Source organism: Mustela erminea, chromosome X (genome assembly GCF_009829155.1).
Source record: "Mustela erminea isolate mMusErm1 chromosome X, mMusErm1.Pri, whole genome shotgun sequence".
Classification (NCBI taxonomy): domain Eukaryota; kingdom Metazoa; phylum Chordata; class Mammalia; order Carnivora; family Mustelidae; genus Mustela; species Mustela erminea.
Window position 1 is genome coordinate 83,325,283 of NC_045635.1, and position 144,179 is coordinate 83,469,461.

Genomic DNA, 144,179 nt, shown 5'->3' on the forward strand with positions numbered 1-144,179 from the left:
TTTTAACAGATCCCTACCTGTATTGGTAAATTTACAATAAAGACAAAAAGCAGTAAGAATATAAATATATATATATATATATATATATTTATTTATTTACTTTTTAAGAGCATATATTTAAATAACACAATTAATAATCTTAGCACAATCAATAAATGTAGACTCCTGCACTCTAAAATTGCAGAATACACTTTCTTTTTAGGTAAAAATGGAACATCTACAAAATCTGACTCTATGAAGGGCATAAAGCAAGTCTTGACGAATGGTGAAGATCGAAATAACACAGAATATGTTCTCCAACTGTTGTGAATTAAAGGTAGAAACTAGTAAAAAATAAATTGGGAATTGCTATGTGTTTTGAAATGAAGAAGTACATTTTTAAATAATCTATAGGTCAAAGAAGAAATAAACATGGAGATTGGAAAATATTTTGAACTAAGTGTTAATGAAATAATAACATTAGAATTTGTATGGTGCAAAATCCCAGCAGGCCTTTTCTTGGATGAGACGCTGACAAGCTGATTTTAAAATTTATATAGGGGGCGCCTGGGTGGCTCAGTTGGTTAAGCATCTGATTTCGGCTCAGGTCATGAACTTGGGGTCCTGAGATGGACTCCTCCCAGCCCCTGTGGGGCACCCTGCTCAGTGAGCAGTCTGCTTTTCCCTCTCCCTCTGCTCCTCCCCCCACTCGCTCCTGTGCTCTCTCTAATAAATAAATACATAAAATCTTTACAAGAATTTCTATGGAAAACAAAGAAACTAGAACAGCCAAAAAAAACTTTGGAAGAGAACAAAAGTGGGGGGCTCACACTACCTGAAGTTGAGACTATATAAAATATAGTTGTCAAAAGAGTATGGTTTTGGATAGAAAGGGTAGACAGTGGAACAAAATAAAGAGCCCCAAAAGATACCCACAAAAATGGGCAATTGATTTTCAGCGAAGGTGCCAAGGTAATTCGGTGGAAAAAGAATAGTTGTTTCAACAAAGATTGTTGGCACAATTGGACATTCACATGGAAAAAAATAAATCCCATTCCTTACACAAAAATCAACCCAAAATGTATCATCTACCTAAATGTATGGGGTCAAACTCTAAAATGTCTAGAAAATATAATAGAAAATCTCTGTAATCTGTGTCAAGCAAATTTTTTATCTTTAAAGTACTTTTTATTAAAGTATAATAAATGCAGAGAACTGTGAAATTCTTAAGCATGCAGCTCAATTAATTTTCTCAATGTGCAAATACTCATATAATAAGTAGAGCAAGACACAGAAGAATAACAGGATCCCAGAAGTTCTCCTGTGCCCTTCTTAATCTCATCCTGTGTCTCCCAAAGACAATCACTGCCTAACACAAAAGATTAATTCTTCTCTCCTGATAAAGGAAGACTTTATACACAAATTTTATGTGAGTGGAATTATATGATGTGTATTATTTTGGGTCTAGCTTTGACCTACTCATAAGTCTGAGATTTATTCATGTTACTGCATATAGGTGCAATTTATTTTCATTGCTGTAGAGCAATGAAATAAACTACCATTTATTTATCCATTCTACTGTTGATGGACAGTTGTGCTGCTATCAGGCTGAGGTTTTCATGGATAATTCTTGTGCATTCATGTCATTTAGTACACATACATACCCCTTGTTGGATCATAAGGTATATGTAATTTCAAATTCAGCAGATACTGCTGAAATGCTTCCAGTATGGTTGTGGTGATATTTTCTTCAATTTAACCAGTAACAGTTCTGGCTGCTTCACATGCTTACCTACACTTAGAATTTTTTGTCTTTTTCTTTGAAATCATGGTATTATCATCTCATTGTGGTTTTCTAAAACTACCGAAGTATAATTGACATACAGTGTAATAGTAGTTAAGGGTGTACAATATATTCATTCGACAATTCTGTATATTACTCAATGCTTACCATGGTAAGTGTAGTCACCCTACAATGTTATTGCAATATTATTGACTATTTTATATGCTGTACTTTTCACTCCCATGTCTTTAGTTTATAGATGGAAATTTATACCTCCTAATACCCCTCATCTATTTCTCCCAATCCATGCCTCCCCCACTTTCCCTCTGGCAACAGCAGTTATTCTCTGTATTTAAGAGTCTGTTTTGTTTGTTTGCTTGCTCTGCTTTTTAGATTTCACATATTAGTGAACTCATATGGTATTTATATTTCTCTGTCTGATTTATTTCACTTAGCATATACCTTCTGGGTCCATTCATGTCCCAAATGGCAAGATTTCATGCTTTTTTAATGGCTGAGTAATATCCTAGTGTGTGTGTGTGTACCACAATTTATTTATTCATTCATCTATCAGTGGACATATAGGTTGCTTCCATATCTTGGCTATGTAAATAATGCTGCAATAAACATAAGGTTGCATGTATCTTTTCAAATTATTGTTTTCATTTTCTTTGGGTAAATAGTCAGTAGTGGAATTACTGGATCATATGGTATTTTTATTTTTAATCTTTTGAGGCTCCTCCATCATTTTCCATAATCATTGCACCAATTTACATTCTTACCAACAGTGCCAACCTTTTTTCTATCTACATCCTTGCCAACAAGAATGTCTTTGTTATTTTTTGTCTTTGATTCTAACTATTCTGACTGGTGTGAAGAGTTATCTCCTTGTGGGTTTGATTTGCATTTCCGTGGTGATTAGTAACATTGAACATCTTTGTGTGTCTGTTGGCCATCTGTATATCTTCTTTGGAAAATGTCTATTCAGGTTGTTCATTTTTAAATTGTGATTTTTTTTAGTGTTGAGTTGTGTAAGTTCTTTTTTTGTAAAGTAGGCTCCATGTGCAATGTGGGGCTTGAACTCATGACCTTAATATTGAGAGTCGCATGCTCTACCAATTGAGCCAGACAGCCACCCTGAATTGTATAAGTTCTATATATATTTTTGGATATTAACCCTAGATAGATCATTTGCAAATATCTTTTCCCTCTCAGTTGGTTGCCTTTTTGTTTTGTTGATGGTTTCCTTTGTCATGCAAAAGCTTTTTATTTTAGAGAAGTCCCAATAGTTTAATTTCACTTTTGTTTCCCTTGCCTCAGGAGATATATCTATAAATATGTTGCTAAGGGTGATATCCAAGAGATGACTACTTATGTTTTCTTTTAGGAATGTTATGGTTTTAGATCTTACATTTAGGTCTTTATTCCATTCTGAGGCGAGTGTATGTTCTAAGAAAGTGGTCCACTTTCATTCTTCGGCATGTAGCCTTCCAAACACCATTTATTGAAGCAAAAATTTTTGATAGGACACAAAAAGTATAAATCATAGCCAATAAATAGGTAAATTAGATTTATTAAAATTAAAACTACTGCTGTTTATAAGATGCTGTTAAGAAAATGAAAAACCAAACATCAGGTTGGGAAAAAAAATATTTGTAAATCAGCATAGCTAATATAATTCTGGACTTGTATCCAGAATATACAAGAACACTTTCACAGTTCAATAATAAGATAACACACAACTCTATTGAAAAATCTGGGCAAAAGATTAGAATAGCTACACCTATTAAAGTGGTTTTTAAAATATGACAGAACCAAGACAAAAATGACAAAACCAAGATCGAAGTAACTGGAACTTTCATATAATTCTGGTGGGAATGTAAAATAGTGCAGCCACTTTAGGAAATAGTTTTTTTTTGTTTTTTTTTTTTAAATATTTTTTATTTATTTTTTTGACAGAGAGAGATGACAAGCAGGCAGAGAGGCAGGCAGAGAGAGAGGAGGAAGCAGGCTCCCTGCTGAGCAGAGAGCCAGATACGGGGCTCGATCCCAGGACCCTGAGATCATGACCTGAGCCGAAGGCAGCGGCTTAACCCACTGAGCCACCCAGGTGCCCCAGGAAATAGTTTTTAATAGCGTTCAACATATCCTTACCATATCACCCAACAATCCCACTCCTAAGTATTTACCGAAGAAGTGAAAACAAAACTTCACACAAAGACTTGTATGAAAATATTTCTTACAGCTTCATTGGTAAATGGCTTAAACTGGAAACAACCCAAATGTTCAGAAACTGGAATGGATAAAGAAATCATGCTACATACGTACAGTGGAATACTGTTCAGCAACAGAAATAATTGGGTTGGGGCACCTGGGTGTCTCAGTGGGTTAAAGCCTCTGGTTTCGGCTCAGGTCATGATCCTAGGACCCGGGGATGGAGCAGCACATAAGGCTCTCAGCTCAGCAGGGAGCCTGCCTCCCCCCACCCTCTGTCTACTTGTGATTTCTGTCTGCCAAATAAATAAATAAATAAATAAACAAATCGTTAAAAAAAAAAAAAAGAAAGAATCAGGTCATTAATACAAGTAAGAACATGGACAAGCTCAAAAGCCCTATGTTAATTGAAACTCAGACACTTTAATCTGATTCCATTTATTTGGCATTCTGAAAAAAGCAAAACTAGAGGTACAGAAATCAGATAAGTGGTTTCCAGAGGCTGAGGTTGGGAATACTTGATTATAAAGGTACAAAGGAGCTTTTTGAGGATGAGGATAATATCCCATATCTTGATTGTGGTGGTAGTTACATGAATGCATACATTTGTCAAAACTCACAAAAATTTACATGTAAAGAAGTGAATTTTACTGTGTGTAAATTTTACTGCAATAAACCTGGCCAAAACAAACAAACAAAAAACAAACCTGTGAAATTAAGAAAAGTTGGAAATAAACCATCAAAGCATCTACTTTAAGAAGCTAAGGAAAAAACCCATAAACAAATTAAGCTGGGTTAAGCTGGTGATGACATAATACCTCTTTTGTAAAATTACACTTTTCCGCTCATGACCAGCATCTGATGATTTAAACATCTATAGATGATCCTTGCCTGAATCAATGATTTCATTGGGGATCACAAAGTGATAATTTTTGAATTCTTTCTTCTCTGCTTATTAGCTAACATTCTTCCAATCTGTAAGCAAGTGTTTTCGCTCATTAACTGGCCTATTTTGTTACTTGAAATACGGTTCCTGACAGAGAGGTAGGCAAATACCCAGTTCTTTTCCTTTAATGAAACAGATTGCTCCCAAGGCTTCTCTGCCTTGGTTTTGCTCAGTCTTAGTTCTGTTCGGTCTAATAGTTTTAGAAAATAAAAGAAATTCTGTTCCAGTTCAAACTGTTGTTCTGACTGTCATTTAAAAAAAGAATAAGTTTGATTGCATAGTGCTAAATTTATAAATTAATGTGAAGAAAAACATAGTACAGAAAAGTCTGTATAAGATGACTTTGGTGTTTAACCTACATATTTTCATATAGATCCAAATATATATGGGAATTAAATATATGGTCAAAGTTGTACTTCAAATCAGTGGAAGATGACAGATACCATATGACTTCATTTACATGTGGAATCTAAAATACAAAACAAAAGAATAAACAAACGGGCAAAGCAGAAACAGATGCATAAATACAGAGAACAAACTGATGTGTTGCCAGATGGGGGTGAGGAGATGGGCAAGGTGGGTGAAGGGCCTAGAATATACAGGCTTCCAGCTATGGAATGAATTAAGTTACAGGGGTGAATGGTACAGCATAAGGAATATAGTCACTGATATTGTAATACCGTTGTATGGCAACAGATGGTAGCTACACCTGTGTTGAGCATAGCATAATATACAGACTTCTTGAATCACTATGTTTTACATCTGAAACTAATGTAACATTGTGTGTAGACTACATGTTAATAAAAATATCAGTGGGAGAAGGGAAAACTCTTCAGCACATGCATTTGGGAAGCTGGGTATCTATTTGGAAAAAAGTGACACCAGAGACTATCTCATGTCACTTATTAAATTCTAAATTGATTTTTAAAAATTTATATTCATATCATAACAATATATGAGAGTATTTTTCATAAGCTTTAGTTGGGGAAGAAAGAAATCCTTAAATGAAAAGATGCATTTGATTACCTTAAAGTTGAGAAATTTCAGTCTATGGAAAGACAAGATAATATCAAAACAAGCCACAGACTGGAAGAAAATATTTGCAACGTACAAAACAGAGAAGCAAGTGCTATCCACACTAAATGCAGCTCTTCTGCAAAAATAATAAGATAAAGTTAATACAACAGGAAAATATGAAAAAGATATGAACAGGCAATTTTTGAAGCTACAAATGACCAATAAACATGTGAATGGATGTGTGATTTCACCACTTAATAGAAAAATGTAATCTACAACATTGGTATACCACTTCTCAGTTTTCTGAGTTTTCTTTATAGAAAAATTTTCTTAATAGAAAAATGTAGTCTAAACATTGGTATACCACTTCTCAGTTTTCTGAGTTTTCTTTCTCAGTTTTCTTTGAAAATGTTTGCAACATTGTTATTGTTAAAAATTAAAGAATAGCTAAATGTCTATCAGTAAAGGAATGGCTAGATAAACCATACTATAGCCACACTATGGAATACAATGTAAGAGTTAAGAAGATCCACATTTGGGACACCTGGGTGGCTCAGTTGGTTAAGCATCTGCCTTCTGCTCAGGTTATGATCCCAGAGTCCTGGGATTGAGTCCCACATCGGGCTCCTTGCTCAGCAGGGAGCCTGCTTCTTGCTCTGCCTATTCTGCCTGCAGCTCTCTGTGCTCCTTCCCTAGGAGGATAAATAAATAAATAAATAAATAATCTTAAAAAAAAAAAAAGAAGATCCACATTTTATTGACATGGAAAGAGCTCCAAGATATGTTAATGAGTGAAAACTAACAAGTTGTGAAATGTATGTACAATATGATGCCCCCAGCAACATTTCCATAGGTACATATATGTGTATGAAATTCACAGAAAAAGGTGTGGTATGTAATATCCAAACTAATAAAACGACTCTTTCTGGGGAGGAAATTGGGGTGTATTGAAATATAATTTACATGCAGTATATCACACATACCTTAAGTGTTCAGTTTGAAGAGTTTTAACAATTGCATACAACCATGCAAACACCACACAAAAGAAGCCATAGAACATTTCCATCATTCCAGAAAGGTCTCTTATACGTCTTTCCAGTTAATTCTTCTCTATTCCCCAGACAACCACTTGCCGATTTTTATCACCATGGATTGTTTTTGCTCTTATGTTTCATTTAAATAGAATCCTGTAATACTCATTTGTGTCTGACTTCTTTCATTCAACATACTGCTTTTGAGATTTATTCATGTTGTTGCATGTATCAGTATTTTATTAGTTGTTGCTGAGTAGTATTTTTTTTTAAATTTATTTATTTATTTATTTGACAGAGACAGAGATCACAAGTAGGCAGAGAGGCAGGCAGAGAGGCAGGCAGAGAGAGAGAGGAGGAAGCAGGCTCCCCGCTGAGCAGAGAGCCTGATGCGGGACTCAATCCCAGGACCCTGAGATCATGACCTGAGCCGAAGGCAGCGGCTTAACCCACTGAGCCACCCAGGCGCCCGCTGAGTAGTATTTTATTGTACGTATGTGTAACAATTTGTTTATCCTTTCTCCTATTGTTTTCCTGTTTTGGATGATTATGAATTAAGCTGATACAAATATTCGTGTGCAAGTCTTTGTGTTGACATATATATAAGTTTTCATTTTTTTTTTCTTGATGAACTACTCAGAAATAAACCGGGTATTTCTCTAGGTCATATGGTAAGTGAATGTTAGACTTCATAAAAGGCTGTGAAAAAGTTCTCCAAAGTGGTTGTACCGTTTTACATTCTTAATGGCAATGCGTTAAATTTCTGGTTTCTCCATTCTCACCAACTTGGTGTTGTTAGTCTTTGGTTTTAGTCATTCTAGTGAGTGTGTGGTGATTTCAGTGTACATTTCTCTGATTACTAAAGGTGTTGAGGACTGGATATCTTTCTTTGTGAAATGTACATTCAAGTTTGTGTCTCATTTTACATTGGATTTTCTTTTGATTGTTGATTTGTATGTCATTATATATAAGCAGGATACAAGTCCTTTGTCAGGTATAAGTTCTGCATATATATTTTTTCTAAGTCTATGGCATGTCTATTCATTTTGTTAATAATGTTTATAGATGAACAGAAAAATTAAATTTTAATAACATCTGATTTTCTCTTTTGTGACTAATGTTTTTATATCCTGTCCAAGACATCTTTGCCTATCCCAACATCATGAAGATATTTCCCTACGTTTGATTCTAGACTAGAAACCTTATGGCTTTGGCCATGTCTCCTGACACTGCCAAATGTCTCATGGTGGATAAAATTGTCCTAATTTAAGAAACACTTATCTAAAAACTGATATGTGCTGGATTTCCTATCATTAAAAAAAATAAACAAAAATAAATTAAAAAAAAAGAAAACTTTGAGAGGCTTATATAAAAATGTCAACAATGATGGCCTCAAGGGTGACTTTTATTCTTTCCCTCTGTGTATCTGTATGTTCTCATTTTCCACAATAAATACATTTATTTTCCAAAAAAATAATAAAGCTAATTTTATGTAACAGAAAAAAGAAACGCTGATCCAAAACTGATATATGCCAGACTTCCTATAACTACAATATTGAAAATTATAAATAAAATAAATAAATAATTGAAAATAAGATTTTAAAAGTATGTCTACTAAAATTATCTGGAAAAGAAAAAATTTTCATGGCTGATGAAAAGGGTGGAATAAAAATCGAATGTGATAGCCTCCAGACCACTATAGGTGAAATAAACTGGTTCAACATAAAGCAGGGTGGGAAAAGCAACAAAAGCATGGTAAATAGAGAATGTAAAAACAGGTGACAGAAATAAATCCAAATATATCATAATTAATCAATTAAAGTCACTTTTTAAAAAGCAAAAGAGACTCTCAGATAGTGTTGAACCTGAAAGTAAAAATCCACTCTATATTGTATTAAATAAAAATACAAATGAGGAAAAAACAAATAAAAAAGAAAGCAAGTGTAACATAATCTCAGGTAGAGTAAAACTTCAGAAAGCAAGGACTAAAAGGATCAAAGAGAGATATTTAATATTAACAAGCATGGTTACATTACCTAGAAAACAGCACTTACAATCTTTTGTGTAATTAGCCATATAGGTTCAAAATACTTAATGCAAAATATAATTTAAATAGCAGGAAAAGTTGTTACATCTACAGCCATAATGAAAAGCTTACCATACCTCTTTCAGTAATCCACAGATTAGCAAGTATAGAGGGGATTTGGATTACACAATCAATAAACTTTAACTAATCTCCTGAATATAAACAACTTTGCCCATAACAGAAAATAACATTCTTTTCAAGTGCACATGATTCACAAAACTTGTTCATGTGTTAGAACATGCTCATTCAACAGTTAAAAATCCACCAATTTCATTAAAAAGAAACAGAAATAATAATCATAGGTCTCATAATTATTGGCCATAATTTATTTATTCAGCAAATACTTATTGAGTGCCTATTGTGTTCCAGGCCCTGTTTTAGCTACTGAAAATGTGGTGTTGAATAAAAGACGATGTTCCTGTTCCCAGAGAGTTTATATCTTAAAGAAAGGAATCAAATAATACCTAAACATATAAGCAAGTGATAAATCCTTTACTGGAAATCCAACTGGATGAGGTTATAGAAGCGGGGTGGGGGGATATTTTAAATTGCATGTTTAGGGAAAGCCAAAAGAGGAGGTGACATGATATGATCAATAAAATTGGACATTAATACAAAAATTTCTCACCCAACCCAAAATGAAAAACAACTTCTCTAAATGACTCTTGGGTTCAAGAGGAAATAAAAATCAACACTTCTTATTATGTGGGGAAGAATGAAAATGAGAACATCATTTGTAATACCTGTGGGATGTGGTTAGAGCAATATCAAGAAGGTAATTTATAGACTCAAATACATATTTGAAAACAAGAAAGATTTAGGATAAATGAACTAAGTGCTCAACTCAAGAGTATGGAAAAGGGACAATAAACTGAATCCAAGGGAAATAGAAGGAAAAAAAATAAAAATTGAAAACACGATAAGAAACAAAACAAAAAGCACAGTACAATTGATTGATAAAACCTGACCTTGTTCTTAGAGAAACAAATTTGGCAAATCTGATTAAGAAAAGAAAAGAAGGGGTGCCTGGGTGGCTCAGTCAGTTAAGCTTCTGCTTTCCACTCATGTCATGATCCCAGAGGCCTGGGATCAAGCCCAGCATGGATGCCCCCACATGGAGCTCCCTGCTAGGCAGGAAGCCTGCTTCTACCTCTCCCACTCCCCCTGCTTGTGCTCCCTCTCTTGCTGTCTCTCTCTGTCAAATAAATGAATAAAATTTTTAAAAAAAGAAAAGGAAAGAAACATTAGGAACTGTAGTTGCAAATATAGAAGACATTTGGAAAAAAAATACAAGAAAATGTCATATCTTTGTACCACTAAATTTAAAATTTCAGGCAAAATGGATATTTTAAGAAATATTATAAAATATAAATATAATATATAAATATAAATATATTATCAATGTTTCAAGAAGTAGAAAATTTGAATAGATCAAAAACCAATGAAGATGTCTACAAATAATTAAAGAACTACTACTTTAAAAACAAACAAAAAGGAAAAAAGTACAATTACCATTCTCAGACTGTTTTCTTGCAAAGTACTCTCAACCTTCAAGGAGCAGAAAATTTTCTGGTTATATAAACAATTTCCAGAACATAGATAACTTTCTAATTCATTTTACAAGGTTAGTATAATCTTAGCAGCAAAAACTAAAAAAGGATGATGCACAAAAAAGGAAACTATAAAGTAAACTCATCAACAAACATGTACAAAAAATAGGAAATTAAATATTAGCAAATTGAAATCCAGCAGTGTATAAAAAATAGTCACTACCATGTGAGATTTATTCCAAGAATTCAAGTGCACTTTATTATTAGAACAGTTTTATTATAATCCACTGTAGTAAATCATTAAAAAATTATGTAAAATAATATTAAATAGTAGTGTGATATTAAAATATTAAAGTATGATTATCCCAGTAAGTACCATAAGATCATTTGTTGAATTAAGCACAGATTCCTTTTTTAAAAAATATTTTATTTATTATTTGACAGAGAAAGACACAGCGAGAGAGGGACCACAAGCAGGGGGAGTGGGAGAGGGAGCTGCAGGCTTCCCCCTGAGCAGAGAGCCAGATGTGGGGCTCCATCTCAGGACTGAAATACCTGAAAAAATGCAAAACAAAAGGAGTAAAAACCCAGCAGAGGTGGAGTGGGAGTCATCATCAACAACCAAAGAAATGGGCACATCTTAATTACGCAAACTTCAAAAAGTCACAGGCAAGTAAAGAAATAGAAGATCCCAGAGCTGAGAACAGTGGGGCTAGGCAGTCAGATCCTTAACCTTGCCCTTGCCCCTCAGGAGCCATATAAGATACGGCATGTGAAAAGCCAAGAAACTAAAAGAGAAAAAACATACCCCAAAGTACAGAAGGAAATCTCCAATAAGTACTTTAAGCTATAGAACAACTTAATAAAAATATAGACTTAAAAAGAAACCCTAGGGGTGCCTGGGTGGCTCAGTGGGTTAAAGCCTCTGCCTTCGGCTCGGGTCATGATCTCAGGGTCCTGGGATCGAGCCCTGCGTCAGGCTCTCTCCTCGGCAGGGAGCCTGCTTCCCTCCCTCTCTCTCTGCCTGCCTCTTTGCCTACTTGTGATCTCTGTCTGTCAAATAAATAAATAAAAATCTTAAAAAAAAACCCAAAGCTCAAAGATGAGATGATAAGACAGCAGAATTAGATAAAAAGGAAGATTGCAAACTAAGGAACTAATTAGGCGCAAAGAACATTATCATAGAAGTAATAAATTATAAATAGCTGAACTAGAAAAACATAGCTAGAAATTGAATTACAGACAGAAGAAGAGCTTGAGATGATTACATTGACTAGAGATAAGAAAGACAAAAAAAATTAAAGGAAATGAGATATAGTATATGTACACAGATATTAAGGATATATTCCTTTTTATTTTTATTTATTTATTTTATTTGAGAGAGAAAGAGAGAGAGTGAGAATGAGCGGGAGGGGCAGAGGGAGAGAATCTCAAGAATACTCCATGCTGCGTGCAGAACCCGAGTCAGGGCTCCATCCTAAAACTCTGAGATCATGACCGCAGCCGAAAATCAAGAGTCAGATGCTTAACTGATTGAGCCATCCAGGCACCCCAAGAATATACTCTTTTTTTGTTGTTAAAGATTTTTTTTAAAAATTTACTTGACAGGGATAGAGAGAGAGAGAGAGAGAACACAAGCAGGGCAAGTGGCAGGCAGAGGAAGAGGGAAAAGCAGACTCCATGCCGAGCAGGGAACCCCACGGGGGTTGAGGGGCTCAGTCTGAGGACTCTGGGATCCTGACTTAAGCTGAAGGCAGACGCTTAACCAACTGAGCCACCCAGGCGTCCAGCATGCATGATTTTTATAAAAAGCTAAAACTGTTTTCCTAAAAAGCAAAAAAGAATATCATGTGCAGAAAGCCCCCATTCACAATGTTAACCAAAACTTAAATATTTGGGAATACAGCAAATAAGAAATAATAAAAATCTACATGAAGGAAACTGTATAATTGTACTGAAGGGCACAAAAGATATAAATAAATTTAAAAAAATATTGGGGCACCTGGGTGGCTCAGTCCATTAAGTGTCTGACTCTTGATTTCAGGTCAGGTCATGAACTCAGGGTCTTGAGATTTAGCCCTGTGTTGGGCTCCTTGCTGAATGTGGAGCCTACTTGAGAGTCTCTCTCTCCCAGTCCCCTCTGCACATCTCTCACACATACTCTCTAAAAAAAAATGACTCTGGATGAAAATAATAATTTATTATTATGATTTTAATTATTCCCTAAGTTAATCTATGAACTCAATTCAATTGTAATAGAAGCCCAACAGGGTTTTTTAAAAATGAAACTTGGGGGGGTGCCTGGGTAGCTCAGTGGGTTAAAGCCTCTGCCTTCGGCTCAGGTCATGGTCTCAGGGTCCTGGGATAGAGCCCTGCATCGGGCTCTCTGCTCAGCAGGGATCCTGCTTCCTCCCTTTCTCTCTGCCTGTGTCTCTGCCTACTTGTGATCTCTGTCTTTCAAATAAATGAATAAAATCTTTAAAAAAAAATGAAACTTGGAACTTTATTTGAAATGCCCAAACATATCCAAAAACAGTTTGAAAAAGCAGAGCAATGAAAGATTTTTCCTCCCAGACACCTAAACTTGCTGCAAAGCTATACTGATTCCAAGTGTGCTATTGAGGCAGGTATATACACGTATATACATACATACATATACATATATACACACACATACGGACACACATGTATATGTACACACACACATATATATCAGCAGAACAGAAAAGTCAATCCATGAAACATGTCTGGGTATAAATAAGAATTCAGCATAAGTAGTTTCTTTTATTTTTTTAAAGATTTATTTATTTGAGAGAAATATAGCGATTGGGGGGAGGGGCACAGGGAGACTCCTCAAGCAGACTGCCCCACCTCCCACCCCTCTGAGCAGAGTGTGGGGCCCAAAGTTGGGCTTGTGCCCAGGATCCTGAGATCATGACCTAAGCCAAAATCAAGAGTCAGGTGCTCAACTGACTGAGCCCTCTAGGCACCCCTAGCATAAGTCATTTTAAATTAGTTGAGGAATAATGGACTGTTACATGAATTGTATTGGAATTTGGCCATATATTTGAATATATATATATATATATATATATATATATATATACACACACACACACATATATATCACCACATATATATCATATCTATACATATGTGTTTATATTCAAATATACATAGCTTATATAACCCAGAAGCTATACAGGAAAAAGTTGATATATTTGACTACATCGAAATATAAAAATTCTGATATCAAAAAATACCATAAAATTAAAATGTCAGTGACAGATTGGGAGAATTATACGTGCAACTTATATAAGAGAAAAATAGCTATTGTATAGGTGTATGCACAAGGAACTACAAATAGTGAGAAAAATATTCCTGAATGAAAAAAACACTCAAAGGATATAAACAACTAATGCTCAATGAAGAAATGCAAATGACCAATAAGCATATGCAACAATGCTAAAGATTATAGATATTTAGGAAAATATTAATTAAAAGGACAACCTCATACATTTTTTTTGTCTCTTAAATTGACACTAATTATTAATTTACAGTGTGCATGAGAGCATGGGGATGGAGTGCTTGTCATGTGCTTGACAGGAGTGTAAATTGCCCGGTGTCTTTGGAGGGCAGTTTGGTGGTATACCCATTAAATATATAACAACTCTCTTCCTTTCTTGGGCAGTACTGAATGTATAAAATCTCATACCCTTAAATGTAAGTAAATTTTATTTATATCAGAATAGCCTAAAAAATCCTTCCATCTGTGGATATCAGATTTCTCACTGTAGCCTTGATTTTGTTAGACCCAGACCGAGAATAATTTTATGTTCATCAATGGGGTGTTGGGAAATGAAATTAGATAACCAATAGCATAGCTAAGCTATGGAATAGTACATAGCAGTTAAAAATAATAAAACATATTTAAATGTACTGGTATGTGGGTGTTTCTGGGTGGCACAGGCAGTTAAGTGACCGACTCTTGGTTTTGGCTCAGGCCCTGATCTCAGGATTGTGAGACTGAGCCCTGTGCTGGGCTCTGCACTCAAGGTATAGTCTGTTATACCTAGGGTATAGTCTGCTATATCCTGTATATTCTCGCTTCCTCTTCCTTTGCACGTCCACCTCATGCATGCTCATGCATGCTCTCTCTCTCTCTCTCTCAAGTAAATAAGTAAATAAATAAAAATATTTAAAAAATAAAAGTATTGGTATGTAGAGCTCTCTGAGATATAATTTTAAATGGAAAAAATGAATTGCAAAACAGTATGTTAAATATAATCCCATATATATTTAGTAAGATATGCATGTATATATAATGTATAGAAAATAATTAAACGTAACAAATTTATAGCAATGGGAAGGTAACTGTACTTTGGTTGAGGATAGTGGAGTTAAAGTGGTACTAGTGTTTTTCTGGGTTTGACTCTTATACTAGAATATATTCTTCTGAAATTTGCATGTAATTACAGAAAATAAACAGCAAATAATAAAATACCCTAAGTATATTTCCATCAGGATACAAAGAACTAAATCTTTCTTTTTATCAACCATATCGTATATTTAACATAATGTATTTAACCTTTCCCTTTATGTTTCTTCAGTTTTTTTTTAAACCTTTATGGGTACTGCAATAGATATCCTTTATGAAATGCGCACATATCTTTGAGAAACTGTGCAGACATATACACTGGTTAAATCCTTAGTAATAGCATTGCTGGGTCAAAGCATTTGTGTGATATTATATTTATCATTTAATAGATTTGTGCCAACCCCAAAAAGGTTGCAGATGAGTAAACTGCCTCCAACAGAGTGTGGGAGTGCCCATTTCTTCACAAACCAATCAACAGTATTATCAAAATTCTATCCATCTATATTTTTAAGGATTTAATTATCTATGAGAGGTAGAGAGAGAGAGAGAGAGAGAAAGGAGGGTCAGCAGGAGAGGGAGAGAATCTCAAGCAAATACCCTGACATCATGACCTGAGCCTGAACCAAGAGTCAGATGCTCAAACAGCTGAGCCACCCAGGCATCCCTCACATTTCTGTATTCTGACGAATAAGATATAATTGTTTGGATTTGCCTTTCTTTGAAGTTAGCATCTTTTCATGTTTATAAGTCATTTGTGTTTCATTTCTGTGAACAAATCCATTGAGGTCTTTGGCACATTTTTCTACTGGGTTATCATTTTACTAGTGATTTGTAAGTTTTTAGATTATTACAAATTAGCCACTTGTCAGCCTATGCTTATGGGTTTTGTATTTTACTTGCCTAAGGTTTTAAAAGTTTATGTAACCGATTTCTGAATCTTTCCCTTCAATGGAGAATTTAAGTTGGTTACGGGTGACTGAGCTCAGTAAAGTCATTAGCAAGGTCCTTTGGCACTCTGGGCTCCCTGGCTCCCTTCCTAGTGGGGCCTCCCCCACACAGGGGCCCCTCACAGGGAGAGCTTCCTGCTGGGGTGTCAGATTTCAGCATTCAAAGAAAGAGGCTGCCTAAAGGGTCTATATTTAGAGTATGACTCCCTAGCAGGGACAGCTGAATGTCTGGGGACTAACTTCTGCATACTTTGTCCCTGAGTTCTGGGATTATTCTGAGGGGCTTGTATGGGTGGTGCCGTGAACTTGTATCAGAAGGCAGGGAGTGAAAAGGCCTCTCTGAGCCAGTGGTGACTTCTTGGCATCCTGTCAACTATGCTTTTCGTGAGGGAAAAATGGCACAGATTTCAGGGGTGTCGAAGTGATTCACAGTCACCCACAAACTCTCAGCACTGTCTCCACTGGAAGACGCTGAGCACTAGTGGCTGTTAGGGTGACAGACATACAGTACCTGAACAACAGATTCCGGAGCTATCTCACCAGTGTCATGATTAAATGAAAATTGCACCTGCTAAGCCTCATTTCCATCAGTGGGAGAGCAGTTGGTCCTGTCCAGTGTGTGATGAGACCGATTTGATCCCACGCTTGTGTAACATCCAAATAAAGTCCCTTGAATGGAAAGCAGGTTAATCTGGGAAGTAAGTCATCAGTTTTTAGGCACTGGGTTCATCAGGAGTTGGGTCTTCACTCAATCATCCAAGAGTCATCTGTGAGGAAGTTCTCAGACATCTGACAGAAGATCATAGTAAGTTCAGCCAGAACTTCAAAAGTTTGTAAATTTCTTGTGGGGAATTGCCAGTTTTAGAAAACGAAATGTCTTTCCGCAGATCAATTAATAGATCACATTGAAAACGTGCTGGTTTTGTTTAGGAAAATTTTGTACATAAAATGTCAATAATTACTAGTATGTGTTGAAAACTGAAATCGTTTATAGCAATTAATGAGGCACAAAATAATGTGAAGAAATGAGTCTTTTGTTATTTTTACGACCTAATTTTTTAAAATTATTTTTTAATTATTTTTTAAAGATTTTATTTATTTATTTGACAGAGAGAGATCACAAGTAGGCAGAGAAGCAGGCAGAGAGAGAGAGAGGAAGGGAAGCAGGCTCCCTGCTGAGCAGAGAGCCCAAACCGGGACTCGATTCCAGGACCCTGAGATCATGACCTGAGCCGAAGGCAGCGGCTTAACCCACTGAGCCACCCAAGTGCCCACGACCTAATTTTTAAATGTCGAATGAAAATAACTTGCCTGCATTTCCCAATTACAAAAACAATGAATGCGATTTTAAAAGCGGGGTGGGGGGGGGGCGGGAAGAACATATTAAAAAAAGAAAGTTAAGCATCTACTTGCACTCTCTGCTTCCTTTCCCAACACCCCTTCCCTAGCCCATTTTGGTGCAGCGACGTACCCGATGGGGAGTGTTAGTCTTACAGCCTAAGAGAGAAAGAGAGGATTCCTCTAAGCAGAGAAAAGGCCAGAACCACGGCCTGGGGAGAGTGATATGCAGACCTGACCCTCTACAGTAATCAGAGAAGTGCAAAACCCAAGCCCAAGAGGTGAGACCACTCACTAGTCGCGCCTCAGATTGGAGAGGACAGAGCTGAGAGACTAGGCGCTCCGGGGCTCAGCTCGCAGACTGGTGGAGGGGAAGTTGGGAAGAACGGAGGTGGGGGACAGGGTCCGGTAGAGCTCCCCACAGGCCGAAGGGGTGGGGATGGGTGGGCAGAGAGCTCGCTGGTGACGCGGGGCCCTCACGTGACCTGGAGCTGCAGAGCGACGCAGCCTTCGGTGCAGTCGTCACTCGCGTCTGGGTATCGGTTCCCCGCTGTCCTGCGCCTGGCGGGCTGGCATTGGGCCCGAGGAAAGCGGAGCAGGTAAGGGCTCCCGGGCCTGCGCGCCGAGGCCAGGGCAGCAGTGGTCCGCCTACCCCGGTAGCCAGTTCGGTGATGGGGGACAAAGCGGGTTTAAGTTCCAGGAACCTTCTCTGTGATTGTCCCTAGTCCCCTCCCCCTGCCTCCGTCCGTGCCGGGGAACCTTGGGCTCTGACCGGGCGGATGGCTGGGGAGTGGGGGGCGGGGAAGTGTCTCTAGAGGGAAATGCACAGATTGGGATGTCCCATCCTCTCTGACTCTAATCGCTGACCGCACACGTCCGCCCAGCTTCCTGCTCATTTCAGTGGAAGAGACATGCCACCGTGGCATTTACAGAGAAAATGGTGGGCCTTGGTGACTGGACTGTGGAGTTGGTGGGGGTGGCGTCTGGGAATGCCGGGAGGGACGTTTGATAGCCGGGATTCTGAATCCCGAAAGGTGGGTATTGGGATCTGTGTCCGGCGTGCTGGTCCAAGCACTCAGTGCCTTTACTTTCTCCTATCTGATGGACAGTAGTTCCGTGTGGCACTGTTTGTGGCGAGGCAAGGGAAGAAGGAGAGAAGAAAACTGCACGGGATCTGTGGAGGTTAGTGTGAGCACGGCCCCGCCTGTGAACATTTGAAGTTCTTTAGGAATTCTCTAGCACAGGAACTTAGGCGCCGCTGTCTGGTTGGGACATGGGCTGGGGCTAACTAGGGGGGACTTTCCCTAAATCACGTTTACTTGCTAAGCTTAGGGTTTTTAACTTAAATTGTATGTTGAAGACCAGTAAAGACAACAAACTTTTACATGGATGCTTTCATTTGCACTTCAGATACTATTAAGAAAATACAAACTGTTGTATTAAAGAACATTACTTGTTCTTTGAGATAGCCTTTGCCAGGAGGGACAGCGATTTTGCAGAAGAAAAAGCCTTCTCACCCCTTGTTTCTTCTGCTGGAGACTCCTAGAGATGGGCTTAAGGGGAAGTAGATGGCAGGAGGCTCTGTTTGATTCTAGAGTAGTGGATGAGGGGCTCCATCTCTTTCTCCATTTTCCAGATTCTCCCGCCTGTATGAGCACCTTGGTGAAGGAACTGATGGATTTTTGGGAGAAACCTTAGAATCCTACAGGTGGTTTAAAAATAATTTGCCCTGTCCCTTCCCTTTTATTTCTCCTGCCCCCCTTTTACATGCTGCCCCTTTCAGTGCTGGGAAAGCCCCAAGTTCTGCTTGCCAGAGAATGTGTCTCTAGATCTAGTAAGGCAGGTGCCGGAACCCCTGTTTTAGATGCTGGGATGTCACAAGCACTCAACAGTTACTCTCCCCCTTTTCTCTGTTTGTTCCTAGGTCTTCTCCCATAGACCTACAGTAAGGCTGGAAGCCAGGGAAAGGGGGAGACTCGCATGGAACCATGAAGGTTTGTGTGAAGGTGGGCAGCACCTGGGGATAACAAGAAGGTGAGCACAGAAGGTGGCTGAGACTTGAGAGGGTCTCAGTATGGTACTTCTGCCTCTTCTACACTCTGCCCCATGTCCACAGTGTCACTACATCCCTGCTGATTTCAGGGCAGGAAACAGGAGGCATATTGGGGTAAGGGTGGGCTGGAGTGTGACTGAGAGAGGACTAGAGGAGGGCTTTCAAGATGGGACACAATAGCAAACTGGACATGGGATCTGCCAAGGCAGGTACTGGGATCAGGGATCAGGGTGCTTGTGTATTCTGTGAGGACTTGGTGTCTATTACCCCCTGTTTGTTTGCTTGTCCATAGATCTTCCTGCAGGTCTGCTGTAGGGCTTGAGATTACTGGAGGCAAAGAAACAAGGAGGAAATTGCCCCTGATCAGTATAGACTGGTAAGAGGATGGGAACTGCCTGGGTAGACCTCTACAGTGGGTTGGTGGAGATCAGCGTGCATCTAATGTGGTCAGTGTCCAGTCTGGAGGATCCTTTGCCTCTCCCTTTCCCACCATCCCTGTCATACTCTTGCCTGTATTTTGGTACAGAGTGTGGGGTGAACTGAGAGAGATAGAAAGGTAGTTTGATAATATGCCGGTCACATCAAGAACAAAATCTCCAGTACCATCTGTCCCTCCGTCTGTCTGTCTGTCTGTCTGTCTCTAGGTCCACTGATCTCATGAGTTAATAGATCTACTTTAGGGTATATCACCAATCAAGAGAAGGAAAGAGGAGGGAACTGCCTTGATCATTACAGGTTGGTATGAGGATGGGGACCTTCGGGAATGGTGACGAGAATAGGTCCAGTAAAAATCAAGGTCTGAAGGGCTTCTCAGTCTCTCCCATTCATAGTTCCTCCCCCACCATCTTTTTCATTTTTCATTTGGTGTAAGGAAATGTGTGGATGTACCCTAGGGGAAAGTTGTTGGGCACTAGGGAGAATGGGAGGGGAGAAAATAAAAAGGATGGAGAGAGAGTTGGCTCATCATCCTCTTCTCACACCATGAACATCATTCCTACACTTTCCTGTCCTTCTGTGTATCTGTCTGTATGAGGCACAAAAGTAGAAGAGAAATTTTAGTCCATTTCCTTCCTCCACTTCTAGGTCCACCTCCAGTGGCAGCTGTAGTGGCCTTTAAGTGGCTGAAGACCAGCGCCCTCACAGGCCTACACCCAGACCTACTACCCTCTTTCCCCATCCTGATTGAGCCCCCTGTGCCTTGTTCGTGACTTTACTAGGGGTGATTACATGGGCCGCGTTCAGGAAGTGTGCTGGGTGACTGCAGGACTGGTGGTTTGGGCTGGTACCTGCTACTACCTTCACAGATTAACCAAAGGAAGAGTCCAGAGTGTGAGGACACTTGCCAAAAATGGGTCCAAGGTCAAGATGGGGACTGTTGTTGGGGTACAGAACCAGACCCTGGCCACAGGTGAAGCCATGGGTGGGACAGAGACTGAGACTAGACCCAAGGCCACGTCTGGAGCAGAAGCTGAAGCAGGAGGGAGGGCTGGGGCTGAAGTAGAGATTACCACCACTGCTAAAGCTAGACCCAAAGCCAGCTCTCAGGCCATGACAATGGCTGAGGCAGAGGCAGAGATACAATCTGAGGCCAAAACAGTGGCCAGAAAAGTGAGCATGACAGAGGTAGTGACTTTGACTGAAGCCCAGGTCAAAGCCGGGGAAGTAGCTATGAAAGAAGCCGTGACCCAAACTGATTCTGAGGCTGGGAGAGTAGTCAGGAGAGAGGCTGTGACCCAGACCAAGGCTAAAGTTTGGCCACTGGCTGCCAGGGCAGAGACCAAGAAAGAAGTAATGACCCAGACCAAAGTGGAAGCTCGTATACTGGCTGAAAAAGAGACGAACAGAGTGACGGTGACCCAGAGTGAGGCCTTAGGAGTGACCAGGGAGGTGGCCAAGATGGGTGCCATAAATAAGACTGGAATTGTGGCTGAGACCAAGGCAAGAGCCCCGGAAGAGACTGTGAGTGTGGCCAAGAGTCAGTCTGAGGCCAGGCCTGGTAACACAGTTGATGCTAAGGGAAATCCTAATGCCTCACCCAGGGCAGAAGTTGGAGCAGACATGAGGTTCTGTACACCATCTCAGGCTGTAACCAAGAGCCAGGTCAACAACGTGCCTGGTGCTGGGGTTGAGGTCAAGGGGAAACACAAAACCGTGTCTCGGGCAGAGTCTAGGGCAGACACAAAGGCTTCTGTCCAGCCTCAGATTATAGCCAAGACCCAGGCTGAGGCTATGCTTGGGGCAAAGGTTGATGCTGGGGCTAATACCAATGCCCTGTGTAAGGCAGGGGCAGGGGCAGATATGAGAGTTCCTATGCAACCTCAGACTGCGGCCAAGAAACAGGTCGAGACAGTGTTTGGTGCCAGGGTTGATGACAGGGGAAATACTGATGTCACATCTAAGGCAATGGCAGGAGGTGACATGAGGGCTGCTGCTCACCCTCAAGCTACAGCCAGTGCTCAGGCTGAGGCTACACTGGAGACCAGGCTTAAAGGTAGAGGCAACTCCAATGCTGTGTCTAAAACAGGGGCCAGGGCAAACCTGAGGACCAGTTCCCAGGCTGAGGCCTTGCCTGATGCCAGGGTTAAGACCAGAGACAATCCCAATGCCATGTCTAAAATGGGGGCTGGGACAGACATGGAGCTCTATACACAGCCTCAGCCTGGGGCCAATGTCCAGGCTGATGCCTTGCCTGATGGCAGGATTAAGGCTAAAGGCAATGCCAACACCATGTCTAAGGAAGCGGCTGGGACAGACACAAAGGTAGAGTCTCAGGCTTCCACCAAGAGCCAGGTTGAGACCTTACCTGGTACTAGAGGTAAGACAAGGGGGAAAGGCAAAAGCAAGCATAAAGCAGGAGTCGGGATGGAAATGAAAACCAGCGTGCAGCCTCAGGTTGGGCCCAAGACCCAAGCTGATGCTTTACCCGATTCCAGGGTTGATGGCAGGGGTGATCCTAATACTATTTCTAGGTCAGGGGCTAAGGCTGAACTGAGGGCCTGTGGGCAGCCTCAGACTATGGCCAGTTCCCAGGGTGAGGCCTTGCCTGGTGCCAAGAATAAGGTCAGGGGCAATTCCAATACTATGTCTAAGTCAGAGGCTGGACCAGATACAATGGGCTCTGCCCAGCATCATGCTGTGGCCACTTTCCAGGATGAAATGTCACCTAAAACTAAGAATAAAGTCAAGGGCAAACCCAACGCTATGTCTGAGGTAGGGACTGGGCCAGATTCAATATGTTCTGTCCAGCCTGAAACAGATACAGCAGGCTCTGCTCAGCCCCAGACTAAGGCCAGTTCCCAGGGTGAGGCCTTGTCTGGACCTAAGAATCAGGTCAGGGGCAATCCCAATGCTGTGTCTAAGGCAGGGACTGGGCCAGATACATTGGCCTCTGGACAGCTCCAGGCTGTGGCCAGTCCTCAGGGTGAAGCCTTGTCTGGTAATAAGAGCAAAGTCAGGGGCAATCGCAATGTTGTATCTAAGGCAGGGACTGAGTCAGATACGATGTGTTCTGCCCAGGATGAAACAGATACAACAGGCTCTGCTCAGCCCCAGGCTGTGGCCAGTTCCCACGGTGAAGCCTTGCCTGGTACTAAGAACAAGGTCAGAGGCAAGTCCAATGCCATCTCTAAGACAGGGGCTGGGCCAGATACATTGTGCTCTACCCAGCTCCAGGCTATGGCCAATGCCCAGGGTGAAGCCTTGCCTGGTACCAAGAATAAGATCAGAGACAAATCCAATTCTTTGTCTAAGGCAGGGGCTGGGCCAGATACAGTTGGCTCTGCCCAACTCCAGGCTATGGCCAATGCCCAGGGTGAAGCCTTGCCTGGTACCAAGAATAAGATCAGAGACAAATCCAATTCTTTGTCTAAGGCAGGGGCTGGGCCAGATACAGTTGGCTCTGCCCAACTCCAGGTTGTGGCCAATGCCCAGGGTGAAGTCTTGTCTGGTACTAAGAATAAGGTCAGGGGCAATCCCAGTGCTGTGTCTAAGGCAGAGGCCAGGGAAGATGCAATGGGCACTGAAGAGCCTCAGACAGATACAACAGGGTCTGCCCAGACCCTGGATATGGCCACTTCCCAAGGGGAATCCTTGCCTAGCATCAAGAATAAAGTTACGGGTAAATCCAGTGCTGTGTCTAAGACAGGGGCTGGACTAGATACAGTGAACTCTGTCCAGCCTCAGGCTGTGGCCAGTTCTCAAGGTGAAGTTCTGCCTGGGACTAAGAACAAGGTCAAGGGAAATTCCAGTGCTGTGTCTAAGACAGGGGCTGGGCCAGCTACAGTGGGATCTGCCCAGCTCCAGGCTGTGGCAAATGCCCAGGGTGAGGCCTTGCCTGGTGTCAAGAAAAAGGTCAAGGGCAACCCCAGTGCTTTGTCTAAAGCAGGAACTGGGCCAGATTTAGCAGGTTCTGCCCAACCTCAGGTTGTGGCCAATTCCCAGGGTGAAGTCTTGCCTGGGACTAAGAACAAGGTCAGGGGAAATTCCAATGTTGCATCTAAGACAGGGGCTGGGCCAAGTACAGTGGGCTCTGCCCAGCTCCAGGCTGTAGCCACTTCCCAGTGTGAAGCCTTGCCTGGTGTGAAGAATCAGGTCAGCAGCAATCCTAATGCTGTGTCTAGGATAGAGGGCAGAGCAGATACAACAAGCTTTGCCCAGCTTCAGGATGAGTCTAAGGGTGAAGCCTTGCCTGGTGCCAGGAGTAAGGTTCGGTGTAATCTTAGTGCTTTGTCTAAAGCAGATACTGGGCCAGATATGGTGGGCTCTGCTCAACCGCATGCTGTGACCAGTTCTCAGGGTGAAGACTCCTCTGGCACTAAGAATAAGGTCAAGGGCAATCCCAATGCTCTGTGTAAGGGAGAGACCGGGGCAGATGCAGTGGGCTCTGCCGAGCTCCAAGTTGTGACCAGTTCCCAGGGTGAAGCCTTGTCTGGTAATAAGAGTAAGGTCAGGGGCAATTCCAAGGTTCTGTCTAAGACAGAGGCCAGGGTAGATGTGAAGGGCTCTGCTTGGCCTCAGGCTGTGGCCATTTCCCAGGGTGAAGTTTTTTCTGGTACTAAGAATGTCAGCAGCAATCCCAATGCTGTTTCGAAGGCAGAGGTTGGGGCAGATACAGTGGGCCCTGCGCAGTCTCAAACAGATACAACAGGCTCCCCCCAACCCCTGGCTGTGGCCAATTCCCAGGGTGAAGTCTTAAGTGGTACTAAGAATAAGGTCTGGGGCACTCTCAGTGCTGCATCTAAAGCAGGGATTGGGCCAGATACAGTGGGTTTTGCCCAGCCCCAGGCTGTGGCCAGTTCCCAGAGTGAAGCCTTGCCTAGTGTCAAGAATAAGGTCAGAAGCAATCCCAATGCTGTGTCTCAGGTAGAGGCCAGAGCAGGTACAACAAGTTTTGCCCAGCCTCAGGCTGTGTCTAATTCCCAGGGTGAAACCTTGTCTGGTGCCAGGAGTAAGGTCCAGGGCAATCCCAGTGCTAGGTCTAAGGCAGGCACCAGGCCAGATATAATGTGTTCAGATCAGCCTCAAAGAGATATAACAGGCACTGCCCAACCCCAGGCCATGTCTAATTCCCAAGGTGAAAACTTGCTTGGTGCCAGAAATAAGGTCAGGGACAATCTCAATGTGGTATTTAAGGCAAGGGATAGGCAAGATACAGTAGGCTCTCTTTCACCCCAGGCCATGGCCATTTCTCAGGGTGAGGCCCTCCTTGGCGCCAGAAGTAAGGTCAGGGGAAATACCAATGCTGAGTCTAGGGTAGAGGCTGGGGCACATATGATGGGCTCTGGCCAGCCTCAGTCTGCAGCCCATTTCCAGAGTAAGATCTTGCCTGAGACAAAGGACAAGGCTATACCCAAGTCTGAGGCAGAAGCCACAGGAGATGAGGGTTATGCAAAGCCCAAGGCTGAGGCCATGCTCACTTCTGAGAGTGGGAGTGGGACAGGTACTCAGGCCTGCAGTAAAACTCGGCCTAGGGTCCATGACTATTACTGGAATGGGATTGGTATTGAGGATTGGATTGCTTCTGAGCGATGGATCAAATTTAGGTTTCAGGCCAGGGATGGATACTGGGAGAATAGCATGTCTTGGGCTGATGATGAGAACGAAGCCAGTATTGAGTCCTGGAGTGGAGCTAGTCATAAGTCTGATATTAGGTCCTGGGCTGGAGCTAAGGCTGAGAATGAAGCTGGTTTTCCATCCTGGGCTGCAGCTGGGGACCAGGCCTGTGGTGGGCTCTGGGGTGGGAGTCAGGCCAGTAAGGGTTCTTTGTCAGAGGCTGGGGACATGGCCATTGGAGCATCCTGGATTGGGGCTGAGAACCAGGTCAGTGAGGGTTCTTGGGCTAGCACTGGGAACCAGGCTATTGGGGAGCCCTGGGTTGGAGGTCAGGCCAGTAGGGTGTCCTGGGCTGGGGAAGATGCCATTGGAGTGTCCTGGACTGGAGCTGAGGAACAGGCCAGTGGAAGGTCCCAGGATGGTGCTGGAATTCAAGCTAATGGAGGGTCTTGGGCTGAAGCTAAAGCTGGGAATGTGGCTAGTATTGGGTATTGGCCTGGGGATATGGACCAGGCTAGTGGAGGGTACTGGGTTGGGACTGGTGGTCTGTCTGGTGGATCCAAGCCTAGATTTGAGGATCAGGCCAGTGAAAATGTGACCTGGGCTGACACTGCAGACCAAGCTAGTGGAGGCTCCAGGCTGAGACCTATGGACCAGTCGGGTGGTGAGTCCTGGGCTAGGGGTGGGGAACAGGCCAGCAAAGGTTCTAAACCAGGGTTTGTGGACCAGTCTAGTGTTGGGCCCTGGGCTACCATTGGAAATCAGGCCAGTGGAGGATTCTTGGTTGGGACTATGGAGCAGGCCAGTGACGGGTCCTGGGCTGGGACTAGTGATCAGTCTGGTGGTGAGTCCAAGCCAAGATTTGAGGATCTGGCAAATGCAGAAGCATCTTTGGCTAGGGTTGGTGGCCAGGCTGATGGAAGGCCTAGGTTGGGGCCTGAGGACCAGCCCAGTGGGAGGTCCTGGGGTGACTCTGGGGACCAAGCCAATGGAGGGTTCTTGGTTGGGGCCATGGACCAGGCCAATGGAGGGACCTGGGCTGTACCTGGGGATCAGGCTGGTGATGGGACAAAACCTAGATTTGAAGAGCAGGCAAGTGGAAGAGGGTCTTTGGCTGACAATGGGGGTCAGGCTGGTGGAGGGTTTAGGCTGAGTCCCAGGGACCAGTCCATTGCAGATTCCTGGGCTGGCACTGGGGACCAGGCCAGTGAAGAATGTAGATCAGGGCCTGAGGATCAGTCCAGTGGATGGTTCTGTGCTTGCAGTGGGGGTCAGTCTAATGCAAGTGGGACCTGGGGTGAGTCTGGTGGCCATGCTATTGGAGGATCTAGACTAGGGCCCATGGTCCCATCCAGTGGTGGGTCCTGGGTTGATACTGGAAGTTGGGTCAGTGGAAGGTCTTGGGGAGGGACTGGAGATCAAGCTAGTAGCTGTCCCAAACCTGGATTTGAGGATCAAGCCAGTAAAGGAAGGTTCTGGTCTGGTGTTGAAGACCAGGCTGTTGGAGGCTCTAATCCAGGGCCTGCAAACCAGTCTAGTGGTGGGTCCTGGACTGCCACTGGGAGTCAGGTCAGTGGAAGGTCTTGGGCTGGGGCTGGGATTCAGGCTGATAGCTGTTCCAAACCTGGACTTGAGGACCCAGCAGGTAGAGAAGGCTCCCAGGCTGGCATTAGGGACCAGGCTAGTGGAAAATTGTGGGCTGGGTCTAGGCCTCATAATGAAGCCTGTAAAAGATCGAAGCTGGGGCTTGAGGACCAGGCAAGTGGAGGGCCCTGGGCTAGGGCTGGTGACCAGGCCAGTGGAAGACCCCAGATCAGTGCTGAGATGGAGGCCAAAGAAAGATCCTGGTTTAGGACTGGGGGTGAGACTAGTACAGGGTCTTGCCTCAGGAGAGGGGAAGAGGCTGGTATTGTATCCAAACCTGGAGATAAAAATGAAGCCAATATTGAATCCCGATCAGGGGCTAAAGAAGAGGCCATCCTTAGTTCCAGATTTGGGGCTGAGGATAAGGCCAGTATTGGGTCCTGGATCAGCTCTGAAGAGGCAGCCTGTATGGATTCCCTTGTGGGGGCTGAGGCTGGGGCTGAGGCAGAGGTCAGGAAGGAGTCTTGGCTCTGGGATGGAGATGCAGCCACTACGGGCTCTAGACTTGGGGCTGAGGAAGAGGCTTGCATGGAGTCGTGGACTTTGGCTGAGGATGTAGATGAGGATGAGCTAAGTAGAGCGTCTAGCCCTGATATTGAGGAAATCAGTTTAAGGTCCCTGTTTTGGGCTGACAGTGAGAGGAGTAATGAGTTCAGACCCAAGAGGGAGAGAAATGTCAATTTTGAGTGTGGAGCTGGAGATAAGGCCAATGCCAAGGGTAAGCTTGAGGCACCGACTGCTGGTGGAGTTGATGAAAGGTCCTGGTTCTGGGATGGTAATGAAAACATAAGTGAGGACAAATCTGCACCTAAGACTAAAGCCAAAAAGTCAGCTGAGTCAAGAGGCACATATCCATCCATGGTCCCTGGTGCAGGAATGGGGTCATGGGCAGGAGCCATGATCTGGACGGAAATGAAATTTCCATACCAAAATAAGTCCTGCTTCCCACCTGAGGATGAGCTCAGAAAGCAGATCAGGTATGAGGAGAAAACTCAGCCCTGGACCTGTCGCTGTAAACGCGAAGCAAATATGGATCCACGAGAGCTTGAAAAACTCATTTGCATGATTGAGATGACTGAAGATCCTTCTATTCATGAAATAGCTAATAATGCTCTTTATAACAGCCCTGAATATCCCTTTTCCCATGAAGTCATTCGTAATGCAGGTAGAATCTCAATTATTGAAAGTTTGCTCAATAATCCCTATCCCAGTGTTAGGCAGAAGGCTTTAAATGCACTGAATAACATCTCAGTGGCTGCTGAAAATCATAGGAAGGTGAAAACATACTTAAACCAAGTTTGTGAAGACACAGTCACCTATCCCTTGAATTCAAATGTACAGCGGGCTGGACTAAGACTGATAAAGCATTTGACCATTATTAGTGAATATCAACATATGGTTACAAATTATATTTCAGAATTTCTTCGTTTGTTAACTGTGGGAAGTGGAGAAACAAAAGACCATATTTTGGGAATGCTTTTGAATTTCTCCAAAAATCCGTCTATGACAAAAGACTTACTCATTGCCAATGCACCAACATCACTGATTAATATCTTTAGCAAGAAAGAGACAAAAGAGAATATTCTTAATGCTCTTTCACTATTTGAAAATATAAATTATCATTTTAAAAGAAGGGCAAAAGTATTTACCCAGGACAAGTTCAGTAAAAATTCCCTTTACTTCATATTCCAACGACCTAAAGCTTGTGCCAAGAAGCTCCGAGTCTTAGCAGCAGAGTACAGTGACCCTGAGGTGAAAGAAAAAGTTGAGCTATTATTAAGTAAACTCTGATTAACTGTATGTTCCCAAACAAATCTGAGTAATACTTTGGTTTTGCAGTCTGGAAGTAATGCACATTGTAAATTGCATTACAACTTTGAAACTGATGTTACTTGTGATGGTCTGTAGCTGGATCACTTTATGGACATGAAATGTACTGAAAATACATGTGTTGACTATTACCTTGTTTGGACTGAGATATTTTTAGTATGCTTCATGAGCAGAAACTGACCTGATTCTTCATGAGTAAGGTAATTTTTGGTCCTTTGTGTGGACTTGTGTTTCTACATTTGAGACTATTTTTTATGTTATCAATAAAGTTGTGTGTTTTAAGCAGAAAAAAAGAGACACATCTTTGTCCTTGAGTTTATGATCTATTTGGAAAGGCAAGATGTATGGAAACAAAAACATACTAACAAAACCGCAATCCTCTGTCCAAATCCTTCCTGTCAGTGCAGAAATGTCTTCAGGCAGCAGTGCTGAGGCAAAGTTGTGCAGAGGAGGGGTATGTTTAAATAAGCTGGGCTTGAAGGATAGGATAAAAATGGGGCGGGAGAGCATTGGAGGAGGGTGGAGTGGTGGGAAGAAAGGCATGAAGGTGGAAATCCCAATCCAGAGAGGAGGGTGGCCTGCCCAAAGTTCCAAGTGTGGGGAGAGGAATGACGGGAAATGTAATCCATCAGTCTGGGAGAGCCCCTTCATGCAGGATCCCTGATTGCTAAACCTGGTTATTTGAATGTTACTCCTTCCACCCTTGGGAGGCCCCAAAGCCTTCTGTGCCCAGAGGAATGAAAATGAAAGGAAAAGGATGTAGCTGATTTGTGTGCAGGTTGGGTCAGATTTGGGATGGGGAAAGGAGTGACCACTGGAGATTGGAACACCAGTTAGGAAATCACTGCCATGGTCCAGGCATGAGATGATAGAAGTGTGAGACTTCACTACTGGCCACAGGAATGGCAAGGGGAGAAAGGAAGTGAGAGACTCTTTGAACAAAGAAGTGATGGAACATATCTTGAGGGCATACAGAGAAGGACAATTTTATTTTAGGGTCCTGGTAGCACTTCATTGGAAAACACTCTCTTTCTTGGCCAAATCTGGTGTCTATGTCGGTAAATACATTAGTTATTTTTTGAAATAATAAGAAAGTATAATAGAAGAAAGAACAATATTTAGTGCTTCTATCAGGTTTCTTTTAGAAGGTTGACTAAGGCAGGGCCTTTATGGGATCATTGAGAGTAATATTGGCATCAATACTGTAGAAGACCCACCTCTCTCCCACCCTAGAGTGTGGTGAGGGTGTGGTGGGAGGGGCACTCTCAAACTGGGCTGGTAGGAGCATACATCCATACAAGGTCCATTTGGGTACATGTTTCAGAAGTCTTTAAGATGTGTGTGCTCTTTGAACCAGTAATCCCACTTGTAGAAATTTATCTATAGAAAACGATCAAATAATTGGCTCGTACAAAGCTGTGCATCTTCGTAGTGTTTGAAGAGAGAAAACATGTGAATGACCCAAGGGCCTCAAAATAGGCACTTGGCTAGACAAATTAGGGTGTGTCTACACATTGAAACATTTTGCAGCAATTGAAAATGGTGATAGACATCTACATTTATTTACTTGGAAACAAATTAGCATATAATCTTAAGTGGGGGAAAATAGGCTACAAGAGCACATGCTGTACTTTTTATAAAGAAAAAGTATATATATTCAACTATCTCATATATAAGCTTTGGTGTATACTCTGAGACTATGGGTGTTAGGTTAATGGGTAATTTTACCTGTTTTTTACTCACTTGTATTTTCTGATTTTTATACAATACACAACAGGAGTTTTTGCATAATTTGCCAAGAGGAAGTGGATGGATTTGGGCTAAGCAGACCTGTCAGTAGCACTTCAGGGAACCAGAGCAGAAGTATAAATAAATAGAGGCTCACATACTGGTGTCTAGCTATTTGGAAGGCATAAATTAAAATTTTAGTAAATAAATAAATATTTAAATAAAATTCTAAATATACATGTAAATGTTTGACAATTTAAATCCTATTCACCATTTTAAAAGTAAAACTGTTGTCAATTCTATTATTCAATGGCCACTAAATTTCTAGTGGAAAAAATGATGTCATGCTTGTGGCAGATTCTGCAATCTGCTGCCCTAATCCTCCTTCAGGAACAAAAAGGTTATTATTTAGTTGCTAGGAGTGCTGCCAACAGACAGCCCTCAGCTGTCATCCCTTTTCAGGAATTGCCTCAACTGGAAAGTCACCTCCCCAAAGGTCATGACTCTTTCCTGGGGTACTTCCATCCAATGGCTGATTACCATGGCCTTCTTGCCACAAAAGGGACAGCTTAACTTCTCCCTCTGTCCAATCCTGCTTCCTTCTCTTCCCTTCCACAGATTCTGATCTCAAGAGCACTCCCTAATAAAAGCCCTTCATGCTGAATTCTGAGTCTGCTCTCCAGGAAGCCAACCTACAACAGTTGGTATGAGGAGTAGTTCAGGAAAGCATACACTGTGGTGAAATTTTGAAGATGAATCACCTGCTGCCCAGCTGGCAATGAGGACCCCATCGCTGATGGTAGGTGGAATAGAGAAGCATCTGGAACAAGTGACAGAGGAATTATTAGAGCTTTCACTGACGGCAAACTGGGATGGCACTGGTGGAAGGGGATGTATTAGCTGGTTCTATATACCAGAATTTTGAGAAATATGTGGGAAATATTAACTATAAGGAAGTCCAGAAAACTGGATAGCTATTTCTATGCCTGACTTCTAGAAAAAAATAATGAAAAGCCAAATTAAATTAGTCAACAATTAAATGCTATATGTGAAAACCAGAGGATTTCATTCATAGCATATAAAGAGGCCCTCATCTTTCCCAGGTAAAGGGTAGAGAAATCTGAGGACCAGGCCCAGTACTTACTCAAAGCAAGCTTTGAAGAAAGTTAAAATCCCAAGTAAGAAAAGTGCTATGCCAAGATCAGGGCCCTGGTTAGGAAGGAATGGGACCCCGACACATGGGATAGGGACTTCTGGATTGACATCCCTAAAAATCTTATATCCTCAGATTTTCCTGGAGACCTTGAGCATTCAGAAGTGTCCCACTCCTTCCTATTAAGGGCTAGTGCTTCACTTTGTTTGATCCTGCAGAGCCCTTTCTCCTGTAAGATAATATGTGTTTCCCTCAGAATCTGCCCCACTTCTCATCTTGGCCCCTGGGCCTATATATAAAGTTAAGTCACAGCGTAACTTCTCTGGGGTTGTCCTGGGCCTAAGAAGAAAGGAAAGGGACTACCCCAGGAAGAAGCTATAGGACCTAGCCAGCGTGTACTAGCAGGTACTGAAGGGGAAGGATGGGACTGAATTCTGAGGGCCTTGATCAGGGGAGCTGGAATATAAAATTGAATAAGGGAAAATTAATTCTTTTGTGAGTTCTCTCCCAAAATACAGTATTTAACACCCTGGGAAGGACACCAGGAGATCACGTGAACTCAACACTAGAACAGCTTCTCAGAGTGCAGGAAAAAAAAAAAAAAAAAGAATTAAGAGAAGTATAAATGCCCAAGTTGTCGTAACAGAGGGAAGAGAGAGGATTAAAGGCTCAGGAAAGTGGGAGTGATAGAATAAATATATTATGTATTTCCAGAAAACCCTCTGGAAGACTGTATTCTGCAGGAGGACCCCAAAGGCACACTATTTACTAAAGCTATAAGGAAGGCACTGGTGAGAGGAATGGCAGAATTGCTAAGAAGTTCCCAGTAGGAGAGGATGTTAGAGAATGGGGATCACTGATAGAAATGGTGATGGCCTGAAACAATAGAGGCAGGATGATTGCACATAACCATCACAAGTCTGGTGGATGCAAATACAATAATGCACTATAGGGTCAGAGTGATAGGTGGGGGCAAGGGGGCTGATCCTCAGGGAGCTGTGGGGATGGTTAATAGAATACAGTGCTCCTGGTGAATAGATGGTTAAGAGGTAGTTAGTAGACTACATGGTCAATATAACACAGTGCCTTGGGGAAAATAAGCCAAGGGTCTGTACTCAACACGAACCACCAAAAGAAATAAAAGATGGTCAGGAACCTGAAGGATGGTGTCTCAGTAAAAAGTCACAATTCCTTGCTCAGCTTCTGATCCTAAGTTGGTTTTTGAACCAGGGTGCACTGCTTGAAGGAGAGGCTGGGGTGACTTGGAAGAAGAACCCTATAACATACATGTAGTCATGATTTCTCTAGTCCTTCTATTTATGCATGTAACTGCATGCAGGGGAAAGAAGAATACCCAAACATTTTGAGGACCAATGGACACTGGTTATGAGTTGATATACCGAGTGTACCCAGAGATCTAAAATGTCATTTTGTCTCCCTTTTTAGATTAAGGGCAGACAGGAGCCTGGTATTTAATGGACTCCTGGCCTGTGTTGGGTTCACAGTGGGTCCACTGGGTCCACAAACCTACCTGGTGGCTATATTCCTGATCTCTGAATGTCTAATTGAATAGATATTTTGCTATTTCCTACATTGGTTTCCTGACCTGTGGAGTCAGAGCCCTTTGTAGATGAAAGCAGAAGTTTCTGAAACTGCCCTCACCCTCCCTGGCCAGGATAATAAATGAAAGCATATAGCATCTTGGGGAGGATGGCAGAAGTGAGTGCCACCTTTGAAGACCTAAGGGATGCTGGGATGTGGTCCCCATCATATCTACATTTAATGCACCAGTTTGGGCCCATAAAATGTAGGCAGAGCCTGGCAGACACTACAAACTCAACCAAGTAGTGATACAAGTGCAGCCACTGTATCAGATATAATATCTTTGCTAAAGCAGAATAACATGAACTTAGATACCTAGTAATTAACTATTGATTTGGAAAATGTAGTTTATCCCTGTCAGAATAAAACATCAGAAGTTCATATTCAGATAGAATAGATAACAGTATATATATTTTTTCCTCAAAGGTGTACTAATTCTCTTGTCCTCTGTCCTATTATAGTCTGGAGATAACTGGACCATTTGAATACAATACTAATAGTCCACTATGTTGATGACATCATGCTAATCGGACCAAAATGAATAAGAAGTGGTTAGCATGTTGGAGGCCTTGGTGAAACATATGTACACCCCATTATAGGAGGTAAGCCCTACAAAGATGCATGGGCTAGCTACATTAAGTGCAGGTTTTTGAGGTTGAATAACCCAAGGGTCATGCCACTAGATCACCTCCTAAATTAAAGGACAAATTATTGCACACAATATTTCTCACAAAGTAGGAAACTCAACATCTGGTAAGCTTCTTCATATTCTGGAAAAAGCACATTTCACACCTGGAATTACTGTTTCTACCCATATACTGGGTGACACAAAAAGCTTCCAGCTTTGAGTGGAGCCTAGAGCAAGAGGAGGTCCCATAGCAGGTCCAGGCTGTGGTTTCAAGTAGTCCTGTCACTTGCTCCGTACAATGGAGAGGCCCTATGGCATTAGAGTTATCTGTGTGGGCAAAAGATGCCACAGGAAGTTTTTGATAAGCCCCAGTGGGGAGGTCAGAACTTAGTCCACAATTTAGGTTCTGGAGCAAACCATGCCATGTATAGTGGAAAATTATATATCTTAAAAACAGCTCCTCACATGCTACTACATCCTGATAGAGAAGGAATGCCTGGCCATAGGGCATCAAGCTAAAACTTGTCCATCATGAACTGAATGCTGTCAGATCCGCCAAACTGTAAGGGTGGGCAGGCCCAGCAACAAGATGGAAGTTTTACACACAGGATCAAGCACAAGCAGGACTGGAGAATACAAGCACCTACACAGTCAGCAAGAGCAGATCCTCCATGATAGCAGATCCTCCACTAATGCACTAGCATCATTCATTCACTATACACCTGTGGCCCCTTGGGAGATCTCTTTTTTTTTTTTTTTAAAGATTTTATTTACTCATTTGAGAGAGAGAGAGAGAGAGAGAGAGAGCACACAAGCGGGGTGAGGGGCAGAGGGAGAAGCAGACTCCCCGCTGAGCGGAGAGCCTGATGTTGGGCTCCAGGATCATGATCTGAGTTGAAGGCAGATGCTTAACCAACTGAGCCACCCAGCAAGTATAGCAACACCAGCATGAGAAAGACATGGTGACCGGGAATGAGGGTCTGGGTCATACCACCAAGGAAACCACCAAGACCTTAGGACTGATGGAGATCTGTAATTGTCAGTGGAAGGGAAAAATGATTATCTGTAGCTTTGAGACCAGCTGCAGTACTAAGGGTTGTAGTTTGTCCTAAGTTTCTCTTAGGAAGAGAGGGACCCATCAGACTCCTGGAAGATCTGATCCCAGAACATAGTGAAATGGATGTGGGAGGCTCAAGGGGTGGACTGTGGTGGATACTGCAATACCTTTCCCAGAGCTCCCTTTAACAATTAAGGCCTTATTACTTCAGTTGTTAGGAATACTGCCATCAGAGAGTCCTTGGCTGCCAGCCTTCTTACAGGATTGCATTAGCTGAGAGTTATCTTGTTTCAGATCACATCCCATTCTCAGGATGACCCACATCCAGTGACTCATTTATGCTGTGTACAAAGGCCTGGCCATCTTGCCTCTAACTGAGATAGTTCTGGAGTTTAATTCTGTCTTCATAATTCACTCTAAAGTATGCTTAGGCATTCTGTCGATAGTGCGCTAAAATTTGATTTCTCCTGTTTTTCATTTCTGCTGCTTTCCTCCCTTTCCTTCCACAAGTGTCGAGCCCAGGAGCACTTCTCAATAAATGTTCTATACTTTAGTATTTGTCTCAGAATCTGCTTCCTGGAACATCCAATCTGTGACATCCATGCCTTAGACATGCTATATCTATCTGTCTGACTATCATATGTCTGTCTGTCTATCTATCTAATCTATCCACCCTAAAATTAAGAGTAATATAGTTGTTTAATATTATGAAATGTTCTTTAACCTCTCTGTGCAACTGTTGCAAATACTGCACTAATTTTTTTTTTTTTTTTTACCTCTGGAGCCGCAGACTGGGAAATAAAGACAGGCAAGAAAATGGGCACTACTGGGAAATGATAGTTTGTTAAACAAAAACCTATTGCATTCATGTATCTGAGAAGGCTTTGACAAGCTTGTTTTTTCTCTTCCATAAGTGCTTCTACTGCTTGAATCTTCCCTGCCTTCTGAAATAATGTCTGTCTCTTGGGTGAGCAGTGGCATAATCCACAAATGGTCATGGCATCTGGACACAGTTGCCTTTTATTTAGAAGACAGATGGAAACAGATGTGGAGAAGCACCTTCCTGGAGCCTGAACAGTACTAGTCAAAGTGCAGATGTTTGGGTTTATAAGTTGTACTGTGCCAACAATGAACACCAGATCCTGTGTGACACAGGCACCCATATGTTATTTAATGTGTGTGTGTGTATGTGTGTGATATGCAGGACCCTTTAAAACATGGGATTTAAAGAGGACCCCACATGCCCAATTCTAAGGGTAGGACTGAGGCTAGGATAGCAGTGGATGACATTTCTAGATAATTTGGAGAGTTAAGCGGCCTTATAAGCTAGTTCTGGGTTCCACTGTGGCTCCAGGTCCCAATTCTTAATCTAGTGTTGTAGCAGACTCAGAGTCAGGGGTTGGATTAAGGTTTTGGGTATAGTGGCCTTGCTGGGTCATGCAGGAGTTTAATACCACTTTTTGAAAATGAAAATGCAGTTCTTCTTCTCAGGCCAAAAGCCCATTTCTGGGAAACACATAAACCGATTGAACCTTAAGGCAGTGTAGTATAGGGGAGAGAGTGCAATCTGGAGTAGAGGATGAGGCAGCAAGGGTATTCCCATTTCTCTTTCCATTTTATTTTTCAAACATGAAGGAGCAGATTTGAGAGGGAAAGGGAATGAATCTGGTTTAAACTATTTGATTTTGAGGTGCCTATGGGACTTTCAAGTGGGATGTTCAGTGTTTATTTGAAAAGTGTAGATCTAGAGCTCAGAATCAAGGTCTGACTAAAAATATGTATTTTAGATAACTGAAGCCAGGAAGTGAGTCAGATAGCCCCAGCAAGGGGTACAGATTGAAAAACTGAGGACAGAAAGCTGAGAAAGCTCAATACCTGTGGGACATTGGCAGAAAGGAGTGCAGAGCTGCAGTGGAAGATGTGGTCTCTCATCAATATTTTACATATCTCTATATATTCTTTTTCTTCCCTTTTAAAAAATTGTGGCAAAGTACACAAAAGTTTTACCATCTTCACCATTTTTAAGTGTACAGTCCATTGACATTAAGCACATTCACAGTGTTGTGTAACCGTCAACCACAATCCATTTCCAGAACTCTTTCCATCTTTTCAAACTGAAATTCTGTACCCATTAAACACTAACTCCCTAATGATCCCCTCCTTCAGCCCTGGGCAACCGCCATTCTATCTTCTGTCTCTATGAATTTGACTACTCATGCATTTGACTACCTCATATAAGTGGAATCACACAATGCTTATCCTTTTGTGACAGGTTTATTTTATGTAGTGTAATGTCCTTGTATTAGTCTGCTTAAGCTGCTAGAGCAAAATACCACAGACTGGGTGGTTTAAACAACAGAAACTTCCTTTCTAACAGTCCTGAAGGCTGAGAAGTCCAAGATTAGGTGCTGAAATTTGGTTTCTGTGACAGTTCTCTTCCTGGCTTGTAGATAGCCACCTTCTTGCTATGACCTCACATGGCCTTTCCTTGGTGTGTGCACCTAGAGAGAGTGAGTGAACACTCTGGTACTTCTTCTTATAAGGACACTAATCCTATCAGATCAGGGACCCACTCTTTTTTTTTTTTAAGATTTTACTTATTTATCTGACAGAGAGCACAAGAAGGGAGAGCAGCAGAGGGAGAGGGAGAAGCAGACTCCCTGCTGAGCAAGGAGCCCAGGACCCTGGGATCATGACCTGAGCCAAAGACAGATTCCTAACTGATTGAGCAACCCAGACGTCCCACAGGGACCCACTCTTATGACCTCATTTAACCTTAGTTACTTCCTTAGAGGCCCCACCTCCATACACAGACTATACAAAATTCAGCGGATGAATTTTGGCAAGACACACACATTCTGTGCATAATCGTCCTCAAGTTTTCCGTGTTACATTATTTACACAGAATTGGAGTCCTCAAGTTTTCCGTGTTACATTATTTACATTATTTACACAGAATTGGAGTCCTATTCTTAGTTCCAGAACCTGTTTTTTTTAAAAGGTAATTTTCATAGTTATTGCATACTGTAAAGCTTAGAGCAGCAACAAGAAAAATCCACTGGAAGTTTGCTTCATCCTTTCCCAGGCCAGATTTCTGTTACTCAGAGACAATCACTTTGAAATCTTTTAACTCTTTCTCTAGCATCACCTTCATATTGCTAAATAACCTATTTACACTTTTTTTCTTGATTTTTAATTTTTATACATCAGTTATGACTTCAGTTAAGTATTCAGTTATCTTATACATCCCACTCCATATATAACCACACTTGTCCAACATTCTCCTAATATATTGTTGTTATATTGTGGTATTTTATTAAATCAATATTAAGTGTTTATATTATGTCTAGGTAAATATTATTCAAAGCTGAATTATAAGAAGGAGTAATTGAGAGCATAGAAGCCACCAGATAGTTTCGCTTCAAATCCTGGTTTTGTCACTTTAATAGTTGTGTGGTCTTAAGCAAATCCCTTAATCTCTCTCTGCCTCACTTTCCCTATATTTAGAATGAAAATAAAAATATCTATTTTTTAAAAGATTTTTTAATTTATTTCTTTTTGCCAGAGAGAGAGAGAGAGAGAGAGGACAAGCAGGGGGAGTGGCAGGCAGAGGGAGAAGCAGATTCCCCACTGAGCAGGGAACCCAATGTGAACTCGATTCCAGGACCCTGGGTTCATGACCTGAGCCAAAGGCAGACACCCAGCAGACTGAGCCACCCAGGCGCCCCAACAATATCTATTTTATAGGATTGCTGTGATAATTAAGTGATTCAGCACTCAGCAGAACTTAGAAATTGGCATATATTATATATTATTGTTATTCCTTGTATATATTTTTATTTCCCTTCTTTGCTTCATGTATTTTGGGGCTTTGTCATTAGGTCTGTATACATTTATAATTTTCATATCTTCTTTGTAGTTTGACATTTTCATCATTATAAATGACCCTTCTTAGTCTTTAATAACAATGTGTGTCTTAGGGCCTAATTCTTCTGGTATTAATATAACCACTCCAAGTCCCTTTTGCTTACTGTTGCAGGGTATAACTTTTTTAATCCTTTGTCAACCTATTTGTGTCTTTGATTCTGTATGTCTTTTGTAGGTAGCATAGATCATATTTTAAAAATCCATTCTGCAATTTCTGCTTTTAAATTGGAGTGTTTAGGGGGTGCTTGGCTGGCTCAGTCAGTGGAGCATGTGACTCTTCATTGTGGGGTTATAAGTTGGAGCCCCACAGTAAGTGTAGAGAGTACACAAAAATATAATCTAAATAAATAAATGGAGTGTTTAATACATTTATATTTAATGCAATCACTGATAAGGATAATTTATATCTGCTATTTTGCTCTTTGTTTTCTTTTCTTTTACATTAACATTTTATTTTTAAATTTTAATTAATTAATTTAAATCAAATGAATTAACATATAGTGTATTATTAGTTCCAGAGGTAGAGTTCGGTGACTCATCAGTCTTATATAATACCCAGTGGTCATTACATCACTTGCCCTCCTTAATGTCCATCACCTAGGTACCCCATCTTCCCACCCTCCTCCCCTCCAGCAACCCTGTTTGCTTCCTATAATTAAGAGTCTCTTACAGTTTGTCTCCCTCTCTGATTTTGTATTGTTTTATTTTTCCCTCTCTTCTCCCATGATCATCTGTTTTGTTTCTTAAATTCCACATATGAGTGAGATCAGATGATAACTTTCTTTCTCTGATTGACTTATTTCGCTTTGCTATTTGTTTTCTATATGACTTATGTTCTTTTGTTCCTCTATTCCTCCACTGTTGTTTTCTTTTATGTCAAGTAGACATTTTATAGTGTACCATTTTCATTCCTTGTCATTTCTTTTACTATATTTTAAAATATATTCTCTTAGTAGTTGTTCTGGGAATTACAATGAACAACTTAACTTAAAAAATCGATTTCAGATCAATACCAATTTAATTTCAGATCTTTGCTCCTAATGGCTCCATTCCTACCCACTCCCTTGCATTATTATCATACATATCACATCTTTATACAATGTATGTATATCAACATAGATTTATTCATATTGCTTTATGAAGTTGTCTTTTAAATCAAATAGAAAAAAATAGAGTTACGACAAAATACACTTATACTGTCTTTTATGTTTTCTATATAGCTGTTGTATGTATTTTAACCCTTTGTTGAGAGCTGGTTATTTAGGTAATATAGCAACCCTGTAAACTGATGCTCCTCTCAGTGGTCATTTGTTTATTTGTTTGTTTACTTGGTGGGACTAATTCTGTGAAGTTTGTTCCCCCCAACACACACTCACTGTGTGCATCTCTGATGTTCCAGCCCAGATCTTTTCCCCTTGTTTTTATGTTTTAGCCTGGCTACTTAGGTTTTGCCTGTGGGTTAGCATGTCACTTACTGGTCAAAGGTTGTGCTTAAGTTCCTTCAATTAGATATTTACCCTTTATCATTAGATATGTGTGTAGCTGCTCACATTTCAGTGAGTTTACATATTTTGCTCCTCTCCCCTTTAGCCAGGGACTAGTAGCTTGGAAGCCTCTTCTCTGATTGTTCCTGAAAGGATATAGCCTTGGACATTCATACATTCTTTCAGACTGGAAAGGATGACTGTGGCTTTATTTTTAATCTTGGCTTTCTAGGATTTGTCCCTGGGTCAGAGTAGCTTATGATTTAGTCGGTTCTTGGTCAGAGGTTATGTTTAAGCTCTTTGTGCCAGTGAGGCTTTTTCCCTATGTTTATGGGTCTCTGTGTGGTGTGGGGAATCCCTTCAAGCCTGTTTCATATCTTTCTCTAATTATCCTACGAGGATGAAGCCTAACATATACACACAGTCTTCCTGATCCCCACAATTTTTATGTGATCTTAAGAGGGCTTTTATTGGTTGCCTCTTTCCCTGGTTCTCTCTAGGAAATTTGTGACTATTCTGACCTTTTTCTTATATTAGAGGTACTAGCCTCCCCACCAAAATCTCCACTGTTTTTTTTTTTTTAACAATAACTGTTAAAATGCATGGAATTTTCTACTACCTTTTCCAAATGATTTCAGTCCTTTAGGCAGAGCTGCAGCATTCCTCATCCTTGTGTCTTGCCTTTCTTCTTGGGAAGAACTCTTGTACCACTGCATGAGAGCTGAAAGCAGGCACCTGCTTTTACCTGAGTGACACTCCTGATCTGTGAGTGGAAAGGGATAGAAGTTCCTGATCTTTCTGGCTTGCCCCTCCTAGAATAGGAAAATTATTTGAGGATATAATTGTTAAACATTTCCCGGATGTTTTGAATGCCATAAATTTAGATTCAAGAAGGTCAATAAATCCCAAGCAGGATGAACAAAAAAAAAAACCCCAAAAAACAAAAAACCATGACTAGACACATCTTATCAAACCACTAAAAAACAAATGTAAAGAAAAAAAAAACGTGAAGGAAGCTAGAGGAAAATAACACATTACTTGTAGGGGAACAGCAATTTGAAAGACTGTGGTTTTCTTATTGCAAACAATGAAGGTCAGAAAATATGGGAATAGCAACATTTTTGGTGTGTTTAAAGGAAAGAATTGCCAAACCATAGTAATGCTTCAAGAACAGAGATGTAATAAAGATGTTCTCAGATTAAGGAAAACCAAGAGAATTTGTTGTCAACAGACATGTAAAAAAACGCTAATGGAAGATCCCTAGCCGAAAGGGAAATGATACCAGGGGGAAATGTGGAATTCAGGAATGAAGGAGAACCAATAGAAATGGTTAACATCAGGGTAAATATTAAAAAACTTATGTTTTTTGAAAACAGTAATGACATTGTATTAGTTTCCTACTGCTGTTGTAACAAATTATTGAAAGTTCAATGGCTTAAAACAGGACACATTATCTTACAGTTCTGGAGGTCAGAAGTCTAAAATAACAGACCTATGTTCCTTCTGGATGCTCTAGTGGAGACTTTATTTCCTTGCCTTTCCCACTGTCTGTTGGTGGCTTGCATTCCTTTGCCCATCACCCCATGTCACTCTGATGTGTAATTCTGTCATCACATCGTATATGACACTTCTGCCCCCCTTTATGGACTCTTGTAAAACTTTTTTTAAAAGAATCCTTGTGATTACATTAGACCCACCCTGTCAATGTTGTATAATCTCCTAACTCAATATCCTTAATTGAGTCATATCTGCAAAGTCCCGTTTGCCAAATAAGGTAACTCAGTCATAGGTTCCAATATGTAGATATCTTTGAAGAGACATTCTTTTTCCTACCACAACATCATCAAGGATCCACTAAGTTTTAAAATAATTTAATGTGCTCTAGAGCACAGGAAAAGGTGGAAATCTACCCAATTAATTCTATAAGACTTCATAAGACTTATATCAAATCAAAGAGGACTAGAACTAAAAAAGTAAACCAGGGGTCAATCTAAATTATAAGCACAAATGCAAAAGTCCAAAACCAAATATTATCAAACTAATGTAGCACTATAGAAAATAGAATAGCAATAACGATCCCTATATTTTTATGTTTGTTCTATTAGATTTGCTTCAGTGTTATGGAGGCTATGCATGGGCTAAATAACATGACTTCCACTCACCAAGGTTGATCTTGTACTAACACTGCTAAGTGCCCAAACTGACAACAAAATAAGATTATGAAGAACCATTCAATACAATAAGACTGCATTTCTTGGGGGTACTAGTCAGCCCCATGGTGGTAGGATTGTTTTATGGGACACAGTTCATCATGGTTAGAACAGAAATTTTTCCTTATAGAAATAAATATTCTAGACACACATTTATCTTCTTTGCTCATGATGATTCTTCAGTGCCAGCATTCATTGACTTGCAGAATGCCTTAATCATCATCGGGTTATCCTATTGTCTCTGACCAAGGAACTCATTTAATGGTAGAAGTACAATAATGGAGTCATCCAAAGATTCACTAGTCTGTATTATTTACTCCATCATGCAGAGGCAACTTGCCTGATAGAAAAATAAATGAATTACTGAAAGCTTAGTTATAGGATCAGATGTTCCACGTTGAGAGTGCTATACTACAAGAATACAATGGCTGCTTTAAAACCAGTGACAAGGGGTGCCTGGGTGGCTCAGTGGGTTAAAGCCTCTGCCTTCAGCTCAGGTCATGAAGCCTCAGCAGGGAGCCTGCTTCCTCCTCACTCTCTCTGCCTGCCTCTCTGCCTGTTTGTGATCTGTCTGTCAAGTAAATAGATAAAATCTTAAAAAAAATAATAAAACCAGTGACAAATATATGGTAGTATTTCCCTCATAGTGAGGATACACAAGTCTGGAATGAAGGGGTCGGGGGGGGAGTGGCCCCTCTCACTATCACACCAATTAACCCAGTAGGAAAAAAAATACATATATATATATATATATTTTTTTGTCTCCACAACCTTGGGCCTAGCAGGTTTGGAGGTTCTATTTTTCCAAGGGATGAGTGTTCCCCACAGGGAATAAGGCCATGGTTCCACTAAACTAAAAACTGAAACAGCAACCTGGGAATTTTGGTCTCCTTATGCAATTGAACTGACAGAGAAAGGGGTTGCTCTACTGGCTGGAGTGTTTGAATCCCATTACCAAGGGGGAGTACAGTTGCTACTACACAATGAGAACAAAAGAAGTTTGCTTGGAACCCATTAGAGTACCTCTTAGTACTCATTTGCCCAATAGTCCTGGTCAAGGGGAAAATGCTGAAATCCCATAAAGATGGGATTGAAGGTTAGGGTCACTACACCAAGAAAAGAACTATGAAAAGCTAAGGGGAATATGAAGTGGATTATTGACTTTGGCCTCATGACCAGCTACAGAGGGGAGCTGTGGCAGCTAGATGTATCTTTGTTGATATATTTTTTTCCTTCCTTTCTCTTATATATGAAAAATACTGGAGATGGTTGTTATAAATTAGGTTTCATGTGGAGAGTATGAATTAACATTACTCAGTGACAGTACAGAGGCTGATGGGTCTTTTTGTCCCTTCCTCCCTGTTGGAGATGAGTTTTTTTTTTTAATTGGAGTAAAGGGCAAGAATGGATGCTGAGTAGCTAAAGGGGTAGACTGTGTTGGTTATCCTTTATTTTACTTCACCTCCTGATCAATTTCCTCCTCTTGGTTCTGTTCTATGCCCTGGGAGTCTTACTCTTATGAATAGTATTTCCTAGGCACCTTTCCTAGTTGGATTTGGATTTGGCCAATGGAATATACTTACAGGACTTTGGAGGAAAAGAGAAGACAATTTTTTTCTTCCCTGTTCCTTCACTGATTTGGGCTGTATTTTATTGGCAGTGACTGCTAATAAGAATACTGGCAATGACAGGCCAAAACTTCAGCTCCTGCAGAAGGTCTCGCTTCCTTGGCCCTGGTTTTTACCAAGAAGTCCCTCAGGCTTGAGGGACAAACACCAGAAACATTCTTATATATATCATGAAAAAGACAAGGATGCCAGTTTTTCCGAATTATTTAACACTGTTCTGGAGGTACTACTTAATGCAATTATCTGAGAAGGGAATGGATATTAGTATTGGAAAGAAGGAGATAAGAGGATCATTACTGCAAATGAAACAAATCTAAGAGAATCAACTAAAAACTATTTGAAGCTTTAGGAATTCCTTAAAGGGACAGCCTATAAAATCAACTGTAAAAACCAACCACTTTCATATATAAAACCAATAAACAGAAAAAGTAAGATAAAGAAAAGATTCAACTTACAATAGCCATGGAGAAAAGTAAGGTACTTAAGAATGCTCTTAACAAAAAAATCTGCAGGATATACTCATTAATTCCACAAGTATTTATTGATGACTTATAGTGTGCCAGGCAATGCTCTAGGAGTCATTCTTTTTTTTTTAAATTTAGAAATGGTGCTGAGGGGCACCTGGGTGGCTCAGTGGGTTAAAGCCTGTGCTTTCGGCTCAGGTCATGATCCCATGTGGGATCAAGCCCCACATTGGGCTCTCTGCTCAGCAGGGAGCCTGCTTTCCTTCCTCTCTCTCTGCCTGCCTCTCTGCCTACTTGTGATCTCTGTCTGTCAAATAAATTAAAAAAAAAAAAAGAAAACTTTGAAAAAAAAAAAAAGAAATGGTGCTGAGGAAAAAGAATGAAGACAACTAGAAAAAATTCGTTCTTATATAGAACGATATCATTTTTTCCTCAGTTTTACTGAGATATAATTGAATATAATGTTGTGTAAGTTTAAGGTGTACAGTGTGATGATTTGATACACATATATATTGCAAAATGACTATCACATATGAAGAAAATCTAGGCCTTCCTAAGCAGAACAGACAACCCCCAAAATGTAAAGACATAATTGATAAGTTTTGTATTATAAAGATTTAAAAATTCCATATTGCAGAAGTCCATAAATTATAAACTGTGAATATATTTGTAACACTTATAACAGTCAAAGAGCTCATTTCCTTGATTTACAGAAAGTTCTTACATATTAATAAGAAAAAGATGAAAATCTTAATGGAAAAAAGGCAATCCATAGAAAGAAAGATAAATGGTTAACAAACCTATGAGAAGATGCTTAATCTCACATATAATTGAAGAAATTGAAAAATTTTAGACAAGAACATGGAATATATACACATCAAAATTTAAGAGTTTAAAGTTGGCAACATGGGTATAATTAAAAATGAACATCTACTTTGATCTGGTCAATCCACTTCTAGGAATTTATCATAAGAAAATAATGCCACAATTGTCAAAATATATATGTATGAAGGTTCCCATTTTAGCATTTTTGTAATAGACCAAGGTTGGGAAGAGGCTTAATATCAATCATTAATAGACTGGTAAAATTTTGGTAAATCCACACTGCAGACTATTATTGTATCTGATAAAATAATGTACACAATATATTAGGTGAACAAATAGTTCGCATTCTATGACCCCAGATTATTTTTAAAAGCTATATGTGTATATACACCCATACAATGTACCTACCTACATTTATATATGTGTGTGTATGTATATATATATATAGTTGATGATGATATATATTTAAAAAACCAACAAAACCTGGAGAGTCAATTGAAAAGTTAACAGTGATTTTCACAGGATTTATCCTAGGATTGAGGTATATGGGTTATCACAGTGGTTATCAGAAAGGTGGAAAATTTGAACATTCTTATCTCCAGCTCCCCTCCTTTCCTAGTTAATACTTGCTTTCCTTCAGTTTGGTTCAAACTTTCACTCCCTTTCCCCCCATAAGGAAGTCTTTTTTGATTCCCAGACTCTGCCACTTCTTTTATTATATTAGTATGTTCCATTCATTCACAATATTTTTCGGCTTATATGCATGTGTGATTATTTCCTTAAGGTCTTGTTTCCAGAATCAGTGTCTGTTTTTATTCACCAATATATCCACAATGAGCACAGGATTTATGGCAATTCTCCCTAGTGTCCTCTCCCTCCCAGTATTATGATGTGGACAACTGAATTTTTCTGTCTTATATAAGGGGTTATAAAAATGCAGCTTTTATTTATTTTTAAAGATTTTATTTATTTGAGGGGGGAGGAAGAGGGCATGAGCAGGGGGAGAGGCAGAGGGATAAGAAGACTTCCCACTGAGCAGGGAGCCCAATGTGGGAGGTCTGGATTCCAGGGCCCTGAGATCATGACCTCAGCTGAGGTCAGATGCTTAACTGACTGAGCCAACCAAGTACCCTAAAAGTGCAGTTTTTAGACATCACCCCATTCACACAAAAACAGAAGGAGAACACATCAGAAACAAACAGCAAACTCACACTAAATGGTGAAATAGTAGGGGTTATTCCCATTTACTTCAGGAACAAGTTTGGGAGACCCTCAATTCCCATTATTCAACGTCTTTCTGGAAGTTCTAGTCAATGCAGTACATCCAGAAAATGAAAGAACAAGAGATATAAATATTGGAAAAGAGGAAATTTAAAAAAAATCATTTGAAGGGGATTATGTTTGCATACCTAGAAAAACCAAATGTTTCAACCGAAAAACTATCAGAAATACTAAGAAAGGGCACTAAAAATAAATATATCATGATTATTTTTCCTTAGATAGGCAATAACCTGGTAGAAAATATAATCATAAAGGAAATTTCATCCTTCTAAACAACAAAACAATAAAATGCTTGGGAATAAACTTAGCAAGTAATGAGTATAACCTACTTGAAAAAACATAAAATTTGTGGAAGATCATAAAAGTCAACATAGACACAATTTTTAAAGATGTCAGTTCTCAAAGTGCAGATTCATTGCACTTAATGTCACTGAATGTCAACCATTTCATTCTGTGTACTGTTGTTCAACTTGGAACTTGACATGTGCATCCATATACTTATTACATTTGCATGAGGAAAGGTGGAAATTGTTAAAAGTTGTTGTTGGTGGAATAGGAATTGTAGGGCACGTTCACATTCTACCTTATACATTTCTGCATTGTTTGCACATTTTTTTAAAAAATAAGAAATGTGCATAATGAGAGAGAGAGAGGTAGAGAGAGAGAGAAAGAAAGGAAGAGATTGATTTCTACACAGGGGATATATCTTTTTTCCTAGGCAAGTAGTTTATTATATTTTTAAAGTCATAGATGCCCACAAGAATCTGATTAAAGCTATGAGCCCTCTTTCCATGAAATGAACATGTGTATGTGCATAACCTTGTGTTCAATTTCAGGTACAGCACAGAAGTGGTCAGTTGAGAAACCCCACTCTAGGTTAATCGGTATGGTCAGTGGGGAGACTCCCTGCGGTCCCGGCACACATTTGGCTGAGGGGGCAGCAAACTGGGTGTGGGCTGCAGACAGTGACCCTGCAGCAAGACCAGGTTCTCCCTGGGTGTCCTGTGGCAAGGAGGCCAGAGGTAAGAGGCCCAGCTGGCTGCACCCTTCCAGCCAGGTGGTAGCAGCAGTGTTAAGGAGCCCTGTTAACTAAGGCACCAGGAGAGAGGGCAGAGTTGGCCCATCTGGGTGCGTCTGCCAGCCAGCAATCACTTCTTCATGGGAACCCACAGCTGCAGGGCTCTGTGGGAGCAGCAGTCCCTCCCAGGCATCCCTGAGTTACACCTGTGGGAATTTGGGGGAGGGATTGAGAAAGACAGTTAGTCAAGTTGGTCCCCTGAATAAAGGTGGTATTTACTACCTTGGTCACCAGTCCCTGTGTACTTTTAGAGCCAGAGATAGAGTCGTGGCTGAATGCAGGGAATGAAGGCTCAGGAATATGAAAGGAGGTAGAGGGTCAGCAACCTCCTTCCTCCCTTTTTGACAGAGCTGAGAGATCAGACCCACCCTCGGCTGCCTCCTCCTTAGTGGACTGGAATCTAATCCAGGAGCAGGTGTTCAAAACAGCCATCAAATCACAACAGGTTCCTGCAGCATTCTGCCAAGACTTTGGGGCATTAAATACATGTCTTTCTTTAATCAAACAAGACAGAATTGTATTGCTTTTGTTTTATCAAAGTGTAAGTTGATCCTAAAGTAGAAAAAGTAGTGGATCATTTACATTAACTGGCCAAAATTAGATGACTAAAGATTAGATCTCTTTGTGGACTAATTCATAGATTGTATGAAAAAAATTGTTTTCAATTTTTTTTAAAAGATTTTATTTATTTATTTGACAGAGAGAGATCACAAGTAGGCAGAGAGGCAGACAGAGAGAGAGAGGAGGAAGCAGGCTCCCTCCTGAGCAGAGAGCCCGATGCAGGACTCGATCCCAGGACCCTGAGATCATGACCTGAGCCGAAGGCAGCGGCCTAACCCACTGAGCCACCCAGGCACCCCTGTTTTCAATTTTAAAATGGATTAGTATGTTTTGAAAGCTGCCATTTGGTTATAACCAGTAAAACCTTTTTCTTGTATTATAAATAAATATAATGTAATTAATGAGGTCTTTTGGGTTTTCGCTCCCACTTAAATTCTCCACTCAAATGAAAATAGCATCATTTAATTTTCTCAATATAAAAGTAACATATTCCTGTTTTTTAAAAATGAACAGGAAAGTTCAAGAAAGTAAGACACTCCCACTACGTATATTCTTTTCTGAGATCTTTCCACCCATTGCACATAGGAGTGCAGGGAAAATGCTGGCTCTTCAAGGCTGGGGCTGGGGGAAAGTGAGAGAAGGGGAGAAGCAATTGGACAGGGAATAGAGAAGGTAAAAAAAACCTATTCCTCGAAGAGGAAGAAAAGACCAATGGACAAGGGAACAGATGCACTTTCTCCCTGTTAACCAGAGAAAGGCAAATTCCAGCCACAAGGAGAAGCTCTCCTCAGCCTCTGGGATCGGCAAAAGAAAATGAGTGGCAGGACCTGATGTAGCCAGGAAGGAAAGGGGTGGGCCGACTCTTGCCGCACTGCTGGTGGGAGTGGTAATTGGGGTCTTGAACTCACGGGTGACGTGGCCCTTACGTGAGCAGGAGCTGACGTTTGCAGGCGTCCTTCTAATTCTGGTCCTGGTTTGGTCCGGTTACCAGCTCCATATTACCCAGAGGGCGGGCGGGCCTGTGGCCAGGGAAGGAGGAGGAGGTAACTGCCCGCATCCCAGCAGGTCTGTGTGTGGGTGGGCGCTGCCTGGGAGATCCGTGCGGTATGGGGAGCCGAGGGTGGAGACCAAAGAGGGACAAGGCCTGCTTTCTCCACAGGCTTGCACTATCCCTGGCCTTTACAAGAACAAAAATGGTGGACGCTTGGGTCCGGATTCCAGGGGACCCCCCAGACCAGGAGGGAGGGGATCTGAAAACTTTGGCATTCAGGGCCTTGAACTGGGAAGGACAGCTATAAAGATTCTTGCCCTGTGTGCTGGTCCATTTACCAAGCCAGAATCGTGAGGCTGTGCGTCTGTCATTCCCCGTGTCTTTCAGTAGGGCGCTGTACCACTCAGAGCAAAAGAATAACGTATCTGCCCGGAATCCCGCAGGTCTGTGCAAAGGTGGGATTGCCCCGCAGTCCCCGGAGGGGGTGGGAGTGGCTGAGGTCCTTGACTTAACTTGGGCCCATTTCTGACTCCAGCTGCCTTCCTGTTATTTTATGTAGGAAAAAGGATGTGACAGTGCCTGCAGGGATAAAATGGCTGTCGTTGGGGGGTGGAAATGCATCGGGGAGGGGGCTCTTTTGCTCCCCTACTCCGTCGCCCCGCCTCCTCTCTGTCCAGTTGTTCGAAAGGGGTGTGGTTTTTGCTGGGAAAATGGCGGACCACTGAAGGTGGGGGCTGCGGAGTGGGTGAACGCGCGCGGGCAAGAAGAGGGCTGATGTCAGCGGAGTCCTGAGAACAGGGGTAGGGGTGAGAGGCCAATATTGGACAACCAGGATCCTGAATTCGGAAAAGCTGCTTTTGGGACTCTGTGAAGTGCTTTTCTGTCCGCCCAGCTGTCTGCCCTGTCGCTTTGTGTGTCTGTGCATCTTGCACTTTAGGGCCAGTTCAACCCTAGAAAGCAGGAAGATTGTCCAGAAAAAGCAGGTCAGAATTAGGGTGGTGGCACTATTTGGGGACCCCTGGGGTGGAGAATTGTGAAGACTGCAGACCCGAGTGGACCCGGGCACCGCCTTCGCATCCCCCTCCTTTCCTCCACTTGATTCCGTTTTGGAGCTTTCGGGACAAAGTGCTTTGCAGTTAGACGACACTGAAAGGAAGGAAGTGGCTGGGGGGCGGAGTGTCGCCTGAAGTGGGGGTGGGGAGGATCTTGTCCAAATTACTCCGTGGAGTACAGTGTCTAAGGTTTGCTCAGTTGGTCAAGCACTCAGTCCCAGAGTTAGCAGTCCTTGGGTTTCGTGGAGAAGGCAGAAACTGAGATGAGGGGGGAAGGAAATTGCTCCGGATCGGTGGAAGTTGGTATAATGGCTGGAGGGAGGAGTGTCCCGGTATCTCTGAGATGGTGGGGGTGGGAGAGGCAAGGGCAAGGGCGAGTTTTGTGCATTCTACAGTCTGTCTTGAGCACTCTCTCCACCACATTCCATTTTATTACAGGGAAAGGGTTGCGGAGTCACTTTTGAAGGAAATGACTTGACCAGGGGGGATTCTGATTGAATTCTTGTTTCAATCAGAAACAAGGATTGAAAGGGATAAAGAAGATGGGGAAGGGAGATACTGAATTTCGAAGCCATAGCTCCGCAACTGAGGAGTCTGCGCTGAGGAGTTGAGGGTTGGACTACTCAGAACTGGGGCCAGAGATTCCGGAGAGGGAAGTGTATCCCATCCAGGGTGAAGTCCTGTCCCTTGAGCCTTCAGGATCCTCATCCCCACCCCTTTGTATGCAGGTTGCAGGACACAGTGGACTTCCAGGCAAGGAAAAGAAGGAAGAAACTGCCTGGACCTGTGCTGGTGTATGTGGGGGTGCCACTACCCCAAGACATCTGGAGGGGTAGGGGAGGTAGGGAATTGATTAGATACCTTATATGTAACATACTGGGGTGGGATGGTTGAACACGAGGTTGGAGGATCTGGAGGTGGGGAAAATTTTCAAAATTATCTTCCCCATGGAGGAAAGGAATCAGTGATCCAGCCCAGAGTCCCTGTCATATCCCTGTCTGTTTGCTGGTCTGTAGTTCAGTCTGTCTGCAGGCAAAGGCACAAAATGAGGAGACTAATGCCTTAAATCTTTCCTTCATTCCTAGGTTCCACTGTATCTGCAAGCTGCAACCGGGCCTGCCAGCTGTAGCTGAAGACTCCGCTCCCAACATAGAAGAAACCCCACTCTACCCTGGTTAAAAATTTGGTTCAGACGTTCACCCCAGCATGGGCCGTACTCGGGAAGCTGGCTGCGTGGCCGCTGGTGTGGTGATCGGGGCTGGCGCCTGCTACTGCGTGTACAGGCTGACCTGGGGAAGAGATGAGAATGAGAAAATCTGGGACGACAATGAGGAAGACGATGAAGAAGAATCTAGTGATATTGTAGAGACTGGTGTCCAGACTGGAAAAGGACCTAAGGCTAATGCTGGGGTGGGGGCTGGGGCTAGACTTCAGGATGAATCAAAGGTCAAGGCTGAGGTGGGCATGGAACTCCAGAATGGTTCAGATGTAAAGGCAGAGGCCCACTTGGGGGCGCAGAGTGGAGGTGGCCTAGAGGCCAAGGCCAAAGCCCTTTTCAGCACTCTGAAGGAACAGGCAAGTGCAAAGGCCAGCAGAGGAGCCAGGTTGGGCACTATCTCTGGGAACAGGACCCTTGCACCCAGTTTGCCCTGCCCAGGAGGCCGGGGTGGAGGCTGCCACCCTACCAGGAGTGGGGCTAGGTCTGGAAGTAGGGCAAGCGGAAAAACCAAGGGAAGGACCCGAGGTAAGAGCACCAGGACTCCAGCTACATCATGGCCTGTTCGCAGGGGCAAGTTTAACTTTCCCTATAAAATTGATGATATTCTGGGTGCTTCTGACCTTCAAAAGGTTCTTAACATCCTGGAACGATCAAATGATCCTTTTATTCAAGAAATAGCCTTGGTCACTCTGGGTAACAATGCAGCATATTCTTTTAACCAAAACGCCATTCGTGAATTGGGTGGTCTTCCAATTATTGCAAAACTGATAAAAACAAAAGATCCTATTATTAGGGAAAAAGCTTACAATGCCCTTAATAACTTGAGTGTGAATGCTGAAAATCAGGGAAAGATTAAGACATATATAAGTCAAGTGTGTGATGATACCATGATCTGTCGCTTGGACTCAGCTGTGCAGATGGCTGGACTAAGACTGTTAACCAACATGACTGTGACTAATCATTACCAACATTTGCTTTCCTATTCTTTTCCAGACTTTTTTGCTTTGTTATTCCTGGGAAATTACTTCACCAAGATTCAGATTATGAAACTAATTATAAACTTTACTGAAAATCCAGCTATGACAAGAGAGCTGGTCAGTTGTAAAGTTCCCTCAGAATTGATTTCCCTCTTTAATAAAGAATGGGACAGAGAGATTCTTCTTAATATCCTTACTCTATTTGAGAATATAAATGACAACATAAAAAATGAAGGGCTTGCATCATCTAAGAAGGAATTCAGCAGAAGTTCACTTTTTTTCTTATTCAAAGAATCTGGAGTGTGTGTTAAGAAAATCAAGGCATTAGCAAATCACAATGACCTGGTGGTGAAAGTAAAAGTCCTAAAAGTACTGACCAAACTCTAATTTGGAGTATGGTCCAAACAATATTGAGATAATTTTTCAGTGTGCACTGGGAACAATGCATTTTGTAAATTCTTTGTTTTCCACTGTGCTTACATGACAATGAGATCCTTTTGGCTCCTACTCTGGAAAAATGAATATCAAGAGTCATCAGTGATGTTACTTGTGGTGGCTGGTTTCAGTATGGAGCATTTTAATGATTTATTGAATACTAGAGCTTGTGTAAAGAAAGCATTTATTGATTCCATCTTGCTACCAAGATTGAGATATTTTTTACTCTTTACTCTACCTAAACTGAAAGCAGACTAATCATAAATAAGCTACACTTTTGTATTGGTTTACATTTGTTAATCTTTGACTTGTGTTTCATCAATAAAGTTGTGTGTTTTAACCAGCAAAAATAATTATTCTGTCCTTGAGTTTATGATCTATTTGGAAAGGCAAGATGTATGGAAACAAAAATACACTAACAAAACCACAAGCTTCTGATCATGGCCAAATCCTTCTCATCTGTGCAGAAATTTCTGCAGGCAACAGCGCTCAGGCAAAAGTTGTACAGAGGAGGAGGACACTTAAGTAAGTTGGACTTAAAGGATAGGGTAAAAATGGGGATGTTTGGATACCAACTGGTGACTGAGGAGACAAATTTTGTGTTATGTTAAATATTTTCATGTCTTGACAAGGATGCAGAGAAAGGGGAACCCTCCTACACTGTTGGTGGGAGCACAAGCTGGTGCAGCCACTCTGGAAAAGAGTATGGAGGTTCCTCAAAAAGTTAAAAATAGGGCTACCCTCTGACCCAGCAATTGTACTACTAGGCACTTACCCCAGAGATAAAAATGTAGTAATCCGAAGGGGCATGTGCACCCGACAGCAGCAATGTCCGCAATAGCCAAACTATGGAAAGAGCCTAGATGTCCATCAACAGATGAATGGATAAAGAAGAAGTGGTATGTATATAATATGGAATATTGGGGTGCCTGGGTGGCTCAGTGGGTTAAAGCCTCTGCCTTCGGCTCAGGTCATGATCCCAGGGTCCTGGGATCGAGCCCCGCATCAGGCTCTCTGCTCAGCGGGGGGCCTGCTTCCTCCTCTCTCTCTCTCTCTGCCTACTTGTGACCTCTGTCTGTCAAATAAATAAAATCTTAAAAAAAAAATAATATGGAATATTATGCAGCCATCAAAAAGAAATCTTTCCATTTGCAGCAACATGCATGGAACTAGAGGGTATTATGGGAAGTGAAATAAGTCAATTAGAGAAAGACAATCATATGATCTGGCTGATATGAGGAATTTGAGAAATGAGACAGGATCATAGAGGAAGGGAGGGAAAAATTAAGCAAGATGAAAGCAGAGAGGGAGACAAACCAGAAGAAACTCTTAATCTCAAGAAATGAAGTGAGGGTTGCTGGAGGGGATGTAGGTGGCAAGGGTGGGGTCGCTGGGTGATGGACACTGGGGAGGGTATGTGCTATGGTGAGTGCTGTAAATTGTGTAAGACTGATGAATCACAGACCTGTACTCCAGAAACAAATAATACATTATATGTTAATTTAGAAAAAGACTTCTAAAAAATAGTGTCATGGCACAAAGTAGCACTACTGTATTCACTAGTAGTGATAGACTTCTTTTCCCTGTAGTTTGGTATCTCTGAAGTTATAATGCATCTTAACAGTTGGCACTTTAACATTGTCCCACACTTTAATTGGAAATATTGTTTTCCTTTTGTAGTGTGTAAAATAATGATGCATCTAATAATCAAAGTCATCTTAAATCAGTGAAATTGTGTTTCTAGTCAATGAGAAGAATGTAAAACTGTATTTAATACCTAAAGAGTGTGTTTGCTTCATAATAAGTATATCATTTTGTTCTGATAGAGGTTCTGCAGTAGTTTAAGGAAACTGGCAGAGGGTTGAGGAGGAGTCATCAAGCTTCCTCTACTGAAGGAACGTTTAAATCAAAGGAATCTGTGCTGAAGCATCCCTACTCCATTCATATTGCAGATGGTGATTCCGAGACAACAAAGCAACATTTAATCAATCTCATTAATGTTAATTTAATTTTTTTTAGTTTTATGGCTGGGTATATTTTTAATTTGTGAGTCTTTTTTATTTTAAACTTTATATGAAAGTGAAAGTTGATAGAATATGCTGCCCCAAAATATGCCCCTTTGGCATAAGGATTATTTTGAGTTAAAAGCATTTGGAAGGGTGCCTAGGTGGCTCAATAGGTTAGGCATTTGCCTTCAGCTCAGGTCATGATCCCAGGGTGCTGGGATCAATTCCTTTCCCCCTTTGGGCTCTCTGCTCAATGGGGAATCTGCTTCTCCCTTTACCCCTCCCCCCTGCTCCCACTCGCTGTCTCCCTCTCTCTCACACACACACAAACACAAATAAATAAATAAAATCTTAAAAGAAGTAATAGCATTTGGAAAATAGGTACAAGAAAGGTACTCTGACCTGCCCTTTTCTTCCTAAAGGCAGGAGATAAAAATCCCATGTGAAAACTGTCTTCCCTACACCAGAAGGAAAGACGCATTCTTACCACCAGAGATGGGGAGCTGAGGCTGAGACAATTCTGTACAAACAGATCTTGTTAAAGATAAAAGATCAAAATTTTTAATCAAATTTGATAAGTAACACATTCAAGTATATTACATACATATATATAGCCTTAGCTCCTTTTCCAGTCTGGACACCAGTCTCTACAATATCACTATGTATGTATATTATAGAAGAAAAACATGGGTGATACCTAATATTTGTCAGACACTGATTGGCATCTTTTGTAGTTCCTACCCCCTCCACTTAATCTCCTCAATGATCCTGTCAAGTAAATATATTTTTACTGCAGAAGAAATGAGACTTGGAGAAGCCAGGTGACTTTCCCAATATCACTTCATTAGTAAGAGGTAGAGCCAGCAGCCTTCCAAACTTGAGCAACTGGTTGTTTAAAATCATCCTGTATGGAACCAAATGACTGGATAATGCCTCTATTAGATACTTGACACAAAACTCTTCCTGATGAAGACACAGATGAAGATGATAATCTTTATGTTGAGTCCATAACTTTATAGATACCCACATAGTAAGTTGTAGAAGAAAGAGTGAAATCTTAGGAGTTGCCAATAGGTGAGGTTAGTTGAGAAACAGAGAAAATAGTATTTATCTTGGTGCTCCTATATGCCAGGTAGGATGAGCAGTTTGGATATGGAGCAAATAATAATGACCATTGTATTGATATGTTCAAGTTGGGGTGCTGAGTTACTTTTATAAAATTAGACAATACTGTAAGTAAATTTTTGGGAGCTGATTTAAAATTTTTTGAATTTTCTCCTAAAAAATATTCATTGGAGATAACTAGAGAACATAGAGACAATAAAACTCATTTCTAACTCAGATGCATAGCTTTAACGTCTGAAAAAATATTCATGGGGTGCCTGGGTGGCTCAGTCAGTTAGGCATCTGCCTTCTGCTCAGGTCATGATCCCAGGGTCCTGGGATCAAGTCCCAGTCCCACATCGCATCAGGCTTCTTGCTCAACAGGGAGCCTGCTTCTCTCTGCCTGCCACTCTTCCTGCTTGTGCTCTCTCTCTCTCTCTGACAAAATAAATAAATAAATAAATAAATAAAATTTTTAAAAAAGAAGAAATACCACACCACGACAAATCAATCAATTGCTACAGTAAGAACTCAAACAATTGTCTCATTCCCAGTGTCCCTCTTAAACTTACTTTATTTTATTCTTATATTATATTATATTCTTATATTATATTTTATTCTTATATTATATTATCTCTATTAGTACTGAAAACTTGTTTAAAGTTCTATCTGCACTTTACCCACTTTGTCAAACAGGATGTCGCTCCCCCTTGCATGTGTTGGCAAAGATACCTTGATTAGCACTGCTCATGTGTTCAAGATCTAATAGTATGTTTTGTCCTTGGTTGCAAGGCAAGATGACAATATGTAATAACTTAACAACAGAATTAGGCAGCAGATTTGAAAATATTTAAATGCACTGATTAACTCACTCATTGTCATACATCCTGAGACAGAAGACATTATGAGTACTTTACCTACTGACTTAGAATTTTTAGTCCAGACCACCATTTCAAATTGTAGAATTTTCATAGCCCAAAGTATATTGTATCTTGTCCCCATCGTGCTTTAGCATCCTTCATAATGGATTCAACACAATTATTAGTGTCACATTTCTCCATTCAGTACACATATCATCAAAGTTCCACTTGGTCCAACCACTTCCCCTCAACATTCCATGGCTCTGCCAACTGCCTTGCTTGAAATCCAGAGGAAATACAGCAATGACCTTTATGCTGTTTCTGCCACTGCCATTGTCGCTGTTGTTCAAGCTACTGCTTGAGGAATGATCTAACATAGTGCCACCTAACAAGAAGAGACAACTGCTGCTGCAAACTAGCCAAACTACATACATAGAAACACAGTGCAGTTAATGCTCTAATGGGTGAACTTTGACAAATGGAGATTAGCTACTTTCCCTTGATAATGGCTTTTCTAAGCATGATTATGACTATTTTCAATGTTAACTTTGTACATTCATTTTACATCATATCCCAGGCTGAAGGTTTTTTCTGGTTTCTCTATTTGAACTGCAGCTCTTCAGTGCCTTTAAACAAGAACTATCTTGCTGCCATCTTGGGGTGCAGAAAACCAAGATAATGGCCCCTGGTCTGCCTTGCCCTGAGGTGTGGTACTAAGCAGGATAACAGATACTTGTTTTTCAGAATGTTGTACTTCCACACTTGACCCTGTCCATTGGGTCCCCCTCAGGCCTTGTGTTAAGGGTTTGGGCAATGCACGTTTGGGGATAGGCCTGCGGGGAGGGAGAAGGGAGGTGGGGAGTGCAGAAAGCCCTATTGGAGGGGTATCTTTATCCTTACAGGTTCATGCACATATAATTCAGTCCACCATTGAGACTGGGCTTTCGTGTAACTCTCTGGCCCTGTTGACCTCTGAAAGGGTAAGTAATAATGCAGGATCTTTGTCTGGGCAGAGTTCCCCATTTATTGAGCGTTTCTAAGTTTGCAGAGTAAGGGACATATCAGGTGGGGCAGAATTTCTTTTTGAAAATAAAAAAAGGGATCATTTCTGTTACTGTGAGAAAAATCGTTGCCAAGTAGATCATATTCTTAGTGTTTGCTTCTCAGAATGTTCTCTCCCTAACATCACTCTATCTCAGAAACCAAATTATTGTCAGAAGATTATTTATTTAGTGCTCAGGGAATCAGGGCAAACTGACTTAGCTAGATGTTGGTGCTGTCAAAGTAAAGTGTTTTTCCCCTTATACTATGTAGTTTTAAATCATGAATGGGGGTTGAATTTTATCAAATGCCTCTTCTGCATCAATCGAGATGGTTATGTAAGTTTTTCCCTCTAATTATAATAATGTGGCAAATTATACTGATTGATTTTTAAATGGATTTTTATTTTATTTTTTATTTTTTTAAAATATTATATTTATTTGACAGAGAGAGAGAGATCGCAAGTAGGCAGAGCAACAGGCAGAGAGAGAGGAGGAAGCAGGCTCCCTGTGGAGCAGAGAGCCTGATGCTGGGCTCGATCCCAGGACCCTGAGATCATGACCTGAGCCAAAGGCAGAAGCTTAACCCACTGAGCCACCCAGGTAACCCTATTTATTACTTTTTAAGAGAGAGATTGTGCGAGCAGGGTGAGGGAAGGGACAGAGGGAAAGAGACTCTTAAGCAAGCTCCATGCAGAGCCCCATGTGGGGCTGCATCTCAAGATCCTAAGATCATGACCTGAGCCAAAATCAAAAGTTGGATGCAAAACTGACTGAGCCACCCGGACACCCCTATATTGATTGATTTTTAAATGTTAACTTAAGCTTGCATTTTTAGAAGAAACTCAACTTGTTTATTATGTATTTTCTGTTTTGTATATCACTCAATTTGGTTTGCTTTTATTCTGGCTTGAATTTTTTGCATCTAAATTCTTAAGAGGAATTAGCCTGTAATTTTATTTTTTGTAATATTCTTTTTTTTTAAAGATTTTATTTATTTGAGAGAGAGAGAGAAAGCAGGAGTTGGGGGTCAAGGAAAGGGGCAGAGAGAGATGGAGAAGCAGACTCCCTGCTGGGCAGGGAGCTGAATGTGGGGCTCAATCCCAAGACCCTGAGATCATGACCTGAGCCAGAAGCAGATGCTTAACCCACTGAGTCACCCAGGTGTCCATATGTTTTTTAATATTCTTTTCAGGTTTGGTATCATATATTTGTGTTCATGTCATAAAACAAGGTGGGTAGTAAGATAATTTTATGTGTCAACTTGGCTCAGCCACAGTATCTAGATATTTGGCCAAATACCAGTCTAGATGTTGCTGTGAAGTTATTTTTTAGATATGATTATTGTTTAAATGAGGGACAAGTGGGTGGCTCAGTGGGTTAAGCCTCCACCCTTGGCTCAGGTCATGATTTCAGAGTCTTGGGATGGAGCCCTGCATCAGGTTCTCTGCTCAGCAGGGAGCCTGGTCCCCGCCCCCCACCACCTGCCTCTCTGTCCACTTGTGATCTCTCTTTGTCAAATAAATAAAATCTTTTAAAAAAAGATTATTGTTTAAATCAGTAGACTTTGAATGAAGCAGATCATTCTCCATCATGTAAGTAGGTCTAATCCAATGAGTTGCAGGCCTTGAGAGAAAATGACTGAGGTTCTTTGGAAGAGGAAATTCAGCTTCCAGATTGTCTTCAGACTCAAGCAGGGAACAACAACTCTTTCCTGAGTCTCTAGCCTTCTGGCCCACACTATAGATTTTAGATTTGGCACCTTCCCCAATTGTGTGAGCCAGTTCCTTAAACTCTCTCTCTCTCTTTTTCTGTGTATCTTCCTCTATTTCATCTATGTCTATATCCATATCCATATCTATATATCTATATATACTTCCTATTGATTTTGTTCTGTGGAGAATCCTGATTATTTCTTTCTCTTTTCTTTGGAAGAGTTTCTATAAAATATGATTTTTTCTTTAAGCATTTGGATAAATTTATCTGCTTGATCCATCAGTTACTGAGCTAGGTATATTAAAACCTTTTTGATGGTGAATTGGTCTATTTCACCTTTAACTCTATCCATTTTGCTTTATATATTTGAATCTATGTTATAGTTACATCGAAATTTAGAATTCTTGTATCTCCTTGGTTGATTGACACTTTTATCACTATAAAATTCTCTCCTCCATCCCAAGTAACTCTTCTTGTCTTCTTTTGGTTAGAATTTGTAGAGTGTATTTCTTTCCATTTGTTTACTTTAGATATTTGTGTTTTCCTACACTTAAGTTTCATCTCTTATAAGTAGAATACAATTAGATTTCAATTTTTATCCAGTGTGGCACTCTTATTTTTCCAATTGGAGTATTTGAGATCTCTCTCTCTCTCTCTCTCTCTCTCTCTCTATATATATATATATATATATATATATATATATATTCCTCACTTTATTTACTCCATTGATGTCCAGTTTAGTTACTGAAAAGTTTGTGTTTAAGTCTAATGACTTAGAAAATTTTGAATATAAGTTCTTTATACAATATGTGTTTGACAAATATTTTCTCCTAGTCGGTCTGTGGTCTGTCTTTCATTCTCTTTCTTTTGCAGAGCAGAAGTTTTTATTTTAGGAAATAAGTCCAACTTACCAATTTTTCTTTTGTGAGTCATGCTTTTGGTGTTGTCTCAAAAATTCATCACTGAACCCAAGGTTACCTGAATTTTCTCCTACGTTATCTTCTACAAGTTTTATAGTTTTTCATTTTGCATTTCTGTGTAAGGTCCATTTGGGGTTAATTTTGTGAAAAGTTAAATAATATCCGTGTCTAGATTCCTTTTTTCTTTTTGTCATTGATCTATTTGAATATTCTGTCACAATACCAGGCTATGTTGATTACTGTACCTTCATAGCAAGTATTGAGGTAAGTTAGTGTCAACCTCTGACTTTGCTCTTCTTCCTCAGGATTATGTTGGTTACTCTTTTGAATTTCCATATAAACTCTAAAATCAGTTTCTTGATAACCATAAAATAACTTGCTAGGATTCTGATTTGGATTAAATTGAATGTATAGATCAAATTGGGAAGAATCAACACCTTAACAATTCTGAGTCTTCCTATTCATGATCATGGAATATCTCTTCAGTTACTTACATCCTGTTTGATTTCCTTCAATAGAGTTTTGTAGTTTGCCTCATATAGATCCTGCACAAATTTCATTAGATTTATGCCTAAATTTTTCTTATTTTTGATGTTAATGTGAACAGTGTTGCATTTTTAATTACTTTTTTACTGTTTATTGCCAGTATATAGGAAAACAGTGGAGTTATGTATATAAACTCTGTATTCTTCAACCTTGCAATAGTTACCTGTTAGTTTCAGTTTTTGGTTTGATTCCTAGGAATTTTTTAATATAGACAGTCATATTATCTGCCAAACGAAGACAGGGGGTTTGTTCTTCTCCAATCTGTGTGTATTTTATTTCTTTTTCTTTTATTATTATATTTCAAACACAATGTTGAATAAGAGTCGTGGGAGGAGCCATCCTTGTTTTGCTCCCAGTCTTAGGATGGAAGCATGTAGTTTCTTACCATTAAGGATAAATTTCAAGGTGTAGTTTTTCTGTAGATGTTCTTTATAAAGTTGAAATCCTCTCTATTCCTAGTTTTCTGAAAAATTTTTAAACCATTAATGGGTGTTGGATTTTGTCAAATGCTCTTCCTACATCTATTGATATGATCATATGATTGTTTAGCTTATAGATGTGATGGATAATATTAATTGATTTTCTAATGTTGAATCAGTCTTCATACTTGTAATAAATAACACTTGTTTATTCTTTTTATATGTTGCTGCATTTGATTTGCTAATATTTTGTTGAAACTTTCTGCATCAATGTGGAAAATATTGGTTTATATCTTTTCTTTCTTGTAATGCCTTTAGTTTTTACATTAGGGTAATGCTGGCTGCATATAATGAGTTAAGAAGTGTTCCCTCTGAAGGCACCTGGGTGGCTCAGTTGGTTGACTCTTGATTTGGGCTCAGGTCATGATCTCAGAGTTGTGAGATTGAACCATCTGTTGGGCTCTGAGCTCAGTGCAGAATCTGCTTGAGATTCTTTCTCGCCCTCTCCCTCTGCCCCTCCTCCCAATGGCGTACTCTTTCTCTTTTTTTCTCTGAAATAAGTAAGTAAGTAAGCAAGTAAGTAAATAAATAAATAATGGGATGCCTGGGTGTTTCAGTCAGTTAAGCATCTGCCCTCAGCTCAGGTCATGATCCTGGGGTCCTGGGATGGAGCCTCGCATCAGCCTCCCTGCTCCGTGGGATGCCTGTTTCTCCCTCTCCCTCTGCTGCGCCCCCTGCTTGTGCTCTCTCCCTCTCTGTCAAATAAATAAAATCTTTAAAAAAATATGTAAAATATTTTTTTAAAAAAGGAAGTGTTCCTCTGAATCTGTTTTCTGGAAGAGATTATAAAGAATTGATATAATTTCTTTTTTAAATGTTTGGTATAATTCACCAGTGAAACCACCAGTGAAAGAACCTAGTCCTTTCTTTGTTGGAAGGGTATTAATTACTGATTCTGTTTCTTTAATATATAAATAAGCCTGTTTAGGTTATCTATTTTTCCTTGTGTTGATTTTTGGTGAATTGTGTCCTTCAAAGAATTGGTCCATTTTATTTATGTTATCCAATTTGTGGGTATAGAATTTTTCATAATATTTCTTTATTTTCCATTTAATATCTACAGGATCAATAGTGATGACCTGTCTTTCATTTCCAATATTAATCATTTGTATCTTCTCCTTTTTTTTCTTGGTTAGCCTGGCTAGAGGTTACTCAATTTCATTGATCCTTTCAAAGAAACAGATTTTGGTTTCAATGAATTACTCTATTGTTTTTTACTTTCAATTTTATTAATTTATATTCAAATTTTGATTATTTCTTCTCTTCTGCTTGCTTTATGCTCTTATTGCTCTTTTTCTCTTAGTTTCTGCAGGTGGTAGTTTATAGATTTTATCTTTCTCATTTTCTTTTTCTTTTTTCTTGTTTTCTAAATATATGCATGCATTAAATTCCATAAAATTCTTCTAAGCACTGTTTTCATTACATACCACAATTTTTGATAAGTTGCATTTTCACTCTTATCTAGTTAAAAATATTTTAAAATTGGGTGCCTGTGTGGCTCAGTCGGTTAAGCATCTGCCTTTAGCTCAGGTCATGATCCCAGAGTCCTGGAATCCAGTTCCACACTGAGCTCCCTGCTCAGCGGGGAAGTCTGCTTTTCCCTCTCCCCCTTCTGCTCTCTCTCTTTCTTTCTATCAAACAGATAAACAGAATCTTTAAAAAATATTTTAAAATTTCTCTTGGGACTTCGTCTTTGACCCAGGTTTTATTTGGTAGTGTGTTGTTTTATCTCAAAATATTTTGAGATTTTGCATCGTTCTGTTTGATTTTCAGTTTAATACCATATGATCTGAGAGGATACTTTGTATGTTTTCTACTCTTTTAAATTTGTTAAGATGTGTTTTAATGACTAAAATGTGATCTATCTTGGTGAATATTTCATGTGAGCTTAAGAAGTACGTGTATTGTGCTGGTGGTGTTGGATGAAGTATTCTACAAATGTTAATTTAGATCCCTTTGATTAATGGTACTTTTTCTCCTCTTTACATGAAATAGGAAGTCTAGAATGGGGCTGGAGCTGGCCAGTTGTTTGTCCCCTGGGTCAGATAAGAAAAAGTAGCTTCTCTTTCAGAACAGCCCTGTTATGAAAAACACTCTGGACATATTTCAGAATGGTCAATTTTCCCCTGGCCACAATTCAAAATGTTTATTTTCTCCTTCTGCCAGAAACACACGGGGATTTTTCTTTAATCTCCATCACGAGAACTTGTTGGGGTTTCTTGAGCTAAAATCAGTGAAAGCGTGATACTCCCCCCTTAAAATTCTCCCCCATGGGTTTTCACTTTTAAGTTAGTATACACTCAGCCTCTAGCAATTCATCAAAGTTACCACTTAAGTGTTCGAACCAGTTATTGGCTCCAGAGGCTTCTGTTTCAAGTAAGCTCATCTTACCTGTGATTCTGTCTGTAGCTCCAGATTTGGGGGGGGGTGTTGGTTTGCCCTGTTTCCTTAGTTCTCCAACAAATCTTAGAAAAGTTGTTGATTTTCTATCAAGAAAATCTATTAGAAGGACTTCTAAGCTCTTTATATGTTAGAAATGAAAGTAAAAGGCACTATTATATTTTCTAGTTTTAGAATTTGTTTGATTTCCCTCTCCTCCATTTCAGTTCATGGATGAAACTGTCCATCTTGTCATCTATTTTCTTGAACATATTAATTATAATTATTTTAAAGTCTATGCCTGGTATATCCAATAACTTAATCGCACACAGGTCTGTTTCTTTTGTCTATTTTTTTATTCTCTTGGTTTCTTTTTCTCCTTTTAAAAATAATTTCCATCTGTCATGTCTCTCAGTGTGCTTTTATTCCAATGTTGAACATTATGAGAGAAAAACTCTAGAAAATTGAGATGTCATTTCCTTAATTTGTAGAGGATTTTCTTTCATTTTATAAAAGCAGTTTAGGAGTAAATTGGCTTAGGCAAATCAAGTATTGAACTATTTTGAGGTTGGATTTCAATTTTTGTCAGACCTATTCTATTTCCAGTTCACCCTTACTTCTAGGGTATAATCCTTCAGGATTACTAACTGACTGCCTGGGGTATTTATCAGTTCCTCTAACTTTGGAAATCCCCAAACTCCAATTTTTAAATGTTCACTGTACTTTGACGAAGCCAATAACTCTTTTTGTTTTTAATTAATTTTTTATTTTTTATAAACATATATTTTTATCCCCAGGGGTACAGGTCTGTGAATCACCAGGTTTACACACTTCACAGCACTCACCAAAGCACATACCCTCCCCAATGTCCATAATCCCACCCCCTTCTCCCAAACCCCCTCCCCCTAGCAACCCTCAGTTTGGCCAATAACTCTTTTTATCTTCCCAGCCTCTTAATTGCCTATTTCTGCTTTGTTTCTTTGCTTCTAGCTTTACATCTATTAAGAACTGGTGAATGTATCAAGAAGAAAATTAACTTAGACTGCCCATTTCATTTCTTTGTAATTTCCTTGTCTCCAGGAGATTAGCTTATTAAACCCTGGCTGTCTACTTGGCTCTGAGTTCCAGATTTTGAATCTAGATTGAGCTCTGTGTAACTGCTGCAAGCTCTATTCAGGTTTCTGCCTCTTCACAGCTTCTTTTCAGCCTCTTCACCTATGTCGATAATGAACTGGTCAATGCCTCAAAGGGAAAATAGGTGTAAAATGTCAGTTTTGTCTCATTAAGTTTCCCTTCTTTCCAGGTTTTTGATACCTGGAAAGGTATCAATCCTGGATGCTTTGGAAGCTCTTCCATGTCTTTCAATAATTTAATCTGTTTAAATACCATGAATATTTTTCAGCTTTTCTTGTCCTAAGTGGGAGATTAGTCTTCCATTAGTAGGGCTACTATAGCCAGGAGCAGAGTATCTTTCACAGCTTCAAGCACAATATTTTCATTACCATCCCATGCAAAATGTTTTCTGGTTGTAATTTTAAGTTCTTCTTTGACCCATGGGTTATTTAGAAATGTATTTCCTAATCTCCAAAATATGTGGATTTTTAGTTGCATTTTTATTATTGATTTCTAGTTAACTGCACCATGGTTAGAGAACATACTCTATATGATTTTAATCTTTTTGAAATGTTAAAACTTGATGTATGGCCCAAGATATGTTCAATTTTTATACATGTTCCATATGTTATTAAAAATAATGTATCTTTTATAGTTGTTGAATATAGTTTTATACCAACCAAAGTTTGAACTAATTAGGTCAAGTTTGCTAATCATGCTCACATTTTTTATATCTCTGCTGTTTTTATTTGCTTATTCTGTCAACTATGGAAAGAGATATGTTATAACTTCCCACTCTATTATTTTTTGTAGTTCTGTCCATTTATGTTGTGTGTATTTTGAAGCTATGTTATTAGAGGTACCTTTAGAACTGTTACATCTTTCTGGTGAATTACACATTTTTTCCTCATGAAGTATCCCTTTTATCTGTAGTAATGCTTTTTGATGTAAAGCCCATTTTTAGTTGCCTACTTTTAGTTCGTGTTTTCACAGTATATATTTTCCATTTTTACACTTCCAAATTTTCTGTATGTTAAAGGTATTTTTCCCCAAAGATTTTATTTACTTATTTGTGAGAGAGAAAGAGGAAACATACGTGGGGATCGGCAGGCAGAGGGAGAAGCAGGCTCCCTGCTGAGCAAGGAGTCTGATATGGGATTCAATCCCAGGACCCGGGGATCATGCCAAAGTAAGCCGCTTAATCAACTGAGCCACCTAGGAGATATATATATATATATATATATATATATATATATATATATATATAAAATAAGACATATATATGTCTAATAAAGGCATTATCTGATATATATGTGTATATATATGTCTAATAAAGGCATATATATGTCTAATAAAGGCATTATCTGAGATATATATATATACACACACATATATATATACACACACATATATATATGCCTTTATTTCACTGATACAGGTAAAGGATATTGTCTATGAGAATATAAATCTAAATTAGCATTAATTTCCTTTCAGCACTTTAATAATATTCTTCCATTGTCTGCCTTTATTTTTTCTGTTGAAAAGTTAGCTATCAGTGTAATTGTTGCTGCTTTGAAGGTAATCTAAGGTTTTTATTTATAGCTACTTTATTTTTACTATGTTCAGTTAGCCAACATGTAGTACATTATAAGTTTTTGATGTAGTGTTCAACAATTCATTAGTTACATATAACACCAAGTGTTCATCACATCATGTGCCCTCCTTAATACCCATCACCTGGTTACTCCATCCCCAGGCCCCCTCCCTTCTGTAACCCTCAGTTCTTGGAGTCCAGAGTCTCTCATGTTTGTCTTCCTCTTCGATTTATCTCCCTTCAGATTTCCCTCCTTTCCCCTATGGTCCTCTGTGCTATTCCTTATGTTTGACATATGAGTGAAACCATATGATAATTGTATTTCTCTGACTGACTTATTTCACTTAGCGTAATTCTCTCCAGTTCCATCCATGTCAGTGCAAATCGTGGGTATTCATCCTTTCTAATGGCTGAGTAATAATCCATTGTATATATGAATCACATCTTCTTTATCCATTCATCTATTGAAGGACCTCTTGGTTCCTTCCACAGCTTGGTTATTGTGGACATTGCTGCTATGAACATTGGGATGCATGTACCTCTTCTTTTAGCTACATCTATATTTTGGGGGTAAATACCTAGTAGTGCAATTGCTGAGTACTTTAAGATATTTTCTTATTTTTGGTCTTCAATAGTTTTCCTGTAATATGAATAGGTGTGATTTTCTAAAATTTATCTTGTTTCAGATTTGAAGAACTTCTTATATGTGGCTTCATGTTTTGCAAAGTCCAGAAAATTCTCAACCATTATTTCTTCAGATATTACTTATGTCTCATTCGTTCTCTCCTCTCTTCCTAAATTTCTTTTTTCCTCTCTTCCTAAATTTCAAATACACATATATTGAACCTACTCTCCGTATTCTCTATCTCTTATCCATTCCTAATTTTTCTTTTGACTCTAGGATTTATTCTAGATCATTTCTTTCAACCCACTTTCCAGTTCAATAATTTTCTCTTCATCTATATGTACTCTGCTGTTCAATCCATCTATTTCATTTTTTTCCCAGTTGAACATGGAGCCCAATGTGGTGCTTGAACTCATGACCCTGAGATTATGACCTGAGCTGAGATCAAGAGTAGGATGCTTAACTGACTGAGCCACGCAGGTGCCCCCCATCTATTCAGTTCTTAAATAAGATTTTTAAATTTTTCATTTCTAGAATTTCTGTTTTATACTTTTTTTATAGCTTCCATTTATCTGCAGAAATCCTCTATATTGTCTCTATCTCCTCAAATATAGTAAACATATTTACTTAAAATCTATGTCTGATAACTCTAATATCCAAGGCCCCAATGACTCTTTCTCTATTGTATATCATTTCTGGTGATTTCTGTTAATTTTGTCTTGTCTTCTTGTGTACTTGATTGTTTTCTATTGTGTGTCAGATGTTGTATTTTATAAAACTTCAGGAATTATTTGAGGATGACATCATTTCCCTCCAAAGAAAATTTATATTTGTGCTACTAAGCATCTAGGAGGATTAGCACTCTGGGATTACCTTATTCTACTTTTCAGTGACTGAGATTATTAAAAGTTAAACTGGTATCTTTGTGACAGCCTGTCTACCCCTTATTATTCTGATTCTGAGATGTATCTTTTTCAGCATCACAATCTGAAAGACACTGGGCTTCATCAGGTATACCACTTGACAATATTTTGATTACAGTCTCTGTCTCCCTAGCCTCCAGAGGCTGTCCAAAATTCTGCATAGCCTCTCAACAGTCCCCTCAATAACCATATATGCTCCGTTGGTAAGAGGGGCCCTAACATTAAGCTCAACTTCCCCCAATCCTATTTTTTTTTAAAGATTTTATTTATTTATTTGTCAGAGAGAGAGCGCGAGCGAGAGCGAGCACAGGCAGACAGAGTGGAAGGCAGAGTCAGAGGGAGAAGCAGGCTCCCTGCGGAGCAAGGAGCCCGACTGGGACTCGATCCCAGGACGCTGGGATCATGACCTGAGCCCAAGGCAGCTGCCCAACCAACTGAGCCACCCAGGCGTCCCCCCCCCCCCCAATCCTATTTTGAACCAGTTCGTCTTAACTATCTTGTTAGCACTCTAGTGCCCTCAGGGAAGTGAAAAAGTATGTTTGGTTCTGTTTACCCAGAGTAGCAGAAAGATTGGTTTCATTCACTCACCTCCCATTTTTGTAATTCACCACTGAGGCCTTTTGGTAAACTTTTGTTCAAGTATACCATAGATATAACAAAGTATACAAATCCTAAGTGTTCATCTCAATACATTTTCATAAAATGAGCAAGAAACAAAACATTAACAGTGTAGTGGAAGGTTTCTCCATTCCCCTATCTAGTCAATAACACATCCCAAGGATAACCACTATTCAGATTTCTAACACGATAAATTAATTTTGTGTTCTTTAAACTTCATGTAAATACAATCACATAATATATATTCTTTTGTATCTTTTTTTGCTAACATAGCCTGTGAGGTTAATCCATATTATTGCATGTATGATATGCATTGCCATTTGTGAATATACTATATTTTGTTTATCCATTCTGCTATTGATGGATATTTGGAATGTTTCCAGTTTGGGGCTATTATGAATAATGCTACTATAGACATCCTTATATATGTCTATTGGTGAACATATGCATGCATTTCTATTGTGTGTAAGGTCATCAGTTATCATATTTTTGGACTGAAGACAAAATTAAGATGTGGAGCCTAGAGTATAGCAAACTAAGCAAGATAAATCCTGCCTTGTGTAGGCCTGTCTGGAAAGCCATTTGATCTTGCCCAAGAGACAGATATGTTCATCTCAGTGTCCCATCGACCTTAACAGTTAACACTGCAGCTAGAATGTGTTTTGTATTAAAGCTTATCCTCAGAAATAACCTGTGGTGACATTTTAGCAAAAGATACTGCAGAAAACTCCCTAAACATATAAAATCATGTACAAATTTTTTTTTTTAAATCTAGTTTTCCAAGACACAGGAGCAGAGAAAATAAATAAATACTTAAAGTTTCCCTTTCATGCCTTATTTCATGAAATCTGCTTTCTCCTGGGTCCAAGAAAGATGATGGATATTAGTGGCTGAGCAGAGGGGGAGTGAAGATATGGGCTATTGCTCCCTGTATTCTAGAAGAAAATAAAACGTATAAAAAGAAATAGTTGCTCCATGAGAAGCATGAGAAGCATTCCTTTCCTGGAAATTAGAGAAAGACAAAATGGAAATGAATTTTCTTTTGGATTTAAGAGTGGCAAATAAAAAAATGGGTGACAGGTCTGGTGTACTAGGGCAAGGGAGAGAAGTGGGCAAACTCCTGAATCACTGGTGGTGGAAGGGGAATTTGGAGACCATGGCTCATTGGTCATGTGTATCTCAGGTGACTAAGAATTGTGAAAAGATGATCTTTTTGGTTTTCCATCAGCTTCCTGTTGAACTTAGAAAGATGTGTTTGTAGCTGAATGAAGAAGGAAAAAACTCTGGATGGGTACAGATTGGTGTGAGAGTGAGCATTACCTGGGGAGACTTGGGGTCAGCGTAGGGCTGGGGGCAGAGATCTGAAGGGGTAGAGTCAGATTTTCCTACACCTCCAGCTACACCCACCAGCTCATTTTAGTTCTCTAAATGATGAATGGGGTCAGAGGAAGAACTGATGCTAGGGTACAGGAGTGAAAGGTGAGAATCATTTGACAGAGTCCTGAATCAGTGAAAGACAAGAATTGTGGTTTACCACCCAGACCTAAACCTCCACCAACCACTATCTTTTGGGTTCCTTGCTTGTCTGTAGGGGGCGGCACAACTCAAGGGAAAGGAAGAGAAAAAGTATTATGGGATATTCAGTCGAAACTGGTTTCTTCAAGGAAATGTGGCGCCTAAACTGGCCACAGGGGGGTGGTAGAAGCAAACTTGCAATCAGCGCCCATTTGTCCGCTCAGTTCCTGTCCGTCTTCAAAAAAGAAAGAAAACAGTAATACTTAATCCCAATCCCTTTTGGCTCTGGGGGAAGCAGCAACAAAATTAGTGGGGCAGAAATGAAGGGTAGGTGGGCATTTGAGGGAAGAAAGTGAGGTGAAGAGAGTGGCGGAAGGACAAAGAAATGGAAAAAGTAAGCATTTGATGGTGGTAGGGGGTGGTGATGAAAGTATTTGGAGCATAGGGTGGCGGGTGTGTCTGAGACCTGTATGGGAGACATTTGAAAGCTAGATTTCTCATTCTGGAGAGAGTGTATTTACGTGCCAGTACATCTACCAATCACCATTCTCTCTTGCCTACCTGTAGACATAAATTTAGGCAAAGAAGGCAGAAAATTGCTCTACGCAGTATGATACCCTGGAGGTAAGTGTTGGGATAGAGAGGTCAGAGTCAGAAAACAGGGTCCAAAGGCAACTCTGACTCTTTCTCTTCCAGCCTTTGGTCTCCTTTCTTCTTTCTTTGGTGTTGGAAAAGTCAAATTTGTATCTCTGAGGAAACAGGGGAATGAGTGTAAATGAGGTTAAAGCCAGAGAAGAAACATTTGAAAATTGAGACCTTCAGTGAAGAAAGAAAGATCTTGATTCCCTTGTGTTCTGAGTGTTGACATGTCTAATTGAGGATACTCAGATAAAATATATATGTATTTGCATTGCACCTAGTCCCATGTTGGATGGTAGTTAGTACAATTGTGTTGAGGAAAAGAATGTCCAGCAATCACCACAAAGTTTTTAGAAGAGGGTGAACCTTCTGTGTGTTGCGTAAGTGTAGGATGTACTCAAATGGGTGATTTAGTGAAAACAGGTCAGGAGGTCAGAGGTAGAATTTACTACAGTGTTTACCCACACTAATCAGAAGAGGTTGCACCACATTAAGCTTCAGACAAGGTGAGGACAGTTGAGTGTTCTCAGCTTTAATCAGAGATCTAAAAACAAAAACAAAAACAAAGATCTAGGAAAAGCGAAGTCCAGAGTATGAGGCTCAATGAACCCTGGACAGTAAGAACACAGGGACTCCCAAAGAGAACAGTGTCCTAATAATAAGAGAATCACCCTTTCCCCAATGAAAATTATCATATCTTTTGTGATGCTTAGGGTATGATAAATTCCAGGTGTGTACTTGACCTCTCTAAGTGTCCTTTCATTCAGGGAAAAATGTGGTTTGCTCAGCCCAAGGATGCTGGTTTTTCATTTAGCCATGATATCAATAGTCAGTCATTTGGCCAGCCTCTCCATTGTTGGAAACACAGTCCCACTCCCGACCCTATTAGGGAGAAGGCTTTCTGTACTCTGGATAACTTGAATGCAGCAGTTGAAAACCAGGGCCAGATTAAGATGTCCATCAGTGAAGTGTGTGGGGAGACTGTGTCATGTTGCTGCAACTCATTTCTGCAGCAGGCCGGATTAGATTTGTTAATAAGCATGACAGTTATTAATAACATGCTTGCCAAGTCCGATTCAGACTTGAAGTTCCCTTTGATATCGGAGGGGAGGGGAGGGGATGTGCTGAGGTTCAGGCTTTGAAACTGTCGATGGGTTTGTCTGGAAAGCCAGTCTTGGCAGGGGACTCGCTGGGTGCCCAAACGCTGCTCTCATCCATGTCCCTCTTGATCAGGAACGGAAACACACAGGTTCTCCCTGACACCCTGGCCTCGTAGAGGGCCATCTGGAGCGGAACGGAACCGAATCCACCCAAAACCCTGCTGGAGAACACCCACCTGTGTTCTCATTCAAAGAATCTACAGTGGGTGCTGTTGAAGACCCGGCCTTAGCCACCACATCACGGGGTGAAAGTTACACTTGCTCCACCGAGGACCACGCTCTTCTGGGCCAGGCAGGGGTCCCCCCGGAGCTCTGAGTAACTTCTTGGTTTTGCAGTCTGCAGGCAAAGTGCATTGTCAGTTACTCCCTTGCGGCCTTCCTCCTGCGGTAAAGGGATCTTATCAGCAGCCAGCTGTGCCTACAGAACATCCTATGAGAGCATGGCCGGGGAGGTGTTGCCTCCGGTGGTCTCCCTGTGTCAGCCGGACTGTTTTGAGGAGACCGGGCGCGTGTCGGGGCTGGAGCTGCAAACGCATCTGTTGCCTCTTAGGTTGAATTCTTTCCCACTGACTCCTTCTTCGCTGCGAGCTGATGGATGGTGAACCTAGTCATCCACAAAGGACACTCCCCTCCTCTGTGCTCTACTGACTTGACTTCCTCCACCCAAGCCTACATCTGTACGCATCATCAATAAAGTCGTGTGCTTTGATTGGCAAAACGGGACCTGGAACTTGTCCTTGAGTTGACAGTCTACACGCAGAGGAAGACAAAAGTAGGTGACCAAGGCGAACCACCTGGGGCCTTCGCTCCCTGGCAGGGGCACCCTTACCAGGTGCTCATAGGGGGGCAGGAGTAGAGGTGGGCTGGGGTGCTCAGGAGAAGGGTCTGGGGGCCAGGGGCGGGGGCCAGGGGCGGAAGCCAGGGAGCAGAGGTGGGGTTCGTGGAGGTTGCAGGGTACAACACCCGTGAAGCCGGCGTCATTGTGCCTGGCACGTGGAGCAGAGAAATCCCTCCATGAAGGTGTCTCTCCTTGACTGCCAGCCTGGGCAGGAGGGTCAGTATCCTTGGGGTCTGTCTACACACCCTTGGGGACCAGTTGGCAACCCACCCCCCTGCATTTAACGCACAAGACTGGCAGCGATGGTTGCCGCTCGCTGCGCGCCCATTTGGCATCCTTCTCCCTCCCCTGCAAAGCAGCTGTTAAACCTACTTCCAGGCCCACTCCCTTCCTCGGGAGCCCAAGTTCAAATTCCTGGCAGAGGGAGAAGGGTCGGCCCCCTCTTCTTTCCAGGGAACCTCTTTTCTGCCCTCTCCTCTGTCCCTTTGGTGACTTCCATCCAAAAGGAGCCGGTGGAGCCCTCCATGAACTCCCCGTCAGGGTGGTGGGGCAGACGCTGAGGGGGCCTGGCAGGGCTATGGCCGGTCCACTGGGAGACACATCTCCGTCACCCCCACCCAAGCTCCTGGCACCCCTTGCAGGAAAGGAGGAACCTAGCCCTGTGCATGGACCCATTCTGTGGATCTGGACGCCTCCTGCTGCCACCCCTCCCAACACTGCCAGACCTCTCCCAGCAACCCTGGCCCCTGCATCACCAAAGCCAGCTTCCCTGAGTGTCTTTGACGTGTCAAGCAGTGGTCCTCTTTCCCTGAGCCCTGGCCCACAACACAGGCAACAAGAAACTTCTCTTGGGCAGCGCTGCCTCTGTGCCTGGTGCCCTCTCCTGGTCTCTCTGGGATGCAACTCTGGGCCACTGTGCCCTGGGCATCAGCACTCTGTGCCTGCTCTGCCTTCTGATGCTGTCCTCCACAAAGACCATATAGTTGTATCAGTTCCTCCCTTCTCCTGGAGTTTGGCTGGCAGGTGGATTACAACCCCTCAGCTTTTAACAGACCCGCCCAACTCCCTACCATCTCTGGGCTGACTAGAAGGTATGGGGACCTGCCAGGTCCCAGGACCATCTCTGGGGAATCTTCCAACCTACAACGGGGACACCACCTCTCCCCAGGCACTGGCACCTTGGATGGCCAGAACGTGACTTGTGGTTGCTGTGACAACACACCCCCATCAGGGCGCTCTCTCTCTCTCTCTCTCTCTCTCTCTCACACACACACACACACACACACACACACACACACACGGACACACACAGCTTGCCACCCCTCCCCAGGCTTCCTCTGCTGGCTGTCCTGTTTCCTAAGAGTTGCTAATGCGACCAGCCCTTTCTCCCAAGCCAGCCTCGGGTGGACTGGGCAATGTTTCCCAAGTAGGAGGGCCCTGGACACTCCAAGTGGAGCCTGCTGGGCCAATGCTGTCTTCAGCAACACACCTGTTTGTGCTCAGCCTCTTGAATCTCAACACAGAGGCAGGTCTTTTTCCTCCCGGCTCGGGCTCCCAAATTAACAGGCGCCTCCCCACTCTGCGCTCTGCCAAATCCCCATTCCAGTGCTGCCACAGGCAATTGTCCCCCATCTCCAAGGCAGGCCCTTGGCCCTTTCAGGCCACCGCTGACTTCTACCTGAGGGAGGGCCTTGGAGACTGTCTGCTCATCTCCTGAGCGACTATCTGTCACAGAGAAGACTGTTGGCCTCCAAGGGTCACCAGGTTGTGGTCCTGGCTCGAGGCAAGAGCCTCCTGTGCATCTGCTGGCCCTGCCCTTCCCAAAGCCTTCCCCCTGCACCTGGGAGCTCGGGCCCCTGGTCTGCCCTCTATCCCTTGGATGGCTGCTGTGCCAGGCAGGAGCCCCAGGGACAGTGGAGGGGGTTCGGGGGCATGCCTGCCAGTCAGGGCCCGATGAAGACATTTGGAGGCTGTCAGCAGCAGGAAGACCATGGTACACCCCCAACATGTAATGCCGAATGGAACGGCATGGGACCACCAAGCCCCATGCCTGCCTGCCCCTGCCTGCCAACTGGCCCACCTGCCTGCTACGAGGAACAGATTCCTTCCGGGCTTCCCCATGGTAAACAGTTGTCAAGGGCATCAAAGCTACAGCTTGGCACACTGTGTCGGGGAAGGACCCTGCCTTGATGGGGCCCACCCCAGCCTGGCCTGCCTCTGGGGAAAATCTGGGGGGCCCATCCCCACGGACTGCCTTCCAGCTCCACCAAAGGCCTGGTCTTGCTTCTCAGGCATCTCCCGGTGACGTCTACATCAGGTGCCTGCACGTACTGGCTGCACACTGACTCCCAGTGCCTTCCCCGGCTTGCTACCCCTCCTAGAGGTCTTGGGATTTGACCTCCCAGCCCCCCCTACCCCTGTGAAGAGCACACGCAGGAAGTTGCAGACTTCCTGCTTCCCAGCCCATACAGCCAGTCTCAGACTCTGCCTCCTCACCGGGACCCTAGCTAGCTCCAGTCTCACTGCAGTTCCCCCCACCAGCCCCTCACTTTGATGTGCCCACCCCACAGAGTGGCACGGCCCTCACCAGGCCAATCTTTAAGCTGCCACAGCAGCGTTCAGCGGACAGCTGGACAACTGTGGCCAGGGCTCCCTTCTGCCCCCAGTGCAGCTGGTCTAGGATGCAGGCGAGTGCCTCACTGCAGTCCAGCGCAGTCCCACGGAGGATGAGCCAGTCCCTCGTGTGCCACACATGCTGCGGGCCTCACCTCACACCCTGTCACTTCCCTCCTCCTCTCTGCTCATGGCCTCTGGGGCACCCTGAGGCCAGGCTCCTTTCCCCTTACTGCCTCTTGTTTTTCTGTGTGGCCTGGGATGTCCTCCCTCAGGCCCTGATTACAGACAGAGTCTCCTGTGTGGTTTCCGAATTCCTTCACACTCTTCCACTGAGAGGGTTGTCTCACAGATCAACTTGGAATTTACGTCTGTGCAGGCTGGGAGGGGTGACCCAAATTTTACTCCCCCCCCGCCCCGCCCCGCCCCGTGGATAACAGGTTAACCCAGCACCATTGATCACTTCAGGCTCATGCTGCCTGCCTGCGTGTGGCACATCTGGGACCCTCGTGCACCCAGCCCAGCTGAGCATCCCCTCTGTGGCTCCCTGGTGTGAGTCTCCCCCGAGGCACACCTTTCTCCCAGGAACCTCTAACTGACTGGGGGACCCTCAGCTCACTGGGGGGCCTGATGGTAGGTGCTGTGTGTGTTAGCAGGGAGGTGAGTGTGGGTGCTTGTGAGCAGGCCTCTGCCCCAGGTTTCTTCTTGGGACACATTCTGGCCCACAGGAGACGTAGGAACCCTGTTGCCTGGCTGACTTTAGCAACATGGGAAAGTGGAGACTGGTTTCTTCCCTTCCCAAAATTACTTGATTTGTGTGAAAGAAAAGCAAGTGCATTTTCTATGTATAGACTTACCGTACTTTGCACTTGGGTCATCGTTAGCTGTTACTTGGATTTTGACTGTTGTCACATGTTGAACTCACATGTTGCAATGGTTTTTCTCAACGCTTTTCTTGACTTTTTTTTTTTTTTTGGTGTGGTACATTCAATCAATCTGGAATTTAAGTTTTCTGTTTTTGTCCATGTTTTCTACTTTACTTTTATAGTTTTGTTTCTTTAGGACAGTCTTCACATCCCACATTTACTAGAAAATTTTTGCCTATATTTCCTTTTAATATAAATACAGTTTTCTTTTTAGAGTTAGGTCCTTTTTTTTTTAACCTACCAGTGGTGTGTATGTGTAATGTGTGCGTTTTTGTGCACATATGTTTTGTTAACATCTGTATATTTGCATATAGGGAGACTTTGTATCCTAATTTTCCTTGAAGAATAATTAGTTATACTAATGCCTTTGTTATTGAATCCAATTTCCCCCCATAATTAGGGTCCTAATTTCCATGTCTAGAATATGAACTTGGATTTACATGCATTGTCTCATTTTGTGGATCTAACATGCATGTAGTCTTCAGTTGCTGAGCCTTTGATTCTGCTTATCATTAATTAACAGTTAAGGTAATGTGAGTAGGTGAGAAACACAGACTGATACATAAGCCATAGCAATAAATCCCACCCAATACCATTTACCAAAAATCTTAACTCAACTCTCTCGTAAAAAATAATTTCAGAACAAGCATTTAATTCACTTTATGGAGGAAAATAAAGAAGATTCTATCATTTTGGAGCAACAAACCCCCAAGTATGGCAGAAAGGTATACCCTGAGAATCCAATTATTTTAATGAACCTACTGAGGTTTATTAAAGCTGTGTTAACCTAACATCAGGAAGGGACACAAGATATAGGCACAAAGGTCCCTGTTCATTTTGCAGTATAATTCTCCCAGGATGCTGTGTTATAAACATTCTCATTGTCTTTGATGCTTGAAACATCTGTGGAATTGGGATTGCTCACCACAGCTCCCACAGAAGATAGACTATAGTGAAGACGTGCATCCAGTGTGCACAAATATCTCCAATGTTAAAGCAAGATGGCTCATGACACTTCCCTGGTGGGTCCTCACTGCACTGGTACAGATCAGCGTCCTTCTGCTTCTGGAAAACTTGCTGAAGATAATGTGGAGACACCGACCCGGTCACCAAGATGCCACAGACGATGCATGTGCTGGCAATAAGATTCCTGACCAAGGTGACTCTGTGGGTGTCTCCATCATCCACAGTAGTCAAGCTGATGGTGGCCCATCACCAGCAGATGGGGATGCTGGTGAGGCTGGACATGTGGTCATCTTTCTCCACAAAGTAGATAAGCACAGAAAAGATGGGAATGCCCACAAACAGAAAGAGAAGCAGCAGCCCAACCTCATGGTAGCTATGTCTTAGTGTGGCACCTAGAGACCAAAGTCCTGTGCAGTGCCAGGCAACCTTGAGGATTTGGAAAAGCCTCACAAGCCTGAGGATCTCAACCACTTTGCCCATGTTCTCAGTGTCCTTCCACTCTTCCACCTTGGTGTCTAGATCCCAAGTGTCATAGAAGGAAATAATGAAGACAAGGTCAATTATGTTCAGAGCATTTTTCTAGAATCTCTTTTGACAGGGAACAGCAACCAGCCAGATGGCAAAATCAAAGGCAAACCAAGAGCTGCACGCGGTCTCCAAGTCTTGCAGCATGGATTCATTCACTTCTCCATTCTCATTCTGGAGCTCCAATATACTGTGGACACACATGGCCATAATGGAGACCAGCATCATGCTCACGGAGGAGATAGCAATGATCTTGGCAGACAGGCAGGCAGTAGGCTGGGTGTTCCATTAGAATCCAGATCTTCTTCCAAAACTGACCAAATCACCTCTTGTCAATCTTCTTCAGCTCCATCTCAGAGAAGACGCTTCACAGGGGCAGCTGGTACTCATGCCGTTGCTCTTCTGGTCCCAGTTCTTTTCTGTGGTTTTCTTCCTTGTGTTTCTGGGTCCTGGTAGCGTTTGTGCAGTGGAAGGTGATGAAGAGCTCCTCAATGCCCCAATACTCCATCTCCTGGCAGAAAGAAAACACGTACAGTTCTTCCAATAACATCGCAGCTTCCAATGACATTTAAATGAAAATGCAAAACATAATACAATAAGAAGGTGTTCCAATTAAAATAGTACACTTTATTGGCCTCACTGTAGTCAGTCATCCTATGGCTCCAGAATGGCGTCTTCTGAGGGGCAGGTGAGCAGCTTTCTGAGTCTGGTGTAAGGAAACCGTCCAGGAGGTTGCTTTGGTCAACGCACTGCGTAAAGTGCCCCCGCCTCGCCAGCCCCCCGCCCCGCCACATTAAAATGGACAAGTTCCTCCTTTTGTCCAGGGGGATGGAAAAACTCACCAAACACCATGGTGGATAGAGAAGGCAGGAAGCTGGACGGGAAGGAAGATGAGGAAGTCCACACTGCACGTTTGTGGCGCAGATGTCACACTCTGCCCTCATTCTGTCCAGCGGAATGCACATCATCATCCAAGAAGCTCCGCCCTTCTTCCCTCATGGAATGTGCGGTGCACTGAGGCATTTAGTGGCCAAAAAGAAAAGAATCCTGTTCTTGGGTTGTATCAACCAGAGCAGTTGCTGGGAAATCACTTTCACAGATTTGGGTGAGATAGGATCCTCCACCGATGGGCTCTTTTGTCACCCGTAGAACATCTGTAGAATCGTAAGCTTCTGCTGTTCACAGCGTCTGCTTTGTGGCACGCACTTGGCCAGGAACTGCAAGAGTCCAGGCGACTCAGGCTCGCGGAGCTCTGTGATGCCGCCAGCCCGCGCTGCAGGAATCGGGCCTCGTCGCACAGCCCCGCGCCGGCCCGCCGTGGCGGCGGCGGGAGAGCCGGGGGACCAGTCCCCGTCCGTCTGTCCGCCAGTCCCTGCAGAATCCCGATTTGTAATGCTTTCATTGAAATTGCCCTGAGTCTACGGACTAATTGGCAAGCATTGGCATCTTTATAATTTTCTCATCTAGGCACGTTTATCTAAATCCTTCTTCCATTTAGTGAAGGTTTTTTTTTTTTTTAAATAATGATCTTTCCCATTTCTTTTGGGGTTTTAGTCCCATGTATTTGGGTTTGTTAGCTTGTGAATAGGCATGGTCTTTATATCTTCTCTTAAAATGCACTTCTACTTCGATTCCACTGTTCTTAGTCCATGTGCCAACACACTAGACATTATCTGTGGTTTTGACTGCTTTGGGGACAGCAGTAAAAAAGGGGAATGGTCAAGTGCTTCACCACAGTCTCTCCTAAAGATGAGGGAAAAGGAAAAGGACAAGAATTAAGTCCTATTGTTCCACAATGCTCTCCCTGCCCCCAACTCTCCCTCCAAACCCTTTCTTTTTTTTTTTTTTTCCCAGTTTACCTTTATATCCTCTTGCTCCCTCTCCCCTGGCAGTGGAGTAGTTCAAACTGGTTCTTCTGGTTTATTCCATCATTTTTTTTTTTTTTAATCCTGGCAAGGTCTCCGTTAAATTTAGCTGTCAGTATTCTATTGTTCTTTGTTCTTGGATGCATGGATATGGGACAGTATTGAAGGAAGGAAAGGTAACTTGATGGCTCAAGTTATGACCACAAATGAGTACTTCAAATAACCATGCCATGTATCTTCCTTTGAATAAATATTTGCATCTCACAAGGATCAATTGTCATTATGTAAATATGTACCTAAAGTTCTGTATTTTTCACTACCCAGACTTAAACTAGGTAGTAGATGGATTTGGTGACTTTCTAAACAGGGCAGGGAGGGCATGTGGAGGTAAGGTAAGGGAAGTGTTCCCACCAGCCTTCTCTTTCAGCCTTTTCTACCCTGCCACTTGGGCTGCCCCATGCCAGACCCCACACTTTTTGAAGTCCGTGCCTAGGGAAGTGAGAAACTAACCCCAATGCCCTGAGATATTCCAATATCGGATCTAGTCGTTTCTAATCCCCATCCCACCCCTCTCCCAGAGTTTTGATCTAGGGCTTGATTTGAGTCGGGAAACATGGCTGGCTGTGATTCCTTCTTCTCTTTCCCTCCACAAAATTCCTCTCCCAGGTACACTCCCTTTAGGTGCCTCTTACTACCTCTTACTACTTATAGCATCTAGCAAAGATCTATTGTCAGAGTTTTCCAGGCCTGCTTTCTGATATGTAATGAGAGCTTTTGGAATTTAGCAAAACTCTAAATTTATTGCTATGAGGTTTCTTTTTTCTTTTTCTAAATTTAAGTTTAATTAACCAACATATAGTACATAATTAGTCTCTGATGTAGTGTTCAACAATTCATCAGTTGAGTATAACACCCAGTGCTCATCACATCATGTGCCCTCCTTAATGCCCATCACCAAATTACCCCATCCTCCTACTAATCTCCCCTCCAGCAACCCTCGGTTTTTTTCTTCCTATAGTTTAGAGTCTCACATGGGGGACACCTGGATGGCTCAGTGGGTTAAAGCCTCTGCCTTCTGCTCTGGTCATGATCCCAGGGTTCTGGGATCAAGCCCCCAATGGGGGGGGGGTCTCTGCTCAGCAGGGAGCCTGCTTCCTCCTGTCTCTCTGCCTATTTGTGATCTCTGTCTTTCAAATAAATAAATAAAATCTTCTAAAAAAATAAAATAAAAAATAAAAGAGTCTCACATGGTTTTTCTCCCTCTTTGATGACTTCTCATTCAGTTTTCCCTTCCTTCCCCTATGGTCCTCTGCTGTTTCCTATATTCCACATATGAGTGAAACCATATGATAATTGTCTTCCTCTGATTGACTTATTTCACTCAGCGTAATACCCTCCAGTTCCATCCACATCGATGCAAATGGTAAATATTCACCCTTTCTGATGGCTGAGTATATTCGATGGCTATGAGTTTTTAAAATTAGCTTTGAGAACTCAAGTTTCTTGAGCAAGGTATAGGCAGTAGCTTACTTCTCCTTGTGTGAGGTTATAATTTTAAGTAGCTTTAATGGTGAATGGGCTACATGAGAACATTATTTACAGGGGGAATTATATATAGTTTAGTTCAATATTTTTATAACATTATCATTTTTGCTTGCTAAAGGGACTAAGAATGGGCAGGGATGCAGGGGGCCATGTTGGCAACCAGAACACTGCCCTTGCTATGTATTTGCCTCAGTCTTTGGGGGTTAGAACAAGAAACATTGTATGTGAAGTTAGGAAGCTCTACAAAGTGTCTATTAGGCAACTCCCATAGCATGATATCCACAAGACTGTGCAAAGACAAGTCAACCAACTCTTCACATTTCATCTTAAATTAATTTGTTTTTTAAAAATAAGTTATATCCTACTGGTTCAAAGTTCAGATAACAAAGAGTATATATTAAAACTCTCTTTCCCACCTCTGTCACCACTACCCAGTGCTTCCCCACCACAGGCAATATTACCAGTTTCTTGTGCACAAGTCCAGAGAAATTTATATATATCTATATCTATATCTACATCTATATATTTCACACACATATAATAATCTTGTCAGTCTTTTGATATCATTACATAAAATTATTTTTTAGTTTACAGCCAAATAGTATTTTGTGGCATAAATATGTCATAATTATTTAGTCAGTCCCCTATGTGTGGATATTTAGTGTTTTATTCCCCATTTTTTCTTGATATTGCAAATAATGATTCAATGATCATTTGCATTTCCTTTCTTCCCTTTTCCCTCTCCTTTTTTGATCCACCAATTTTCATTGATTAAGTTATATTTCTTAGTGTTTCCCTTTGTGCTACTGAATATACTTAGACTCTTTTGCCAAGTTTGTCTGCTTTAGATGGTATCTTTTGACTGCAGCTACTAAGGATAAGAAAATCAACATACTTATATTACCTCCCACCTTTTCTTTCCTCTCCCAATTGCTGTTAATTATATCATTTCTATTTCATCTGGCTTATCACCATTACATTTGTTCCATTACCATAAGCACCACATTTGTTTTGGTCTTTGTCCTAAATTTACATAGACTTGACATTAATTCCTAGAGTTTTGCTATAGTTTCTTTCTTGCCTGTGTTTCTGTCATTTTTGCTTTCCTCTTTGTAATTCTCTTACATTTTCCCCGAGGCCTGACAGCTCATATCGCAGTTCATTCTTATCTTGCCATCCCTTTCTTGAGCTCTTGCTTAATTGCTTCATTAAAACTTTCTAATTCACGGTAAAATATTTGGTGACAATTTTCATCTACTTTTTTTCCAGATGAATTTTCTTTATCTGCCATGCATTTTTCAGGTCCTTTTTCTCTTTCTCTCCCTTACCTGTCTTTATCTATTGTGCTATGCCATTTTGACTCCCCATCTTTGAGAGATAATCAGGTTTCATGGAAGCAGTTCTTTTTTAGAAAATCCATCAAGGACAAGGTTCCAAGTTGTTTTCTCTGAAACCAAGAGTTTACCTTATGCCCCAAGTCATTAGACAGAGGTAGCTAAGGGGCTGTTGAATGTTCAGTTTCTCCTCTTCTTGCTGCTTGGGGTAAGACTGATCTCCAGTGCTACCTTGGAGACAGATTACTTCTTGCAAATTGACCTGTCACTGTATTCCTTATTTTGCCCATTTGTCTATGCTTCTTATTATAAATCTTCTGCTCCGTGGTGGCTTTTATTGTCAATTTGTGCATGCTTCTTACCTTTAAGAAATACACACATTTATTAAGATGATATTTCTCACATTAAGTGTCCTTACTACAATAAAAAAAGAAAGAAATACATATACTATCTCTCCCCTTTCTGAAATTCAGTATTATCTAGTGACTGACTTGAGAATATAGAAATGCAACTAGAGAGTTCCTGGAAAATTAACTGAACAGACTGTCAAGCATAAAACCAATTTAAATTAATAGAGATGCTCTCTGTGAAGAAGTTAGAGCTCAGTGTATGCCCAGACTTGGTTTTGACAGTCTCTAGTCAGGCTGAGGAAGGCAAACAACTCCATGTTTTCTGTCAGCCTTTCTGAGCTTTCTTAATACACAGCACAGGGGGCAAAGAAACATGCAACACAATTTCTTCCTGTCCTGGCAACTGAACTCATGCCGATTAAGAGAAAAATGAGTAACACAAAAGATGCTTAAATCACATCCTATTGCATCTTTAGTTGAAGTGGCTTTTCAGCACTAATTTTCTTGGCATTCATCAGACTCCATTGTATACTCTGTTTTCTTTGCCTGTATTCCCCACTACATGGTAAGCTCTATGAACACAAGAATGGTGACTGTTTTGTTTACTATTGAATCTCCATCTGGCTCACATGTACTTAGAGCTCAGTGCCTACTCGATTTGATTGTCTAGCAGTAAAGCTGCAATTCTGATTCTGGACAGGAATTCATGCTTATCTATTTATTTTTAAAATATTTTCAATAAATAAGTATTATGTTTGGAAAGAGAAATTTGTTTTAAAATTAATTAAACAACATTTACAATATGGTCCTAATTAATTTTTAAAATGCAGAAGCATGAAAAACAATCAGAATGTAGCGTACTCTATATCTTGCTCTCAGGTTTCTTCTCTTTTCAGGAAACTCATCCATTGCTATGGCTTCGGTTATCATCTGTATGTTAATGACTCATATGTCAATATATCCTGAATATAAGATTAATTAATTTAATGTCTACAGATTGCATATCTTGCAGCTTTTTCATGTAAACATGTTTGAAATTGGAGCCATCATTCTCCAATCCCACACCAAAAGGTTTTCCCCTCTTGTCTTCCCTGTGTCCATGGACACAACCACCATCCACCCAGTTGCCTCTGCCAGAAACCTGGTTATACTGATTTCTTCCTTCTCCCTTACTCTGTATGGCTAGTTTGTCTCAAAGTCTTATTGATTCCACTTTACTACTGTTTTCCTATCTCAGACCAATACATACATATGATAACAATGCAATTAGTACAGAATTTATGATGAAAATGAATAATGTCCCCTCCTGCTCTTCCCTAGACATAGTACCACTCTCTAGAGTCCAGTGGCAACCTTTCTTACCTTTTCTGATTTTAGCTCCTTCTGTTGCGGTGATGTTCAACCAGGGTAATTTTGCACCCTCAGCATAAATTTGTCAGTGTTTAGAAATATTTTTTGTTGTCACAGCTGAGGACAAGGGCACTAACGACATATTGTGGGTAAAGGCCAGAGATCCTGCAATACCCAGAACAGTCTCCAGGCCAAAACATTAGTAGTGCCAAGACTGAGAACTACTGTTGAGGTTATCTTCAAAATGCCAATAATACACTTATACCTCTAATGACCTTCTGCTATGAAAATAGGACACTGAAGCTCATTTATTTCATAATTCTTGCTCCCCCATTCTTATTCCTATTCTTATAGTATTATTAGTAATCATAGTTTAATCATACAGCCAACAACTATTATTGAGCACCATGTGTGCCAGACACTCTTTAAAGCATTTGGAATTTGGTAGCAAGTAAGACAGGGGTAGCCCTTAGGAAGCTTGCTTTCTTAAGGAGTAAATAGGCCATGAAATCAATTAAAATACAGAAAGTAAATGCAACTTTAAATGATATATATAAACATTTATTTTTTACCTAAACCTCCACCAAGATTTGTTCACTTCTCACTTTATAGAATGAGGATACCAGCTCTACTGGCCTTTCTTCTTTTATCATCTTTTACATACCTAGTTCTGCCAGCTGTATTTTATTAAGTTTTTTGCCAACTTGAAATATCATCCCCAAGTGATAGGTGAGTCATTTTCTATAACTATACAAAAGGGACTTGAGTATTAGGACACTACGTGGCTCAACAACGAGCATCATTTTATATAGTTGTAATCATCTAAATTCTGTTCATGATTTTCAACTTTCAGAGTTCAAAGCAGAAAACCTTACTGGGAGACTCAGTTGTTACAGAACATAATATAAAAGTAAACTAGAGGGTGCCTGGGTGGCTCAGTGGGTTAAGCCACTGCCTTCCGCTCAGGTCATGATATCAGGGTCCTGGGATCGAGTCCTGCATCGGGCTCTCTGCTCAGCAGGGAGCCTGCTTCCCTCTCTCTCTCTCTCTGCCTGTCTCTCTGCCTACTTGTGATCTCTCTCTGTCAAATAAATAAATAAAATATTTTAAAAAAAAAGTAAACTGGAACTTACTATGTAGATATGGATGATATAGCTAGATATGCATATGGTATATAAAGAAGAAATATCAGCAGCATTTCCTCCACTAGAAGGACAAGCTCCTCTTGCTTTCAAGACCCCATAAAGGCATTCCTTTGATGATGACACCACTGGCTCTCCCAGGTGCTTTCACACGTTCAACCTACATCTTTTGTGGGACGTTGCGGGGGGTTGCCTTTACATGCAGTTGGTCACTTCAGACTGTTCTGAGAGCCCTGTAGCCATGGTCCACTTATCTCCTGTCTTCTGGTGTCACTATAGTTTCTTAGAAATGTTCTGGAATCCAAAGTCAAGGCTCTTGAGTCACTTAAGGGATATTGCTCTTAATTTCGAGATTCCATAGATTCTATTTCCTTAAACACTGTCAAATGCTGAACCCTATCTTAATATGTTGCATATTTGGAGCAAGTGCACATTTTTCTTTTGTTTTGTATATCTATTGCCTATTGCTATGTAAAAAAAAACAAAACAAAAACAAAACAAAACAAAACAAAAACTCCAAAACTCAGTAGCTTAAAACAGCCATCTTCTGTGCTCATCATTTTGTGGATCAGGGACTTGCACTGGGCTTAACTGGTTGGTTCTTCTGCTAATCTTGCCTGAGTTTATTCATGTGGCTGAAGTTAGATGGCAGATTAGCTACAGCCTGATTTTCCTGTAGCTAAGGTAGTTACAGATAGCACTAAAAATAGAAGATGCCCAGTTAAATTTGAATTTCAAATAAATAATGCCCAAAAAGTTTCACAAGGCCAGGTCCAGAGTCAATGTGGGAAGGGACTACACAATGGTATGGATACAAGAAGGCATAGTTCATTGGGAAGTATCACTGTAATATTTTCTTAGAGGTTCTGCTAATTGTTTTTCCTCCCTTATTTGCCTCTAATTTTTCTAACCTCTCAACTAATTTTACCAAGTTCCCTTTATTCATGAGTTCACCAAGTACCTCAAATCCTCTGCCATTTTGTTCCACTTTGGTCTGGTCAACCAAATGTGCTGATTGGTGTTATCTTAAAATTAACCTTCATTGCTTTCCCAACTTGGATCACCATTTCCTTGATTCTATAGTTCTTTTGACTTGAGTACTACCTTGTTTAGTTGGAAGACATGTTCAAATAACTCCTAAAAGAAGGTCCATGGGAGATAAAATTTGTGAGTGCTTTCAGTCTCAAAAATGTCTTTACTGTCATCACATAACTACTTGATAATGTGTTTAGAGATAGAATAATAGAGAAAAGTATATTTCCTAAGGATTTAAAGGCATTTATTCATTGACATTCACCATCCAGTGTTTTGAATAAGAAGTCTGATGTCAATATGATTTGTAGATGACTTTCCCCCTACTCTCAAAAGATTTCAGGGTCTCCTTTTAATCTTTATTGTTCTGAAATTATTTGAGGATGTGTTTAGGTGAGGACCTTTTTTCAAAGATTTTATTTACTTAAGAAAAAGAGAGCATGAACAGGGGAGGGACAGAGGGAGAAGGAGAAGCAGACTCCCCGCTGAGCAGGGGGTCTGACACAGGGCTCCAAGGTGCCTTGATCCAAGGACCCTGAGATCATGACCTGAGCTGAAGGTAGATGCTTAACAGAATGAACCACCCAGGCATCTCTGTGAAGGTCTTTTTTTATTGGTTGTATTGCACAAACAATTCATTTTTCTTTCTATTTAAAAAAAGAAAGATACAGAGAAAAATGAGATTATATGTATATATCATCCATAATTAACAAACATTAATACTTTTTCTTTTATTTGTTTAATATCTTTGTTATTACAGATCAAATTAAGCTACATACACTATTAGAGTCACACTTTCTTCCATCCTTTCCCAGAAGTAATTGATATTGTAAAATTGATGTGCATCTTTCAGTACCCATTTTGAATTATTCTGGAAATTTATCTATACAAAATAATACATAGCATTGTTTCATATGCTTAAAAATATATAAATGACATTATCCATATCTTTCTACAAATTGCTTATTTCACACAACATTAGGTTTCTGAGAACTGTCTAGATTGATATATAAAGATCTAACTCGTTCATTTTTACTGCTTTATACTTCTATTATATAAATATATGATAGATTACTTAATCAAAAACCTACACAGCAAACATCAACCTTACTACTGAAACATCAACCATTAAAATGGGAAACAAGACAAGTATGTACTGTATCATCAATACTATTGTTCCGGAGGTCTTTGACACTGCAATGAGATAGAAAAAGAAATGAGGTATAAAATATTGAACAGGAAGAGATAAACCTGTCAAAATTTGTAAACTATGTATATCTACTTAAAAGTCAGAAAGAAAAAAGAAACAAAATAATAAAATTAATAAGCGTTCAAAAAAATGACATTAGGATGATGATGCTCCATCAAGAACTTTTATATAAATCAACAATTGTTTCTTATTAAATATTTTAGAATGAAAAAATATATATGTAAAGAATTCGAAAGGCACAAAAAACAGAAAAAAAATGAATCTCTTACTTTTTCCCAGGCAAGCTCAATATATCTGTCAACAGGTAGAAACTACTATGCCATTCTTTGTGTAGCATTACAAAGATAATTTATATTTTCATAGAAAATATAAAATCACATATATGATGCAACAACATAATATTTATGAAGATACACACAACACTCTATTATACTTGCTTTTCTTTCACACAAATCAAGTAATTTTGGGAAGGGAAGAAACCAGTCTCCACTTTCCCATGTTGCTAAAGTCAGCCAGGCAACAGGGTTCCTACGTCTCCTGTGGGCCAGAATGTGTCCCAAGAAGAAACCTGGGGCAGAGGCCTGCTCACAAGCACCCACACTCACCTCCCTGCTAACACACACAGCACCTACCATCAGGCCCCCCAGTGAGCTGAGGGTCCCCCAGTCAGTTAGAGGTTCCTGGGAGAAAGGTGTGCCTCGGGGGAGACTCACACCAGGGAGCCACAGAGGGGATGCTCAGCTGGGCTGGGTGCACGAGGGTCCCAGATGTGCCACACGCAGGCAGGCAGCATGAGCCTGAAGTGATCAATGGTGCTGGGTTAACCTGTTATCCACGGGGCGGGGCGGGGCGGGGGGGGGGAGTAAAATTTGGGTCACCCCTCCCAGCCTGCACAGACGTAAATTCCAAGTTGATCTGTGAGACAACCCTCTCAGTGGAAGAGTGTGAAGGAATTCGGAAACCACACAGGAGACTCTGTCTGTAATCAGGGCCTGAGGGAGGACATCCCAGGCCACACAGAAAAACAAGAGGCAGTAAGGGGAAAGGAGCCTGGCCTCAGGGTGCCCCAGAGGCCATGAGCAGAGAGGAGGAGGGAAGTGACAGGGTGTGAGGTGAGGCCCGCAGCATGTGTGGCACACGAGGGACTGGCTCATCCTCCGTGGGACTGCGCTGGACTGCAGTGAGGCACTCGCCTGCATCCTAGACCAGCTGCACTGGGGGCAGAAGGGAGCCTGGGGCCAGCCCTGGCCACAGTTGTCCAGCTGTCCGCTGAACGCTACTGTGGCAGCTTAAAGATTGGCCTGGTGAGGGCCGTGCCACTCTGTGGGGTGGGCACATCAAAGTGAGGGGCTGGTGGGGGGAACTGCAGTGAGACTGGAGCTAGCTAGGGTCCCGGTGAGGAGGCAGAGTCTGAGACTGGCTGTATGGGCTGGGAAGCAGGAAGTCTGCAACTTCCTGCGTGTGCTCTTCACAGGGGTAGGGGGGGCTGGGAGGTCAAATCCCAAGACCTCTAGGAGGGGTAGCAAGCCGGGGAAGGCACTGGGAGTCAGTGTGCAGCCAGTACGTGCAGGCACCTGATGTAGACGTCACCGGGAGATGCCTGAGAAGCAAGACCAGGCCTTTGGTGGAGCTGGAAGGCAGTCCGTGGGGATGGGCCCCCCAGATTTTCCCCAGAGGCAGGCCAGGCTGGGGTGGGCCCCATCAAGGCAGGGTCCTTCCCCGACACAGTGTGCCAAGCTGTAGCTTTGATGCCCTTGACAACTGTTTACCATGGGGAAGCCCGGAGAGAATCTGTTCCTCATAGCAGGCAGGTGGGCCAGTTGGCAGGCAGGGGCAGGCAGGCATGGGGCTTGGTGGTCCCATGCCGTTCCATTCGGCATTACATGTTGGGGGTGTACCATGGTCTTCCTGCTGCTGACAGCCTCCAAATGTCTTCATCGGGCCCTGACTGGCAGGCATGCCCCCGAACCCCCTCCACTGCCCCTGGGGCTCCTGCCTGGCACAGCAGCCATCCAAGGGATAGAGGGCAGACCAGGGGCCCGAGCTCCCAGGTGCAGGGGGAAGGCTTTGGGAAGGGCAGGGCCAGCAGATGCACAGGAGGCTCTTGCCTCGAGCCAGGACCACAACCTGGTGACCCTTGGAGGCCAACAGTCTTCTCTGTGACAGATAGTCGCTCAGGAGATGAGCAGACAGTCTCCAAGGCCCTCCCTGAGGTAGAAGTCAGCGGTGGCCTGAAAGGGCCAAGGGCCTGCCTTGGAGATGGGGGACAATTGCCTGTGGCAGCACTGGAATGGGGATTTGGCAGAGCGCAGAGTGGGGAGGCGCCTGTTAATTTGGGAGCCCGAGCCGGGAGGAAAAAGACCTGCCTCTGTGTTGAGATTCAAGAGGCTGAGCACAAACAGGTGTGTTGCTGAAGACAGCATTGGCCCAGCAGGCTCCACTTGGAGTGTCCAGGGCCCTCCTACTTGGGAAACATTGCCCAGTCCACCCGAGGCTGGCTTGGGAGAAAGGGCTGGTCGCATTAGCAACTCTTAGGAAACAGGACAGCCAGCAGAGGAAGCCTGGGGAGGGGTGGCAAGCTGTGTGTGTCCGTGTGTGTGTGTGTGTGTGTGTGTGTGTGTGTGTGTGTGAGAGAGAGAGAGAGAGAGAGAGAGAGAGAGAGCGCCCTGATGGGGGTGTGTTGTCACAGCAATCACAAGTCACGTTCTGGCCATCCAAGGTGCCAGTGCCTGGGGAGAGGTGGTGTCCCCGTTGTAGGTTGGAAGATTCCCCAGAGATGGTCCTGGGACCTGGCAGGTCCCCATACCTTCTAGTCAGCCCAGAGATGGTAGGGAGTTGGGCGGGTCTGTTAAAAGCTGAGGGGTTGTAATCCACCTGCCAGCCAAACTCCAGGAGAAGGGAGGAACTGATACAACTATATGGTCTTTGTGGAGGACAGCATCAGAAGGCAGAGCAGGCACAGAGTGCTGATGCCCAGGGCACAGTGGCCCAGAGTTGCATCCCAGAGAGACCAGGAGAGGGCACCAGGCACAGAGGCAGCGCTGCCAAGGGAAGTTTCTTGTTGCCTGTGTTGTGGGCCAGGGCTCAGGGAAAGAGGACCACTGCTTGACACGTCAAAGACACTCAGGGAAGCTGGCTTTGGTGATGCAGGGGCCAGAGTTGCTGGGAGAGGTCTGGCAGTGTTGGGAGGGGTGGCAGCAGGAGGCGTCCAGATCCACAGAATGGGTCCATGCACAGGGCTATGTTCCTCCTTTCCTGCAAGGGGTGCCAGGAGCTTGGGTGGGGGTGACGGAGATGTGTCTCCCAGTGGACCGGCCATAGCCCTGCCAGGCCCCCTCAGCGTCTGCCCCACCACCCTGACGGGGAGTTCATGGAGGGCTCCACCGGCTCCTTTTGGATGGAAGTCACCGAAGGGACAGAGGAGAGGGCAGAAAAGAGGTTCCCTGGAAAGAAGAGGGGGCCGACCCTTCTCCCTCTGCCAGGAATTTGAACTTGGGATCCCGAGGAAGGGAGTGGGCCTGGAAGTAGGTTTAACAGCTGCTTTGCAGGGGAGGGAGAAGGATGCCAAATGGGCGCGCAGCGAGCGGCAACCATCGCTGCCAGTCTTGTGCGTTAAATGCAGGGGGGTGGGTTGCCAACTGGTCCCCAAGGGTGTGTAGACAGACCCCAAGGATACTGACCCTCCTGCCCAGGCTGGCAGTCAAGGAGAGACACCTTCATGGAGGGATTTCTCTGCTCCACGTGCCAGGCACAATGACGCCGGCTTCACGGGTGTTGTACCCTGCAACCTCCACGAACCCCACCTCTGCTCCCTGGCTTCCGCCCCTGGCCCCCGCCCCTGGCCCCCAGACCCTTCTCCTGAGCACCCCAGCCCACCTCTACTCCTGCCCCCTATGAGCACCTGGTAAGAGTGCCCCTGCCAGGGAGCGAAGGCCCCAGGTGGTTCGCCTTGGTCACCTACTTTTGTCTTCCTCTGCGTGTAGACTGTCAACTCAAGGACAAGTTCCACGTCCCGTTTTTGCCAATCAAAGCACACGACTTTATTGATGATGCGTACAGATGTAGGCTTGGGTGGAGGAAGTCAAGTCAGTAGAGCACAGAGGAGGGGAGTGTCCTTTGTGGATGACTAGGTTCACCATCCATCAGCTCGCAGCGAAGAAGGAGTCAGTGGGAAAGAATTCAACCTAAGAGGCAACAGATGCGTTTGCAGCTCCAGCCCCGACACGCGCCCGGTCTCCTCAAAACAGTCCGGCTGACACAGGGAGACCACCGGAGGCAAGACCTCCCCGGCCATGCTCTCATAGGATGTTCTGTAGGCACAGCTGGCTGCTGAAAAGATCCCTTTACCGCAGGAGGAAGGCCGCAAGGGAGTAACTGACAATGCACTTTGCCTGCAGACTGCAAAACCAAGAAGTTACTCAGAGCTCCGGGGGGACCCCTGCCTGGCCCAGAAGAGCGTGGTCCTCGGTGGAGCAAGTGTAACTTTCACCCCGTGATGTGGTGGCTAAGGCCGGGTCTTCAACAGCACCCACTGTAGATTCTTTGAATGAGAACACAGGTGGGTGTTCTCCAGCAAGGTTTTGGGTGGATTCGGTTCCGTTCCGCTCCAGATGGCCCTCTACGAGGCCAGGGTGTCAGGGAGAACCTGTGTGTTTCCGTTCCTGATCAAGAGGGACATGGATGAGAGCAGCGTTTGGGCACCCAGCGAGTCCCCTGCCAAGACTGGCTTTCCAGACAAACCCATCGACAGTTTCAAAGCCTGAACCTCAGCACATCCCCTCCCCTCCCCTCCGATATCAAAGGGAACTTCAAGTCTGAATCGGACTTGGCAAGCATGTTATTAATAACTGTCATGCTTATTAACAAATCTAATCCGGCCCGCTGCAGAAATGAGTTGCAGCAACATGACCCAGTCTCCCGACACACTTCACTGATGGACATCTTAATCTGGCCCTGGTTTTCAACTGCTGCATTCAAGTTATCCAGAGTACAGAAAGCCTTCTCCCTAATAGGGTCGGGAGTGGGGATTGTGTTTCCAACAATGGAGAGGCTGGCCAAATGACTGACTATTGATATCATGGCTAAATGAAAAACCAGCATCCTTGGGCTGAGCAAACCACATTTTTCCCTGAATGAAAGGACACTTAGAGAGGTCAAGTACACACCTGAAATTTCTAAAGCTTTGAGTGCTCCAAGTATTTTTATGTTCATAGGGGAATGGGCGCTGTTTTACTGGGTGTGTTCGGTTGGCCTTGCCCCCACCTGAGGGCCTGTCCTCGGTGCCACCAGGGGCCCCCGGTTCGGTCCAATCCCCATTCTCACTCCAGGGCCGAGCCATAGTTGTGAAATCAAACCAAAGCTCAGGTTCCTCCTCATCCAGCTCCTGGTCATCATCCCATTCCTCTTCCTCCTCCTCCAACTTGTCACTGTCATCTCTTCCTATGGTTAGTTTGTAAACACAGTAGCAGGCACCAGCCCCAATCATCAGTCCTGCTGCCATCCAACCCACTTCCCGAGCCCTGCCCATGCTCAAGTCCGTGCCAGGCTTTGGACAGGACAGGAGAGGGCCTTGTTCCACCTGATTCAGGAGGATTCTGAGGGCCAGGGTGAGTAATGGTGGAGCAGCAGTCCTCTTCAGCCTCTCCTGGGCTCCTGTAGCTCTCCTGTGATGAATCTATGGGTGCAAAATGGCATTAAGGCGTTGTGTTGTGTCTGAGTTTGTGTCTCACTATACAAACAGAGTGGAATTTGAGTTCTGGTTGAGAGAGGTTGATTATTAGGAAACTAGTTCTTTGTTTCTTTTTGTCATCCTCTATCTACCCCCACGACCCACCATTTCTCCTCCAGGCCCTACAGAAAAGGGCAGGGGTTGGGGCTGTGCTATGATTGCCAGGAGGGTGACATGGAGAGGCAAAGGCTCAGGTAGTTTCCTCCACCGCCACCCCTCCCCCAAAGATTCACAGGTAGGTTTCTCCCACCAACCTCTACCAAAGTCAGGTAAATTTCTTCTTCCCTTGTCTTCTGTTGTCAGCACTCCTTCCGCGGAGACTGATGGACAGTCTGGCAGAAGGTCGGAAAGACAAGATAGCTGGCTTTGGAGAACTGAAAGTGTGGTGGCTGGGTCAGCACTGAGAACGCGGTTCCTAATACCCGCTTTTCTGCATTTTCAGCCTTTGACTTTAAAATATTTCTCACACCTCCCCGACTTTCCAAACGCCGGTTCCTCCGCCCCCCCCCCGCCCCCTTATCGTCCGCCATTTCCCCAGCAAAGGCCGCCACACCCCTTTCCCTGCACTGAAACGGGAGGGGGTGTGGAGAAAGAAGGGGCCAGGAGAGGGCGACTCGGACCCGGCCCGCCCAGATCCCAGCCCTTTCCTCCTCCACCACCCCCAACGCCACCCCCAGCCAGGGTCCAGGTCTCATCCCACCTTCACACGGACCTGCACGGTCCCAAGGCAGTTTGCTCCTTCCCTCGGCACGACGTTTGAGGCGACCTATGGGCCAACAGACCTACAAACCTGCAAACAGGCAGGAAACCGAGGGGACGGAGTGCTTGGTGGACGGAGCAGGAGTCGGGACACGAGTACCGTGATTGTTGCACCTTTCTTCGGAGTCTCTGTCTACCGCCATTCACTCCCCTCAACCCCCCACCCCCGAAGTCCGCCGGGTCTCTCTACTAAATGGGCACAAGGGTGGGGGGGGGGCGACAGTATTTAGAAAGTAGGCGGGAAGGGGACCCAGCCCAGTTGAGCCCGAACCTGGATCCGGGACGCCCTTGGCCCTCTCCTCTCCCCACCCGCCTCTAAGCAGGAGCCCAGGCTCGTACCGACCTCGCGGTCCGGGGCTAGTTTCCTTCTTCCTTCACACGCCTGCAGAGTAATAGGGGGCTGGTACCCAGACGGAGGCGACTAGCAGGACTTCGGTTCTAGGCTGCTCTTGGTCACGTGACGACTACGTCACCAGTGAGCTCTGGCCCCCAATTTCCACTCCCACAAGCAGTGCGGCAGGCGCCAGCCGGCCCCGTACCTCCCACCTTCGCACTGGGCCCTGTCACTCCTTTCCTCTGTAACAATACTATTGAGCCAGAAGTGGCCTCGGCCTTTGAATTTGCCTTTCTCTTAAGTATACGAAGGGGACGCATCTTCTCGTGGGTCTGCCATTACTTCTTCTGGGGGGAAATTTCTTCTCCTTTCCTTGGCTCTGAAACGCCTGCCCCCTGCCCGTTCCTTAATTTCTACCCCTTTGCACATCCAGTCTCTGTACCAAAATGGGGAAGGGGGTGGCATAAAAGGAAGCTCAAGTAGCAGTGAGGTTTTTATTAATATTTTTCATACATTTATGTTCTATTTCATCCTTCCTTTTTTATTGACTCAAACTATCCTATTTTGTAACCAGAAAATACAATAAATCTATTTCACTTGGAGAAAAAAGAATTCAAGTTATGTACGTGTGTGTGTAATAAACAAGATTTTCCAGTTAATAGAGAGGCCTCATTGATTTGGTTAAATTAATTTGTACCCTGTTGAAAATGTTTTCTACTGACTGCACAGGAAATAGCAGCTTTCAAACAGCATATTAAAATTTAAATGCATACCTTACAAACAGAACCAGTGTGCTTTCAGATGATTTATGAATTGGTGGAATCTATAGTGAGGTGGTCAGTATTTTAATTGTGGCAATTTTTGTTAAGTGAATCACTATGCCTTTCTTATTCTTGTAGTATTAAGTGTCAGATGGCTGAGAACTTCCTAGAAGATCGCTGGATGACTTTCACTCTGGCTTCAAAGGGCCAACTTTATGCAGACCCTAAATTCAGATGAATCTTACCGTTCAGGTGAACTTCAGAAATTAGTAACCTTGCAGGTTAGCCTTTCATTCAGAAGTTTTTATTTAAAATCTATGCTGAAGTTTCATGGTGTAACTCGTAAACAATCCATAAATTAGAGTTATCCCTGTTATTAACACCCCTGAGGAAAATGAGACTCAACAGACATAATTTTCATTTAATCATGACACTGGTGAGATAGCTCCGGAATCTGTTGTTCAGGTACTGTATGTCTGTCACCCTAACAGCCACTAGTGCTCAGCGTCTTCCAGTGGAGACAGTGCTGAGAGTCTGCGGGTGACTGTGAATCACTTCGACACCCCTGAAATCTGTGCCATTTTTCCCTCACGAAAAGCATAGTTGACAGGATGCCAAGCAGTCACCACTGGCTGAGAGAGGCCATTTCACTCCCTGCCTTCTGATACAAGTTCACGGCACCACCCATACAAGCCCCTCAGAATAATCCCAGAACTCAGGGACAAAGTATGCAGAAGTTAGTCCCCAGACATTCAGCTGTCCCTGCTAGGGAGTCATACTCTAAATATAGACCCTTTAGGCAGCTTCTTTCTTTGAATGCTGAAATCTGACACCCCAGCAGGAAGCTCTCCCTGTGAGGGGCCCCCTGTGTGGGGGAGGCCCTTTCAAGAGGTAAGCCAGGGAGCCCAGAGTGCCTTGCTGGTGAATATTCAGAAGTCAAGAACACCTCACAACTTTCTGTTCTTCCTCAAAACTTTTATAATCCAAACTCCTTCACCAGTATCACACCGTTTTCTCTAAAAAAACAGCTTGCCGCTGTTGTTCTGCATCATCTCCTTCCACCGTTCTTTTTTGTCTCCCTTTACTTTCTTCTCCTAGACAAGCGAATTGCTTTACTGACAAATCTAACTGTCCATCATTCAATTTTTAGTTGCTAGGTAATTATATAAGTGACTTTTGTTTGTTTTGAATGTATACATTAGAAAGAACTAAGGAGTATATAAAGCTTAACAAAGCTTTAAGGACAAAAGTGCCACTCTTCCCTCTCCTTACAAGTAAAAAATATCTCCCTCCCCCACTTTGGTATGTTTTCCGGTTATTCCAATCCAACGTGTAACTCCCGGCCATCATTTTCCCAGTCTGTCAGAATTTTCCCTGCCAGACCTTTCCCGTTTGAATCCACTCCCTCTCTAAAACATCCTATACTCCATGGGAATGATAAGCCTGTCAATTTACCTCACTTCTTTGTCATTTAGATCTACAATTTCTAACAGGGAACCTAAAAACTGCCGTTTAAAATCTACTTTGCTCTCCATTATACACCCATCAACAACTACTTAAGGGCATGCTATTTGCCTGACAAACCGTTTCAAAAGCAAAAAAGGAAAATCCTTAAGCAGTTCCTCAGACAAGCCTGTTAAAAGCTTCTAAGCCTGCAGAAGGCTATGTGAAGCCACTGCTGAAAGGAACCTTTTTGGCTCAAATTGGTATGTAGTCCCAGGTGATATCTGAGAGAGTGCCCCCAAATAAAAAAGGAAAGGCAGATGCTAACGCTGATGGGCTTTAGAAAGTGAGAAAAAATAGAGAGAGAAGATTTTTATTTTAAAAAGTAATATTACTCTTTGTATCGTGTTATTTGTTTTTGTGTTCTGTATTAGTTAATTTTGTTTGGTTGCAAGCAACAGAAACCAAACCTGATTTAACTGAAACGATGAGTGTTGCAGACCAGGGTCAGCTCTGAGGAGGAGAGGCAGGAGGAATTCACAGAAAGTCTCTTCAGGATGTCATCCTTCTGCTGTTTTTTAAAAAATCTGTATTCAAGATTTAAATTTTAGTAAGAGAGTATGGAGTTGGTCTCCTTTGGGCACAGTACCCACCTTTTTGCTGGGGGGAAAAGGGGGGATGTAAGGGAAAAGGGGGGATGTAAAACATTAAATGCACTTCCTTTCTTTTCCCAGAGAGAAACGTAAACTGTTTCAGAGGGTTGGTTTGCTAGAGCCTTTTAAGGACTTTGGGTGTTAACCCGTTGTCCAGCTATGAAATGAGATGCTGGGGGCCTGTGTGCCACAAAATGTCTTGGTTGTGATTTTTCACATTTACTAAACATCAGAGAGGTACAGTTCAGAAATGGTGATGCACAGGATTGTATTCTAAGTCAAACTGACCTGGCTTTCCTGACAGGATTCCACAGGGTTGTATTTATAGTTTAGTGTCTTGCCCTGGTTGTTGCATGATCAAGCCCTGACTTTATCTGAAAGCGAGGTCTCTGTCAAGACTCCCATTCACAGAGACTTACATGTAAATCTAGATCTGAACACCGGAACCCACGCATCTCTGCATTCCCTCTCTTTAAGTGGGCCAAAAGGGAAGCTAAGGACCAGTAAGAGTGACAACTGAATAATTTACCCTGAAAAATACAACTGTCAGAGGGTACTGGATGTTTCTGTCCATTTTTACAGTCCATTCTTTCTGTAAGCAAGCTACTACTTAAGAAGCAAGCAACCTCAGAAGTTGCTTCGTGAACTGCAATCAGAGCAAGGGCACTGGTTCACCTTAAGAAGTGGCTTTCTATTAAGGGAGTCCGAAGGACCCTCACACATTATAGGGATGGCTCTGCCAAGGAAAGATGAATGTTCATTCATCTTAGCCAGGCCTCCCTCTCCCCAGACGAAACTTGGGTGGGAGCTACCATCACTTTCCTCTGACTCTTCTTTTCATACATTCCCATGCTTGAATAAGCCCCATGCTGCACATGATCTTTCTCTGAACCCAGAATCACATAGCTGATGTGGTTTTCTGTTTGCTAAATTTCAGTCAGATCCTTGTACTGCCTCCTAGAAGTTACACAGAACTTCTCTGGAGTTCTGCCTATTCCCAAACTCTCCAGTCTCTTGATTTACTCCCGTATTATCTGTAGATTGTAAAAGTTATACTCAGATAATTACCTTATATCTGAAGTATTAAGGACAATCTCACTGTAGATCCCAATGTTCTGACATTACTTTTATTACTTTTCCCAATATAAAAAAAGGTTCAATCATTGCTGACTGGTGAATCACTGAGCTCACCAAAGCAGTCAGTGAAATGGTTCCACACGAATTACTAGAGGCCAGAGGCCAAGTTCAGCCAATTTTATCTTGGTCTCAATGTTCCCCTAATACTTTTATTTAGAGGTGATATTCTCTATCTGTATCCAAGTATATTTCATAATGTTCTTTTATGCTACTTACTTTGTCAGTGTGCATGCCTTTTTGGACAGATATCCACCAGGTAGTTGTGACTCCTGCTCAACCTTCTCTGTATTACTGCCTTCTGAGGGCTCCACGCCTCTTCCTCGCTAAGCCATGCAAGTGAAAGTCTGTCACGCTCCTGTTTAGAACACTGGCCTAAGTCAGAAGATTTATGCAATCTTAGACACTCTAATGAGCTCATTCAGGGTTGTGTTATGTGCTAGGCCTCAAGACATTAAGATTGTTTGGAGTGAGGTGTGTAACACTCCCCATGAGTGAGAAAATGTAGGGCTTTTGGAGGCCATCACCCAACATCACTCTTCCAACTCCCACTCTTTGTTTTCCCCCTCAAATGAGAGTAGCTTCATAGCAATTTTTCTTCTCACAAAAGAATGCAGGCTGGGGGCAGGAGAGGGCAGGGCAGAAAGAACAAAAAAAGTAGTAAGAAAGTTAAAAAACACACACACACTCTCACTCCAGGTCTCCTTTTCTAATGGTTTTTCATTTCAGATCTGGGACTAGATTTCAGAGGAAATGGTAGACATTAATAGCTGGGAGGAGGGGAGGTTGAAGGAGAGGTTGTTGTCCCAGGAGCTTAGGGAAGGAAGAGGCAATTTTTCAAAAAGTACAAGTGGCCAGTAGCCCCAGGGGAAGATGCTGTCCCTTCCTGGTAATCCGAGGAAGGCAAACACAACTACTACGGGGAGATGGGATTAGCAAAGAAAAGAGTAACAAGGCCTGGTGTGGGGGAGGGAATGGAGGGGGGCGGGCCCTTCTCTGCCGCACTGCTGGTGGGAGGGGAAATTAGGGACCCGAGTTGGTGGATGACGTAGATCTCACGTGACCAAGAGCTGACGTGTGCAGAAGTCCTTCTTGTTCTGGTCCTTGTTCCCGTCTGAGTACCAGCTCCCCATTGCCCTGAGGGCCAGCGGGCCTGCGGCAGAGGGAAGGAGGAGAAGAAGGAAATTGTCCCGGATTCTTGCAGGTCAGTGCCTGGGAGATTCCACAAGGTCGGGGGGCCAAGGGCGTAGGGTGGAGACCGTCGCGGGTCCCCAGGCGTCTCCGCCGTCTCTTCCACTCTCCGCCAGCTTTCCAAGACATCTGCCCTGCCCGCAGCCCATTTCGATGCTGCGAAATGGTGAGCGGGGGGCTGTCTGGGGAGGAGCCCAGAGAACGGGAGTTGGGAATCTGCTGGGAGCCGAGGCCGTCATCCGGAAAAGGAGCTGTGGCCTGGGTGTTGGCCCCCAGTCCTTCAGGACAGCGCCAGCGGGGAAAGGCTGGACATTTGGGGAGGGGGAAGGTACAACGGGATGTCTGTCGGCAGAGCCCTGAGAGGGGTTAATAGGGGTGGGGAAACCTTTGAGAACGAGGCCTCTGAATTAGGAAAGAGTTTCATCTTCTGGGGACTGGTCGTCCACCAAGCGCTCAGGAGCGGCCGTTTCCCGTCTTTTTGACTGTGGCTGTGTCTTCCTGACTATGGCTCTGTGTCTAGGGGGTCCGAGCCTCTTCTGGGTTGCCAGTCTTTCCGTAGGTTGTGGCACTACGCCAGGCAAGAGAAGAGGAAGGAAATTAACCCCAATCGGTGAAGGTCGATTTGAGGGTAAGACTATCTGGGGACCCTAAGAGGGGCGGGCGGTGCGGGGGTGGGGCGGGGGTAGGGAGAAGCCAGAGATGGCAATAATCTAGGTTAGGGCTGAGGCTGAGTGTGTTTCTTGCACGTTTGGGACTGTGGTGAAATGGCGTTCGAGGTGTGTGTGTTTGTGTGTTTGTGTGTGTGTGTGTGTGTCGCCGGAGGGGGGTGTGGGAGTGGGGGCTAGGGAGAATGACAGAAGGAAAACCTATCAGGGAGTTCGTTCATAATCCTCCTCTCTCAACAGCACTTAGTCCCCACGTTTTCGATCTGTCATCCTGCAGGTCTGCTGTAGCAGGTGGCACCACTTGAAGAGAGGGAGGAAGTTTCCTCGGATCAGTAGAGGTCGGTGTAGGCGTGGGGGGCTGCCTGGAATGGGGGAGGGGCTGGAAATCAGCCACATTTGGACAAGTTCACCCAATCCTACCTTATTTCCCTAATATCCCTCCCCTTTCAGGTTAGGGAAGGGGTGGGCTTCTGCATGTTTTGGATGGAATAGAGGTTAAAAAAGGTCTGACGGCCTGAATGGTGAATTAGGAAGGCTACCGAAGGTGAACAATCAATCCATCAAGCCCTCAGTTCTTACTGGCTCTGGTTTCTCTGCAGATTAGGAGGGTTGTTGGGCGTGGCACACCTCTAGGGGAGGGAAGAAGGGACAAACTGCCTGTCTGGAGGAGGTTAGTGCAACAGTGCCACTCCCTGGGGACACCCGAGGTTGGGGTGGCTGAGGGCCCAGCAGAGACTAAGGGCTCCATTGCCTTTATCTAAGCTTAGGGAGAGGGTGGGCTGGGGAGGGTAGAGGGAGGCTGAAAAGAGGAGGATATCGAGGGTTTGTTAACAATCTACGTTTCCTACCAACTACTCATTTATGACTCTCCTGTCCTTCTGTGCAGCTCTCTGCATGGGGCAACACAAAAGAGAAACTTAAACCCTATTTCCTTCCCTCCACTCCTAGGTCCACCTCCAGTATCAGCTACTGTGGCCTTGACGTGGCTGAAGACGATCACCTTCCACAGGCCTGCACGCAGGCCCATAGCCCTCCTCTCCCAGCCTGACTGAATACTCTGTTCCTTGGTCCCTGCTATTGTCAGGGACGATTGCATGGGCTACGCCAGGAAAGTAGGCTGGGTGACTGCGGGACTGGTGATTGGCGCTGGAGCCTGCTATTGCATTTATAGACTGACCCGGGGAAGAAAACAGAACAAGGAGAAAATGGCTGAGGGTGGGTCTGGGGATGTTGATGATGTTGGGGACTGCCCTGGGGCCCGGTACAATGACTGGTCTGATGACGATGATGACAGCAGTGAGAACAAGGGTATAGTGTGGTACCCACCTTGGGCCCGGATTGGGACTGAGGCCGGAACCAGAGCACGGGCCAGAGCAAGGGCCAGAGCTACCCGGGCTCGCCGGGCTGTTCAGAAACGGGCTTCCCCCAATTCAGACGATACTATTTTGTCCCCTCAGGAGCTGCAGAAAGTTCTTTGCTTGGTGGAGATGTCTGAAAAACCTTATATTCTTGAAGCAGCTTTAATTGCTCTGGGTAACAATGCTGCTTATGCATTTAACAGAGATATTATTCGTGATCTGGGTGGTCTCCCAATTGTAGCAAAGATTCTCAACACTCGGGATCCCATAGTTAAGGAAAAGGCTTTAATTGTCCTGAATAACTTGAGTGTGAATGCTGAAAATCAGCGCAGGCTTAAGATATACATGAATCAAGTGTGTGATGACACAATCACTTCTCGCTTGAACTCATCGGTGCAGCTGGCTGGACTAAGATTGCTTACAAATATGACTGTTACTAATGAGTATCAGCACATGCTTGCTAATTCCATTTCAGACTTTTTTCGTTTATTTTCAGCGGGAAACGAAGAAACCAAATTTCAGGTTTTGAAACTCCTTTTGAATTTGGCTGAAAATCCAGCCATGGCTAGAGAACTGCTCAGGGCCCAAGTGCCATCTTCGCTTGGTTCCCTCTTTAACAAGAAGGAGAACAAAGAGGTTATTCTTAAACTTCTGGTCATATTTGAGAACATAAATGACAATTTTAAATGGGAAGAAAATGAACCTACTCAGAATGCATTCAGCGAAGGTTCACTGTTTTTCTTTCTAAAAGAATTTCAAGTGTGTGCTGACAAGATTCTGGGGATAGAAAGTCACCATGATTTTTTGGTGAAAGTAAAGGTTGGAAAATTCATGGCCAAACTGGCTGAGCATATGTTCCCAAAGACCCAGGAATAACTTCTTGTTTGTAGTTTAGAAGCGACACACATTGTAAACTATTCCTTTTTCTCCACCTTGTTTATATGGTAAAGGAACCCTTTCAGCTGCCAATTTTGAGTGATGAATATCATTGTATCATCAATGCTGATGTTTAGCTGAGTTGGTTTTCAGGTCTAAGCTGGGTGAATGAATATCACTACCTGTTCTGAAAACATGTTTGTTGCTTTTTATCCCGCTACGTAGATTGAAATATTTCTACTATTTCTTTTGCGTGACAGTGAACCAGTTGGTCATAAGTAAGCTCCCTCCTGTCATTTGCATTAACTTTGTGTATCATCAATAAAGTTGTGTGTTAATGTTGAAAAAGAAAGAAAGAAAAAAGAAAGAGACCATCCTTGTCCTTTGGTTTTATAATCTAGTTGGAGAGATAAGAAATACACAAACAAAAAGATAGAATATCTGGAGCATATACTCATTGTCAAATGTGTGTTCTCAGAGGGTAGAGGAAGCAAAGGCTTCTGGGGGATGTAACAGTCAGCTATAGATTCCTGGAGGAAGCCACCTTCTGAAATAAGTCCAGAATAGTCTAAGTCGTCAGGCTTTCCAAGAGTGGGAGTGCGGGGACACTAGGCTGAGAAAGGCATGGAGGTAGGAATCCCTTTTCCTATGACAGTCTACCTAGAGTGGAGAGTGGGGGGAATGGAAGTTTGGAAAGCTGAGTGAAGTCAGTTTGTGCAGAGCTGTTGGAATATTATCCTACAGAACACCAAGAGCCATTAAATATTTTTGACTAGAAAGGATAATTGGAATTCATATAGCAGTCTCTCTCTCACCAGCTGTGCAGTGTCTACAAGGGTGTGGAGAAATGGATCCTATCAAACTCTGGTGGTAGGAATGAGTTTACACTGAATTTGTACGGGTTTGTGGTGGGCTATTTGGTAATACAGATATAAGCCTTCAAGTATGTAAACCCTTTGTCCTGAGGAAATAATTGAATAATTGGCTAAAGACTGTATGTACAAGGCTGTTCATCCCAGCACTGTCCAAAACAGTAAGAACTGGAAGCAACCTAACTGTCTAACACACTGGATTGCTTCAATAAATTAAGGAACATTCACATGGTATCTAAGATAACTATGTTGAGTCAAATCCATATTGCCAGGAAAAGATATTCATTCTGCATTGTTCAGTGAGAAAGGTAGGTTAGATAGCAGTGTTCATCGAATGATTCATTTCTTTTTGAAGATAGTAAAACATATTTTAAGGTAGACACAACTATGGAATTACAGTTATCCAAACAGTAGCTGGTATATTTGAGTGGAAGGATAATTAGTGATATTTAACCTTTTTGCTTTTTATTCATCTGTGTGTTATTTGTATAAAATGAACATTGTTTGGGGGGAAATTTTTGAAAAAGGAAGTGTTGGGAATGAAGCAGGTGGGTAGTACATGTGCTGAATAGAAAACAATTGAGATTAAAAATGAGATGGGTTAAAGTTTCCTCTCTGCAATGCTGGATGAGTGATGAAGATGGGGTTTGTCATGAAGGTTAAATTGAATAATACATGCAAAATACTTTGAATGTTCTGGTACAGAGCAGTTAATTAAGAAAAATGAGCACCTTTATTCCCCTAGAATGCCGGGTTGATAGGTTTTTTTTTTTTTTTTTGGTTGACCTTTGTTTTGCTGGGGGAAGGGGGAATTCTGCCATGTGTCAGTGTCATTTAATAAATAATAACAATAAAGGTTAGCATTTATTAAGTGACTAGTATGTAGAGTTCTGTCATTCCTGCAAAACAACTGTTAAAATAATTTCTCAGAAGAATAAGGTTTTCTTATTTCCCAGGACTCAGTGTTTCCTCAGACGTGATCTCACCAGCCTCCACAACATAATCCTAGTGAGATCAGGAAAGGGTAAAATCCTCTGTTCAGTGACCATCTGCTTCCAGCCCCAGGCTTCCACATACTTACCTTAATGTTGTCTATATTAGATGAAAGGGTCAGGAACTGGTTGGCTTCAAGCTGTTGCATATGGTGACTTTATTGAATCACATCCAAAGTGGAGACTCATTTGACACTAGTTTCACAGATATGCTCGGGGAAAAGGCAGCAAAGATTTTTCTTGCTCTGCGACTAGGTGGGAGAAAAAGATTTGGGAGGGGAAGACTAATCCACTTAAAATAAATTGAGTTTGAGGAATCCTTGTGATATCAAGACGAAGACAGCCTATTGTCATTTGAATGTATTCAGGGAGCACTTAGAGGGGGAAAAAAAAAGATCAGGGAGCCACGGGGAGGATGAATGGTAATTGAGGAATTGAGGGCATGGAAGTGGATGTGATTCCCAGAGAGAAGGTACAAAGTGTAAGAGTGTAAGGAACTGGCCTCTGGAGAGAGAAGCACAGAATCGAAACTGAGTGTATACACTTTCAGACACTTTTATTATCCATATTTCTATATATTCTGTACATAAAATTGGATGATGCTGTAAATTTTTGGAGACTGATTAAATTTTTTTTGAATTTTCTCCTAAGAAATATTCATTGGAGATACTTGAGACAGTAGAGACAACGAGACTTGTTTTCTACCCCAGATGTGTAGCTGGAACATCTGGGAAACAAAAAAAATCATGGGTCGCCTGGGTGGCTCATTCAGTTAAACATCTGCCCAGGTCTTGATCCCGGGGTCTAGGATCTAGCCCCTGCTTCATCAGGCTCCCTGCTCAGTGGAGTCTGCTCTCACCCGGCCCCTCCCACTTTGCTCCTACTCTTGCTGGAGCTCACTCGCTCTCAAATGAATAAATAATTTTTAAAAACCCTTAGAGGGGCACCTGGGTGGCTCAGTGGGTTAAGCCGCTGCCTTCAGCTCAGGTCATGGTCTCAGGGTACTGGGATCGAGCCCCACATTGGGCTCTTTGCTCAGCAGGGAGCTTGCTTCCCCTTCTCTCTGCCTGCTTCTCTGCCTACCTGTGATCTTCCTCTGTCAAATAAATAAAATCTTTAAAAAAAAAAAAACCTTAGAAAATATTCACATCAAGCCATGTTCAATTTGGAGTGCTGAGTGAATTTTATTACTTAACCTCATTTTAAATGTGGGTAAAAATGAGGTCAAGTCCTAAAAAGCCACCATTTAGCAGGGGCAGAGGCCTGATCAGCATCCACCTGCTCTTGGCAGATTTCTCCTCATCTTCCTTCCCATTCTTTTCCCCTCTTCCTGTCTCCCACTTCAATCTTTATTTTCTCCTTCTGGGGGATCACAGGTTATAGTCTTCTTGTGCTTCTGTGACCATTTAATCCGCATGACACCCGTCACCCACCAGTGGGCATTTAATACAGAATAATAACTGTAATTGCTGTGGTAATGTGGTGATCCAGGATGTGACTGAATGCCAAACATTTTCTGGAAGTCTTGTGGAACAGAGACCTATAACGAACTAGTCCTAGTGTGGCGCAGCCCTAGGGGCACTGCGTGGACTTGGGGTGTCCCATGCTGGGTATTTCTTGGAACCGAATCGCCTGGACTTTGGGAAGTGCTGTGTGAGACAGATGTGTGACAGCCTGGTCCAAGCAGGCCACATGGTTGGTCAAGCCACACGCTGATGTCCTGATGTTTTCACATTGCAGGTTGCCACTCTCAATCATTTTGGGAAGGGCACAGCTCTAGGATTGTGACCATGACTGTGGCAGATCATGGGGGCGGGGAGGAGGCAGTGTTCTCTCTTTAGAGATGATGGCAGCTCCCAGGAAACCGAGGAAATTAGAAACTGGGAGGCTATTTTGGTTTTGTTCTCATCTAAAGGTTTTAGGAATTTAAGTTGGTCTACTACAGTCAAAAGTGTTCAAAGGTAATTTTACAAAAATGGAGTGTAGTTCTTTTATAAATTGTCACCCAAAGCATAATATTTCAAGGCTCAGAAAACTGGCTTTCTTTTTTTAAAATTCGTATCTTACTTGCTTTGTCTCAATAAGTATCCCAAGTGTGGGTTTAGCAAATTGATGTGGTTCAGGTAAATTTTGTGTTTATACCTCTTTTGGTTAATTTCTCTGCTAAGTTCCCTTGAAAATGGCTTTTCTAAGCATGATTATGACTATTTTCAATGTTAACTTTGTACATTCATTTTACATCATATCCCAGGCTGAAGGTTTTTTCTGGTTTCTCTATTTGAACTGCAGCTCTTCTGTGCCTTTAAACAAGAACTTTCTTGCTGCCATCTTGGGGGTGCAGAAAACCAAGATAATGGCCCCTGGTCTGCCTTGCCCTGAGGTGTGGTACTAAGCAGGATAACAGATATTTGTTTTTCAGAATGTTGTACTTCCACACTTGACCCTGTCCATTGGGTCCCCCTCAGGCCTTGTGTTAAGGGTTTGGGCAATGCACGTTTGGGGATAGGCCTGCGGGGAGGGAGAAGGGAGGTGGGGAGTGCAGGAAGCCCTATTGGAGGGGTATCTTTATCCTTACAGGTTCATGCACATATAATTCAGTCCACCATTGAGATTGGGCTTTCGTGTAACTCTCTGGCCCTGTTGACCTCTGAAAGGGTAATAATGCAAGATCTTTGTCTGGGCACAGAGTTCCCCGTTTATTGAGCGTTTCTAAGTTTGCAGAGTAAGGGATATATCAGGTGGGGCAGAATTTCTTTTTGAAAATAAAAAAAGGGATCATTTCTGTTACTGTGAGAAAAATCGTTGCCAAGTAGATCAAATTCTTAGTGTTTGCTTCTCAGAATGTTCTCTCCCTAACATCACTCTATCTCAGAAACCAAATTATTGTCAGAAGATTGTTTATTTAGTGCTCAGGGAATCAGGGCAAACTGACTTAGCTAGATGTTGGTCCTGTCAAAGCAGGAGAGCCTGGTGCATCCATGTCTCCTGGGGGGATTGACTAGTTGCTGAAATCAAATACTTGTATTCAATAGTTAGAGCATATTTCTCCCTGGAAACAAATATAAATTTTGTCTGTTTGGATACCCCCATGACAGGGACAGAGTATCAGTGCATGGCAATTTTATGACTATAAAGATGTATTATCAATTAGCTTTCATACGGAGTTTGAGAGATGTATACTTTAACAGCAGGAGGAAACTAGTATTTGCAGTGCATTCTTCTCTACATGTTGATTAGTCTCTCCCTTTTCTGGATTATTTTTGTTTGATGAGTAATGACAATTTGTTATTAAATTTTTCTTAAACCAAGCAAAATGAATTGTCATCTCTTCAAGTGCTTTTTTCTATTTCCACTTCAGTCTTCTGTTCACTGAAATGTGATTTAACGGAGTTCACACCAATTTTTGTGACTTTCTTTTGATAAGCTCTAATGACAATCCAGACATAATGACATGGATTCATAAAGGAAAACTTTTAGTTTTTACTTTCTTTTATCATTTAAAATGAGTTAAATTGATTTTCTTTTTGATATTAGAAAAATGGAATTTAGGCAAGAACAAATAAAAGTAGCAGTATTTAAAATATTTTATAAATCGGGAATCCATTTGAACTGACTTGGACAATGATTCCTTATAATCAATTACTATTTAACATCATCAGTCTTCACCTTTTGTTAAGCTGGCCCTTGTAATCTATAGCTGAAAATTGGAAGTGTTAAATCGCACCATGTCACCAATGAAAATTCAGTAAATTCTGGTTGATTTTCTTCCAATATAAAGGTTAAATCTTTATGTTGTGAATATCATGACTTGTGCAGGTCTATAAATGCATATCACACATATGTGATTATGTTTGTTTAGGTGGATATGGATATAAACAGGGAAGTATTACGATATCAGTAACACCCTGGAAATGTTTTTCAACTGTTTTTATATTGCTGATAGATGTCCCAGATATATTAGTTCAATGTAGAGGGGGAAAACAAGTGTCTGGGGAAGAAGGCCATAGCATAGGTTCTGCATTGACTTGTTGTTGACAGGTAGACAACATTATGCCTCCAGCTGGGCATTTGACTACCACTTTGAGACAGATTTAAGACTTACCAGCATTTTGAGGAGTTATTTTTCACAATGAACTCAATTTTAATCTTCTTTACTGTGTTATCTTAAACCACAGAAATGACTCATGCTTACTAAAAACTAAAACAGGTAAACATATAAAATAAAATGTAAAACTGCCCCCTTCTTACCCATCATTGCAATTACCTACTATTACCAGTCTAATGTGTTCTGTGCACATACGAAAATAAATGATATACGTATTCACATTTTTTATTTATTTTTCATTTTTTTAAAGATTTTTATTTATTTATTTGACAGACAGAGATCACAAGTAGGCAGAGAGGCAGGCAGAGCGAGAGGAAGGGAAGCAGGCTCCCCGTTGAGCAGAGAGCCCAATGCAGGGCTTGATCCCAGGGCCCTGGGATCATGACCTGAGCTGAAGGCAGGGGCTTTAACCCCAGAGCCAGCCAGGCGCCCCCGTATTCACACTTTTATTGTGAATAAAATATGAATAAAAATGAGTAAATAAATATGTGTAAGTAAATAAAAATGTGAATAAAAAATGAGAAATTGAACTCACAGTCCATTGCTCTGTTTTGCAACTTTTATTTCACTTAAAATATATCACGTGTATCTTTCCATGCATCTCTTACCTCATGTAACTTTGTTCATGTTGTCCTTTTCTGTAGATGATCTACATTTTTAGGTAGTCATATCACTTTGCTTTTCCCTTTAGGGCATCTAGGTTTGGGCTCATGTTGAGGCAGACTTTTGCCACCCTGGGGGTTTTAAAATAATTTTTTATATTTTCTTCAAGCTTTTAAAAATGTGTGTGTGTGTGTGTGTGTGTGTGTGTGTGTGTGTGTGTGTTTGTGTGTGCTTAATCCTAATATATACTTTTGTGAGTGGTATGAAGTAGAGAAGTAATTTTACTTCTTTTTCCCAGGCCCAGACTTTGAATATGCCATACTTTCCTCCACTTTTTGGTGTAACTTTTCATACATTATTAGCCATAGGTTATTTACAAAATGTTATTCTTCTCTGTAAACGGAAACATTATTGGTCTTTTTACTATCTTGGAGGTATGGTACACTGAGGACTGTTGGTGAAGTCTTCTATCACAGAAACATTTTTATCAAAGATGAAATTAATAGTAGTGGGTTGCAATATTAGTAATTCATTGTGCTATTGAGTCTATTATGAAGACCTTTAAAACACCAGAAGGTTAAACACAATACACTTTGGGCTATGAGAATGCTACAATTTTTAAAAACAGTGTAGCAGATGACTTTGTGACTATGACAACACTTCACTCAAAGCAACCTTAACATTGTCCTGGGACACATGACAGTGAATGAACTAATCAATGTGTTTGAGAATTTGAGAATCTGCTAGTTAATGCAATCTTTCAAACAGGAGAGTTATTATATATTGTTAAATGTTCCATGGAACCAAAGATAAGACATTGATCTTTTTGAAACATGGAATGAACTGTTAGATCTAGAGTGCTTGAGCACTATGAATTAAGACATTTCGGAGGACACTAACAAGATAAAGTAATATTCTCATAAAAAAACTGGAAAATATAGAGATTTAAACCTATAAAACATATATGAGTACAAAATGAGAAATAATAAAAAATAATAAAAAATGAAATAAATATCAGTGGGACATTGACACTGGGACAATATTAAGCTGCAATCCAGTTTTTTTTTGCCCAGCTTCTGGGTTCTATTTGTTTATATGTTGTATAATTTGTTAGTATTTTGATTTTACATTTATTGTTAGTATTTGTTTAAAATTGTCTTTTATGTACTATCTTTAACATGTTTAGCTTTTAGGGTTGCTAACTATAAAATTCATTAGATAACTTTCAGTTTTTTTATTCTTTTCTGGTAGAGCTTGAATAACATGGATATTATCTCTCCTTTAAAGGTTAGGTAGAACTGAACTGTGAAATCATTGGATCCTGGTTCCTTTTTTAGTGGTAGGACTATAATCACATTTCCAATCCTCTCTCTAGTAGTTTGTCTATTCAAATCCTCCGTTTCTTGAGTTAATGTTCATAACTTCTATTAGGAAATCATCTATTATGTCTAGAGTTTTTAATTTGATGTCATAGATTTGAATGTAAAATAATTATTTTGATCATATCTATGTAGTTAAACCTCCTATTATTCATAATTTGTATACTTTTACTTTCCCTCTGTTTTCACTTAGTTGTACTCATGAAGAGTGTGTCATTGGTCTTTTCAAAGAACCAGCTTTTAATTAATCACTTTTATAATTGTTTATCTTGGTCATTATTTTTGTCTTTAACTGTCCTAATTTCTTCTATTTTTGGATATGTTCTGTTATATTTATCTTTATTTAATTCTTCAAGAAGAGTACTTATGTCCTTTATTTATGGTCTTCTTGAAAAATAATGTGATTAAGACCTTATTTTCCTCTGAGAACAGCTTTTGTCATGCCCCATAGGCTTTGATATGAAGTATTCTCATTTTTTCTGCTTTCCAGATAACTTACAACTTTAGTTTTAATTTTCTCTTTGACCTCGTGGTTATTTTAGAGAACAATACTATATTATCAGGCAGTTACATTTTATGGTGATCTTTTGTTATTTATTTCTAATTTTGTTAAGATAAGAAGGTATGCCTATAAATTCTCTAATTTTTAAAGTATTTCCTTCTTCATTTAATGAGTATTTAAATTTGAAAACTGTGCTTTCCAATCCCCAAAATCATTTTTCTAGCTTTAATCATAGCCCTTTAATTGCTATCATTTATTTATTTTGCTAAGGATTATACCTGACTCCTTCAATAGTTCTATTTCATTGAGAGATAATATAAACATAAACAAATAATATATTCTATTTACTTCTGCTAGGGCCATATACATTTCACCCAGTTCCAGATTATTTTTATGTTAATTTGTATCCTTTGGGTTATCAAAAATGTAGGAAGTGTGAATTCAACCCTGCACCTATGAGTGTTGGTGTGGGTTCTGATTGCTTCCAGGGGGATCTTTGGCTACATCTTCAAATAAAAGATAAGCAAAACAGTATTTTTGCTGTGAGGAAAGATTTTCTAGTCATCATTTCTTGTCCTGATTGTGTTTGTTTGGGGTCTGGGTTTAGACAGGAGCTCACTACCAGCTTCCCATCTTCCACTGCCCAGAAGCATTGCCTTCTGTCATTAGGTGGGATTAAAACCCTGGCCCCCAGCCCTTAAAACTAATATCCATCTGTTTGTCTTTATTTCCTGCTCACTGTTGTTAGTTCCTTTGATGCTTGGGGATTTCAATTTCATGATGAACTTGACTATATTACTAATTTTAGAGGGGGTGCATATTCTATCATTTCTGTGGGAGTTTCAGGTGGGAAGAGGAAAGCTTTCCAAGTCAGTTCAATCTGCCACTGACAGGAAACTCCTCAGATAGGTTTGTTGGATTGGATTGTGTAGGTGACTTATAGTCATGTCTCTTAAGAGACATTTGGAGGTGGCTGCTTTATATTACTTCTAGCCAGGATAGTATAGGGTCTTACCAAGCTTTCTATGTCCCCTCATAACCATGGCAGGAAGCAGCAGAGAAAGTCTTGATCGATCAAGGATGACACAGAAGCAAATAGAGAGCCACCATGTCTGAAGGGGCCCCAGGGAAGGAATGAGAATGATGAATTTTGTAGATGACATCAGAACCATATGGACTCCTTCCTTCCAGCACTCTAAGGCACTTTATAAGCATCCTTGAACTTAGATGCAACCATAGAGAAAAATAGTAGATGTGAACTCATACCATTTTGGTCACCCCCATGCAGTGAGACTACAAAGTGGAAATGATGAGTATTGCTATAGAAAATAAAAGTTGGATGTCTTAAACACTAGAATTTGTGGACTGAGGTTTATTCCAATTACATAAAAATATATACATGCATAGATACATACAGATTTGTGTGAGGATAGTAAAATAGTTGGAAGGATATGACACATTGCCTTAGCTATGGCATTCTGTAGCAGTGAATTACAAGATATTTATAATGTCTTTTTTGCCTAGTTAACTATATTTTTCCTTATTTCAGCTCACATTTCACTTCCTTAGGGAACTCTTCCTGTCCCCTATCTACTGCTTCAGAGTGTGTCTTGGTCTTCTGGCATATACTCTTGTATGTCTGTGTTCTAGTCCTTCTCTGTACTTAAATGAAATTTTAATTATACATACACTTGTGTGATTTCTTGGTTAATGTATATCCTCCACTGGTCTGTGAGTTTCATGAGTGCAAAGGCCTAGTCTGTTTTTCTCACCATTGTATTTTTCGTAACTTGCTGAGGCACTCAATAAAGACTTACTAAATGAACCAATGAATACATTTCTGCAAAGCTTGAATATTTTTACAATGACTGTACTATTTCCTTATTAAAAGTAAATAAAAATCATCCTATTTAGAAAAAAATAGAAACAGATCTTCTATTTAGTCTGAGTCTTAATATCTTTGAGGGTCATACTTACCAACAAGAATATGTTATTATATCCTCTCTCTCCTGAAAAATCCACATACACCCTCCCTTCACTCCCAGCGCATAATCTTGCATATACTTTCCAGGTATTTTTTACACGACTAGAGAACACTTGGTCTAGGTTAATCAGTATGGTCAGTGGGTGAGAATTCCTTGGATACTGGCCTCAGTCTGGCTGAGGAGCCACCAGGGAGGCGGTGGACTGGTAGGCAGCAATCTTGTGGCAAGACTAGGTTCCTCCTGGGTTCTCTGGAGTTTGCGGATGAGACACTCACCAGGCTGCACTCCTTAGGCCAGGTGGGAGGCAGCAGAAATGATTCAGGGCAGTTTCTACTCAAGCATCATGAATAAAGACTGAGAACAAGTGGGTCTGGGGAGCTTTCCCCACAGCAATCATTTCTCTGGGCTTCATGGAAACCCTCAGTTGCAGAGGTCTAGAAGGGATCTTGTTCTGGTTTCCATTGGTAGGAATAATGGTCCCATCTATGCTGGGACTGAATTATCTCTATGGGAACCTGGGCCAAAGACATTTACTCAGGTTACCACCTTGGTCACCTGTCCATATATATCCTTGGAGGGAGCAACAGAGTCAAGTGCCCGAATACAAAGAATGTGAGGCTCTGGAATATGGGAAGGGGTCAGGAGACAGCACTTTGCCTCACTCTTGACAGAACAGGGAGGATCAGACATCTCTGCATCCATCACATTCCGCATGCTCATCTCTCTCAGCCTCATAGCTCTTCCCTTTGTCCAGAGTTGAATCTCTTCGTTCAGAAGGATTCAGTCTAAAAATGTATTAAATATCTTAGCATGTTTATTAACACTTCTTCTAAAGAAAAATGATAATAATTGTAAAACTTAATTGGACTAAGGCACTTGAAATGATGCCTCCCTCTTAGGTTGGAAAATTTTTTTATGATAGATTTTTTTGTCATATTGATTCCTTGTTAATTTTTCAGTGAAAATAATTTCATTGCCTTTTTTTGATGGTGAACATGATTGCATGCTGATGCTTATTTTTAAAGGCTGAAATAGTACTGAAAAATATGAGGAAGTAAGTAAAAATCTCATGTTCACTCCCTGACTCTATTGCTGACCTCCTGCACACTCTGTAACCCCAATCCCTGCCCACCCACACTGCCGTTTTGGTGGATGGGAATGGTTGCTAGGGAAATGGAAGATAGTAATATCTATAGGATTGAGGGGGGAGTGAGGGGCCTGGGGCCTGGGGATCAGGCCAGCCCTGAGAAAGGTATCAGTGAGTCTGAAGACATTTGAAAACTGTTACCCAGAGTCAGGAAAAGCAGGCACTGTGACCAGCATCCTGAATGATTAATATCTTTTGATAACATTTTATAATCCCTTTTACAAAGCTCTTGCATATTGTGGCAGAGGCTGTTAGTGCTCTCCAATATCCATGCTGTCTGTTTCCTCCTGGGCACCCAAGTAGATGGCAATGATCAGTGTCCCTTATGAATGAGTGTGCCAGTTAGACTGAATTTATATTGAATTATAATGAATTGCAGGAGTGATGTATATCATTTCCAGATTTTCCCTCATAAAACTCCATGCCTGATCTGTGCTACCATTTGAATGGGCAGAACTCTGAGTACCTAGGGGAGAGTGGAGTATAATAACATGGAATAAACATGGGACCCTGAACGGCCACGTGCAGCAGAATGCCTCTGCTGACCTGGAACATTTACCTGAGGTTCTTTTGTGAGTGGGAAATAACTTTTTAAAGAGTCATACTATTTTCGAGTCTTTTGTTACAACAGTTTTAGCTTTTTATGCTACTACAACATGAATAGACTTCTTTCCTTCCTTTTTTTTTGGACTTCAGATGATGAGGATTATAACTATATTCCTTTCTTCATATCATACCATCTGCATTGGTCTAAACAAAACCTTTCCCTCTTTTCTTTATTCATTCATTTATTACTTTGTTTCTTCTCATCTCTATTCCTCACTTACATTATCCCCAGAGGCTACTGTTCTAATATATTTGATGTGTATATTTTTGTCTGAGTTCTTTTTAAACTTACATTATTTTGTATGCATGAATTTTTGTGTATTTTTATTTTAGGGGGGCAATACTTGATATACATCATACATTTATTAGTAAACATCCCTCTAAAATAGGCAACAATATTAAAAAATCATTGTACTACTTGTTCAAGCACAACTAGCAATTTTCATTTTTAAAAAAGTATTAATCTGTTATAAATTTCAATCAGTATACACATATATAATACAACATACTAGTTACGTTAAATGCTTCAAGCCCATGTGAATCCAAAGGAATGGAAAATTAAAAACCCTACATATTCAAGTTTTAAGAACCATTTTTTTTCTCTCTATATTAGCATTTTCTCAAATACATATATGGGGAAAATGAGGTAACTGTAAAATGTGCAAGGAACAGACCCCCACCCCCCACCTCCAAATTGCATCACAGAACACAGATGCTGGGCCCAGCCAGAGCTAGGAGCTGAGGGATGGTGCCCACTGTCCGATGGAGGACAGACGTTGGTAAATAAATGAGTAAACAATGACAAGCCCCCACTACAGGAAATCATCGGTAACATGATGGCATTTATAGCAAGGTCGCCAAATCACAAACATCCTAAATAATTGTTTCAGAAATTTTTTTGGATGATTTTTTTTTTTTAATGTTGTGTTTCCCTCCCCTCCCCACCCCCATAGCTGCTTGTCCTCGGAATCCTCACTGCAGCCAAGGCACAATCTGTGAGCCTGTTTCCGCCTGCCCCAGGAACTTTAAGGATTCTGAAAACCTTTTGTTGGGGGTGGGGGAAAGGTCGGGGGTGGGAGAGGGTGCTTTCCTGTGCAAAACACGTGGGGTTTCAACACTGCTATAAATATGGAAACGTCGCCTGGAGTTATATACAGTAAGACTTTGGGTTCTCCACGGGGGTGGGGGGCGGTAGGCTGATGGGGCCCTTCAGCAGACTGAGGGGAGGCAGGGAGCCAGGGCGGCTGCAGGGAGAACCAAGGTGGTTGGAGCATCCTTGAGGCTGCAGGCGCCAAGGGCTGCCTGCTAGGATGTGACTACCCCACTCGTAGTTCAATTCATTCTGGGCAGCAACCGCACGCAGCTGGGGGTTTGACAGGGACCAAGCAGGGAGAAGGTGGGAACCCAGCCAGACCCAATGTTGTGCTTCCACCAGACCTTGGAGGGCTGGGCTCAGGCTAGGAGTGGGCCCCACGACCTTCCTGGTCGCTGTCCTCTGGGACTTTCTTGGAGGAGACTTGCCCAGTCAGGTGCCAGATGGGCCCTGGCTGGAGGGAGAAATGCCCTGAAAAGCATATGGTCCCAGAAGGCTCTGGGGACGTGTGCAGTACAGCGCCTGGCAGTTATCAATCAGCTGAATACAGAACACCCCCCCTAACTCCACCCACGACAGCCTGCCAGCTGTCCAGCCCAGCCCCAGACGCATAGGTGCGTGCGGAACAGGCGACACCACCAGACCCTTCCCTTCCTCCCTGGCACTTGGCACTGATTGGTGTCTACAACCCCCCCTTAAACCAAAAGAAAACAAATTGTTTAAAAAATCCACATCCCCAAATCCTACGCTACATTTTGGGCCAAATGAATAAACAATAACTGCAGCTCCTCACGTTCATGCAAAACAACAGAGAGGAGAGGTAGGGCGTGGGTCTGGCCCCCATCGCAGCCAGGGAGGGTTGGCCGCCAGGAACACAGTAGGTCACTCTCCCCTGCATGGCCCAGGCCCCCTCAGGATACATGCCACCCTAGCTCAGGGCTTGTCTCCCATTTGTTCAGGAGGCTGGCTCTGATTTTTTAATTTAGATAATGGTATGGTGCTGTGGTTCTCATTTTTTCCCCCCTGCTCAGCAGTATTTAAAAAAAAAAAAGTTACATGTTACTCTGTGTACATCTAGGCTATAGTTTCTAACTGTTGTGTGATGTACTACAGCATTCATCTACTTGAATTTACTTCCTCATTTGCCTAGAAACAAAATCTAGACTGCTTCCAACTGTATAATACTTCCTCAAACACTGTCGTGAAGGTCATTACACATGTCCCCTTATGTGCCTATGTGAAATGTGTTCTGGAATATATATAAAATAAATGGAATTGTTGGACCACGGGGAATATATATAATTAATTTGATTAAGTACTGTCAGATTGTTTTTGGAATAGCATTCCAATCTAAAATCTAATAGGCTGTTTGTGTTGAAATTCCTGTATCTCTGGACCCTTACTAACCATTGGCTTGTCACAGTTTTCTAATTGCTGGCCAAATAGGTGTAAATAAATTTGTAATTGTATTTTAATTAGCAATTATATGACAAACAAATTTGAACATCATGCATTTCTAAACATTTTGGTTTTCCTCTTCTCTCAGTATACTTTTTATATATTTTGCAAATTTAGGGTGGTGTGATCCTGTCCTTTTCAATTTGTAGGAGTACTTTATGTATGCTAAATATTAATTCTTCGTTAGTTTAACATATTGCAAATGTGTTTTTTCTATCTGTTATCAATTAACTTTTTCCTGGTGTCCTTTATTGAATAGAAACTCTCATTTTTTAATGTAATCAAATCTATTAATCTTTTTTGTCTTATGGTATGTAGTTCTGAGGTTTTGTTTAAGCCATTATCATCCAATTGTAGTCCACAAAGGTGTTCTTCTCCATTATGTTCTATTAGCTTCATACTTTAAACTTTCATATTTTGGTCTTTCGTTCTCTGGTATTCAGATTTATATTTGGTGCTAGGCCGGGGTCCAGTTTTATTTTTTTCCAAATAGCGAGCCAGTCTTCCTGATACCTTATACTAAACTGTGCATCCTTTCTCCATTGATTTGTGGTGCCAGTTTTATAGTATATTAGGTTTCTGTATTATATCTGTCTCTTGGTCTTACCATTTAACTATCTCTTCCATATTGTTTTTATTACCAAGATCTGGCAGGGGTAGCTAATACTTACTAAATGATCTTTGTATTTCCTTACTTTCCCAGCCTGCCTTGCATTTGGATTGGGGTCACTTGACTAGACCTGGAGAGGGTACTACTATAAGCAAAAGTAATGTGAATGACTTCTGGGCCAAGGTAGTTTAAACATGTGTAAAAAAAAAAAAAAAGGCCATGTATTAAGATGAAAGAGCCACAAGATGGACAAAGCCGTGGATCAGTGAGTAACTACATGGAAGACTTCAGAGCTGCCCAAACTCTATTGAATTTTATATAAGCAAGAAATAAACCTGTGTTTATTTCACTGAGATTCTAGGGGTTCATTTGTAATGTAGCAGAGCTTTTTGTTACCCTGACTAATATATTTGGTTTTATAATATATCCTACTATCTGGTAGAATAAGTATCTCCTCTTTATCCTTATTTCTCAAAATTAACATAATATTTTTGAAGTTTAATACCTCCATATAAGTGTTAGAATGTGTCAATTCTAGAATGTATAATTCCACATATATGTTTATAAGTGAGACATCTATAATTTTCCTTTTTCATACTGACTTTTTCTGGTTTTGATATAAAGGTTAGTACTAGTCTTGTAAAATGCATTGGGTAGTAGTACTTCTTTCTGCACTCTGGAAAAGATTGTATAAACTTACAATTATCTATTCCATCTGGGCTATTTTGAGGGGGAGTAGAGGGACTTTTAAATTACTTATTTCCTCAGTGGTTATAGGACACTTTGGGTCTTTCTTTTTGAGTAAGTTTTGTTAAGTTTTATTTTCCAAGGAATTCATCAATTTCATCCATGTTTTCAAATTTATTATCATAATGTTAGTCACAGTACTATCTTTAAAAATCTCTGCTTATGCATTATTATTTTTTATTTATACTTTTTTCTTGACTAATCTCACCGAAGGTTTGCCTTTCTTATTATACCATACAAAGGAACAACTTTTGTCTCTGTTAATACTGCCTAATGTATTTTTGCTTCCTATTTTATCTATCTTTTGCTCTTGTCTTTTTCATCTGTTTGTCTTTCTCTTAGTCTTTTTCTGCTTAATTTGGATGCTTAGCTTATTGATATTTAGTCTTTTTTTAGTCTAACATAAGATTTTAATATAATAACAACTCTTTGAGAGATAATTTATATACCAAACAATTCACTATTTACTATGTATAATTCAACATTCTTAAATGTATTTACAAGGTTGTGCAACTATCACCATGATAAATTTAAAACATTTTTGTCACCTCCCCCCCAATCCCTGTATCAATTAGCTGCCACTTTCCATTTCTCCTCCACTGCCCTTCCAGCCCTCATCAACCACAATTCTACTTTCTGTCTCCATAGATTTGCCTCTGCTAAATATATCATATAACATAAAAATTTAAGGCCACAAATTTCCCTTGATATACTAATTTTACTGAATTCCACAAATTTGATCTTCAATATTTTAATTATTATTCAGTTCTCAGTATTTAAACATTTCCATTATGTTTCCTTTTTTAACTCATGAATTATTTAGAAGCATGCTTTAAAATTTCCAAACACGTGGGTTTTTTAAATGTTATCTTGTTATTGATTTCTATCCTAATTGCATTTGGTCATATAAGATTGTCTTTATGATACTGATACTTAGAAATTTGTTGAGACTTGCTTTGTGGCCAAGTTCATGATTAATTATTATAAATGTTCTATGTAGTTTAAGAAGAAAGTGTGTTCTCCTATTATTGGGTGTAGGATTCTGTATGTTCTTTAAATCAGCTTGTTGATTGCATTGTTCACTATTCTATATCTTTACAATTTTTTTCTCCTTGTCTTTTGAATACTTTATAGAAGTATGCTGAATTTTCACATGTGATTGCTGGTTTGTTCACTTCTTTGCATAGTTCTATAACATTTTTCTTTATATATTTTGAGGTTATGCCCATACATTTAAAATTATTCTTGTGTGTGTGTATTGAACCTTTTACCATCATTCAAAAATTCTTTATCTGGAAATAATAATAGATTTATTGCAAAGATAGAACAGAAAGGTCTTCCATACTTTTCACACAGTTTCCCCCAATGGTTACACCCTACATAACCATAGTGTGAAAACAAAATTAGGAAACTGACATCAGTACAACGTGTGTGCACAGTTTTACACCATTTTATCACAACACTGCAATCAAAATGCAGAATTATTCCATTACCGAAAGATCTCCTTTGTGCTACCTCTTTCTAGTCACACCCACTCTTCACCCCACCAGACCCCAATGCCTGGAAACCACTAATGTGTTCTCCATTTCTGTAACTTTTTCATTTCAAGAATGTTATATAAATGGAATCACATGGTATGTGATTCTTTGAGACTGGCTTTTTTCCCCACCCCAGTCCAATGCCTTTGAGATTCATTCAGGTTGTTGTATCAATAGTTCTTTCCTTTTTATTGCCAAATAGTATTTCATCATATAGATGTACAGTTTGTTTAACCATTCAGTTATGTTTATCTTTAATAATGTTTTTTTGTCCTAAAATCGATTTTGTCTCATATTAATTTGGCTATGCCAACTTCCTTTTGGTTAGTGCTTGTATAGTATATTTTTGTATTCTTTTACTTTTCAAGTTTCTGTATACTTATTTTTTAGCATGTGGCTGGATCTAAAAAAATCTAATGGTATCTTTTAACTACTAAGTTTAGCTCATTTTCACTTATTATGATTACTAATACATGCAAACTATTTTGCTTTCTATTTGTCTTGTTTTTTTGAGGCTCCACTTTTCTCATTTCTTACCTTCTTTTGGATTTTTTGTTAGTGCATTGTTTTGTTTACTGTCTTAGACATTATACACTCTCTATTATTTTAATGGTCACTTCTGAAATTTTATCATTCATATCTATCTTAAGTCTAGAGCTAATCAGTATATAAATAATAGATTACAGCCCCAATTGCAATTAATATGGACTGATATAAACTTATGTTCTTAGGCACCCTTAAAATCTATAATTCTTTTTGTTCTGATATTGTAGTATCACCATCAGACCTAAGGTGTTTTCATAGTTCAAAGTGTGAGCCTCAATGAGAAATATGAGACAAACTGTTATTTATTTTCTTACAAGCAGAGCTTACTGTGAGCTATTTTTTAAACGCCTAGAAAGGCTCAGGATTTTCCAGATCATGTATTTTGGTTACCGGTGTTCCCAGTTTTGCTGAAGAAATGTGGTAAAGTGGTGAATTCAACTGATATTACACTGAAGTAATAGACCAATTTTAGTGCCTTCTTAGTGCAGTAGACAGCACGTCAGTCTCATAATAGACCAATTTCTAAACTCATTCTTCAAGTTGTCTTGGCCTTCGGCTTTAAGTGGAAGGAGATTCTTGTAGTAGAATTTTGTAATGGCTCTATTTCGTCTTTTACATTGAATCAGGTATTCCATAATTTAGTCTACTCATTGTTTCACTAGAAGTTGCTCAGCATCCTTAGAAACAAATACCTGATCCCACCTAATTCCTTTTCTCTATGAGGTCATTCTATAGGAACAACTACCTTGTCACGTAGAACCCATTATAAGAGGGACAGCGCTCAGTTAATTGTAGCCTATTAGTTTTCAATCCCAGATTGTGGAGGGAAGTCTCATTTGTACTATTCCCATCTCAACCCACATATCCCATGTTTTCTTGAGACTCTGTCGTTAACGACCCTATTTCTGGCTTACTTTTTGTCTGTAGCCACTTGCTTAAGCACACAAAAGTAATAAAAGGAAAGATACTGTGGTATATCTTACAAGTAATGGAAAAACTGAATAATAAGTGCAGCTCTAGGGATTCGAAAAGCAGTAGTTTGTATCATTTCAACTTTGTGCTCTACCACTAAAATAATAGCAATGTATTCTCAGTCCTTGCATTTATCAAGTCATATTATTAAAGAAAAAGAACGTGATCACTTCATGATCCAATTGTTTATGCAGACCAATTTATCTTAGCAAGGAAGTCAGGATTATTCATTGCTAATGTGGTTGTGAGGATTGTCCCACTTCACCCATGCCCAGGACACATAATGTAAAAGGTTAAAAACCGTAGTACAGAATGTCTAAGGAATATTTCACTAGTCAAATTTAGGAATAACAGAACAGTATATAGCTGGTGATTAATTCCTGGTACCTATTATTGTTTTGTGACTATTTGTTATATTAAGTTAAATATTATAAAATAAATAATCTCTTTTTAAATTTTTAAAAAGATTTTATTTCTTTATTTGACACAGAGAGAGATCACAAGTAGGCAGAGGCAGGCAGAAAGAGAGGGGGAAGCAGGGTCCCCATGCAGGATTCTATCCAAGGACCCTGAGATCATGACCTGAGCCGAAGGCAGAGGCTTATTTCACTGAGCCACCCAGGCGCCCCTCAAATAACTATTCTTAAGACTCAGCCAGGGGCACCTGGGTGGCTCAGTGGGTTAAAGCCTCTGCCTTCAGCTCAGATCATGGTCTCAGGGTCCTGGGATCGAGCCCCGCATCAGGCTCTCTGCTTGGCAGGGAGCCTGCTTCCTCCTCTCTCTCTCTCTCTGCCTGCCTCTCTGCCTACTTGTGATCTCTGTCTGTCAAATAAATAAATAAAACCTTTTAAAAAACTTAAAAAAAAAAGACTCAGCCACACCTGGACTATGCTGTTGATCTTTCACATAGAATGTGATTTAAGATGCAAAACCTCAGACTTCAGGAAATGAAATACTTTCCTATTGTGTGATTCTTAGCTTATTCATAAGGCCAGATTTACATGTCTCTGTGCAGGAATAGGTTTCATCTGAAGTGGATGGAACTTTCCACTGTTAATCAGAGCAAATGAAGGTGGGTGGATTACCCGAATAGCTGGAACCAAGCCAAGAGATGCTAATGTACCCATCTTCAGTATATGAGCTCAGACACCACCTCTAACTCACCCAGAAGAATACATTACTGTTCCAGGATTTACATCTTTTTTTCATTTTTTAAAAAGATTTCATTTATTTATCTGACAGAGAAAGAGAGAGATCACAAGTAGGCAGAGAGGCAGGTGGTGGGGGGCGGGGACCAGGCTCCCTGCTGAGCAGAGAGCCCGATGTGGGGCTCCATCCCAGGACCCAGGGATCATGACCTGAGCCAAAAGCAGAGGCTTTAACCCATTGAGCCATCCAGGCGCCCCTTTTTAAAATTTTTAAAAAATATTTATTTTCTCACCATAGCACATACACTCCCCAACGTCTATCTTTTCAGATTCTCCTTACTAAAGGTTCAAACAATCTTGGGTCTATCCTTACACAGGGTCACCTTGTTACTACAACAATGATATTCTTTATTAAATGGCCATGGGTTTGATGTCATATGGATTACACTGGTCATAGTAAAACCAAGGAAGATCAACCAATTAAAACCTGGAGTCCTCCATCATTTCTCTTCTAGAGGGAGAAAAAAAAAGCCTTTCCCCCATTATCAGTATCACTACTGATTTCTTCAGAAACTCCTTGACAATTCTGATTTTGTTTGAAAGTTTTATTGTTGGTGACAAATACAGTCAGTTGTTTTCCTTGAAGGTCCACACATTTTTAAAAATATTTATTTATTTGACACACAGAGAGAGAGCGCTTAAGGGAGAGAGACGGAGAGAGAGCAGGGAGAGAGAGAGAGAAGAGACAGGAGCAGAGGGAGAGGGAGAGAGAGAATCTCAAGCAGACTCCTTACTGAGTACAGATCCCCATGCAGACCTTGATCCCACAACCCTGAGATTATGACCTGAGCCAAAATCAAGAGTCAGAAACTTAACCGACTGAGCTCCTCAGGTGCCCCTCACACATTCACATTTAAGAAAATGTCTGCCTAATATCTAAGTCTGAAAAACCAGAGTTTTTCGGCCATTTTTCCAAGCAAAAATGGTGCTCCATATAAAAAAGCAGCTCATTCAGGGCATAACTCAAATGATCATGCAAATATATTTTTTGAGACAACCATTGTTTTAAGTTGTGTAGCAGAAGTGCTTTGTGCACACTTCCCATTTTATCACACAGAATATGAAAAAAGCATGCAGTGGGGCACCTGGGTGGCTCAGTCGTTAAGCATCAGGTCACGATCCCAGGATCCCAGAAGGGAGCCCCACATCGGGCTCCCTGCTCAGCTGGAGCCTGCTTCTCCCTCTCCCACTCCCCCTTCTTGTGTTCCCTCTCTCGCTGTCTCTCTCTCTAATAAATAAATAAAAATCTTTGAAAAAAAAAAGCATGCACTCAAGAATTGAGATTTAATAAAAATAATAATTTTATTATAAATAACGACTCTTTTCATGACTTTTTTAAATGAATATAGATTTAAATTTCTTTTTGCATGTGTGGCTATAAAAAAAGTCAATCACTTCTAGTACAGTTTGGCTAAGCTAAGGCTCCAGCAGTTTTACCCATCGTGACTTTTGCAGCATTAATGTAAATGTCAACCTAGTGAAAAATAGCAAATACCATGTTAAATTGTCTTGAAAATAATTTTGGCCTTACCTTTCCAGGGATCTGCAATGGTTTGTGAATATGCTGAGAACCTCTGATGTATGATATGATTCTGATTCTGTGTAAGGAATACACAGAGATGATATGAACATCTGAAAGAATTTACCTGACTTTCAGTTGCAGGAGCCTTTTTTAGACTGATGCCACACTCTTATATATGGTGAAAAGTTTTGTCATGCCAACAAAATAGAAGCACATTGCAAATTTTAATAGTTGCATAACATTTTACTGTGTGGACATACTGCCTATTGTTTAGTCAGTTCCACAGTGTTAGACATTTAAGTTACTTATAATTCCCCACCCCCCCTTAGAAACAGTGCTGAAATGAACATCCCTTGTGTATTTCTCTGTGTAAAATTATTTGATTATTTCCTTAGGAAAAAAATCCTACAAGTGGAATACTTTTCTGAAAGTAAGTACATCTTTATAGCTTCTTTTTCCTTTTTTTTGGTTTGATTTCAAGTTTTTATTTAGATTCTAGTTAGTTAGCATATATGGTAAACTGGTTTTAGGTGTAGGATTTAGTGATTCATCACTTATACATAACACCCAGTGCTAAACACAAAACATGCTCTCCCATTTAGCCCATCCCCTGCCACCCTCCTCTATCAACCCTCAGGTTTGTTCTTTATCATTAAGAACCTGTTTTATGGTTTGCCTCTTTTTCTCCCCCTATGTTCATCTGGTTTGTTTCTTAAATTCCACATATGAGTGAAATCATATGGTATTTGTCTTTCTCTGACTGACCTATTTAATTTAGCATAATATGGTCTAGCTCCACCCACATCATTGCAAATGACAAGATTTCGTGCTTTTTGATGGTTAAGTAATATTGTATGTGTGTGTGTATATATACAATATATATGTGTATTATATATATGTCAACATATATATATGTGTATATATATATATACACACACATATGATCACTGATCTTGATCAGTGTTGATGTATATATATATACATCTTGATCAGTGTATATATATATATATATGTATGTGTATATATATATATATATATATATATATATATATATATACTTTCTTCTTTATCCATTCACCAGTGTTGATGGACATTTGGGCTCTTTCCATAGTTAGCTATTGTAGATAATGCTGCTACAAACATCAGGGTTCATGTAACCCTTCAGATCAGTATTTTTGTATTCTTTCGGAAAGAATACAAATAAATAAATACATGTTTATTTATTTGTTTAGTCAGTTCCACAGTGTTAGACATTTTTATTTGTAGTTTTTATTTGTATTTCCTTGATGATAAATGATGTTGAGCATCTTTTCATATGTGTTTTGGCCATCTGGATGTCTTCTTTGAAAAAAATGTCTATTGATGTCTTCTGCCTATTTCTTAACTGGGCTATTCATTTTGGGGGTGTTAAGTTTGATAAGTGCTTTACTAACCCTTTATCAGGTATGTCATTTGCAAATATCTTCTCCCATTCCATAGGTTGTCCTTCAGTTTTGTTGGTCGTTTCCTTATCTTGACAAAGTCCCAGTAGTTCATTTTTGCTTTTGTTTCCCTTGCCTCCTGAGATATGTCTAGTAAGGAGTTGCTGTGGCCCAGGTCAAAGAGAGTGCTGCCTGTTTTCTCCTAACATCTTTCTAGCTTCTTATGCAGATTACCAAATTGCCTTCCGGATAAATTGTACCAATATATAATACCCATCTGTCCCTTTTCTATGTAACCCCCTCCCAGGAGTCCTTATCTCTATCCTTGCCTCCTGTCACCATACACTTGCATAAGAATGATTGTTCTGTAAGGGGTGTCAGGAAAGCAGGCTGGGTTTGAAGAATCTCTGGGACCTTCCCCATTTTCTACTTTTATTGCTTTGGTGGGTCAGGGAGGAGAACAAAGAAGATGCATCTGCTCTTATATGAATTTAAGGGTGAGGGTGGGCTTCCCATAAAGTCTTCACCACTCCCCCTCTTCTAAGAGAAGACAGCTAGATCTCTAACCCTAGGGAAACAACTACTCTTTGCACTGAATTATTCTCTGTCACAATGCTTTGTCTCATCATTAGAAATGATAACTCATTTTGGCATTTCATGGTCACCAGAACTTCCCAAGAAAGAGGGCTTTCTTTGTTAGGACCTGCACCAGCTCGTACAGTTCTCCATCTTTGTCAACCTACAGCCAAGTCAGGCAGCAGAGCTTGGTCTTTTTCCTTTTTTTGGTAAGCATCTGTTTTTCCCACCATTCCTTGACAATTCTTATAAGGTGGTGACTACCATCTTATTTCATCCTTTACCATCTCATTTTTGGTTTATCATAACTTTTTTTTTTCAAATTTATTTTTATCATAACAGTATTCATTGTTTTTTCACCACACCCAGTGCTCCATGCAATCCGTGCCCTCTCTAATACCAACCACCTGGTTCCCCCAACCTCCCATCCCCTGCCCCTTCAAAACCCTCAGATTGTTTTTCAGAGTCCATAGTCTCTCATGGTTCACCTCCCCTTCCAATTTCCCTCAGCTCCCTTCTCCTCTCATAACTTTTAACAACATTCTCATTCCAGTCTTTTTAAAAAAGGTTTTATTTATTTATGAGAGAGAGCATGAGTGGAGGGTGAGGGCGGGGTGGGGTGTGGGATAAGCAGGCTCCCCACTGAGCGAGGAGCCCAATTCAATTAGGGGCTCAATCCCAGGATCCTGCGATCATGACCTGAGCTGATGGCAGACGCTTAACCGAGTCAACCAGGTGCCCCTCATTTCCAGTCTTGATGCCTAACCCCATCTCAGCTCCAATCCATTTTGCACACTGCCACCAGATTATTTTTCCCTTTGTCAAAAATGTCTAGTAACTCCCAGGATATGACAGGGTATTTCAATCTCAGTAGGGGTTTGGGATCTCCACCCCCCTCCCCGATTTCCTCACCCTTGATTTCCACCCTTTTCTCTCATCACTTCTTTTCCCACAGCTTCCATTTCAGGCAAATTGGTTACCTTCTTATCATAGGAACAGATTTCCCACCTCACGACTATCTTCAAACTATTTTCCTCACCTGAAATGCTCTTCTGTGTTTTCTCATGCTGTCCTTTCAGAGCCCAGCTTAAAGCTTTCTGGCAACTACCTCATTTAACCAGACAGCACATATCTGACTATTAACATTGCCCAGGTGCTATTAGTCATCCTTTTGCATTTATGTGCCTTATCTCACCAGCTAGATTTAAAAACATGAGAACATTTTTTTTTGGTCAGTCAAAACATACAACTTTATTGATGATACACAAATGAAGTCTTTGGTGGATAAATTCAAGTCAAAACAAATGACAGAAGTGTAGGCTATTTATGATGGACAGGTTCACTGTCAATTCACATAGAGGAACCAGTAAAAATATTTCCATTCAAGCAGCACGATTAAAGTCACAAATGCGTTTTCAGTACAAGAGGACTATTTATTTGGTATTCATAAAATGGTTCAGCTTCAAGCTGGAGACTGTCACAGATAACATCATTCTGGATGATACATTATTCAAAACTGGCAGCTGAAAGGATCCCTTTAGTACATGGACAAGTGGAAAAGCAATAACTTTCAATTTTCATTGCTTCCAGACTGGAAAATCAAGAAATTTCTTCAAGTCTTTTGAGAGCACATAGCCAATCAGAATTTGTCCACTAGTTTTATAACTTTCACTTTCACCAAGAGGTCATGGTGATCGGCTAAGGCTCGAATTTTCTTAACGCACACTCCAGATGTAGTGCATAAGTAAAAAAGGGAACCTTTATTGAATTCTCTGTAGTTGAATACTTCTGCTCTGAGATTGTCATAGATGATCTCAAACAGAGTAAGGGCATTAATAAGAATTTCTGATTCCACATAAGAATTATAAAGGGAACTAAAGGATGATGGCACTTGGGTGCTAAGCAGTTTTTTTAACATATCTGGATTTTCAGCAAAATTTGAAAGTATTTTCAAAATCTCAACCTTGATTTTTCCACCTCCCTGAGATAACAAACGGAAAAAGTTTGCAATGGAGTTGACAAGCAGGTGCTGGTAGTCATTGGTAATTGTCATGTTTGTTAAAAATTTTAGTCCGACTACCTGTACTGCTGAGTTCAAGTTAGAGGCCATGATATCATCCATTACTTTATTCATGTATACCTGAAGTCGGCCCTGATTTTCATAGTTCTCACTCAGGTTATTCATGGCCATTAAGGCTTTTTCCTTAATGTGGGGATCGGTTTTGTTGATCATGTTTGCAATAATTGGGAGGCCTCCCAATTTGCGAATTGTGTCCTGGTTGCATGAATAATTGGCATTGTTGCTCAGAGTGAGCAAAGCTACCTGTTGGATAAAAGGATCATCAGATTTCTGAAGCAAAGCAAGGACTTTCCTGAGGTCTCGGACACCCAGAATCTCATCTATTTCATAAGGAAAGGGGCGCTTTTGCATGGGAACAGGTCTCCTCCCCCCTCTCCCTCTCTGCTGGGTTTCAGGCTCAGAGTCTGACTCGGACTCTGTGTCAGTCCACCCGGACTCCCCTTCCTCAGAATCAGGGACCTCTGCCAGAAAAGCCTGTCCCCCGTTAGCGGAGGCTGCAGCAGCTGCCGCAGCCCCATCCCCAGGGCGGAAACCCAGCCCCAGTTCATCTACTTCCACCTTGTTTTTCTTGCCCTTGCCCTTGCCCCCAGTCCGAGACCTGGTTGCCTTGGCTCCACCTTTGGGTACAGCTCCAGCCACTGACCCGGCCTTCGGTATAGCGCCGGTATGAGCCCCAGGCGTTGCTTTCTTGGAGGGTGCTGCTGTTCTGGGGTATCCTGAAGTCCCAGGAGCCTCCGCAGCCCCAGTAGGCACTGTTGCCCCAGAAGGCACTGGTGCGGCAGGAGGCATTGTGGGTACAGGAGCCTCCGCAGCCTCTGTAGATGCTGCCGCCTCGGTAGGGGCTGGCGCCCTGGGAGGCACCATGGGCACCCCGGCAGCCTCTGCTGTGCCAGGGGCTTCTGGCGACTTGGGAGCCCTTGCCACTGTGGGGGCTTCTGCAGCCACGGAAGCCTCTGCCTCCCCGGGGGGTGGTGCCATTGAGGAAGGCGCTGTGGCCCTTGCTACTGGTTCAGCCTTAGATCCAACCCCTGCCCCTTCTGCCTCCTGGACCTGATTTCCTGCCCCACTCTGAGCCTCAGCGCTGGCTGCAGCTGGGGCCACTGCCTCATCTCCAGCTGCTTCCAGAGCAGAGGCTTCATCCTGGGCCCTGTCCTCTGTCCGAGTGCGGACTGGGGTTGGAGGACCGAATCCAGGCCCAAGGTCAATTGTGAATCCAGCCCTTGGTCCGGCTCTAGCCCTGGCTCCATTCCCAGCCACAGCCCTTGTCCTGGGCTTGGCCATTCTCTTCTTTGTCTGGTTTCTTCCCCTGGCATATTTGTAGACACAGTACCAGGCACTAGCCCCAATCACTATCCCGGCCGCGACACAGCCAGCATCTCGAACTCGGCTCATGGTGCAGCTGAAGTAATTCTCTGATCCAGGGTGTGGAACTGGCTTTCCTAAATGGGATGTGTGCACGTCTGGGCGAGGCACTTCCGCTCAGGCTCACAGGTTTTCCACAGGCTGCAAGCAGAGCAGGACCTGGGACAAAGGACAGAAATGAAACTTAAGGTTCTGGCTCACTTTGTGCTTAACCAGGCCTACACAGAGGAGCGCTTGGAAACATAATGCTTGGTGCGTGGGCTAGTACCCAGACACAGGACCCAGGTTGTCTAAGGTTTCCTACACCTTCATCCCTAGCTGGCCCTACCCAATGCCAACACACTATTTCCCAGCACCTAAATGGGGGATGAGAGGCAGTATGGACACTAGGAAAGCTGGTGGAGAGCAGAACAACAGTAAAGACCCCAGATGCTGCTCTGATTCCCCCCTCAGTCATGCCCAAGGATTCCCAGATGGTGCTCATGCACATACCAACCTGCTGGGAACACGGGCAGTTTACTTTTTTCCACCAAGCTTGTACTTGTGCAGGGCCTTAAATTCCGGCAGACCTGCAGAGAGAGAGCCCAGAAAGGGTGTTTTGGGGTCGTTGGTAGATGGATTCCGTTTCCTGTGCCGATTTGAATCCTCGTGGGTGAAGTTTTCCGTCTCAGGGATCCTCTTCCCCTCTTTAACCCTTCCTCATGAAACCATTAATTAAGAAGGCAGATGCCACACCCCTTTCTCTGCACCAAAAAAAGACAGGCCCAAGGCAAGGGTATCTCCCTACAGAGGGAGGAGATGGGGGAAGAGAAGCCTCTGGCCCCAGGCTCTGCTCCGGTTTCCGCCATACCCACACCAGGGGTTCCCAGACAATTCCCACTCTCCACACTGACCTCCAGGGATTCAGGGCTGTTTCCTCTTCGTTCAGTTCAGTGAAAGCTTCATCCTAAGGATAGACTGAAGGGCAGAAATACAGACACCAGAGGTTGGAGACTGAGCCCGGTGTTTGGAGACCCAGGCCACAAGTCCCCATAATTGCCTTCTAGCATTCGCGTAGCGTAGAATGACAACCTTTCAATTCCCTCAACTCTTCTTACCCCTCCCATCCCACACCATCTCCCCCCTCCTGCGCAGACTCCCCAGGCACTCAACCACTCCTTCCTTTTGCCCCGCCCCACCCGTCCGCCATTTCTCCGGGACACACAGCCACACCCCTTCTCCTGCACCCAAGCGGGAGGGGGCGGGGCGAGGGTGCAGCAAAAACTGGATGGGACGCGGGATGAGGGATTACTGCCAAACAATCTAGTGTCTTCCTCCCATGATCACCCGTCCTTCAGTCCCCAGCCCCCCGACGTAGCATAAGCCTGCAGATCAGAGGCCCCGATGTCTGACCTTTCGGTTTGAGGGTCGTGATTTTCCACTGTTTCTCCGTTCTGGGCTCCGCCTCCCACCCCCCACCCAAATCCCCTAATAACCGCTTTGCCTCCCTCCAGCGTACCAGAACTCCCTTTCCAGGACTCAATAAACGGGGGTGAAGGGCTGTGTGGGTTGGAGGTGTCTGGAAAGCAGTCTGGGAGTTAGCACAGCGGTTTAATACCAGATTCTCTCAGGGTCCCCCCCTTCCCGTGAAGTCCAGACAGCGCCAAACCCGCCATCTCCCCTACAGACGCTGGCACACCCATTTTCCAGCACCCCCAAAGGACCGGGGGCCGGCGGGGGGGCGGGGGAGGGGAAAGTGGAAGGCGTAGTCGGGGGAGGTATCTGCAAAGTGAGGGTGAGAGTGAACGGGCCAGGCCGGCTTGTTTCCAATTGCGTCCCCTCCGGTCACCCTTGCCCAACCACCCCGCTGGCCTTATATGCGCTGCCACGTTTATTTCTCTCCCTCCTCCTCTCAAAACAGGACGGGATGTGGGGGTGCGGGGCCGAAGTGTCAAACACAAAACCAGAAAACATTGACTGGGAGAGGAAGTAAGCGGATTCTCCACAAGTATATCAGTCTTTAGGTTCCCCCCTCCCCCTCTCCCCGCCGCCCACCAAAATGAGCTGCGACTGAGCGCGGGGATCGGGAAAGCCGGCCAGGAGCGAGCGAGGTAGAGGCACCCGCGGCCTCAGACGCCCGCCTCTCTGAGCTACCCCTTTCAGGAGTGCCAGGCTATGCCCACCCTCACACCCACCTGCCCGGATCTGGGGGAATTTTCTCCTCCTCCTCCTCGCCTGGGTTAAACGCACGGCAGTGCGCGGCGCAAGAGAGTTGGTACCCAGAGGAGGACGGAGGACGGCCGTCAGGGCTTTAAGTACCTTTGCCCACGTCAGCTCCTGGTCACGTGAGGGCTGCATCGCCAGTAAGCGTGGGTCCCCAATTTCCACTCCTACCGAGAGCATGAGCCCCCTCCTTTAGCCCCCCTCCTACCTCACCCCACCACATCAGGTCCTGTCACTCTCTCTCTCTCTCTCTCTCTCTTTTTGTCTTCGTAGTCCCGGAGGCCAAAAGTAGCCCCTTCTCCCTGTGTTAGAATTTGCCTTTTTCTAGATACCGGGGATGGATGCATCTTCTCGGAGGGCTACTGGCAAAATTTACTTGTGTGTGTTGTGTGTCGGGGAATTGTTTCATTCCTTCGTAGGCAACTGGACACTCTCTCCTCGCTCCACTTTCAATCCCCCAGCCACTGGTGCCACCGTTTCCCTTGCAGTCAGGCGCCTGTTCCAGTATAAGTAAGAGGCAGAGTGTCAGAAAGGAGACAAGGAATGGGAATGGGGTCTGTATTTCTGTAACATTCCTCCGATTTGTTTTTAAAGCGATCACCACCCTTTATTAATACAGTAAGAAAATACCACAGTGTGGGAAGCAGCAACAAAAAAGAGCTGCATGATTTATAGAGATTTCCCACTAATATTTGAAGGCACCATTAATTTTGGTTAATTTTTACCACACAGAAAATGAATTCTATTGACCACATAGGAAATAGTTTTCAAAACATGTTAAGGGATTTGAACATCTAAAAATGGAATTTTCCCCAACTAGATAAGCATGTTTTAATGTGATCTGTAAATTGATCCATGGCGAGATGTTAGGTTGTCCAGTCTTATTTATTTTGGACAAATAATATCCTACTTTTTCTCCTTCTGGGACAGCTTTTCAGTTGGATAAATAAATGATCCTGTCTTGTTCTGTTAGAGAAACATTTATTTAATGTTCCCAAACCATTGCTGACTGCTGTGTGAACCTCCTGTAATTTGATGGCTGTAACCATGACAGTTTTGAACACCTGTCCCAGGATTAGGTTCCACTTTCATGATTCAGCTCTGGGCAAAAGGAAGAGCTGTTAGGCTGAGGAAAGGACAAAGTGAGGGATGCAGAAATGGCCAAATTCCCCCTATTTTGTCAAGGGTGGGGAAGGTGCTGACCCTCTACCTCATCTCATATTCCTGAGCCTTCATTCCCTGCATTCAGCCACTTGACTCTATCTCTGGCTCTAAAAGTACACAGGGACTGGTGGCCAAGGTGGTAAATACCACCTTTACTCAGGGGACCAACTTGAGTAACTGTCTTTGGCTTCTTCCCTTTCTCCCTCCCTCCCTCCCCCAAATTCCCACAGGTGTAACTCAGGGATGCCTGGGAGGGAATGCTGCTCCCACAGAGCCCTGCAGCTGTGGGTTCCCATGAAGAAGTGATTGCTGGCTGCCAGACGCACCCACATGGGCCAACTCTGCCCTCTCTCCTGGTGCCTTAGTTAACAGGGCTCCTTAACACTGCTGCTACCACCTGGCTGGAGGGGTGCAGCCAGCTGGGCCTCTTACCTCTGGCCTCCTTGCCACAGGACACCCAGGGAGAACCTGGTCTTGCTGCAGGGTCACTGTCTGCAGCCCACACCCAGTTTGCTGCCCCCTCAGCCAAATGTGTGCCGGGACCGCAGGGAGTCTCCCCACTGACCATACCCATTAATCTAGAGTGGGATTTCTCAACTGACCACTTCTGTGTTGTACCTGAAATTGTACACAAGGTTTTGTTTGTGAATGTATGTGTGGTTAAGTGCATTTTTTTTGGAGGGGGGATACAGGTCACTGACCTCATCAGTTTCTGAAAGGGGCTTTGCTCCCCTAAATATTAAGAACTGGTACAATGGCCTAGAGAGTGTTACATATAATAATCCAGATTCAGGAACTCTTGTTTTTTTCTTTTCTGGTGAAAAAAGCTAACATATTAATGGTTAAAAATATTCAGAATAATAAAGAAATATATCAAGAATACAGAGAAAGAGCTCTGCAGTATCGTTTCTGTTCTCAGCCACTGCTAACAATTTCTATTGTCCTTTTTATGCACATAACAGTAGGTGCATTTGTGGTTATTAATCAAGTTCCGAATTGAGCAACAGTAAACACATAATAAGCATTTGGAATTTGTATTGTAATTGTAGTAAGTCTGCAAATTAATTCAAAGAACATTAACATCTTAAAATAGAGGCTTCCCCTCCAGGAATATGGTATGTCTCCATCTTGTTCAGATCTATTTTTATGTTTATTAATCAAATTTCATACTTTTCTTCAGCTAAGTAATTCCTATTACTTGTTAGGTTTTTCCTAGGTTTTTAGTAGCCTTTGTTCCTGAAATGCTATTCTTTCTCCAGTTATAATTTCTGATAGGGAATTTTCTGCTTAAGGAACATGTTCTACTATTATATGTATTTATATATATATTTATATATATATGTAATCTACTATTATTATGTATGTATTATTTGTATTTGCCAATTTTTGTGATCTATCTTATTAATTCCAATAGTTTTCACGTGATACTTTGGTTTTTCCAGGTATTTATACATGATCATCTGCAAATGATGATTTTTTTTTCCCACTTCTCCCTTTCCAATACTTACACCTTTTTTCTTTTCTTTTCTGCATGTGTTACATTGATCAGAATCTCCAGAACTGTGTTGAGTAATGCGGTGCCTGAGAGCCTCCTGATCTTATTCTTGAAGAAAATGGGGGTGGTGTCTGGGTGGCTCAGTGGGTTAAGCCTCTGCCTTTGGCTCAGGTCATGATCTCAGGTTCCTGGGATCGAGCCCCACATCAGGCTCTCTGCTCAGCAGGGAGCCTGCTTCCCCCTCTCTCTCTGCCTGCCTCTCTGCCTACTTGTGATCTCTCTCTCTCTCTCTGTCAAATAAATAAATAAAATCTTTTTTAAAAAATGGGAATGCCTCTTTTGTTTTATTTAGTGTAACTTTTGTTGTTTCTGACATAGTCTTTCTTTTTTAATTTTTCTTTTTTTTAAACATGTTTGAAGAAATGTTTTAATGAGTGAGCAGAGCTCTGACAAAATTTTTCAGGTGGACAAATTTGCCATAAAATTAAATTACTAAAGCCTCATAGAACATTTGAAAAATACAAAAAAATAGAGACAGAAATTAATATTCTCCATAAAACTTCCATGTAGAGATTGCCACATATTGATGTTTTCATATCCAAGCTTTTCTCCATGCATTAAATAATTGCACCATTGAGTTCCAAGTTTCTGATAGTTTCTGATTATGAAAATACTTGCTCATTGTAAACAGGCAGAAAAAGATAGATTAGGAAAAGACAAATTACTTATGGCCTTACTACCTGAAGTGCCCCCCACAAGGTTCTCAATGGCAAAAAGCAAAATGTGATACTGGTTAGGGAGAGAAGAACATAACTGGAAAGACAGGTAGGATCCATTGTCAATAAGGAGTTGTATTTACCAGGGTCATTGTCTCCCTTTTTCAAGGTTATTTTCACTTATGTTTACAAGTACTGAAAAAAAAAAAGGCAATACAAAGAAATTATGTCACTGAGTGGAGCCAAGTCATGAGTTATGTGGTCTTGGTAGCCCATAAGGAATGAGGAATCTGCCAGGTCAGAAGTTTGTTCCTCTGATATGTTCTTTATCAGGATAAGGGTATTTTCTTTTATATCTGATTTAATATAACCAAAAATGATTTGTTAAATTATATATAATTCTTTACTGCATAAACTTAGTTTCCTCCTATTCCTATTTTGATAACACTTTTTAAATATTCAGAAATGGCTAAGTTTATCAAATACTTAAATTGAAAGATTTCTTTTCTTCTTTGGCTTGCTGTTGCAGTGAATGATTTTGATTGACTGGGCTCCCTGCAACTCTAGTGTCTGTACAGTCTATTCTCAACAGATCCCTCAAGTTCAAACTCTACTCTTCCCCCACCTCCACCTCCCCAGATGTTTAAATGCAAGTGTGCTTACTCTAACTTATAGAATCTTACTCTCTTCAGCCTTATTATCTCTTTTCTTCATCTTCTGTTATTCTCTCTCTAGCTCAGCTATCCTTATTTCCTTGATGTTCTTGGAATGTACAGGGCTTGTTGCCTTCACAGAGCATTTTCCTTTCCTGCTCTCCTGCCTAGGATATTCTTACCCCAAATATCACCATACTTAGATTCCTCATTGAATTCAGGTCTTTACTCAAAGCTTACCTTCCTAGTGATTCCTTCTCGAGTCACACAATCTAAATGTTCAACCCACCTGAACTTTTTTTTTTTTAAAGATTTTATTTATTTATTTGACAGACGGAGATCACAAGCAGGCAGAGGCAGGCAGAGAGGAGGAAGCAGTCTCCCAGCTGAGCAGAGAGCCCGATGCGGGCTCGACCCCAGGAACCTGAGATCATGACCCAAGCCGAAGGCAGTGGCCCAACCCACTGAGCCACCCAGGCGCCCCTGAACTTTTATATATTTCTTTCTTGCCTTTATTTTTTCTCTTTTTAGTAGGTATCATTAACAATATACTATAATTTGTTTATTTATGTTGTTTGTTGTTTGTCTCTCTGACAAACAGAGACTGAGGTCTGTTTTATTCCCTGCTGTAACCACATCATCAAGAACAATGCATGGCATGTAGTAGGTGCTCAGTAAATGTGTTGAATAAATGAATGAATGGCTTTCCAACATTGAACAGCTCTCTTGCATTCCAGAAATAAAGCCTACTTGGTTATACCATATTAGTAGATTTGTAAACCCTGATAACTCATTCGCTAAACAGGATCCTGTCATGTGACAAGATGTAGAAGATGTAGAAGAAATTAAGATTGATTTGAGTGGCATGTACAAAACTCATAATGCAGTAAATGTGATTGTTATAATAAATGTCATTTTTAAGTGAATTTTTTTCTTAAATTAATAAAGTTCTATCATATTCTCTGATAATAAAAAAGATGCATACTTAGTGTTTAAAAAAAAAAAGGAACAGAATAATGCTAACAAGAAAATAACAAAATTCACTTTTTCTTTCCTCTCCCTTTCCTGACATCCCTTCCCCCATTCCCATTTCCCGGTATTTTCAGGATTACAGACAAGAACCTTAGGGATTCCAAAGAAACAAGGTGGAGGGGGCAGAGAAAAGGGTGGGACCATTCCCTCCAGAGAAACAGTAGAATTGTCCAGTAGCCCAGGAGAATATGCTACCCCTTACAGTAATTAGAAAGACAACGTATTTTTTGGCTGTGCAAAGATCGAAAAAAGCGACCGTTGCTGACGGCTCAGTGGTGGGGGGGGAGGGGAGGGGAAGGGGCGGGTTGCCGGCCGCTTTGCTAATAATAGGGGAAATTTGGGACCCGATCTCATCAGTGACGTGGCCTCACGTGACCAGAAACCTACGTACTGAAGTCTTGGTCCAGACAGCGGTTCGGCTCAGGTAACCAGGTCCCTATTTCCCTGGAGGTGCCATGATTGTGGGCAAGCACGGGGGAGGAAGAAGAGGAGGAAACCGTTCCTGATTCCTGTATGTTGTATGGGTGTTGATTGAAGACTCCTGGAGTGAGGGTGGAGGGTAGAAGAACAATTGCTGAGTTTGGAGGCGCTTCTGTGTTTCCCCATGGGGACACCCCAACCCAGCGTCTTTTTCCTGCCTTGTAAAAGGCAGGGCCGTATCAGCAGCCGAAATGGTTGGCTTAGGTGACTGGAGAGGCAGAGGGGAGGAAGCTGTTATCTGGGAGTAGAGAGATGGGGGAAATGTGAGGTGGGAGACAGGTCTGACAGCCTAGATCTGGAACAGGGATGGTCCCGGCGTGGACCCACATTCGGGTGTTGATGCATCCACTGGAGCCTTGAGTCCCCACATCTCCTGTTCCTGTCGGCTTGTGACTTTGGTCTGTCTGTGTTTGTTGGTCCATCCATTAGTGGTGAAGTGGGGATGCAAAAGAAGTCCAGCACCTCATTTCCTTTTTCCCTCCTCCCCAAACAACCGTGCCCCTTAGATTGATTCCTCTTGACTGCTGTTCCAGATTCCCCCCTCCAGCGCGTTCTCACTAGCCTGGGAGAGACCCCTGAGATATTCGCAGCAGCATGGGCTGAGCCCAGAATTTGGGCTTGATGGCTGTGGGACTGGTGATGGGGCTGGCACCTGATACTACATATACCAACTGACCTGTGGTGGAGAGCAGAACAAGAAACCAGCTGATTGAAAAGACATTAATTCTGCCTACAAAAAGTTTAGAAAGTACGGAAAACTGTAAGGAAGAAAATAAAAATAAGCCATCAATAGTTATCATTCCTTGCTCTTTCTCTCTGTGTAAGAATGCAGATGTGTGTATTTAATACTGCATCATACTGTATATGTTATCTAGAAATTATTTCTTTCAGGTCAGAGTTCAGGGGATGCCTTTTATTAGTTAATGAAAATGCCTCACAAACATTCTGGCAATAGATTGTTTCATAATAACAAAATATAATAATCATATCTCTTCCTCTTTTGCTGACCTTTCATGTAGCAGGTATGAAACTTAGTTCTCAGACTCAGGTATAAAAAATATTAGATGTTTTTATTTTCTAAAAATATATATAGACTAAACTCTATCTACTACAGGGTATCTTTCCACATTAGTTATAGAAGTGATGCCTATTATCCAAGTTTCCACGTGGGTGAGCTAGGCAGCTTCTGTGCCATGCTTGGCATAGAGGACACAAGAATTCGGTGAGCCTGGGAGCCCTGGGTAGGATCCAGGTTATCAGCCCTGAGTTTCCACTCTTCTTGGGGCTGCCAGGGAACTGGTTAGAAGTCCCATTTCCTCAAGGGACTGAAGTCCTCTCTATTTCCCCCTCCAGTGGGAGTGGGGATTTCTCTTTAGTGTGAGGGAAATTCCTCACTCCTCAAACTCTGTTAGAGTGGACTTGGGATATGGGGGAAACAAAATCTGAAAAGTCCTGCCACAAAGTTACTCTGAGGCAAGGCAGTAGAGTTGACTTGACTAAGAAAGGGAAAGTGGAGAACAAAGACAGTCATAGAGATGAAACATATTAATACCCTGTGTTTTAAGTGGAGTTCCATAGGAGCAGAGCCTGAGATGGGGATTCTTGTGAAGGGAATTTACTCAGGGAGTGTTCTCAGATGAAATTTCTATGGAGATGAGGAAAGCAGCACAGGACAGGGGAAGAAACTAGGCATAGATGTAGTTCAGCTGACGTGTAGCCTCAGCCTGAGCCCCAGGTGGCATTGGGACATAAAGGGCACTATGGAATTGATAAACCTTGAGACAAAGGAGCCAGGATTTTATATCCACTGACTACAAGGCAGGGTGTATGGGTGAGGTAGCATGAGGGGAGAGAGTTTTTAGCGCCTGGGTATCCTCTGAGGAGGGTAGAACTATGAATCCTTATCTCTTATCTTCAGAAGAGATAATAGATGGTTGTACTAATCCAGTAAATGGAATCTAGATGGATTATCAATCATGTTTACTACCTTTACTATAACTAGCCAATCAGCATTCTTGCAATACAAAGGGGCTTCCTATCCGTGTGCTCCTCCCACTGGAAGGCTTTCACTTTGGCATTACCAGCTGTGTTGCACTCTATCAGAAAATGTCCAGCTTTTCCATAAATGGAACAAGAAGAGGAGAGTGCTTGTTCTGCTCTAATCTCCTAGTGGTTGTCTCAGAGGCTCTCCCTTTCTCTCAGAGACTAGTTTTCTCTCTCTAACCTAAGAATCAAATCTTCTCCTTCAATGTACATATTTTGGAGGACGGCTGTATGGCACACAGTTTAGCTCCTTTTAAAAATATATTCTGCCTGTAATGAGATTAGAGGCTAATACAAAGTTTAAGGGATGTTTAGATATAGGTATGTGCTGGTCTGTCCCATTTAAAATAGGCTTTGGTTGGTATTAAAATTACTGCCTTGCAACCCACTTCCAAATTCCTTGAAAGTAGTGAAGAAGCTGCCAAGTGAAGGTCAGGTGTTGATCACCTAGACAATCAAGGGTGACCCAAGCAGAGATGGGAAGTTGTTAAGGCAAGGGGACCTTGCTATTCTGACAAAAGGGTTTCTCATTAATCTAATATTCATGTGGGCCAAGGCTCTTGGGGATAGAAGCTACCTTGGAGGAATTTAAGTTTTGGGTCCTCACCTTGCTAAAACGGAAGAAAAATCAGCCTCATTTATTTTTGTGGTTCCCTTATTCCTTGAGTGTTGTCAAAATTTGGGAGCCAGAGTTTCAGAAAGGCAGGTCCAGTCCCATAGTCTGCTGAGACATATATTGTTCTAGATCGCAAACTCATTTCAAGCTTTCATGGCTCTGGTGCTTCTGCTCTATGCTAAAGGAACAGAAATCTTTGTCAAAACTGGAGCTGCAGGCACTTGGGTGGCTCAGTCCTTAAGGCTTCTGCCTTCTGCTGAGGTCGTGATTCCTTAGTTGTGGGATGAGTCCCATGTCAGACTCCCAGCTTGGTGGAGAGACTTCTTCTCCCTCTCCCACTCCCCCTACTTGTGTTTCCTCTTTTTCTGTCTCTCTCTCTCTGTCAAATAAATAAATAAATAAATAAATAAATAAATAAAATCTTAAAAACAAAACAAAACAAAACTGGAGCTGCTTTGACAATAGTTCTTCTGAGGGTTGCTGCAACTTTGAGACACTGTTGGAGTAAGGCACTGGTACCTCCCTGTTCAGGAACCCCCCATTTCTTCATCTTCACTAACACTTACCCAGAACAGAGGATTTTTTTTTTTTGGCAAATTCTTGTGTCTTTTTTTTTTTTTTAAGATTTTATTTATTTGACAGAGAGAGACACAGTGAGAGAGGGAACACAAGCAGGGGGAGTGGGAAAGGGAGAAGCAGGCTTCCCACTGAGCAGGCAGCTTGATGCAGGGCTCAATTCCAGGACCCTGGGATCATGACCTGAGCTGAAGACAGAGGCTCAATGACTGAGCCACCCAGGTGCCCCAGTTCTTGTGTCTTTAAACGTGACTAAGTTATCTTGAGCCAGTTATCTTGCTCAATTTGACAGATGCCAGAGACGATAAGAAAATTAACCAAGATGCTATAGATAGTAATAGGTCATTAGGTAAATCCTTTCTCATTAAAAAAAAGTATCAAGTTAAGTTAAATAATAAAATAATATAAATAAAAAATGATATAAATCAAAATGTGAGAAATTGTACTATAATTTAATTTACTCTCCTCTTTTCTCCTCAACCATTTTCATTTATAATTAAGATTTACACCTTTTAGTGTTGTGAGATTATTAAGTATTGTAGGAGGTTATAGGATATTATGGGAGAGTATATAAAGATGTATATACCAAGGATTCCCAGGTACCAGCTAATGGCCTATTTTTATGTAGTGCAAGTATTTCTCTCACAACCATATTTTCATAATTTAAGTCGGATATAAGGTGATTGATCAATTAGGAAACCTATTTTGCATCATGTAAAGAGTGGTTGGTATTCATGCCAACAAAATCAGGAGTCATTAATACCTGTATTTTTCTTTAAAAAAAAAACATTTATAGATTTTATTTATTTGAGAGAGAGAGAGAGAGTGAAAGAGCACAAGCAGGGGGAACAGCAGGCAGAGGGAGAGGGAGAAGCAGGCTCCTTGCTGAGCAGGGAGCCCAAAGCAGGGCTCAGTGTAGGGCTTGATAAGGGGCTAGATCCCAGGACCCTGGGTCCATGACCTGAGCTTAAGGCAGAGGCTTAACCATCTGAGCCACCCAGGCACCCCTGTATTTTTCTTTTAAGCTTAAGAGCACACCAACAGGGTTGGGATGCCTTTAAGCTTTTTTAAAAATCTAAATAAACAATGGGTGATAAAAATTAACAAGAATGTGTAAGAAACTTTGTGCTAATGGTGGATAAGGAAGCTTCTGGTGGATAAGGAAAAGAAAAGCCATTACTCCTGAGCAAATGCTTCTTGTAATCAAACCCTGAATTTGTTCACTGAAGCCTGTGTTTTATAGCTACATACCTGTAGTTCTAATAAAACCTTTATTATTGAAATTCTTGCAGCAAATATAACTTTGGTATTGTAAGTCTTCATTTTGCTTGTCCTTAATTCTATTTTCCCCATTGAAGCAAATATTTTTAGAAGGGAATTTTGAAAAATGTGGGTTTCTTTGAAATGCAAATACTGCTTTATAGAAGAGCAGAATGTACTTGTGAATTTGAGTGAACCATTAGGTAACCATGACAATCCTGACAACAAAGTGAAGAAGTACTTTTCTGTTATCTGGATCTCAGGGCCCCCAGGGATCTGAAATCCATAGAAATGTGTTTTACCTATTTGAGTTTTATTTTAGAGGGTGAATATAGAACTGGTTTACTGATTGACTATGCAATCAGAATCCCATCAATAAGGATTCTGAGACTCCAAACCAATCTGCTAGAATGTGAGAAATTTCCATTTCAGATGTTGCAGTAGATTAATGATATCTTGGGAAAGAGAACCCTTACCTTGGGCTATGAGATTCAACACCCTGAACTGCCCCATCAGGCTCAAACTAGCCCTGTGACTTTCTGCTCATATAGACAGGACAAAGTTTATTATAGATCATGAATACAACATGCTTCTCAGGTACTCTTTCTTTCTCCTGATACTTGGCATAAAAACCCTAGGATGGCATGCTCCTGATTGCCCTGGACTGGAAATGATAAAAATAGAAATGATAATAATAATAATAGCAGTGAATGTGATGAAAGCTGTCTATGTGTTATCTTTTTCAGTTTTTACAAGGTCTCATTGGAGATAGGTATTAATTTAGTGATGAAGAAATAGAGACTCAAAATAGTTAAGCAAATTTGTTAAGTTCACCCAGCTAGAAATTAGTGGAGTTATACACTTCACCACTAGATTATGCTGCATCTTAATGTACATGTCTAGGAAGGCCCCACCAGCAGGCTCGGGCAGACAGAATCGCATAAGCAGCCCGAAAGAGGGAGGAAAAAAAGGAAAAGGAAATTGCCTTCCTCAAGAGAAGAAGAACACCAAGAGCCCTCAAAGGTCCCAAGGATACAAGGAGTATAAAAGTACGACACACTCCCACCCCAACACAGCCCACCCGGCCTCCAGAAACACAGACCCACAGTAATTGGGAAACCAAAGTAGTACGGAAAGAAACGATATTGACTTGGGATGTCACAAAAGTTCTCCTTTTCCACGCCATGTGATACACATTTGGCTTCTGCTGTCTGAGCCTCTGGTTTTCTCCTGTTTCCCATTTCCCTTCTCCATTTCCATGATCTGGCTTCCTATAGCCAGCTGATTCACCCTCGGGGTCTGTGAGCTGATGATACCCACGTCTTTTATCTTGCACCCAAAGTCCAGATCCATGTGATCAACCGGCCAGTGAAGAGCTCCATTTGGACAACTCACCGACTCCTAAAATTCAACTTTTCTCAGCCTGAGCTCGTCCTCCTCCTCCTCCTCCCACTGTTCCTCTTCTTCCCCTTCCTCCTGCTCTCCTCTTCCAAGGGGTCTCACTCAACAACCCACCCCATTGCCCAAGCCAGACTCCTTCCTCCACTTCATGCCCACATCCCATCCATTTACCTCTGCACTGTCTCTCATCAGTCCACACTTCCCGGTTGTCACTTCTGCCAACCTTGCCCAATCA

At 41.9% G+C, this 144,179-nt stretch overlaps 5 protein-coding genes and 2 pseudogenes across 25 annotated transcripts; 4 read left to right on the forward strand and 3 right to left on the reverse strand.

Moving 5' to 3' along the window:
• Positions 1-17,393: 17,393 nt before the first annotated feature.
• On the forward strand, positions 17,394-48,649 carry ARMCX4 (armadillo repeat containing X-linked 4). Of its 7 annotated transcripts, XR_004282468.1 has the most exons (9): positions 17,409-17,868; positions 18,379-18,451; positions 18,906-18,977; positions 19,194-19,303; positions 19,615-19,698; positions 19,967-20,057; positions 31,194-31,374; positions 33,792-33,932; positions 48,613-48,649. XR_004282468.1 is itself a non-coding variant. In XM_032330148.1 (7 exons), exon 7 carries the CDS (start codon positions 20,550-20,552, stop codon positions 28,806-28,808), a length of 8,259 nt encoding a protein of 2,752 aa, XP_032186039.1. In that variant the 5' UTR covers positions 17,394-17,868; positions 18,379-18,451; positions 18,906-18,977; positions 19,194-19,263; positions 19,615-19,698; positions 19,967-20,057; positions 20,406-20,549; the 3' UTR covers positions 28,809-30,770. The 7 variants fall into 7 exon arrangements, 6 of the variants coding, with proteins under 6 accessions (XP_032186039.1, XP_032186038.1, XP_032186040.1 ...); XM_032330148.1 differs by lacking the exons at positions 31,194-31,374; positions 33,792-33,932; positions 48,613-48,649 and adding an exon at positions 20,406-30,770 and having other exon boundaries at positions 17,394-17,868; positions 19,194-19,263; XM_032330145.1 differs by lacking the exons at positions 31,194-31,374; positions 33,792-33,932; positions 48,613-48,649 and adding an exon at positions 20,406-30,770 and having other exon boundaries at positions 17,395-17,868.
• A 297-nt stretch (positions 48,650-48,946) lies between these two features.
• On the forward strand, positions 48,947-53,516 carry ARMCX1 (armadillo repeat containing X-linked 1). Of its 13 annotated transcripts, none has more exons than XM_032330152.1 (4): positions 48,947-49,538; positions 49,852-49,919; positions 51,245-51,357; positions 51,602-53,516. In XM_032330152.1, the coding sequence occupies exon 4, from the start codon at positions 51,723-51,725 to the stop codon at positions 53,097-53,099; it is 1,377 nt and encodes a 458-aa protein (XP_032186043.1). In that variant the 5' UTR covers positions 48,947-49,538; positions 49,852-49,919; positions 51,245-51,357; positions 51,602-51,722; the 3' UTR covers positions 53,100-53,516. The 13 variants fall into 13 exon arrangements, with proteins under 13 accessions (XP_032186043.1, XP_032186044.1, XP_032186046.1 ...); XM_032330153.1 differs by having other exon boundaries at positions 49,852-49,907; XM_032330155.1 differs by having other exon boundaries at positions 48,947-49,516.
• Positions 53,517-71,940: 18,424 nt separating this feature from the next.
• LOC116582309 lies at positions 71,941-73,102 on the forward strand (annotated as a pseudogene).
• A 4,332-nt stretch (positions 73,103-77,434) lies between these two features.
• LOC116583303 lies at positions 77,435-79,452 on the reverse strand (annotated as a pseudogene).
• A 12,643-nt stretch (positions 79,453-92,095) lies between these two features.
• On the reverse strand, positions 92,096-95,044 carry LOC116583106 (protein ARMCX6-like). The gene is given in 4 exon segments (XM_032331114.1): positions 92,096-92,866; positions 92,869-93,144; positions 93,146-93,754; positions 94,911-95,044. Coding segments are annotated over 3 exon segments (906 nt in total). The 5' UTR covers positions 93,608-93,754; positions 94,911-95,044; the 3' UTR covers positions 92,096-92,698.
• A 4,890-nt stretch (positions 95,045-99,934) lies between these two features.
• ARMCX3 (armadillo repeat containing X-linked 3) lies at positions 99,935-103,349 on the forward strand. 3 transcript variants are annotated; one of them, XM_032330719.1, is made up of 5 exons: positions 99,935-100,096; positions 100,604-100,711; positions 101,026-101,086; positions 101,348-101,418; positions 101,697-103,349. In XM_032330719.1, the coding sequence occupies exon 5, from the start codon at positions 101,843-101,845 to the stop codon at positions 102,980-102,982; it is 1,140 nt and encodes a 379-aa protein (XP_032186610.1). In that variant the 5' UTR covers positions 99,935-100,096; positions 100,604-100,711; positions 101,026-101,086; positions 101,348-101,418; positions 101,697-101,842; the 3' UTR covers positions 102,983-103,349. The 3 variants fall into 3 exon arrangements, with proteins under 3 accessions (XP_032186610.1, XP_032186609.1, XP_032186611.1); XM_032330718.1 differs by having other exon boundaries at positions 100,632-100,711; XM_032330720.1 differs by lacking the exon at positions 101,348-101,418 and having other exon boundaries at positions 100,632-100,711.
• Positions 103,350-128,275: 24,926 nt separating this feature from the next.
• On the reverse strand, positions 128,276-132,560 carry ARMCX2 (armadillo repeat containing X-linked 2). Its single transcript, XM_032331110.1, has 4 exons — positions 132,481-132,560; positions 131,200-131,263; positions 130,803-130,875; positions 128,276-130,465 (listed from the first exon to the last, which is right to left on the reverse strand). The coding sequence occupies exon 4, from the start codon at positions 130,334-130,336 to the stop codon at positions 128,504-128,506; it is 1,833 nt and encodes a 610-aa protein (XP_032187001.1). The 5' UTR covers positions 130,337-130,465; positions 130,803-130,875; positions 131,200-131,263; positions 132,481-132,560; the 3' UTR covers positions 128,276-128,503.
• Between the last annotated feature and the right edge of the window lie 11,619 nt (positions 132,561-144,179).

Bases quoted from the DNA above. Each gene is read 5' to 3' on its own strand.
- ARMCX4 (XM_032330147.1), top strand. From the start codon at position 20,550: ATGGGCCGCGTTCAGGAAGTGTGCTGGGTGACTGCAGGACTGGTGGTT.
- ARMCX2 (XM_032331110.1), bottom strand. From the start codon at position 130,336: ATGAGCCGAGTTCGAGATGCTGGCTGTGTCGCGGCCGGGATAGTGATT.
- ARMCX3 (XM_032330719.1), top strand. From the start codon at position 101,843: ATGGGCTACGCCAGGAAAGTAGGCTGGGTGACTGCGGGACTGGTGATT.
- ARMCX1 (XM_032330152.1), top strand. From the start codon at position 51,723: ATGGGCCGTACTCGGGAAGCTGGCTGCGTGGCCGCTGGTGTGGTGATC.